This window comes from Stenella coeruleoalba (assembly GCF_951394435.1).
Source record: "Stenella coeruleoalba genome assembly, chromosome: 10".
In the NCBI taxonomy this organism is placed as follows: domain Eukaryota; kingdom Metazoa; phylum Chordata; class Mammalia; order Artiodactyla; family Delphinidae; genus Stenella; species Stenella coeruleoalba.
In genome coordinates this window covers 42,161,533-42,305,711 of record NC_137156.1, presented here as the reverse complement: position 1 = coordinate 42,305,711, position 144,179 = coordinate 42,161,533, and the positions used below count along the sequence as shown (strand labels likewise).

General features: G+C 41.6%; 3 protein-coding genes across 6 annotated transcripts; 2 read left to right on the top strand and 1 right to left on the bottom strand.

Moving 5' to 3' along the window:
• Positions 1–48,172: 48,172 nt before the first annotated feature.
• GCLC (glutamate-cysteine ligase catalytic subunit) lies at positions 48,173–86,893 on the top strand. The gene is made up of 16 exons (XM_079935192.1): positions 48,173–48,767; positions 66,357–66,469; positions 67,302–67,484; positions 69,686–69,799; positions 71,357–71,415; positions 71,540–71,673; positions 76,070–76,144; positions 76,617–76,733; positions 77,821–77,959; positions 78,381–78,493; positions 78,969–79,061; positions 79,359–79,463; positions 83,753–83,834; positions 83,911–84,014; positions 84,105–84,225; positions 85,271–86,893. Exons 1-16 carry the CDS (start codon positions 48,618–48,620, stop codon positions 85,480–85,482), a joined length of 1,914 nt encoding a protein of 637 aa, XP_079791318.1. The 5' UTR covers positions 48,173–48,617; the 3' UTR covers positions 85,483–86,893.
• Positions 86,894–98,912: 12,019 nt separating this feature from the next.
• Positions 98,913–108,180, top strand: LOC307192937 (H-2 class II histocompatibility antigen, E-S beta chain-like; the record flags this gene model as incomplete). The annotated part of the gene is given in 4 exon segments (XM_079934319.1): positions 98,913–99,005; positions 104,153–104,681; positions 107,728–107,864; positions 107,866–108,180. Coding segments are annotated over 4 exon segments (1,035 nt in total). The 3' UTR covers positions 108,142–108,180.
• A 6,873-nt stretch (positions 108,181–115,053) lies between these two features.
• Positions 115,054–135,113, bottom strand: LOC307192245 (HLA class II histocompatibility antigen, DO beta chain-like). 4 transcript variants are annotated; one of them, XR_013830015.1, is made up of 6 exons: positions 134,997–135,113; positions 122,595–122,864; positions 121,851–122,132; positions 121,303–121,413; positions 120,975–121,088; positions 115,054–115,898 (listed from the first exon to the last, which is right to left on the bottom strand). XR_013830015.1 is itself a non-coding variant. In XM_079932949.1 (5 exons), the coding sequence occupies exons 1-5, from the start codon at positions 135,085–135,087 to the stop codon at positions 121,045–121,047; spliced, it is 798 nt and encodes a 265-aa protein (XP_079789075.1). In that variant the 5' UTR covers positions 135,088–135,113; the 3' UTR covers positions 119,958–121,044. The 4 variants fall into 4 exon arrangements, 3 of the variants coding, with proteins under 3 accessions (XP_079789075.1, XP_079789077.1, XP_079789076.1); XM_079932949.1 differs by lacking the exon at positions 115,054–115,898 and having other exon boundaries at positions 119,958–121,088; XM_079932951.1 differs by lacking the exon at positions 115,054–115,898 and having other exon boundaries at positions 119,958–121,088; positions 122,055–122,132.
• Between the last annotated feature and the right edge of the window lie 9,066 nt (positions 135,114–144,179).

The following is a 144,179-nucleotide window of genomic DNA, read 5'->3' as shown; positions in this document are numbered from 1 at the left end:
TTGATAGACCTTAATCCAACCATAACAACAACTACACAAAATGTCAATGGACTATATTCCCCAATTAAAGGGCAGACCGTCAGGCTGAATTTAAAATGCAAGACTGAATAATACGCTGTCTGTAAAAGAGGCAATTTGAATACAAAGACATAAACACATTGAGGGAAAAAGATATATCATGCAAACAGTAAGTGTAAGAAAGCTGGAGTGGCCATATTAAAATCAGTCAAGATAGACTTCAAGGAAAAGAGGCATTTCATAATGATAAAAGAATCAGTCCACCAGGAATACATAATCCTAAATATGTATGCCTCTGATATTAGAGCTTCAAAATATATGAAGTGAAAATTGACAAAACTAAAGGGAGAAGTAGACAAATCCACAATAATAACTGGAAACTTTAATTACTTTCAGCAGTTGACAGAACAAGTAGAAAAAAAAAATCAGCCTGACCAACACCTATCAAATAACTATTGCACCTGGTCTTCTTTCTCTCAGAGGCACCTAGTGTAATCCAATATACACAGAATGAATTAGAAAATTTAAAATAATTCAGTACAATTTTTCCAATACAAATTTTTATAAAATATTATTTTCTTATCACATCTTTATTTTCATAAGGTTCTTGGAGCTGCTGATTTAGCTCACCCAATATACGGAGAGTGTTATGGACTGACTTGTGTTCTCCAAAATTCATATGTTGAAGCCCTAACCCTCGGTAAGTCAGAATGTGACCGTGTGTGGAGTTAGGGCCTTCAAAGTGGTGATTAAGTTAAAATGAGGCTGATAGGGTGGGCTATAATCCAATCTGACTGGTGTCCTTATAAGAGGAAATTTCGACACCCAAGAGTCACCAGGGATATGCATGTGTAGAAGAAAGACCATGTGAGGACACAGTGAGAAGGCCACTCTGTGCAAGCTAAGGAGGGAGGCCTCAGAAGCAACTAAGCCTACCAACACCTTGATCTTGGAATTCTAGCCTCCAGAACTGTGAGAAATAAATGTCTGTTGTTTAGGCCATCTAGTGTGGTTCTTTGTCACAGCAGTCCTGGCAAACTAACACAGAGAGCCAGTGGTTGTTGTCAAACTGAATAGCCAAATCAAAAAAAAATCAGACTTTATCAATTCAAGTTGATTGTTAGTACATGTCCTCAAGTCAGCCATCTCCCCTCTGCATGAAGTCCTAAGTTTCTCACCTAGTGAAAACATTGCTCCCTCTGTAAGCCCCCTTTCGGCATCTGCTTTGTTCTCACTGAACGCTCACCAGGAGAAGTGCAGTTGTTTTGTTTTTTGTTCTTTGTTTTTGTTTTTTGCCGTACACGGGCCTCTCACTGTTGTGGCCTCTCCCGTTGCGGAGCACAGGCTCTGGACGTACAGGCTCAGCGGCCATGGCTCACGGGCCCAGCCGCTCCGCAGCATGTGGGATCCTCCTGGACCGGGGCACGAACCCATGTCCCCTGCATCGGCAGGCGGACTCTCAACCACTGCGCCACCAGGGAAGCCCCGAGAAGCGCAGTTTTTGACAGTGGAAGTGGACAAGAGAGGTCATTGGATGAAAATTGTCACCATGCTCACTCATGCAATACAGTACTACAGAGGAAGTCAGGACATTTGAACTTGGGCTGGAAGGCTCCATGTTTAATGTAGTCCATGAACAGGAATACATGGGGAAGACGCATGGCATGTTTATAGTGCCTCGACTAAAGAAGGTCTTGACACCCAGGACAGTATGCCACATTAAGAGCTAGAGCAAAGTACTGGTATGATTTTCAAGCAAACAAAAGGAAGGAAGAAAGGAAGGAAGGGAGGGAGGAAGGAGAGGATAAGTGAGAATATAAGAAAGGAAGACACACTACTACCCATATCTTAACCCAGGTGTGTGCTCAGTCGACCTGAATGCAGACAGGAGACAGAATTTTAGAGAAGGTGGTGTATCTAGCCCAACAGTCACATTTATAAAAGTGGAAGCTTTTATAAATTAGGAATTAAGTGGCAGGAGCAGAACTGGGCCTAGACTGAGGTCCCTACATGCCCAGTCTTCTCTCCACATTTCCAAAGGTGTGACATGAAGTCACTGATGTGATAATCTTGGGTTATAAAATGCAGATAAAGACAGTTTTCTCTGATACTACTTGACTCCAGTAATGTAATATTTATGTAATATTTAGCATCAAATGAAGAGCGAGGATATTTTAATGAATAACGATAATCCAATTACACTTTGTAATGTACAAAGAGAAGAGTTTTTATTCAGTGTTTCCTCTCATCTGTTAATGACAGGCTATTTCTGAGACTGAAAATAAGATAAAAGTCCAACATAGCAATAAACTAATTACAGATTATTTCTGGTGTCGCAAAGTAGTAGCTATAGAAGTATTGACAGAGAAGAGATTCCAGTGAGGGTGAAATTCTGAGTGGTGCTGGGGGCTGAGCTGGGGGAGCAGATCAAGGCTGCCCTCACTGGATTGGCACTATCAGGCTCTATAAATTTTCAAAAGCCCATCTAGACTGAGTGGTGCTTAAAATGGGACATAGGCAGGCAGGCCAAACCACACAGACCGAGGGATCAGAGTTGGCATGAACTTCTGGCAAGGTAGGGCCATGACTGAGGTCAGGTCAGGTGACTGAATTCAACAATCCTGCCGCCTCAATAAAGATTAAAAGATGAATTAGCAAAGAGCTCTCTCTAGAATCAGCAGCTCAGTCTAAAACACTCATTGCCTGTTCTCATGAGTCTAGCGATCTGTATAAATGACTTTTTACAAAGACAAGCATTCATTTATGTGGTAGTGGATGTGAGGTGTGAAAACATAAATCATGACTTATATTTAATGATTAAAGGTACTTAGTGCTTCCCACTTTAAATACACTTTCAAAATGTGTTCATTTTCGTTTTATAAAGAGAATGCTGGAACTCAGAGATGTGAAGTGGTTCTGCAGTAAGTAAAGCAGCCAAGACAAACGAGTCTCTCTAAGGCTTAATCTGAAGGAGGTAGGGTCAGAGGTTACAGTCGGGCTGCTGCATACAGTTGTACAAGCAGGCCTATGGTCAGTTCCCCCCAAAGCAGAGCTTCAGACAATCAGTTACTCTATCCTGAGGAACCCTTTGACAACTCTTATGAAATGTGTCTCAGAAACTTCCATGGAGGCTTGTGGAGGCAGCAGAGCATTTATTCACTGAGCCCTGTCCCCACTGGTCAAAGGTTGCCTCACCCTCCATTAGTCCCTCCACCCTCCTGCCCCTGTGTTACTCCTCCCTGCCCTCAGTCCCACCCTTCAATCTTGCACACGCGTGAGTGCCAAAAAGGCTCCTATGGACGTCCCCATGAGGAGACTCACAAAAGCCCCCAAACAAGAAATGAGAGGCCTGGGTGGTAGAGGAGGCACTACTCAGGGGCACCTGCGTGAAATTAGTTGACACCTGCACAGAACTAGTCACTGCAGCTGTGGCTGGAATAAAAGGTGAGGCCAAGAGGATTTGAGATAATATGCAAGTGTCCACTACCCAAGTACACTCAGTCGGGGGGTGAGAGGGGCTGAAATTCATCCTGTGCTCTGCTCTCCACGGCACGCACGCGGGTGCCGGCTGCAACTCCCTGGAGGCAGCGGCTGGCTTTTCTCATTCACACAAAGATGCCATGTGGGATAGCAAAGGTCCTGGTTGTTGTGCACCAGCTGTTGCATAGCAGGCTAGAATCTTAATTTCAATGTTCAAAACTCTAAAACAAACAAGGAAAAGAAATAAAAGCCATCTAAATTGGAAAAGAAGAAGTAAAATGATCTCCGTTTGCAAATGACATGATCTTATATGTGAAAAATCCTAAACACTCCACACACCCATACACAAACAAAACTGTTACAACTAATAAAAGATTTTAGCAAAGTTGCAGGATAAAAAGTTAATACACAAAATTCACTTGCATTTCTATACACTAGCAGTAAACTTTCTGAAAAAGAAATTAAGAAAATAATCCCATTTATTATAGTAGCAAAATTTCTCATGGGTTGGAAGACTAAACATTGTTAAAATGTCCATACTACCCAAAGTGATCTGCATATTCAATGCAATCCCTATCAAAATCCCAATGGCAGGGACTTCCCTGGTGGCACAGTGGTTAAGAATCCACCTGCTAATGCAGGGGACACCGGTTAGAGCCCTGGGCCAGGAAGATCCCACATGCTGCGGAGCAACTAAGCCCGTACATCACAACTACTAAGCCTGCGCTCTAGAGCCCACGAGCCACAACTACTGAAGCCCACGTGCTTAGAGCCCATGCACCACAACAAGAGAAGCCACCACAATGAGAAGCCTGCGCACCACAACAAAGAGTAGCCCCCACTCGCCGCAACTAGAGAAAGCCCGCATGCAGCAACAAAGACCCAAGGCAGCCAAAAGTAAAAATAAATAAAATTAAAAAAAAAAATCCCAATGGCACTCTTAGCAGATAAAGAAATAACCATCCAAAAATTCATAATGAATCTTAAGGGACTCTGAATAGCCAAAATAACCTTTAAAAAGAACAAAGCTGGAGGCCTCATACTTTCTGGTTTCAAATCATGCTACACAGCAACAGTAATTAGGATGGTGTGGTACTAGCATAAAGACAGACATATAGACCAATGGAACAGAACAGAAAGCCCAGAAGTAAACCCTTACATATATGACCAAATAATTTTCAAGAAGATTACCCTAAGGAAAGGGTAGTCTCTTCAACAAATGATGTTGGAAAACCTGAATATCCACATGCAAAAAATGAAGTTGAACCCTTCCCTACACCAAATGCAAAAATTAATTCAGAATGGACTAAAAGGGTTGTGGAATCAAGATGGTGGACTAGGAGAATGCGGAATTCACGCCTCCGCACAACTAGGGCACCTACCAGGTACCGGTGGGGAACCATGGGCACCTAAGGGGATGGGAGGAACCCCCAGTGACCGGGTGTGGGGTGTGGGAGCAGTGAAGGGGGAAGAGAAGTGGAGGCAGGACGGGACTTGCGCCACTGAGGGGCGGCTGGGGGAGGGGAAAGGATCCCACGCCAGGAGGGGTTAACTGGGGGACCATTGGGAGGGCAGAGATCAAAAGGGAGCGTGGCCAGGTTTCCCCTGCCCACTTGGGCCCCCCCGGAACCTGCTGAGCTCTCAGGCCTGATCCTCTGCCCACTGAGGACCCCTCCAGCCACACAGGTCCTGAGGGAGTGGGAGGGAGGGAAGGGGGAGCAAAAGTAAAGGTCGGACTTCCGGTGGGGGGGTTGGGGAGAGGAGGAGTTCGTACACCCAGAAGAACCCACCCACCGGTAGGGGTCCAGCAGGGATGGCGGAGACCCTGGCGGGGGTGTGCAGAGGAACGGAAGGGAATGCAGCCAGCACTTGCCCTGTCCACTTAGGCACCAGGGTGCCTCCTGGGCTTCTGGGCCTAATCCTCTGCCCTGGGAGCCTCCCTCCTGCCGTGAAGAGCCCAAGTCCCGCCCCTATGCCCCCTCACCTCTACACTCAGAGACCCCCTCTTAGACCCCCTCCAACGTGCTGGGCCTAAACCCCACCCACACACCCTCACCCAGGGCCTTACCTCCAAACTCTGGAACTCCACATTCCAGATGCCTTCCTTTGGACGTGCTGCCTCTCCCCTTCCGTGCAGGTCCTAAGCAGAGCCCCCACCCCATGCTTGAATGTCGCCCAGCCTAGGCCCCGCCCCCAAGGCCTTTTCCAGCTGTAGTGGGTCCTGAGCCTAGGCCCTGCCCCAGGCTGAAACGTCACCCCCCACCCGCCTATGTCCTGCCCCACCCTAAAGCCCGGTTCTGCCTGAGTTCCACCCCCGCCTAAACTCTGCCCCCATAGCCAAGGCTTTTTTTCTTCTTCTTCTTTGTTCCTCTTTTAGATTGGGGTTCCATTTTACCTTGTTGATTCATTGTTGTTCATTCACTTATATTTTTATTTTTTCTAATAAATCTTTTATTTTTCTAATTTTATTTTATTCTCTATACTTTGTTATTGTTCTCTCCTTTTGGCTTGTTCCCCCCAACTTTTTTTTTCTTTCTTCTGTTGTGGTTTTATTTTACCTTGTTGCAGTTGTTTCAATTATATTTTTAATTTTCCTAAAATATTTTTTAATCTTTCTAATTTTATTTTGTTTTTTATTCTTTGTTATTGTATTGCTCCTTTTTTTCTTTCTTTCTTTCTTTTTTTTTTTCTGCTGTTCCACACAGCTTGAGGGATCTTGGTTCCCAGGCCGGAGGTTGGGCCCAAGCTCCTGTGGTGGGAGCTCCAAGTCCAAACCACTGGACTAACAAAGAGCCTCAGACCTCAGGGAACATTAATCGGAGGGAGGCCTCCCAGAGGTCCTCATCTCAACACCAAGATCCAGCTCTATCCAACTGCCTGCAAACTCCAGTGCTGGAAGCCTCAGGCCAAACAACCAGTAAGACAGGAATACAGCCCCACCCATCAAAAAAAAAAAAACAAAAAAGAAAACAAAAAAATATGTTACAGGTGATGGAGCAAGGTAAAAACCTAAAAGACCAAATAAATGAAGATGAAATAGGCAACCTACCTGAAAAAGAATTCAGAGTAATGATAGTAAATATGATCCAAAATCTCAGAAACAGAACAGAGGCACGGATGGAGAAAATACAAGAAACATTTAACAAAGATCTAGAAGAACTAAAGAGCAAACAAACAGTGATGAACAACGCAATAGCTGAAATTAAAAATACTCTAGAAGGAATCAATAGCAGAATAACTGAGGCAGAAGAACGGATAAGTGAGCTGCAAGATAAAATGGTGGAAATAACTGCCAGGGAGCAGAATAAAGAAAAAGACTGAAAAGAATGGAGGACAGTCTCAGAGACCTCTGGGGCAACATTAAACGCACCAACATTCGAATTATAGGGGTCTCAGAAGATGAAGAGAAAAAGAAAGGGTCTGAGAAAATATTTTAAGAGATTATAGTTGAAAATTTCCCTAACATGAGAAAGGAAATAGTCACCCAAGTCCAGGAAGCACAGAGTCCCATACAGGATGAACCCTAGGAAAAACACACCAACACACATATTAATCAAACTAACAAAAATTAAATTCAAAGAAAAAATATTAAAAGCAGCAAGGGAAAAACAAAAAATAGCATACAAGGGAATCCCCATAAGGTTATCAGCTGATTTTTCAGTGGAAACTCTGCAGGTCAGAAGGGAGTGGCAGGACATATTTAAAGTGATGAAAGGGAAAAACCTGCAACCAAGATTACTCTACCCAGGGGCTTCCGTGGTGGCGCAGTCATTGAGAGTCCGCCTGCCGATGCAGGGGACATGGGTTCGTGCCCCGGTCCAGGAAGATCCCACATGCCGTGGAGTGGCTGGGCCCGTGAGCCATGGTTGCTGAGCCTGCGCGTCTGGAGCCTGTGCTCTGCAATGGGAGAGGCCACAACAGTGAGAGGCCTGTATACCGGAAAAAAAAAAAAAAAGATTACTCTACCCAGCAGGGATCTCATTCAGATTCCATGGAGAAGTCAAAAGCTTTTCAGACAAGCAAAAGCTAAGAGAATGCAGCACCACCAAAACAGCTTTACAACAAATGCTAAAGGAACTTCTCTAAGCGGGAAACACAGGAGAAGAAAAAGACCCACAAAAACAAACGCAAATCAATTAAGAAAATGGTAATAGGAACATACATATCGATAATCACCCTGAATGTAAATGGATTAAATGCTCCAACCAAAAGACACAGACTGGCTGAATGGATACAAAAACAAGACCTTATATATGCTGTCTACAAGAAACCCACTTCAGACCTAGGGACACATACGGACTGAAAGTGAGGGGATGGAAAAAGATATTCCATGCAGATGGAAATCACCAGAAAGCTGGAGTAGCAATACTCATATCAGATAAAATAGACTTTAAGATAAAGACTGTTACAAGAGATAAGGAAGGACACTAAATAATGATCAAGGGATCAATCAAACATAACAATTATAAATATTTATGCACCCAACATAGGAGCACCTCAATACATAAGGCAAATGCTAACAGCCATAAAAGGAGAAATCGACAGTACCACAATAATAGTGGGGGACTTTAACACCCCACTTACACCAATAGACAGATCATCCAGACAGAAAATAAATAAGGAAACGCAAGCTTTAAATGACACAATAGACCAGATAGACTTAATTGATATTTTTAGGGCATTCCACCCAAAAGCAAAAGAATACGCATTCTTCTCAAGTGCACATGAAACGTTCTCCAGAATAGATCACATTTTGGGTCACAAATCAAACCTTGGGAAGTTTAAGAAAACTGAAATCATATCAAGCATTTTTCCCAACCACAATACTACGAGATTAGGAATCAATTACAGGAAAATAAAACAGTAAAAAACACAAATACATGGAGGCTAAACAGTGTGCTGCTATATAATTAAGAGATCACTGAAGAAATCAAAGAGGAAATCAAAAAATACCTAGAAACATATGACAATGAAAACACGATGCTCCAAAACCTATGGGACTCAGCAAAAACTGTTCTAAGAGGGAAATTCATACCAATTCAAGCTCACCTCAAGAAACAAGAAAAATCTCAAACAATCTAACCTTACACCTAAAGCATCTAGAAAAGAAGAACAAAGAAAACCCAAAATTAGTAGAAGGAAAGAAATCATAAAGATCAGAGCAGAAATAAATGAAATAGAAACAAAGAAAACAATAGCAAAGATCAATAAAACTAAAAGCCAGGTTTTTGAGAAGATAAACAAAATTGATAAACCTTTAGCCAGACTCATCAAGACAAAAAGGGAGAGGACTCAAATCAATAAAATTAGAATTGAAAAAGGAGAGATTACAACTGACACTGCAGAAATACAAAAGATCATAAAAGACTACTACAGGTAACTATATGCCAATAAAATGGACAACCTGGAAGAAATGGACAAATTCCTGGAAAAGTACAACCTTCCCAGATTGAACCAGGAAGAATTAGAAAATATAAACAGACCAATCACAGGTAATTAAATTGAAACAGTAATTAAAAGTCTTCCAACAAACAAAAGTCCAGGACCAGATGGCTTCACAGGCTAATTCTATCAAACATTTAGAGAATAGTTAACACCTATCCTTCTCAAACTCTTCCAAAAAATTGCAGAGGGAAGAACACTCCTAAATTCGTTCAAGGAGGCCAACATCACCCCGATACCAAAACCAGACAAAGATACGACAAAAAAAGAAAATTACAGACCAGTATCACTGATGAATATAGATGCAAAAATCCTCAACAAAATACTAGCAAACAGAATCCAACAACACATTAAAAGGATCATACACCATGATCAAGTGGGGTTTATCCCAGTAAGGCAAGGATTCTTCAATATACACAAAACAATCAATGTGATACACCATATTAACAAATTAAAGAATGAAAACCATATGACCATCTCAATAGATGCAGAAAAAGCTTTTGACAAAATTCAACACCCATTTTTGGTAAAAACTCTCAAGAAAGTGGGCATAGAGGGAACCTACCTCAACATAATAAAAGCCATATACAACAAACACACAGCAGACATCATTTTCAATGGTGAAAAACTGAAATCATTTCCTCTAAGATCAGGAGCAAGACAAGGAAGTCCATGCTCACCATTCTTATTTAACATAGATTTGGAAGTCCTAGCCATGGCAATCAAAGAAGAAAAAAAAGAATACAAATTGGAAAAGAAGAAGTAAAACTGTCACTGTTTGCTCATGACAGGATACTATACATAGAAAATCCTAAAGATGCCACCAGAAAACTACTAGAACTAATCAATGAATTTCGTAAACTTACAGGATACAAAATTAATGCACACAAATCTCTTGCATTCCTATACACCAATGATGAAAAACCTGAAAGGGAAATTAAGGAAACACTCCAATTTATCATTGCAAAAAAAAAGGATAAAATACCTAGGAATAAACCTGCCTAAGGAGGCAAAAGACCTGTACTCAGAAAACTATAAAACACTGATGAAAGAAATCAAAGATAACATAAACAGATGGAGAGATATACCATGCTCCTCAATTGGAAGAATCAATATTGTGAAAATGACTATACTACCCAAAGCAATATGCAGGTTCACTGCAATGCCTTTCAAATTACCAATGGCATTTTTCACAGAACTAGAACAAGAAATTTTACAATTTGTATGGAAACACAAAAGACCCCAAATAGCCAAAGCAATCTTGAGAAAGAAAAACACAGCTGGAGGAATCAGGCTCCCTGACTTCAGACTATACTACAAAGCTACAGTAATCAAGACAGTATAGTACTGGCACAAAAACAGAAATATAGATCTATGGAACAGGATAGAAAGCCCAGAGATAAACCCACACACATATGGTCACCTTATTTTTGATAAAGGAGGCAAGAATACACAACAGAGAAAAGACAGCCTGTTCAATAAGTGGTGCTGGGAATACTGGACAGCTACATGTAAAAGAATGAAATTAGAACACTCCCTAACACCATACACAAAAATAAACTCAAAATGGATTAAAGATCTAAATGTAAGGCCAGACACTATAAAACTCTTAGAGGAAAACATAGGCAGAACACTCTATGACATAAATCACAGCAAGATCCTTTTTGACCCACCTCCTAGAGAAATGGAAATAAAAACAAAAATAAACAAATGGGACCTAATGAAACTTAAAAACCTTTTGCACAGCAAAGGAAACCATAAACAAGACGAAATGACAACACTCAGAATGGGAGAAAATATTTGCAAATGAAGCAACTGACAAAGGATTAATCTGCAAAATTTACAAGCAGCTCATGCAGCTCAATATCAAAAAACAACCCAATCCAAAAATGGGCAGAAGACCTAAACAGACATTTCTCCAAAGAAGACATACAGATGGCTAACAAATGCATGAAAAGATGCTCAACATCACTTATCATTAGAGAAATGCAAATCAAAACCACGATGACGTATCACCTCATCATCAGAATGGCCATCATCAAAAAATCTACAAACAATAAATGCTGGAGAGCGTGTGGAGAAAAGGGAATCCTCCTGCACTGTTGGTGGGAATGTAAATTGATACAGCCACTATGGAGAACAGTATGGTGGTTCCTTAAAAAACTAAAAATAGGACTACCATACGACCCAGCAATCCCACTACTGGGCATATACCCTGAGAAAACCATAATTCGAAAAGAGACATGTACCACAGTATTCATTGCAGCACTATTTACAATAGCCAGGACATGGAAGTAACCTAAATGTCCATCAACAGCTCTTTGGATAAAGAAGATGTGGCACATATATATAATAAAATATTACTCAGCCATAAAAAGGAACGAAATTGAGTTATTTGTAGTGAGGTGGATGGACCCAGAATCTGTCTTACAGTGAAGTAAGTCAGAAAGAGAAAAACAAATACAGTATGCTAACGCATACATGTGGAATTTTAAAAATCGGTACTGATGAACCTAGTGGCAGGGCAGGAATAAAGACATAGATGTAGAGAACGGACTTGAGGTCATGGCGGGGGAAAGGGAAGCTGAGATGAAGTGAGAGAGTAGCACTGACGTATATACACTACCAAATGTAAAATGGATGGCTAGTGGGAAACTGCTGCAGAGCACAGGGAGGTCAGCTCGGTGCTTTGTGACGACCTAGAGGGATGGGATAGGGAGGGTGGGAGGGAGGCTCAAGAGGGAGGGGATATGGGGATATATGTATACATATAGCTGATTCACTTTGTTGTACAGCAGAAACTAACACAACATTGTAAAGCATTTATACTCCAATAAAGATGTGGGGGAAAAATGGATTAAACATCTAAATGTAAGACCTAAAACTATAAAACTCATAGAAGATAATATAGGCAGAAAGCTTCAGGACCTTGGAATTGGCAATGATTTCTTGGATATGACACCAAAAGCATAGGCAGAAAAAGCAAAAGCAGACAAATGTTATGATATCAAACTTAAAAACTCTGTGCATCAAAGGAAACAATCAACAGAATGAAGAGGCAACCTATCTGAATGGGAGAAAATACTTGCAAATCATATATCTGACATATATAAGTTGATAACTGGAAAATGTAAGAAACAACAACAACAAAAAAACAAATATCCTAAGTAAAAAATGGAGAAAGGACTTGAACAGACAATTTTCCAAAGAAAATATAAGAATGGTCAACATGAAAAGATGCTCAACATCATTAATCATAAGACAACCCAAGATCAAAACCACAAGATTATCACCTCATACCCACTAGGATGGCCACTGTAAAAAGAACAGAAAATAATGTGCTGATGAGGATGCAGAGAAATTGGAACCCTTGTGCACTGTTGATGGGAATGTAAAATGGTGTAGCCATTATGAAAAACAGTATGAGGATCCTTCAAAAATTAAAAATAGAACTACCATATGATCCAGGAATTCTACTTCTGAATATATATCCAAAAGAATGCAAAGTAGAATCTTGAAGAGATATCTGCACACCCATGTTCATGGCAGCACTACTCACAATGGCCAAGAGGTGGAAGCAACCCAAATGTCCATCAACAGCTGATTGGATAATGAAAATATGGTATAAACATACAATGGAAGATGATGCAGCCTTAAAAAAGAATGAAATCCTGTCACATGCTAAAACATGGATGAACCTTGAGAACATTATGCTATGCGAAATAAGCCAATCATGAAAGGACAAATACTGTATGTTTCCACTCACATGAGGTATCTAAAGGAGTCAAAAATCACAGAAACAGAAAGCAGAAAGGCGGTTGCCAAGGGCTGGGAGGGAGGAATTAGTTGTTCGTGGGTATAGAATTTCAGTGTTGCAAGATGAAAAAATTCTAGAGAGCTGTTGCACAACAATGTGAATATACTTAACACTTTCGAGCTGTACACTCAAAAATGGTTAAGATGGAACATTGAATGTTATATGTTTTTGATCACAATTTTAAAAAGACCAAAAAAACGAAAACAATACCTAAACTAATATAACTCAGAATTTTTAAAGAAATAAAACAATTGGTGAGGATGACGGAAATGACGCCCAGTCATGAGACTTATACACAGTTCACTCTCCATAAACATGCACAACAAATTCTAAAAGACACAGAGCATGTTTCGATATCCTCTTTAGCTCCTCTTTCTGAAAATTCTTAGTGAAGAAACTAGTTAGGGTTCAGTCTGGTTTCTCCATATGACACACGAAATGCTTATGCCACTCAGTCATTGAGAAATCTGTTTCTTGCTTTGGGATCTTTAGGAGTGATTTCGGCGAGATAGCTTTGCTTCTTCGCTTGTTCACAGAAAATCTTTGAAGTCTGAGTTTGTGTCAGCTGGTCATGAGGGAAGGCTTTGTCCATCCCTGGCTGTGAATCACTGAGCTCTGGCCCTGCATCTGTGGCATCTGGAGGCACGTCGTACTCCCTGAAGAGCATCATTTTGCAGCCAGGACTAAGTGGGTGTGGGGTTTCAAACCTATTTTGGTTATTGGAATCACTTCCTACTTGGAGTGAAAGCCAGAAATAACTTCCCTGTTGACTGTGTTACTATTAAAACATTTCTGTCCCTCTTGCTTCCTGCCCTCCTGCCAACAGTTGCTAGGAGTTGGGACAAGCTTATTTCCTCATCCAATATTGTGCGAGTCGTCACAGATTGTCCAAAATGATGCAGATGGTCATAGCTGGGACCAGAACTAGAATCTAGGTTTTTCTGACTACACATAGGATATTATCTCAGCTATACTTCTTGGCTATAGTTATTGGTCTTTGGTTAGTATGAATTCCAATATTCCAAGAGTTTTAAGTTTAAAAGATTATTTTCTGGGACTTCCCTGGTGATCCAGTGGTTAAGACTCCATGCTCCCAATGCAGGGGGCCCAGGTTCGATCCCTGGTCAAGGGAACTAGATCCCGCAGGCCGTAACTAAGAGCCCGCATGCCTCAACTAAAGATCCTGCACGCATCAACGAAGATCCTGTATGCCACAACTAAGACCCGGGGCAGTCAAATAAATAAGTACTAATTTTTTTAAAAAAAGGTTATTTTCTTGGGACTTTTCTGGTGGTCCAGTGGTAAAGAATCCACCTTACAATGCAGGGGACATGGGTTCGATCCCTGGTCAGGGAACTAAGATCCCACATGCTGCAGGGCAACTAAGCCCACATGCCTCAGCTAGAGCCTGTGTGCCGCAAACTACAGAGCCCACGCGCTCTGGGACCCACATGCCACAACTAGAGAAGAGAAAACCCGCACACCACAACTAGAGAGAAGCCCAAGCACCACAACAAAGAGCCTGCATGCCGCAACGAAAGATCCCACATGCCTCAGCGAACATCCCGTGTGCTGCAACAAAGACCCAACGCAGCCAAAAATAAATTAAATAAATAAATAAATAATAAATCTTTTTAAAAAATAAAATAAATAAAGATTATTTTCTTTAAATTATTTTTAAAGACTAATAGGGGAAAAAAAACCTAATCAAAATAATAACACTCATTATCACTATTTTATACAGGTAGGAACAGAGAGGAAAATTAACATTTATTCAACATCCTATTTGACAGACCTGTACACACTTTATCTTATTTAATCCTCACTACATTGAAGGATATTTATTATTATGTAAATACTTTTCCCTATACTTGACAGAATGAAAGAAGTCAAGTAAAGTACATTTATTCACATCATACTCTGGCTCCCATCCCTCCGTGGTCAAAGACAGCCTCAGGGAGCATCATTTTCTTGTATTTCAGTTGTGCATCTGTCACCATGTCTTGGTGAGCTCCTGGAGACCTCCCACACAGCAAGAACAGAGAGGTAACAGGTGAGCCAAAGATACACAAGACAGCTGAGTCCAGGCACTGCCAGGTCACACCTACACCTCTGGTTGCCAATGCCAGATGGGGCACAAGAGGTGTCCCATATACCCACCAACTACAAACACATATCCAGACAGCCCATACTTCTTAATTCTAGCCTTCATCCAGCTATCAAATTGCACCACCCTCTTCTATGGGCCTATCAACACATGATACCCAATTCATGTTTAAAAATGTATGAAAAGAAGAAGAATCTTCAAGATATTAATATTTCCATAACCTATCATTTTTCTCAGTCCAAAATATTAGTGATATCTAAACATGGATATTTTCAAAAGTGGTCCTCTTGATTTTAATTATCTTTTTGAGCAAAAAAAAAAGAAATAGTAAAAATAAATAAGCACTTTTCAGAGTTAAAAAAAAAAAAACTGTAGCCATGAGGAGTCAGCAAACAATTGAAAGGTTGATCTCTATTTTACTGAATCATAATTCTGCAGTGTACACTAGACAGCTTGGGGGTAAAAAATGCCAAGCAAATATGGGGATGAAAAATCCATCAGACTGGAAAAAATAGCTTTCAAGAATGTGTGAAAAATTAGGAAACAAACATTTGAGTTTCAACACAGGCAATTCAAAAGTAAAAATATGAAGAGAAAAAAGCAATCTATGCTATTAACTATAGCTATCCTATAGTTTACTACTACATAGTAGTAGATTAAATAGATGATGATTACTATTGGCTATGAAGTAGATATGGAACTCTAGAAAATAAATGGAGAAATCATTAAGCCTTAGAAATTACTACAGATTCAGCTGGATCATATTTTTAAATAAATAAGGTTTCACACACACTCACATTTCCATGCCCTCTGGTCTTTTCAGATTAAGTCATCCAGGGCATTTTTCTTTGCAGCTTCAGGGCAGGCACTATCTGGCAAAATGAAAAGGACAATGGAGTCAAGTGTTTGGCATTTCAGGCCTTGGCTGGCATAGAGACAGATGACTTGGGAACATGCATTCTCTGAACTGGAGAGAGAGAAAGCTAAAGAGAACTGAATTTACTCAAGAACTATTGAGAGGGAGGAATGGGTAGGATTTGTTAATTAATTTAGGACTGCAGTAGAGGCCAGGGAGAAGTCATGGGTAGTTCCTGGGTTCCTCTCCTGGGTAACCAGATGGATGGTAGTGTCATTCACTGCAGTTTGGACCATGGAAGGAGCTGATGGATTGTGGGGCGGGGGCGGGGGGGGCAAAAAAGCAGTATGAGGCCCGGGGAAGGAGAGAAGGATTCAGCCTTCAGTCTGGGACAGGTTGAGTTTGAGCCATCAGAGAGAAGCTGCTCAGTCGATGGCTTGATTTCTGATGCTCAGGAAAGAGATTTCAACTGGAGACGTTAATTTGGAAGAGATTAATATAGAAGATAAGAACCTACGTAAGGGATGAAATTGCCCAGGAAAAGTGTATAGAATAAGAATAGAAGGTGACCCAAGACATACCCTGAAGGAACACCAATATTTAAAAGATGGAGAGATACAAAAGAGCCCTCAAAGGAGACTTCGGGGTATTCAGAGCAGTAGGAAGAAAACCAGAAGATGGCGGTGTGACAGAAGCTACAAGAATATACTTCAAGAAGAAATTGGTCATCAGTGTCACATTCTGCTAAGAGGTGAAAACGGAACTTGAAAAGTGTCCACTGGACTTAGCAATACAGAGTTGTGACCTTGATAAGAAGCACTTCGTTGGCATGGTAGAGCAGAAACCAGACGCCAGTGGGTTGAGGAGTAACAGGTGACAAAGACAGCACAGACACAACTGCTGCTTATATCCACTCGGCTTATATCCAGGGACAGTAACTACCACATCCGGGAACGCATCCCTTAGAGCAGGGGTCCCCAACCCACGGGCCATGGACCCTATTACCAACCAGGCCCCACAGCAGGAGGTGATCAACGACCGAGCAAAGCTTCATCTGCCGCTCCCCAACGCTCACATTACCGCCTGAACCATCCCCCCACCCCGCCACCGTTCCCCGCAACCAGTCCATAGAAAAATTGTCTTCCACGAAAATGGTCCCTGGTGCCAAAAAGGCTGGGGACCGCTGCCTTAGAGCCATCGCATAGAGGGAATGAGTAGCTGAGTGATGAATAGACAGTGGGTATAACTCATCATGGTAATTTTCATATTAAAAACATAGCTTGTTGTTGAATTGAAAGGCAAGAAATACCACTCATTAAGTAAACATTGACTTGCAGTGTATTAGGCAGAGCCAGAGTAAAAGCTGGAACAATCAGCTGTTCTTTTATTCCTCTATTAACTGTAAATCTTACCCCTAAACAATTTCATTTTCAGATCAGTACTAGAGATAAAAAAAAAACAAGAACAACAACAATCTCTACCAATTCCCAAACACGTCAAGTTGTACACACTAAATATCTCCAGCTTTTTGTATGTCGATCATACCTCAATAAAGTGCTTTTTTTTTTAAAGTTCTCTACCAGTTATCTAAATCCTCAGGTAAAAATGTCAATAGAGTTGATGGGCAGTCTTAAGAAATGTTACACTGTAAGAGTATAAATACTCTGGGAACTTCCTCTTAATTCCTTTAAAGGAATCATAAATATAATAAGTCATATACATGCCATATATTCAAAAGAGAAGCATTTTGCTGCTTCTTTCCTTTAGAGGTGGTGCTAAAGCACAGGGAAGGAAGGGTATTCTGGGGCTTTGAGCTCCTAAAGGACCAGGCCCATTATCTGCCTCTTTTCTGTATCCCCAACAATATGGTACCTTCGCTTGAATGAATGAATGGCTTGTTTCGTAAATGTACTAACATTAAAACAGCAAGATAAAAAGCATAATAAGGACCACTGACTCTCATGGATCTTGAATTTAATGACTTTCTAAGAATAAAAAGGGAAAAATCCCATAAAATTAGAGTATACAATAATATACTGAGGCATTCTTTTCAGTTTAATTTTATTCGTTTCTAGATCTGGACTCTTTTTTCTGTGTTGTTTATAAATATAACAGAAAAAAGAACTAAAGAAAAAAAACAGCTGGTGCATTTTCTTTCAAGGCTCTACGTGTTAGAAAGATATTTACTTGCAAGGCACATTCATTGTACGCTGATACTTGACAGCCCTTCACTGAAAGAGCTCAAGGAAATAGAACTTGGGGAAGGCAGAAACCTGACCTTCACAGAAGGCATTCCAGGTAGGGTTCGTCAGGTTCTGGCCCCGGCCAGAATCTTCTTTCATGATGGCGATTCTTCCTTTGTATCACCTGTGAGGCACTGAGTAACAATATGCTTGTAAATGATCCTTATTCCTCATGTATCAGTGGTTTAATACAATCTCCCAGGAAGGAGGAGACACGGAAGAGAGTAAAATAAACCTTTGTTGAAATACTGATTTGTTTCTGGGGACCTTTGACTGTTGCATTTTATCACAAGAAACAATTCCTAAGAAAAAACTTTGAAAGTGGACCCCTTCCAAAGAGAAAGAAAATGTACTGCCCCAAAACGTGTGGGATGAGGTAGGTTCATGCACTTGTCAATGAGCCATAAAATCATTCTTCTCTGGTCACAATCATAATGGGCCTTAGGAAAAATCAGTGAACCAAGGAAACTCAAGCCCACAGGGAGTGGCTTTTAGAGACGGGCTGTGTTCTGCCTCTTCTTCCTGGTCTCTTGTTTTGACTCTATGCTGTGGAGGAAACTTGAGAGGGAAGAGAAGGAGAATTCTCCGTGAACTTACAAAGGATTCAGACCACACTGGCCGTTTATTTTACTGTGTTCAGACACGTCTCTCCATCCTCTCTATATCACACTCCCTTCCAGGTTCCTGCAACCCCAGATTTCCTTTTGATGCTAAGAAAAAGTGAGCCCCGTCTTAACCTTATGGCTTCCTTTACCTCCTTCCCATAACCACTGGGGTCACATCATTTCTTTGCCTCTAATCCTGCTCAGCTTTTCCCAGCCCAGTAAGGGAGCATCCAGTACAGTCTCCGGAGAAGCACAGCCTTCCAGCTCACACCCACAACTCCCAGGCTGTACCTAACTGCTGACCTCAGCCCCTCCCCTCCTCTCCTCATCTCTTCATGGACTGGAGTGAAGACAGCAGAAGAAGAAACAGCAATCACAGCCTCCTAATGGGACAGGGAGGGATGTCCTACAGAAGGCAGTGAGGATGTGGCCTCTGGGTGGAAGCTGGATGTCAGTGAAGACTTTGGGCGTTCATAAGGCATGCAACAGAGGAGGGAGGCCAGATAATGTGTCACGATGCCTGCCTCCGCCAGACGGCTCTGCCGGGCCTTTTCCCGTTTGCATCCCAGATATAAAATGTTTTCAGAGCAACAGTGCTCATAGGCCTTTAATGCAGAACCACCCATCCACACAGGATCCAGTAGAAACCGCTGGATATTTCTGGCGCATGGACAGGGCCGACTTGGATTCTCCCTATTCGTGCTGTTCTGGGTGCTAGAATAGATACAACAGTGCACAATACAAAGACACCCGTGTCCTCATGAACCTTGCATTCTTATAAAATCTATGTGAATTCTCTGACAGTTCACTTCCCACTCTCCTTCCTCCAAGCTTGCTAACCACTACTTTCCCTTTCAAAAATGACTCCTTTCTCTCTCAAACTATATCCTTCTCTGACCAAATTCCTCCACTTCTAAAGCACCAGTTGTCACCTCTAAACACGCAAAACTCCATCTTCTCTGCTGGGATCCTGGACAATCCTTCCAACTACCAAAACAAGAGACCGAAAGTTTCTCCTGAGTTCTTGGGTGAAGGACGTGGTCACACTCTCGCCACCCATGTCACTGCTCTTCCGTCTCACCAAGGCGGTTTGTTTTCCAAGATTCACACTGAAAACTCTAAACTCATGTTTGATATCAACAGGGGCATGAACATCTATGTTTGCTCATTGAGGGTCCAGTTTATGCTGCAAACGTGATAAAGAAAATTATTCAATTGGATTTAACAAACATGTACTGAAAACCTAAAATGAGCAAAACACTGTGTTTGGTCTGGAGACATACAGGCAAAAGGTGGATTTAGGTTAACGAGAAGACAACTGAGTAGAAATCAGTGAAGAATGAGTAAATAATTTAGCACCACTTTGAAGTGAGGCCAAAGTATGAGCATAGAACCTCATACCGCTGGAGATATGGAAGGTTCAGGAAGTATCCAGGCAGAAGATAAACAGGCACGGGTTAAGAAGATGACTTTAGAGATGATGAAAGAAGGCCGAATTTGAGAACCGCTGTGCAGAAAAAAAGTAATGGGGATTATGAAACCCCAGATGTGAGGGAGTAAAGGCCTGGCAGAAGTCAAAACCAAGGGGGTATGTTCCTTAGGAGGAATATTCATATCCCTTACCCCCAAAAGGAGGCTTTCACTGAGGATTTTTGGCTTGAAGGGTTAAAGGGACCATAAACACGATAGTTTGTGAGGGCCTTATGACCAGTGAGATTTCTAGAAATTGAGATATTCCAGAAAATTAACATTGTCACATGCACCATGTTGAAACTTGCTGGTCTTTTTTTTTTTTTTTTTTTTTCAAGTGAAATATAAAAGATTGTTCTTGGTAAGTAGGGTAGAATAACTAAACCATTCCCATATCTAACTAGAATCTAGGTAATATTTTAAGCATCAGGCAATCTTTATTCTAAAAGAAAAAGGGCTTAGGAAACGGCTAAGTGTTTTTATTTGGATAATTGTTTGTTTATTTGATGTTGTTTAACTAGGTAGCATATTTTCAAAATCTGAGGTTCTTTTTAATCCAGTAAATTTATGCTATTTTTATTTATCTCCATTCAATCATTTTATAATTCCAGAAGCTACAGTTTCTCTTGACCATTTTTAAACTTATAATTTATCATTACTAATATGTCAACCTCACAGATTTCACAAGTCAATTTAATTCAAATATTCCCCTTGAAGCCCAGGAGAGCACCACACCCCATCCTACAAGAATGCCTTGACGGGCTTCCCTGGTGGCGCAGTGGTTGGGAGTCCGCCTGCCGATGCAGGGGACACGGGTTCGTGACCCGGTCTGGGAAGATCCTACATGCCGCGGAGCGGCTGGGTACTTTCACACACATTAAATTATTTCATCCTCACAAAGACCCTGTGAGGAAAATAAAAGACACTCTAACCCCCATTTTACAGGTAAGGAAACTGAGGCTTACACAAACTAAGTAAATTGCCCCAAATCAAAGCCAGTAAGTCAAAAAATTCTTACTCTGAGTTTTCTAGTCTTTTGCTCTTTCCACCATCCCACTGTGTCTCCTATCTTTCTATGCACCCAGTTTCTGTACATTGGGCCAGAATAGAGCTGTCTCTATCAAAGAAGAATTATCAGCTGTGGCTTAAACACACCCTTCATACTACTCTCATTTCCCAGATAGGCCAGCCAAACTGTACCCAGATCTTGTGCACGCATAAAAAGTGTGGAAGCAAAACACTACACACCAGTGACACAGAGATACTTAAAAAAAAAAGTCCAAAGTGTGTTTATGAATAAATATGTCCACATCTCTTCTCCCAGCATACTTAGACTTGCTCCCAATGAGAACTACAGCTCTGGGGAGAATTGAATTTCAGGGTCACTAGACGTTGTTCTGGGCCTAATGAAAAGAATGGGAAGACATTTCCCTTTCTGCACATCTCTTATTAAAGGAGAGAAATAGATGGAAGGAATTGGCCTGGGCCTCTGCCTCTCTATCCTGTGTTCCCTCCACCCATCAAAGTGTCAAAGGGCATAACTATTTTTAAGATTCTTGATACTTGTTACAGAATCATGCTGTCAATCATGCTTTGATAGGAAGCTGGCTCCTTGCATAAGGCACATAACCTATTCTGAAGGTATCTGAAACTTTTTCACAGTAAAACGTGAATATCTGAGGAAACTTAATAACAGTATTACCCATGCCCAGCCTAAGGTTTAAAATGTTAAAGGTAAAACTTGAGGTATAGGAGAGACATTAGGGGGTATAGGGGCATATCTTACCCATATCAGTCCTCTGTGCAGAAAGCACCAAAGAGAACCTCCTTTTATAAACGCAGCCTGGATTTGAAAGGGCTGCAAGAAAAGTGCTATCTTCAGAAACAAGCCAAGCTACAGATAAGGCAAGGAGACGAAGTAAAAAAATGGTAGACAGCCTGAAAGAGAAGAGATTATTAATAACCAATTAGTGAAGAATTCTAGAGGAAGCAACTGGAAGATGAGAACGGGATAAGAAAGTGGGGAGAAGAGGGAGGAGAGAATGGATCAGAGGAGAGAAATCATGGGGAACTATTAAGAGTAGGGAGAAAAATACTTAATGACTTAATTTTGGTGGAGACCAAGGCCAATGGGCATTCCAATTTAAATAAAAATATCTTGATAATATCTTAGTGTTGAAGGCTTGACTGGAAGTGAAACAGCATCTCTAAGAGTTCCTCTGGATGATGGGTAGAGAATGAGAATATGGCAGTGGTTCTCAACCCAAAGTGCCACTTAGAATCTCCTGAAGACCTTTTATAAAATATAGATATCCAGGCCCCCTCTCAACCATTAAACTAGAATCACTGGGAGTAGACATGGACACTGGCAGTTTCTGGCAACAGGATTCTTTTTAAGATCCCCAGGTATAGCCAGGATCGAGGACCATTGACATGTGGCGGTGGTCCTTAAAGTTGGTATTGGACTACAGTGTCACTGTAACCTGGGAACTTGTTAGGAATGCAAATTCTCAGGCATCACCCTAGACTCACTGAATCAGAAATTTGGGGGTGGGGCCCAGCAATCCAAGTCTTAACAAGCTCTCTGAGTGATTCTGAGGCACGCTAAAGTTTGAGAACCACTGAATATGGGATGTGGTGGAGGTGGTGTCCACCTGCTACACAGAGGCAGCTATAGCCATATCTACAAGTATCCTTCATGGTGAGCAGAAGTTATGTTCCCATCAGCATTCTATGAGAATTCTAACTGCCAAAATCTTTTTACATGTAATTTTCGGCAGTTTGATAGGCAAAAAAAAAGAAAAAAGAAAACTTTTCTCTCGTACTTGAGATTGAACACTTTTCATATGTTTATAGTTAACATAAATCTTGCATGCTACAGTTCAAACTGATTTCTTTGATTTTAGTCTAAAATAAAAATAGAGACTAGCCAGTTACTGTTGAGTGGAGGGGCAAACACACTGAATAGTTGCAAGGGGGTAACAAAAGCTCCATCTAGCCTGCTATGAAGGATAAAGACAGTGTTCTAGTTACCAACTTTCAGCCCAATAATATGAACATACACAATAACATTTGTTCATAGTCTCTATTTTTATGAAAAGAGAAAGGGAACCACTCTCAAAAAAAATTAAGGGAAAGAAAACGAAGAGGAAATTCCTCAGATTAAACAAGCTTAAATATTGGAAGTATCTGGAGTAAAACACAAGCAGAAGATGTGGTATATATTTCCTGAAACTGTTAGTCGTTAGGTGGAAGGAATGATGTTTCTGTATTTTCTTAAACAGAACTTGCCGCAGTCTGGGTGGTCCATAAGTTTTAAATAATAGCAATTTGCTATCCAATCTGGCCTCATTTAGCTTCCTTTTTCACTTTAACATCTTGAATTTCTCCCAGTGCTTAGTTTGCAATTCACTCCAAAAAAGACAAAAAAAAAATCTAGCTAAGAACAAACATACTTAGAAAAAAAAAAAAAAAGGCAAAATAAAACAATAGCGGGACTTCTCTGTTGGTCCAGTGGGTAAGACTCCACACTCCCAATGCAGGGGGCCCAGTTTCGATCCCTGGTCAGGGAACTAGGTCCCACGTGCATGCCACAACAAGAGTCCTCATGCCGCAACTAAGATGTCCACATGACGCAACTAAAGATCCCGCATGCCACAACTAAGACCCAGCGCAGCCAAAATAAATAAATAAATATTAAATAACCAACAACAACAAAAACCCCAATAGCTTCTTCAAGTTTGGGTTCAACTAACAAGTAAATTATTTATACAGAAAAAAAATATCTTCTTACTTCAACATACAAATTATCAATTCAGATACTTGTTACTGCTTACTTAGACTCATAACTGTTTTCCTTTCTCTTTTTATCGCACTCTGCTGCAAGATTAATTTTCTTACAGCGAAACTCAAAAGCTCTCGGTAACCTATCCCCCACTGCCACCCCATGCAGTACAGACAAGATGTTTAGCAGAGATAGGCCACAGGGAATCAGCTCTGGGGAGACTACAGAAGAGAGAGGAACGTGGTAATCTTCAAAACTGTGAGGAATTCTGGAGAGACTACAGACCATTGTCAGCTGTTGGTGGAGAGGTAAGCAAAGGCAGAGTAACAGGTGAGAGAGTGCTGTTAGTTTCTGCTCTGCCTCTCTCAGATTTCTTTTGGACCACTGCCCCCCCCCAATTACCACTGGGAGTCAGAAGGCAGCAACAGGAGCCCACATAAAGGTGGGAACGCTGACCAGCTGCCCTGAGACCCACTCCTCCCAGCCTCCTTGCCAGCCCACACAGGGGATAGTAGGTCACATCTGAGAGAACTGTCTTCTCCCTTTAAAACTTTAGAGGAGAACCCTTTCCCAAGGAATGCCTAGTTGGCGGGTGGGGGGAATGGCAACAGATGGGTGGTGGACTGCAGTTCTGGTGTCTAGGACTCTCTCCCTGGGGCTCATCTTCTAACCTCTTCTTAAAATCACAAGAAAGCCATAAACCAGGGCCTGAGCCTTGGTGTCTCCTCCTGGTACTTGATAACTCTAGGGGGACATCAGCTCACAACCTAAATACCTGAGGTTAGAACCCCTAGAGAAGGAACACCACAAACTGCACAACATAGATCATATCAAGCAGAAATACTGGAATAAGCAGATTAAGAATTTAAAATAAGCACAACCAATGTTGTCAAAAGGTACTGGTAATATGAAACAGGAAAAAGTCAAAAAGATAGGCAAATTGAAAGATTAACTATTAAAAAAAACACTCAAAGAAAGAATTGTAGATGGATTAAATAGCAAGCTGAATATAGCTAAAGAATAAACTGCAAAACTGAAAGAGCAGATTGAGGAAATTTCCTAGGAGGCAGAAAAAAAATAGGATAAAGAAATAAATATAGAAATAAAAAGTTAAGCAGGGACTTCCCTGGTGGTGCAGTGGTTAAGGATCCACCTGCCAATGCAGGGGACATGGGTTCTATCCCTGGTCCGGGAAGACCCCACATGACACAGAGCAACAAAACCCACGCGTCACAACTATTGAACCTGCGCTCTAGAGCCCATGAGCCACAACTACGGAGCCCACGCACTGCAACTACGGAAGCCTGCACGCTCTAGGGCCCACATGTCACAACTGCTGAGCCTGTGTGCTGCAACTACTGAAGCCCATGTGCCTAGAGCCTGTGCTCAGCAACAAGAGAAGCCACCACAATAAGAAGCCCAAGCACTGCAACAAAGAGTAGCCCCTGCTCAGCAACGAAGCCCCAAGGCAGCCAAAAGTAAATTAAAAAAAAAAAGTTAAGCATCATGGAAAATAAAAAGCAGACATGCTGACATACTGAAAATAGGAATCCAAAGGAGATAATTAAAGAGAGGAGAAAAAATATTTAAGGAAATAATAAAAATAAATAACCCTGAATTAAAGAAAGATGAAAGAACTCAGATGGAAGGAACTGAGTGCCAAATAAGATTAAGAACTCAGATATAATACTGGGAAATTTAAGCACATAAAAGATAAAGAAAATTCTAAGAGCTTCCAGAGAAAAAGAACATCTCCTATAAAACTACAAGAATCGGATTTCTTAACAGCAACACTGGATCCAAATATTTGCAGATTTTCCAGATATCATTCTGTTACTGATTTCTAATTTAACTCCCCTGTGGTCTGAAACATACTTTGTATGATGTGAATCCTTTTAAATGCATTGAGAGTTGTCTTATAGCTCAAAATATGGTCTATCTTGAGCAGACAATTTACCAAAGAAGATATATAGATGGCAAATAAGCACATGGAAAGATGCTCAACACAATTAGTCCTTAGGGAAGTGCAAAATAAAACAATAATGAAATACCACCACACACCAACCATACCAAGTGTTGCCAAGGATATAGAGGAACTGGAACTCTCATGTACTGCTGGTTGGTTCAACAACTTTGAAAAGTAGTTCAGCAGTTTCTTAAAAAGTTCAGTATACAAATTGTAAAATTTCTTGTTCTAATTCTGAGAATAATACCATTGGTAATTTGAGAGGGATGGCACTGAACTTGCAGATTGCTTGCTTTGGGTATTATAGTCATTTTCACAATATTGACTCTTCCAATCCAGGAGCATGGCATATCTCTCCATCTGTTTATGTTATCTTTGATTTCTTTCATCAGTATTTTATAGTTTTCTGAGTACAGGTCTTTTGCCTCCTTAGGTAGGTTTATTCCTAGGTATTTTATTCTTTTTGCTGTGATGGTAAATGGGATAGTTTCCTTAATTTCTCTTTCTGATCTTTCATTGTTAGTGTATAGGAATGCAAGATTTCTGTGCACTAACTTTGTATCCTGCAACCTTACCAAATTCATTGATTAGCTAAACACAAAAGACCCTGAATAGCCAAAGCAATCTTAAGAAAGAAAAAATGGAGCTGGATGAATCAGGTTCCCTGACTTCAGACTATATTACAAAGCTACAGTAATCAAGACAGTATAGTACTGGCACAAAAACAGAAATATAGATCAATGGAACAGGATAGAAAGCCCAGAGCTAAACCCACACACATAAGGTCACCTTAACTTTGATAAAGGAGGCAAGAATATACAGTGGAGAAAAGAGAGCCTCTTCAATAAGTGGTGCTGGGAAAACTGGACAGCTACATGTAAAAGAATGAAATTAGAAGACTCCCTAACACCACACACAAAAATATACCCAAGATGGATTAAAGACCTAAATGTAAGGCCAGACACTATCAAACTCTTAGAGGAAAACATAGGCAGAACACTCTATGACATAAATCACAGCAAGATCCTTTTTGACCCACCTCCTAGACTAAGGGAAACAAAAACAAATGGGACCTAATGAAACTTAAAAGCTTTTGCACAGCAAAGGAAACCATAAACAAGATGAAAAGACAACCCTCAGAATGGGAGAAAATATTTGCAAATGAACCAACTGACAAAGGATTAATCTCCAAAATTTATAAGCAGCTCATGCAGCTTAATAACAAAAAAACAAACAACCCAATCCAAAAATGGGCAGAAGACCTAAATAGACATTTCTCCAAAGAAGATATACAGACTGCCAACAAACACATGAAAGAATGCTCAACATCACTAATCATTAGAGAAATGCAAATCAAAACTACAATGAGATATCGTCTCACACGTCAGAATGGCCATCATCAAAATATCTAGAAACAATAAATGCTGGAGAGGGTGTGGAGAAAAGGGAACCCTCTTGCACTGTTGGTGGGAATGTAAATTGATACAGCCACTGTGGAGAACAGTATGGAGATTCTCCAAACTACAAATAGAACTACCATATGACACAGCAATCCCACTACTGGGCATATACCCTGAGAAAACCATAATTCAAACAGAGTCATGTACCAAAATGTTCATTACAGCTCTATTTACAATATCCCGGAGACGGAAACAACCTAAGTGTCCATCATCGGATGAATGGATAAAGAAGATGTGGCACATATATACAATGGAATATTACTCAGCCATAAAAAGAAACTAAATTGAGCTATTTGTAATGAGATGGATAGACCTAGAGTCTGTCATACAGAGTGAAGTAAGTCAGAAAGAGAGAGACAAATACCGTATGCTAACACATATATATGGAATTTAAGGGAAAAAATGTCATGAAGAACCTAGGAGTAAGACAGGAATAAAGACACAGACCTACTAGAGAATGGACTTGAGGAGGGGGAAGGGTAAGCTGTGACAAAGCGAGAGAGGCATGGACATATATACACTACCAAATGATAGCTAGTGCGAAGCAGCCGCATAGCACAGGTAATTCAGCTCAGGGCTTGTGATCGCCTGGAGGGGTGGGATAGGGAGGGTGGGAGGGAGGGAGATGCAAGAGGGAAGAGATATGGGAACATATGTATATATATAACTGATTCATTTTGTTGTAAAGCAGAAACTAACACACCATTGTAAAGCAATTATACTCCAATAAAGATGTTAAAAAAAAATCTACAAACAATAAATGCTGGAGAGGGTGTGGAGAAAAGGGAACCCTCCTGCACTGTTTGTGGGAATGTAAATTGATACAGCCACTATGGAGAAGAGTATGGAGGTTCCTTAAAAAAAACTGAAAATAGAACTACCATATGACGCAGCAATCCCACTACTGGGCGTATACGCTGAACAAACCATAATTCAAAATGAGACACGTACCACAATGTTCATTGCAGCACTCTTTACAATAGCCAGGACATGGAAGCAACCTAAATGTCCATCCACCGATGAATGGATAAAGAAGATGTGGCACACATATACAATAAAATATTACTCAGCCATAAAAAGGAACAAAATTGAGTTATTTGTAGTGAGGCTGATGAACCTAGAATCTGTCATACAGAGTGAAGTAAATCAGAAAGAGAAAAGCAAATACCGTATGCTAACACATATATATGGAATTTTAAAAAGTGGCACTGATGAACTTAGTGGCAGGGCAGGAATAAAGATGCAGACGTAGAGAACGGACTTGAGGGCACGGGGGAGATGGGGAAGCTGGGATGAAATGAGAGTAGCATTGACATATATACACTACCAAATGTAAAGTGGATGGCTAGTGGGAAGCAGCCACATAGCACAAGGAGATCAACTCGATGCTTTGTAATGACCTAGAGGGATGGGATAGGGAGAGTACGAGGGAGGCTGTAGAGGGAGGGGATATGGGGATATATGTATATGTATAGCTGATTCACTTTGTTGTACAGCAGAAACTAACACAACATTGTAAAGCATTTATACTCCAATAAATATGTGGAAAAAAAGAAAATTTCAACATACACCTCCCATCTGACCCAGCCATTCCACTCCAATGAATTATCCAAGGAAAAAGAAAGTATATATATGTCCATACAAAGACTTATACGAGTGTTCACAGCAAATTTACTGGTAATAGCCAAAACCGGAAACAATCCAAATGTCCATTAACAAGTGAATGGATAAACAATCTGCCATACATTTATATAATGGAATAGTACTGAGCAATACAAAGGAATGAACTATTGATACATGCAGTAACATAAATGAACCTGAAAATACTTATGCTAAACAAGAAAAACAGAAACGAGTTCATAGTGTTTGATCGATTTATATTAAATTCTAGAAAATGCAACCTAATCTACAGCGACAAAAAGCAGGTAAGTGGTTGCCTGGGGATGGGGAAGAAGGGTAGGGAGGGGTGGGAGCAGGGTTATAAAACAGCAGGACAAAACTTTTGAGGGGCATGAATACGTTCATTATAGTGATATTATGATTACAGTAATGATTTTTAAGAGTGTATACATGTGCCAAGACTTATCAAAATGTACACTTTAAATATGTGCAGTTTCCTGTATGTCAATTATACCTCGATCAAGCTGTTAAAATGAAAAAAAATTACAGTTACCAGAAAAATAAAATTGGTCTGAAAAAAATAGATGAGGGACTTTCCTGGTGGTCCAGTGGGTAAGACTCCGCATTCCCAATGCAGGGGGTCCGGGTTTGATCCCTGGTCAAGGAATTAGATCCCACATGCATGCCTCAACTAAGAGTCCACATGCCGCAACTAAAAAGCCCACATGCTGCAACTAAGAGTCCACATGCCACAACTAAAGATCTCGCATATTGCAACAAAGGATGCTGCATGCCACAACTAAGACCCAGCACAGCCTAAATAAATAAATAAATATTCAAAATCAACAAACTTAAAAAAAAAAAAGATAGATGAAATACAAACCCCAATTTTTTATTTTTAAAAAATGACCAAATAAAAGAAGGAAAAATAAAAATACATATTTATAATAATCTAGAATTAAAACTCTAGATAATATCAACGCAGTGGTGGAGAGGAGAAGCCAAAGGAAGATGAGATGACGTCTCTCAGTTGGAGTCCACTTGGGAGGCGGAAACACACAGCCATTGTTAACAGTGAGTATTGAACATAATTAAGGAACTGCTAGACAGGTTGCAAAGAACTGGAAAATCAAAAAGGGAACCATTACCACCCCTCAAGCCTTCCTTTCCCCAGCAGTGGAGTCCGTGCCAGTAGCAACAGTTGAGCCTGGTTTTCAGGGTTCCCGACATACCCCCAGCCAGCCTCAACATGATCCACTGAGAGCAACGCCACCTCCTCAGAACTGTTAGTCCCGCTCTGCAGGGCTCCTCCTCCAAATTTACAGATTTTAAAAATTTCCATCTCCTCTAATATTCTACAGAAATATTAGGGAAATACAAACACCACTTATTGAAGAAATAATTAAGGAATTTTCACTAATTTTTTAAGCAAGATAATAGCATTGAAGTTATGTTTCCCCCCAAAAAAGTTCTCATCCCTTAAGGATTCAGGCTGAAATAGTAACAGATGAAATAATATAATGTCTATGATTTTTTCAAAGTAATCTGACCAGAGGGATTGCTAAAGTAGGTGGGGCTATAGATAAAATAAGATTTGACAGGAATTGATCATTATTACAAGTGGATGATGCGTAGTTCATTTACTTTTGAAATTTTCCACAATGAAGGGTATTTTAAAAAGCATGCACACAACCGTACTTATATAATAAAAACACACACAAAAAAATTATGACTATCAAGTGCATTAGCAAGGTTGCAATTGCTGGGAGTGGGAAATAAAAGGAAATAAAAATGAATGAATGAACGAAACAGAAGAGTCTAGCACAGACTAATGGCCAAACTTTGCTATAAACTGAGGGGTACCATTGGCTTAACTTTTAGCACAATATAGGACAAAACAAAACAAAGTCCCAAGTCTTTAGATTGCCATTTTATGTCTTCTAGATTTGGATCTACCTTTTAAAACATTTTTTATCATTCACCTTGAAAATCTAACATTCCATCAAAATAGAATATTCACTGTGGATCATGTCCTCTGATTCCATGATGTAGTTCCTAATGGTCCTACTGCCCAAAACTCTGTGTCCATGTCCCAATCTCTACATAACAACTTTTCACTTGTCCTTCAAAGTCTAGCCCATGTATCACCTCCCACTGATGCCTCCATAGTGCCCTTCTCTTCCAGTGGAGAGAAATCTATGTACAAAACAAAACAGAGGGCTTCCCTGGTGGCGCAGTGGTTGAGAGTCCACCTGTTGATGCAGGGGACACGGGTTCGTGCCCCGGTCCGGGAAGATCCCACATGCCGCGGAGCGGCTGGGCCCGTGAGCCATGGCCGCTGATCCTGCACGTCCGGAGCCTGTGCTCCGCAATGGGAGAGGCCACGACAGTGAGAGGCCCACATACCGCAAAAAAAAAAAAAAAAACCTAGCACTTCATCAGAATTTTGCTTAAATAATTATCCTTTTCTAATTTGCACTAAAGTTTTTTTGGTATTTACCGTCGTTCTCAAGATCCAGTTCTTTGCAATGTAGTATCCTAGGAAACGTACCAGCTATATTCATCTCTGTATCCCATTAGCACTGTCTCAAATATTGCAAGTGTCTCCTAAATGATCAATGAAGGAAGAAGAAAGAAAGGGTGGGAGGGAGGGAATAAAAAGATTGGAATGAATGAATGAACTGCATTTCAATTCACTGGTTCTTTCAAGGGAGAAAACTGATCAAAAAAAAAAAAGCCAAACTCACTTAAAATCATAAGAACGAGTTCATAACAAAAGATGTCAGCACTTTTGTAACTATTTCTTCTCAGGTCTCTGGAGCTTCCTTTTTTTTTTTTTTTTTTTTAAGCATATAAGTGCATATATCAAACGGGATTAAAAAAAGAAAAATGCAAGGTAAAAGCTGAAACACATGTTCAGAAGCCTTTTTGTTAGGACACTGTCCTTGCTTTATGCCTGAAACAATGGCAGCAACATGAAAGGGGTGGGGTGGGGTGGGGGTTAAACCAGTTGCATTTGGAGGAAAGATGTGTTTCCCACTTCTTACTCCACCTCCCTCAGCTGATAGGCTCAGCAAGAGACAAAAAGAAAAAAGCCAGGAGGACAAAGAAAACTCAGTCTTCTTGTGGGCAGTGGCATAGAGAGTTTCTGGGTTCTCCGCCTGTCCGTGGTTTTCCTAGTTCTGGGACCTTGGACAAATCATTCAACCTCAAATCTTCTCTACTGAGTCTCTTAATTTTAAAATGGGGCAACAGCTATTGTAGTCTCCATTGTTCTTGCTGACTGCCTTTTCTGAATTTTCTTTTAAATGACTTGATGCCTTTTGGGGGAAAAGGAGGCCGCTGCAGTTTCCTTGTTCAGAGGGGAATGGGTTGGAACCGCCAGGACACTCTTAAGGAGACTAGTCTCTGAAAGGAAGGTGGGCAAAAAGGAGGGATGGGGGATCCAGGCGGCAATGAGGTAAGGAGGTGCCACAGAAGCGTCCCTCGGAGGCTTGGAGACCGTCTGGCTTCCAGCGGAGCCGCCTCCAAACCAAGTGCAGTTCAGCCCTGGAGACATCTCTCCCGGGACTCTGAAGCCGCTGAGATTCTGACGACTGTACACAGGTGGAGGCAGCATCCGGGGACTTCCCTGTCTATACAGACCTGGGATGTCTGAAGAGACCGTCCTTGAGGCACAGGAAGTGCAGTGGGTGTGGCCCAGACAGAGCGGGAGAGAGAGCATGTGGGTCCATCGCGGTGACAGGAGAGGAGGGGCTTATAAGCCTGGTGCAAGGCACCCCTTCCAGGACTCGCAGAAATACCTAGTGGGAAATGTGGGAAAGTGAGGGATGGGGGCAGGGGCTCAGGTCAATCAATCGCATTCTGGGGAGAAGAACCAGGGTAAATTGGATATTAAAAATTAATGATATTCACACACTACTATTATATAAAATAGATAAGGAATAAGGACCTACTGTATAGCACAGGGAACTCTACTCAATACTCTGTAATGACCTATATGGGAAAAGAATCTTTAAAAAGAGTGGATATATGTATATGTATAACTGATTCACTTTGCTGTACACCTGAAACTAACACAACATTATAAATCAACTGTACTCCAATAAAATTTTGTAAAAATTAATGACATTTCATTTTATACCCCAGGTGGAGGAAAGCAAGACTTGCTGCTGAAATCACTACGTACATCATGCCATATTTTGCCAATTCCAAGATCCATTACATTTGACCCTTGAATAAGGAAGGGGTTAGGGGTGCTGACCCTCTTCACAGTTTCACAGCTGAAAATCCGTGTATAGTGGACCCTCCATACCCCAGGATTCAACCAACAAAGGATTCTTGTAATACTGCAGTATTTACTACTGAAACAAATCCATATAAGTGGATCCAGCAGTTAAACCCCTTGTTGTTCGAGGGTCAACTGTAGTTGTCAGCTGCACCATCAATTTAAATAAGAAGGGTTGGGGGAAAAAAATTATTTTACCCCAGCCATAATGCTAATCATAAACAATGATCATAAAACAAATCGTGACTTCAGACTGTAACAAAGAAGAATCAGAACTGAGGAAATATATTTTTACCATTTAACAAGCTTTACTGTTATTCAGCAGTATTAACAGTTAAAAAATTAACAGTGCTTTTAATGGTTTGATAATTGTAAAATTTCTCACACACATTACTTTTACACTTTGAAATATACATACAGCGTTTTACATGAAGGTTTTGCACAGAGGTAGGATGAAATATAAAAGATTTTGATCAATATTTATTCCCACTAATTAAGATAACTTTATCTTTAATGTAAAATATTTAAGGAGTAACTTTCAATAGGCCATAAGGTGATAATTCATACTCAAAAGGAAGGGCGAGTGACTTCCCTGGTGGCGCAGTGGTTGAGAGTCCGCCTGCCGATGCAGGGGTTCGTGCCCCGGTCTGGGAAGATCCCACATGCCGTGGAGCGGCTTGGCCCGTGAGCCATGGCCGCTGAGCCTGCGTGTCCGGAGCCTGTGCTCCGCAGCGGGAGAGGCCACAAGAGTGAGAGGCCCACGTACCACAAAAAAAAAAAAAAAAAAAAAAAAAAGGAAGGGCGAGTGACTTCCCTGGTGGTGCAGTAGTTCAAAATCCTCCTGCCGATGCAGGGGACATGGGTTTGAGCCCTGCTCCAGGAAGAGCCCACATGCTGCAGAGCAACAAAAGCTGTGCATCACAACTACTGAGCCTGTGCTCTAGAGCCCACGAGCCACAACTACTGAGCCCACGTGCCACAACTACTGAAGCCCGTGTGCCTAGAGCCCGTGCTCTGCAACAAGAGAAGCCACCACAATGAGAAGGCCACGCACCACAAAGAAGAGTAGCCCCCACTCGCCACAACTAGAGAAAGCCCACACGCAGCAAAGAAGAACCAGTGCAGCCAAAAATAAATAAATAGGTAAGAGAAAGACAAATATCCTAAAAATAAAAAGATAGGGTGAAAGTACATATTTTATTGTATTTTTTTTGGAAAAGCTTTCTAAATGTTTTATTTGGCCATTAACTGTTGCTAAAATTTTATCAGTTTATTCTCTATGAAAATGTAGATATATCCTAAACCAAATATTTAAGTAACATTTTACTGGAAACAAAACGCTATGTGGTTATATAAATAAGACTTAAAAATGAGATGTAGCCCACATATTGTAGAATATTAATATTAAAACAGATATATTAAATGGTGAGAAGATAATTTCTATTATATGTATAGAAGGAGTTAAACTTTGGTTAATTGGGGGATATGAGGAAAAGAGAAATCTCTTCACAAAACAATTGATATTTTATCTGTAAAAATCAATGATTATTATGTCTTATTCCAGGTAATACAAAGATAATAATATTTCCTTAAAATTTATAATTATAGCAGATATAGAAATATTCACTTACAGCTGAAATTTACTTTCAAAAACTATAGTATGCATATGTAATAAAAATAAATGCATTTCCTACTATTATGCATAACTTCCATCAAAGGTTAATAGTTACATTATTCTAGAATCATCAATATACAAGTATTTCAATATCAAACAGTCTATAAACATGTTTTCAATATCACTTTCTCAGAAGGGCCTTTTCTGAAACTATCTCCCATATGGGGATATATGTATATGTCTAGCTGATTCACTTTGTCATAAAGCAGAAACTAACACACCATTGTAAAGCAATTATACTCCAATAAAGATGTTAAAAAAAATCTAAAAAGTTTTTTTAAAAATTAAAAATAAAAAAAAATAAACTGTATCCTCCTCTCCTTATTCCTTTCCATAGCACTCTTCTACTGTCCTAAGACATCATAACTTAAAGTTATGCATTAATTCACACATCTCTTTATTTAACACCACTTTCTTTCTACCCAACTTGGCTGTAAACAGAGAGAGAACTAGTCTGCCTTTTGTTCACATCTTTGTCCCAGCACCTACCACAGTATTGGGCACCTATTAGGCAATTAACTACTACTCATTAGATCTCTTCATATTTCCCTAGTACCCTTACTTTACTCCTTTTCCTGCCTCTTTTCCCTTTTTTAAAAAATTATTTTTTATTGAAGTATAGTTGATTTACAATGTTGTGTTAGTTTCAGCTGTAGAGCAAAGTGATTCAGTTACATATATATATATTCTTTTTCAGATTCTTTTCCCATATAATTTATATACAGTAGTATGTACGTTACTCCCAAATTCCTAATTTATCCCTCTTTCCCGTTTTTGAACCCTGACACTTCCCAGTTCCTCCATTAACCCCTGAAGAGTATTCACCAACCTCTGGAACTAGGAGAACATCACTGAGAAGCAAGCCATGGATGCCCTCAAGGATGGTGCCGCCAACCCAAGAGGGGAGAAGGAACACAGACACCCTCCGGAAATGCTACAGGAAAGGGGGACGGGTAGGGGAAAAAGGTCTCTGATTCCACAGGGCCAACAGCAGACTTTGCAGGAGAGCCCTGGGCCCCTTGCCTTTGAGCCCCTACACACTGGGGAAGAGGAGGTGTCACAGGTATGCTTGGAGAGCTGAAGTGGAGAAGCAAGGTGGTGAACACCTGGACTTGGAATCGAACTCTGACGTTTACTAGATATGTAACTTGTAAATATGCTTAAATCCTTGAAGGTTGCTTTTTTCAGCTGCCACGTGGAGCTGTGGCCAGCTGCCATTGCTGGCCCCATAGAGTGGTTGTGAGAATTAAATGAGAGTATGCTTAAGAGTTTGAACACAGTGACGGACACATACTATGGCCTCAGTGAATGGAACACAGCCTCCATAATTATTGGATCCTGGCCTTGAATTGGATGAATCAGTTTCCTTCACCTTTTCCTGTCTTGTAGAATGAATCACCTACACAGTATCTTTTGGTTTCTTTGTTTTGTTTTGTTCGGGGGGGTTTGGGGTTTTTTGTTTGTTTTGTTTGTTTTTTACAATAGGCACTAATCAAAGAGATACTGTTCTGTTCCTCCTGCACCCACATGCACCCACTTGAGTATTGAGACACTGCAAGTTTCCTCACAAGATAAAGGATGTTCATCTTACTCTCTGTGCCTGAGCCTGGCTTGGAGGCCCCTCGAAACACCTCAAATATAGTTTTAGAAATAAGATGGTAAATGGGCCTGTACCTTTTATTAATACAGGCGCACCTCGTTTTATTGCACTTTGAAGACATTGCATTTTTTACAGATTGAAGGTTTGTGGCAACCCCGCATCAAACAAGCTTATTCATGCCGTTTGTTCAATAGCATTTGCTCACTTTGTGCCTCTGTGTCACAGTCTGGTCATTCTCTCAACAGTTTACACTTTTTCATTATCATTATATTTATTACAGTGATCTGTGATCAGTGATCTTTTTTTTTTAACATCTTTATTGGGGTATAATTGCTTTACAATGGTGTTTTAGTTTTGCTTTATAACAAAGTGAATCAGCTATACATATACATATGTTCCCATATCTCTTCCCTCTTGCGTGTGATCAGTGACCTTTGATGTTATTACTAAGACTCGCTTAAGGGTCAGATGATGGTTAACATTTTTTTGGCAATAAAGTATTTTTTTAATTAAAAATTTACATTTTTTAAGACATAGTACTAGACTACAGTATAATGTAAACATAACTTTTATATGTACTGGGAAACCAGAAAATTCATGTGACTCACTTTATTGACATTTGCTTTATTGTGGTGGTCTGAACCGCAGACTCTGAGGTCTGCCTGTAGTATCTGCAGAGAACTTTCTTCTGTAGAGAAGTTTTTCGAAGCACTTTCATATATGTTATGCTGTTTAAACCTCACAATAACTCTGTGGCTGGAATTATCATTTTCAATTTCTTTTCTTACGTTTTTTCTTAATCTTGTATTTTTTCCCCCAGAACCCAGGCTAAGATGTTAATGTATTTGCCCAGAGTCCTGTCACTAGCACACTAATATCTGAAGGAATGAGTTGGTCCGTAAGGAACCAAAGACACTGCTCCAGGCTGTCCCTGGTTTTTTTTTTCTTCTCTTTCTCCCTTTCTTCTTTCTTTCATTTTCCCCTCAATTCTTTCCTCCTCTCCCTTTTTCCGGTAACCCCTCATAATCTACACCAGTTTTCATGCCCTTCCTCTGGGAGTCTGGAATGCAATACTAATGCGATTACTAAACTGCAAGCCTCAGAGGAAACAAAACACAATAGTCTTTTTTTTTTAATTATTTCAACAGTCTTCTTTCTCAGTTAAAAGAAACCCAGCTTTCATTAATCATGCAACATGTTACCTGAATTGAGCTGTTAACAGACTTTTAAAAGTCGAAATAAATATTTGCAGGCTTACATTGGCACTTCTTTTTGCCTTTTAAATAAACTACCCTATAACCATCCGAATATAAAACAGCGCTAAAACTATATAAACTGGCCATAACTTGAAAATGAAAACTCAGAAACCTCAGAACATATTACCCTAGTTAAAATGGGATGACCTGAATCTCCTTTTTACAACTAGAAAATACAAAAATGGATAAAAGAGAAAACTCTTGCTAGGGTTCCATCTTGAAGCAGAATTTATGTTTGTCTTTTATGAGGAGAGGAAAAAAAAACAGGATTTATAAACAACCTTGGGTGTAATATAATATGGATTAAAATATTTATTTCTTACAAATCTGACCTCATCAAATGTACCAAATTTCAGTTTCCCCATCTCTAAAATGAAGTCAAATATCTGAAAAACGGGACAATTTGTACTTTTTCCCTCTGGTTTTACATTCTAGATGGCCTTCTCCACCCCGTGTTAGGAACTTTCTATCAATGTGGTCTCCATGCAGAAGAGCAGAGTCTAATGTTAGCAAAGGCAATATCACTAATTATCATTTTCAATCCAAGTAAATTTTGGAAAAAAAAACCCTGACCCAAGTAACATGTCAAGTCAATTTAATGAACATCAAATCAAATATTCTTTGACATTTTGACACTATTTTGACTTACTGAATAAATCCCATCATAAATCTTTCTTAAATACTTGAGGTTTTAAAAGTTGTTTAAATGTTGTTTCTAAGATCTAGAGATGCATAACAAACTATCAAAGGTAACTAAAGCATGTCTTTCAATAACAATTACAATGATTATCTCATTTTGAAGGATTTTAGGAAGGAAGCTATATGCCCTACCTGAAGGAAAAGAAGGAAAAAATTCTCTACTTCAACTAATAGATTTTATCCCCAGCAGGAGCAAAGGAAAATATTCTAGAGCTGGTAGCTTTTTGGGGCTGCAAAATCACAGCTCTAGTAGTTAAATCGTTAGCAAAACTAACCAGAAGGTCTGACATACGCAAATCATCAAATAGTAATAACTTCTCTCTATTACTTTCTTCAAAATGGCACCTAAAATCACTGTGCTTATTCACTTGTTTATTTTTTGTCTTCTCCCTCTAGAAGGAAAGCTCATGAGAACAGAAATGTTGTCCTTCCCATTCACCCCAAATCCCCAGTACCAAGAACAGGACCCACATAGAGTGGGTACCTAGCAAATATTTGTTAAATAAACAAGCACACATTTAATCCAACTGGCAGAGAATTGCCTTCATTATATAATCATGGAACTTTATGTATTGTCTAAATTTCCAAAAGTTCTTTGTAGCCCAGATCAACATTGGTACTCATTTCATAGCTAGTTTATGGACTTATTTAATCCATGTTCTTAAATATTAAAAGACATCTGTAAAAGATTTCTTAGTTAGTTGTTTTGCAAAGTGAAAACAAGAAGATAGTGCCTAAATCTACTTCAGTAATAATCTTAACTTCAAGGACAAATTCTCACATTCAAGGTTTTAGCTATCACCCTTGCAATTTAATTATGACTCAGAAAACCCACTGAATTTCCCCAAAATGGTTCGTGAGCTCTCACAAAAGTTACATACGGTTTTCCTGGGCAGGAAAAAGGGCTGTGCTATGTGCTTGAGAGACACCTCTGGGCAGAGAATTTTATTTTCAATACCATGAGTTTTAGTGAATGATACTGAAAAGGAGTGGCCTGTTTTACATCTATGGGTTTACTTTAAGGAGTGTAGTTATTGAAGATTTTCCTTTAGAAAGAAATCATTTCTTGAGAGTCTTCTCAAGGTCATCCAGCCTTTCTATCTTCTTCCATCAGCACATGACTTAGGTAATTATTCTAATGCCTCAAAGTTCTGGACAAAGAAATTAAAAGGCATAGAGAAAGAAACAGAAATTTATAAAAAGAAAAAAATCAAGGTTAAGAATTTCTTTTGTACAGTCTTGAGCCAGCAAGGATGATTGTCTGATTCCGAAAGTCTCTACCGAATGAAATGACACCATCGTAATTAGGGCAAGGAGGGTCCTGATTTTTCTGTCAGAAGACCCGGGTTTAAGTGTAGGTTCTATCATTCAACTTTTCTCCAGCTCAGTTTCCCCATCTCTAAAATGAAGTCATATTAAAACTCTACAAGATTATATAAACCAGTTGTGAAAGGGGGGCGTATATATTAAGGCAGCGTATTATATGTTATATTAAGGCAGTCTATGTGTAAAGGCAGCCTGCAGGCAGGAGTCAGGTGAGGGTACTAGGAGGAAAGACTTTGGGAAAAGATGGGGTGAACCTGGGTGGTCAAGCCATCACCCGGATGAAGAGAGACACTGACCTTACTACCTGCCCCAGGCCAGCAGCTCCTTTACCCAGAGAAGAAAGCCATTTCCTGGGCCAGCCTTCTTTTTGTATTAGCTCTTAAAAGACAACTGATTGGGGACATTTTGTTTGTTCGTTTTGTTTTTCTGTTTTTTGTTCTGTTTTCTTTTTTTTTTTTTTTTTTTTTCCTGTTGATCGGGAATATTTTGAAAAAGAAGGGAGGGAAAACTATGTGCTAAGCTTCAACTCTTGAAGAACTGGGTTGGTGATGAAATACTCATGAATCAATGCCCACGGCCAGGTGCTGGCAGGGTTGGAGAAATAATGTGTGTTCTAATCCCAGCCTGGCCTTATGCTAGTGGTGCCACTTTGGGGCAAGGTAGGTAACCTCTCAGCCTCAGTTTCCTCCCTGTAAAATTGCCCTACTCCACACGTGTGTTATAAGAATCAAATGAGATAAACTATGTGAAAGCTACACTCTCATACACAAATATGAGTTATTACTGTGCTTGTTCTTAGAACTCGTGAGGTACAGAGAGAAAATAATGAAAGGGCAACTTAAATTTGTAAAAGAAACCAAGACCATCTACTATAAGTTTTGTGAATCAGAAATTCACACTGTTAAGAAGATTAAATAAAATGGTTGATGGAAAGCACCAGATGCAGTGTAGGTATATGAGAAATGTTCGTTCCCTCCCCTCTTAATTCTCCCTTTCTTCTGTCAAAGCACTTGGTAGGCCATAAAAGCCTAATCAAAATTTAGGTATTACTGTTTATATTACTGTTTATATGGTTTGGTTTGGTTTTTAGCAGTGTGAAGAAGGTGGAATGAACTTGGACTTTGAAGGCAAACAGGCCTGGTATCAAATCCTGGTTTTGCTGTTCACTTGCTGTTTCTAAGTGTGGCCTTTGAGGATGGAATAATCTGTGAGCCTCAGCTTCCCCTTCTGTAAAATGGGCTCATACCTCACAGAAGTCTTTCCCAAACTTTTCCATAATATTGCACACCTTGAAAAGGAGAATATTTTTACTGCAAAGAATGTTGCTGCCCACCATGAGATGTGACCATACCAGGTGGCAGTGATCACCCAGATCAGGTGCTGCTTTATTTGGTTTGTGGGGAAGAATAAATGTGAGCCTTCCTGGTCATAACAGACGTAGCATGATTTCTTAGATCCCTTTCCTTCCCTAGATCAAGGACAAATGGAGCAACCTACTTGGCTGACGTGCATCTCCCAGGCTGAACACTCCTCGGAAGGGCAACGGCGGGCTCTACCAGGGCAGGGCTACCCATCCCAAAGTGATGCTTTGTGGCGACTCTCTTTGTGAACTCACTGGCTCACGTGCCATGTGAGCTGTGGCCTGTCCTCCTTGAAGCCCCTACAACGCCCCTATCTGAGGCCATGGGGCAGCTGCTGTGTAGCAAGCTGTTCTCTACTTTGTCCAGGCTACTTCTTGGGGAGAAATAAGGTAGAAAACCCATAGAGATTTGCCTGAATGACACTTCCAGAAAAGACACTGGCAGAAGTCACAAAACCTTAAAAATGAAAGTCCCAGAGAGGCAGTTTTCAGTGGCCAGGGGGGAGTTTTAACCCCAGCTTTTACAGGTACTGAGCTTTTGAGTAACAAGGGAGTGTCATTCCAGAAAAATCTAAAACTTCTTACCATTCCAGCCATGGCTGGAAGATGCTTCGCGAGCTCACTGCTATTTGAGTGTAGTACTGTTTGTTACTCCTGAAATTCCTACCCTGCCTTGACTGATGCAAAAGAAGTACCGTTTCATGAGCCCCACTATGTGTCAGATGCTCTGCAGGTTATTTTCAATCTTTACAACTACTCAGCAAATTAGCACCCAAGCCTTCTTGCAGTATGCTGTCGGGCTGCACCCCGCAGTTTGCCCAGCTTCAAGACCGAAGAAAGAGCCCGGAGTCAGCAACAGAGATATCAATGGCTTAATGGATTGGGGAGCTTACACACCAGAAGCAAGGTCCTAGAGCGACACCCCACTGTGTGGCAGTCTTTGCTGGGGTTGGGGGTGGGGGGTAGGAGGGATGTGTGTGCTGGGGGCAGGTTACCAGTTACAGGGGGAACTGACGTCCGCTTGGCCATGGATTACCAGGGGAACTAGCAGAGGGGCACCTCTCCCCACCCCTTTGATAAGTATCATGGTAGAGATGTTCTTATCTAAAGTTAAAACAATCACTAGCTGGGGCAGGGCCAAGTATGTATCAATAGGAAGGTCAGTCACGGGAGTAGGTGTAGGTGAAGCAGGTATTGGTCGAGCAGGGGATGTACAGGGAACAAGAGAATAGCCATCTTGGATGCCCTGATCATACATATGACATATTCCCTGTCCAGGAGGAAAAGAGCTTTTAAGAAAGCTAATGAGTTTTCATTCTTTAAACTGAATTTTTAAGAAATCTAGACAGGGGACTAAGAACTCTGCAGTTTAATATTAATATTGGTACAAATATATAACTAGCCTCACATGGACAGGAAATAAGATGCTATGGAGAGGAGACCGGGATCGGATGACTAAGAGAACACGAGGAAAAGAAAAACAGGACAAAGTAGGGGCCCTAACCTCACCCTCCTATCATAAGCTCCAGAAGCGTACTACAGACTGAGTGTACTAGACAGCTGTATATATCTGTGTTCATGGTAACTGCAAATAAAGTGATACTAACCATTGTATATATCCAGTTCGTCTCAACTAATCATTCTGATGACCTTAGAAACCCTTGCAAGGATTTAAGGAAAGGCACCCACGTAACACTCAGAATCAATCCTGATCCATGTAGACCAAGATTTCTCACCCTTGGCACTGCTGACATTCTGAGATGGATGATTCTTCACGTGGATTGTAGGATAAGTTGCATTTAGGATAAGTTGCATTTTAGATGAGTTGATTTTTTTCCCCCAAAGGTACCTATTACATTTCAGCCTAAGTACTAAAATAAATGGCAGGGGTATTGTGTGTGGAAAAACACCTTCAGGAAGTAAAATTACGTTATTCCTTTTTTTTTTTTTTCTTTTAGGAACTGATCTTATCAAAGCAAAATTGCTCAATATTTAGTACAATTGCCTTTTCAAGTATATGTAACTACAGTTAGCACCTTTTCACATCTCATCATCCACAAATGATGGGCTGCTGTGTGCCAAAGGTGAATTATTTGATGCTATCTAATCTACAATGAAGTTTACATATGTCTGTGTGAACCAGTGTAAGCGAAATGGGAGGGAAGGGGTGTAGACTAACATTAGGGATCTTTAAAAGGGTAAATACATGCTTGAAAATCCTTATTCTCCTTTTGACAGTGGGCCTACTTTGACCATAATAATTATCCATGCCAGCTATTGTGAAACAGTTTATACTACATGTGACAAGCACAGTTTTTGGTTTTGTTTTTGGCTTTGTTTTTAAATGCAAGGTCCCATAATTTATAACAATAGCTAGAACATTTGGAATAAAAACCACTGGATAACGTCAAGCGTCTCCAATTTCTGCACGAAGGACACTGATTTCCAGTAAGGGATTAGCCTACTGCTCATTCCTTCCTGTCTTCCTGGATCGCCCCTCATCCCTACGTTCCTCTTTTTTTTCTTTAGCACTCACTTAGAGCTAACCACTTGAGATCATACTCAGTAAGATTTGCTCTACACTAATAAGAGGGGGTGAATACCCAAAACAAGATTAGCCATGCAGTGATACTGAACATGGGTAAAAGGTATGTTACACTATGTTCTCCCTACTTCTGTGCTTGTTTGGAAATGTCCATCAAAAAGAGCTGTGTTTTGGGCTTCCCTGGTGGTACAGTGGTTGAGAGTCTGCCTGCCGATGCAGGGGACACGGGTTCGTGCCCCGGTCCGGGAAGATCCCACATGCCGCGGAGCAGCTGGGCCCGTGAGCCATGGCCGCTGCGCCTGCGCGTCCAGAGCCTGTGCTCCGCAACGGGAGAGGCCACAACAGTGAGAGGCCCGCGTATCGCAAAAAAAAAAAAAAAAAAAAGTCAAAAAGAAAAAAAAAAAAGCTGTGTTTCTTTAACTATACTCCAGTGAAAAGAGTGAGTCTGTGGAACTCAGCTACCACATTGCCCATCCCAATACATCTTCCCTAGCATCTCACAGGAAGACGATACTATTATTTAAAAAAAGAAAAGAAGCTCACCTCTTTACGTGTGCTCTGGATCCCATCAAGTCATGCCTTCTGAGAGATCTTGCCTCTAAGGCATCCTTTCTCACTCCCACATCTTTAACCTCATCCCCAGCTGACTCCTACCCGTCTTCTTTACACACTCACGCTTCCCCAGCTTAATAAAGGCTTCCCTTGACAAGCAGATCTTTAGTAACTCTACATGAAAATGAACATGTTTATACTTTTTAAATCCATATAAACTAAAAATTGGCTTTTAGAAACTAAGTTAAAAGAGGTGTTTCTTGGGACTTCCATGGCAGTCTGGTGGTTAGGACTCTGCGCTTCCACTGCAGCGGGTGTGGGCTGGATCCCTGGTCAGGGAACTAAGACCCCGCATACAGCACAGTGCGGCCAAAAAAAAAGGTTTTGTTTTCTTTTTACTAAAAATAGCAATTGCGCGTCTCAGCATCATGCGTTAGAAATACTACACAATACAAAAAGGTTTGCACTTTTTTAACTAATCTAGTAGTATTAACATCAGAGAACGTTTAGGTTGGAAGGGAAACCACATTTCTTCCAGATTCTCATTGGAACAGGTGAAGAGGTAGGGGTCCCCTATGATACATACAACGTTGCTTAGCTCCACCCAGCTGCTTACCCTCTGAGCTAACATGAAGACCCCAATCTCTCGGCTACTGCTCTTCTATCATAAGGTCCTGGAGGCCTTCTTTAGTATCATCAATTCAGATTCAAAGTACAGTGAAATTGTAGGGAGAAACACCTTTCCACAGCTTTTGGATTTTGTATTACATACACTCAAGTTAACTGTCTTTCTACCAATTAATGAAAATAAAAAGAAAGTCTTAAGCCCCTCACTAGCAGACCAGAGGTCTTTGGGGGGAAGGGTGTGTCAAAGGAGGAAGGCTGTAGGGCAGGAAGCATCAAGAACCAAGAGTCCCACTGCAGGAGGCCATCAGCTTCACGCAGGATGTGAAGTGCAGCAGAAAGTGCACAGGCTTTGAAATCACACTGGAATTCCAAGTCCCTGCGTAGCAACTACCTGTTGCTATTACTGGATCTCAGTTGCCTCGTCCATAAAACGAGACAACCACCAGGACTGCCTCACAGATTTCCAAATCAAAGAGCGTGGCATTAAGCAGGTGCGCCATAAAGAGTTAGGTACTGACACCACCTAAGAGACCATCTAGGGGATGCTCACGCCAAACGGAGCAGTAAAGGCTGGTGCGGGTGACCGCAAGTAGCCTGAACCTCAGAGAGCCCTAGGCACAGCCCTTCTGCTGTCCTCATTCGCCCTGTGCAAGGCCAGCTCCGGGTTCTCCGCGGAGCCGCTGACTCAGGGGAAACTGGGAGCGGCGTGGCCACAGGCAAACATATTTTTTTCGTCTTTGACCGGAGGCCCGAAAACCGACGAGGCTGAAATGGCTGCCGCAACATCAGCAGCAGCAGCCCCGGAGGCAGGAGTGCAGGACCACACTTCCACCTTGGCCAGCCTCTCCGGGATTGACTTCTAGCTCTGAGCCGGCACAGAGTGCTGAGTCACGGCGAGGCGGCGCTGTGCGCGGGGGCCGGACCCGCGCAGTCACGTGTCGGGGGCTGGACCACAACACCGTCTCGGCGTGCAGCGCCCGCGGCCGCACCGCTTCCTCGCGCGAACCGCCGGCTCTCCGAGCATGCTCAGAGCGGCGCCCGCTCCCCGCCCCTCGGTTCCACCGCCCGGATTTTCCGGGCGGCCCTGGGGGCGGAGCTTTCGGCCTCCCTGGATACCCCGAGCGCAGGATGCGGTGTTTGTACTGTCGCTGGGTTCCGGCCCAGTGGGTCTTGCTGTTTTGTGCAGAAGAACTGTCCGGGAATCCACCTTTGGTCAAGGCTGATTCTGCACGATATGCGCGCCTTCTTTTCGCTTTAGCCATCATTAAGGCCTTAAACGTTCTGTGCGGGGCTGTCTGCAGAAAACCCTCTCCCACAAGTCGAAACCCAGTCTTGGGTGCAATCTACAGAATGAAATCGAGAAGTAAACCAAAGAAAATGCAAAACACTATCAAATAGAGGGGAATGACTTGTTAAATATGACGTCTGTTGATCTGTAGTTGTTTTTTCCCCTTGTAACAGCAATTACAAGTCACCCTGGAGGTCAATTAATTTAAGTAATATCCTATAACATATCCAAAATACTAGTATAGAAACATGTAATCAATATAAAATTACTAATGAGATATTTACATTCTTTGTGTGTACTAAGTCTTTGAATCTGGTGTGTGTATTACACTCAGCTCATTTCCAGTCCAATAAATTTTCTTTGGAAATACTTGATCCGTATTTAGAGTTCATAAAATTTACAGATGAAAAAGTGGATTTCACATTCCCAATCTGTTCCAGATTTACTTAGAAGCTTTCCAGTAGCCAAATGGAACATCAATTTTACAATTCCTATTTTACTGGATTAAAACAAAAGTAAAATTCACTTTCTCAAATTAGCCACATTTCAAATGGTCAACCACATGTGGCTGATGGCTATTGTATTGAACAATGCCAGGGTATGCAGATGTGAGATGAGATTATGAGAATTACAAAATGATCCTTTGGATGCCTCGCCTGGACGTGAATGCCTCGTGAAACAGTGACCAATACTATCCCTCCCTCCCCATCTCCACACTGCCTCTTTCCATTTATACAAAGCACTTTTCTAGAGTTAAAGATACAGAAGGCGTGAATCATCTCTATCCCAGAGGAAGTCACTACCTAGTGTGGAAATATTTTTTAAATGATTCTATCATAACGTAGAAATAGTGACATGTACAAGTGCAACCAAAAGACAGAGAGGAGTAACTGGGACTCAAAGAATGAACAGGATTGTGTCAGGTGAAGAATTCCAAGCAGAAGAAACAGCAGAAAGCCAGGACCGCACAGGTCTAGTGAGGTTGGTGGGGAGGGTACAAGGAAGAGGGGGCTGTGGACAAAGTAGAATGAGGCTTGGTTTTTATCCTGGCTGTTGAAACAGATGATTGAAACCTCATCTACTGAGCTTCAAACCCCCTCACATCCCCACCCACACTCCAGACACATACACAGACACCCCTGTGGACATTACAGCCAGACCTTGGGTATCCATGTCCCCAAGCCCTGAGATGGGCACAGCCAACATGAAGGGTGTGGGAGAAGAGACTTCTAGGATCATGTACCCATTTGTCAGTCATTAAGTGGTCACTAAATGTTAACTTTGTGGTGTGAGGGAAGAGGGCAAGTAAGTACACACTTTCTGGTCTCAGTACACATATGATCTAGTTGCCGTCACTTTTCCCCTGATCTGTCATCTCATTGCTCTTTTGACATATTTTTTGAACAACTACTTGGGGGCGAGGTACCTCGTTCCTTCCCTTTCCTGCCAGGATAAGGCTAACCCCAGCTGTTTCTAAAACCTTCCACCCCGTGGTAAGCTCACATGAGCATCATTTTAATCACTTGATGGTTGAATCCTAGGTTTGGATGGGGGATATACTTTGGAGATGATTCCTTCTAACGATCCTTATGGAAATGTTGACAAAGCTCCTTTGGTTGCAGTGAATGGTGTCTGTGCCATCCAAAGAACATATGTCATCAAATAAATAGTTAGAGACTACACAAATAATATGTACACGTCTAAAAACCTGGAGACAAATTTTCTTGCCACACCCTGCTGCTCTCACCCTGGTTTTATAAGTGTGAGGCGCTTCTCTCCATAAAAAATAATATGGTGGATTCTTCATTTATTCGAATAATCAAACTTCTTCCCCAACGCAGAGTTTCTCTCTTTGGATTAGATTTTTACACATCGCGTTTGCTTAAAGCGAGGCCGACCCCGGCCTGGTGAGGCCCTCCCCTTGGACTCCGCCCTAACCACGCCTGCGCACGCCTACCCTACAGCCGCCGAGTCTCTGCGGGTGCTCGGCCACGCCTCCTCGGCCGCACCGCCTCCTTTCCCCGCCCCAAGCCCGCAGTCTATAAAATCCGGAGCGGCGGATCGAGCTGGGGAGCGGCGAGCGGTTGGGAGCACTGGGCATGCTCAGCGGCGCAGGTTTTGGTCACAAGTAGGAAGGAGGTAGTGCAGGACACCGGCAAAGAGAAGCGGGAGCCACCGCTGCGCCGGGGCTGTGGGCACCGCCGCCGCCGCCTCGCAGCAGGAACGGGGCGGGAGCCGGAGCGGGCGAGGGGCCAGGCCGTCGGGCAGAGGGCCGTCCAGCCGGCCCCCCCGGTCCGCAGCCTCCGTCCGCGCGGTACACCCAGCCCCTGGGTCGGTCCCCCGGGGGGCGAGGAACTCGCGCGGGGGAGCCGGAGCTGACCGGACCCTTCCTCCGCCGGCTGCGGCCCGAGGGCGCCCCCTCGGGGCTGAGCCGCCGCCGCCTTCCGCGGGGAGCTGAGTGTCCGGCCCGCGCCGCGCGCCGGGAGCCCGGAGCGGCCGCCGCCGGCCCAGAGGGCGAGGAGAGGGGGCGGCCATGGGGCTACTGTCCCAGGGCTCGCCACTGAGCTGGGAGGAGACCCAGCGCCACGCGGACCACGTGCGGCTGCACGGGATCCTCCAGTTCCTGCACATCTACCACGCCGTCAAGGACCGGCACAAGGACGTGCTCAAGTGGGGCGACGAGGTGAGCGCCCGGCCCCCGCCGCTCCGCGCCCCTTTGTTCGGCGAGGCCCCTGCGCCCTCGATCCGCGCCCTGCGCTGCCCTGAGGGTCCCCGCCGCGCCCCCGAGGGTCCCCGCCGAGCCCGCGGGCGTCCAGCGCTGTCCAGGGCCGTGCTCCGAGCCTTTGGCCGGACTTCTCTCTCCCATTCATTCATTCGAGGTTCGTTTCCATTCAGCAAGTGCGGAGTAGGCGCTCGGAGGGCGTGAGCGTGCAAAAGTGTGACACTGGGTGCCTGGAGGAGTTTTCAGGCTGGGGTGTCTGCCCACCGCCTATCGACCCACGGTCCCGTCTCAAAATGCCATTAACGTGAAAGGGACTAAAGTTGTCCTAGAAGGCCGGTTGCTGTTAGGAATCAGGTCTTCAGGATTTCGCTTCCGCCCCACCTTTTCCTGGTGCCTTTTAAACCTCCAGCTTCTCCTCATCAACCACCCCCCGACCACCACTTTATAGATATAAATTTAAAAAATCATGGCTTGGTTTAATTCTAACTGGGAACTCTGAGAGCTTCAAAATTAGGATCTGTTAGTGTCTTTCCATGGCCCAGATCTAGTATATAAACTTTCCGAATCTGTGCTTCCACATGTGTGCTGCTTCGAAGTGAAATGCCTCTAGATTCTCAATATTGAACCATTGTTTATTGGAATGATTTGGAAAGCACTGCCTCCTGTTAGTTTTAAAGTCTTTTCTGCCAAAGCGTTTTATGCCTTTCCTTCCTGTTTTTTTAAAAAAGACGTGTATATACAGTTCAAATAATCAAATGACTTCTGGAAAGGTTCGTTTATATTTTTCGTGTTTTTACCTTTTGCCTTCCATGGCTTGCTCAGGTGTAAATAATTTATCTCCTTGTCAGTGTTATCACTCTTCACCTAAGTGTCAAGGTGCTGCTACACCAGTGCCGAATCTCTCTCCTTGCAAAAAGTTAGTTTTTCTATGATTGGAAAATAATTCTGCCTGTCATTTGAAGGAATTGTGCTCTTGTAAGCTAGAAAAGTATCATGACTAGTAATTCACATTTCTACTGTAAGTGGTTTGCCATACTTTATTGGACAGAAGAGGGGTACAGTATGTTTGGTGATGATTCTTCAGTTTTAGACTAAAACTCTTTTTTTTTTTTTTTTACAGCATCCGACATTTTATATATTCGTGTATTGTGTTTATTTTATGATCTATCCTCTGTTCCCTCTAGATGTTTTTTTCTCTCCCACACCTCCCTTTCCCTTTTTTCCACTAACAAACCCATGTCCTTTGGAATGGGGAGTTTACTGTTTAACAGAAACCATGGAGTAGAAAAGTTATCTTAGATTTAAAAAATAACCCACTGATTATTTATTATTACTTTAAATTCTGCTTCAGTCATGTCTGGGTAGAGTGTAAGATTTTCAAAAAGAATAAAATTCCTGCCTGCCAGTATTGACAGTCCTCTTGGAAATAAGCAGTATGACCCAAAGGGAAGAATTGAGATTGTGAAGACTTCCCCCGTGGTTAAGAAAAAAGCCCCACTCTTCCTACTCCTGGAATAGGACTTCATTGAAAGCTTGGTCTCCCCCAGTTTGATTCTGTAAATCAAACAGGGGCTAACTCTCCGTTGTGGTACCTCTGCATCTCTGGACAGCGATGTGACTTGGGTGGGGGAGCGGGGGTTGTCTCACACCTAAGCATTTGCTGATGCTTCTGTTCCTCCAGCATCATGTAAAGGTAATCACTCTTATGTTACAGAAAATTACTTTTCAAACTGGAGATCATGATCCATTAGTGGGTTGAGAAATAAATTTAGAAGATTTTAGAAGTCTGAAATTCGTTGTTTCTTTACAGCATCTGACATTTTGACCCTTGAAAAACTAGAGTCTGAACTGCTCAGGTTTACTTATACGAGGTTTTTTTGTCGGATAGTGAATACAACCTGATCCACGGTTGGCTGAATCCACAGATGCTGAATGGAAGGCCAACTATGGGACTTGAGCCTCTGCGGATTTTGGTGTCTCTGGCGGGTCCTGGCACCAGTCCCTTGTGGATACCGAGGGACTACTGTGTATTATTTGTGTATTGTGTGTATTTTATGATCTCTCCTCTCCCCCTAGATTTTTTTCTCTCCGAGACTTTAAAAATGGAAATGGGGTAGGATGAAGAGTATTGGTTTATCACACGTAGTGAGAATATTATGTCAAACTTGAGTTATTTGAGAGTGTGTGTAGGGGTGGTATATTGGGTGCATGTAAATTATTTCTTACTGTGGTTGCAGTTATGGGGTTTGAAAGTCAGAGTCCCACATTTATCATGGCAGGCCTCCCTGACGAGGTGAGCCTCTGAGAAAGAGCAGGCCGTTAACACTCTTAGCATTGATCCTTGCGCATAGTGGGAACTCCCTGTCACGTCTACTGAGTAAAAGTCTGCAGGCAGAATCAGCCTGCAAGTGAGCTTGTTTGGATGCAGAAGCCTAGGGAACAACCAAGAATCAGGCTGGGCCGATAAAAGTGGAGAAGGGTGTGGTGGGTGCCGTGGCCCTGGAGATGAAGGATGGCCCCACCAGACAGAAAAGGGTGTTTGGGACGTGATATGTTGGGCTGGGTCAGCGTGATATCAAAATACTGCTCTTTGTGGAAGTTTTGATGTTGTGCTTACAGGACCATGGACTCGGATTAAAAAAGGAAAAAAAGCAGCCTAAACCTATCATTGTAGATCTGGTTGGAAGGAGAGCCTGCCACTTTGGAAATGCTTGGCGCTAGGACAGTATTTGTCTCTGGTGGTATTTATCAGGAAGAACTTGGATTTGGAGTTGCACTTGTGTTGTATTCCAAGGCTTGCCAACCACCTTGGTGGTTGTGAACCTCAGTTTCCTCCTTTGGAAAATGAGAGGGTTGTTCCTCTTTGAAACTCGCCTGGGATCATCTTTAGACTGCTGAGTGAAGAGAAGGCTGCCACCAGTCACTGTGGTAAAAATGGTTGTATTGTACAAGTGTGTGTCTGCTGGCTTTTTGGAATTCAGAAGTATTTTCCTGTGAGAACCTTAGAAACAGGCAGATTCCCAGGTCAGCTTACAAATGCGAGTTTCGCCTTTAGTGTGGCTGGTCCCAACCCATTGATCATGCTGTTACTGTGGGTAGTCGAAGTTCTAACTCCCAGGTACTGGGAAGATATTTCATGCTGCCCCAGATGGGGGTGAGGGGGAGGTGAGATGGGTGTTCCTGGGGGCCCTGATGCCTGCTAAGCGTTCTTTTATGCAAAAAAGTAAGCACTTCTCTCTTCACAGCCCACACACAACTTTTTAGGTACAGATTTTGTAAGTTGGAGTATGCACATTAAAAGACAAACCTAGGAAGTTTATAAACACTGCAAATGTGGCAGTAAATTCGACTCTTGAATGCTTCCTAATATCCCTCTAGTGTCAGCTACCTGCCAGGCTCTTCAGCTACTCAGTGGCAGAGGCATATAAGAATTGAAATCTGTCTGACTTCACGGTCTACTTCTTAAATACATTACACCAGGTTTTGGAATATTTACAATGTATGAGATTTCATCAAATCTTTTTACAGAGTTCAAACTCTCCAGGTTACAGATGTGTCAGAAAAACATTTTAAAGGAAACATCTTTTCTGATTTTTCTTTTTTGCCTTTCAAAGGCAAGAAGGTCAATTGTACTCTAATGAGCAGATAAATCTATGAGAACTTTGAGAGAAATATACATCTTTAATATTTATAAGTGTGTTATTATCATGTGTAAAACCAATAAGAACTGAGATGGGATTTATAAAGGGCTGGCATATCATTCATAGTTAGAACTTCAAATTACCTATGTAGGTTAAGAATGCTTACATGACTAATTAGAAAATGCATAGCTTGTTAATCAGTAAGCTTATGATCCTATAGCAAAAATAACATCCTGAGCTATAAATCTAGAATGGACAAAAGCATAGTCATTTGAGTCTAATTGAAGGTTCTGTGTAGCTTTGGACGAAGTGCTTATCTCAGTTTTGTCATCTGTAAAATGGGGAGAGTAATACCTTCCTTATACAGTTAGTAAGATTAAATGAGATAATGTTGTTGGAATGGTTTACAAGTAAGTGCCTAGTCTTTTAAGTAAGACTCATAAATGTTCGCTTGGGAATGTTTAAATACCCAGGATATCTCATTTAAAATATATCATTTAAATAGCCATGGTTATTGGGGAATGAGGCATTCCATGTTTGCCGGTTTTTAACTGAAATTTGCCCATTCAGATATAATTGTATTCCATTAGCTTAGTAATTGTTTATGGTATTTCTAAACTGCATTTCAGAATCTAAATTGTGTTTTTAAAATGCATTATTTGACAATGACTTCTTAGAATAAGGTACTGAGCAAAAATTACTCTGAGAATTCATGAAGATTCCATAGGTCATTGTGTGCTCTCTGCACACGAAGCACAGTTGCTGCATCTTTCTGTCTCTTGCTGTCACTGTGGGCATCAGTTTATCCGCATTTACTGATGTGTCTAAAGCACGGTGGTGAAATCGAGGAAAAAGAGTAAAATATGGTTAGAGCTTTCTGGTGATTTTCTTTTTTTTTCAAAATTATCTTTTATAACCAAGAGGTTCATTTTTGAAGGTTAGGGAACCAGAAAACTGACTGTGTGTACAGTTGAGCTTTAAATAACATGGATTCGAGCTGCACTTGTCCACTTATACATGGATTTTTTTTCAATAAATAACGTAATAGAGTACCACATGATCCAGACCATAAAATTTATATGCAGATATTTGGCTGTGGGGAGAGTCAGCATCCCTAACCCTCTCATTGTTCAAGGGTCAACTGTGTATTAGGAATTGAGGCTAAGAATTTAAGCTTGGCTTAAATGTGAGCTTGACTATCACTTCTGGTGTCCATCTCAGTTTGGAATTTTTTCCCCCTGTTCATTTCGTGTTATATAGTTTTATGTGGGCTTTCTTTTTAAACCAATTTCATTGAATTATGATTTACATACAATAATATGCACCCATTTTAAACATAGAGCTCAATGACTTCTAACAAGTGTATACAACCAGATATCTGCAACCACAGTCAAAACAAAGAAATAGGAAACATCTGTATACATATAACATTTCCATCACCTCCAGATGTTCCCTTGTGCCCTTTGCAGACGTGTGAGACACACAGCACCCCAGGTGATTGTGATGCTTCAGGCACCATCTTTGGGAAGCTGCCCTAGAGAATTAGGGTCGTTATTTATATGAAGAGAAGGGAAGAGAAGGGAAGGATTCCAGGCAAGTGAACAGTGTAATAAAGGCAGAAAGGTGAGAAATAGCATTGGTGTGTGAGCGTTCTGTGTCTGGTGGTGGTGTCAGTGCGGTGAACAGGTAGGATTAGTTTGTAGAGGTCTTTGGATACGTAGAGGTTTTGATGTACTTTAAATATGGCGAAAACACAATGGGAGGAAAATGTTTATTCCTTCTGCACACGTGGCTCCCCTAAGAACATGTTTCTGGACTCCTGAACAAGTTACTGTGACCCCACCACATCACTGTTGAATTCTTCTTTGTGAAGAGGAATGTCCAGGATATCACTTCTAAAGGTACCACTTCTAGGAATGTCTAGCAGTGGTGTTAGCAAATGTACTAACTAGAACTCTGTAGCTTCATTTTGAAGGAGAAACCTAGGTAATGTTCAGTGTAAGGCCCCATATCTTGAGAAAAGATGTCAGAATATTATCTGAGCCTCTAACATAGAATTTGTGTTTCTGTCTAGGAAATCTTTCATTATCTAAGGTTTTCTCCTGTATTTTCCTCTAGAAGTTTTATGGTCTTAGGTTTACATTTAGGTCTATGATCCTTTTGGAGTTCACTTTTGTATATGATGCAGGGTATGGATTTTTGGGTTTGGTTGCTTTTGCACAGTGCCCCAGCACCACTTGTTGAAAAGACTATCCTTTCTCCACCGCCGAAGGCCCTTGCACATTTGTCTGATATCAGTTGCCTATGTGTGGTTTCATTTCTGGACTCTTTGTACTGTTCCATTGCTCTATTTGTTCTTATGCCAATACCACACTTTTTATTGCTATAATTTATAATAAACTGTGAGATCAGGTAGTCTTACCTCTCCAACTTTGCTCTTTTTCAACTCATTTTGACTCTTTTAGGTCCTTTGAATTTACACATGAATTTTAGAACATCTTGGCAGTTTCTACCCAAAACAAACCCTAGCGGGATGTTGACCATGGTTGCGTTGAATCTGTAGATTGTTTGGGGAGAATTGACATCTTAACGATGCTTCCAGCCCATGAACAAGTATATCTCTCCACTTGTTTAATTTCTCTCATCAGTGTTTTGTAGTTTTCAGTCGACAAGTCTTTCATGTCTTTTGTCAGATGTATCACTGAGTGCTTCATATTTTTTTTATTGTAAATGGTATTACTCTTTAAGTTATAATTTCTGATTGTTGTTGCTAATATATTAAAATAAAATTGATTTTGTGTATTTATCTTGTATCCTGCAACCTTACTATACTGCTTTTGAACATAGGGAATACAGTTCTAGTAACTGTTTTAATGTCTTTGCTAATTCTATCATCTCTGTCATTTAAAGTCAGGTTCACTTGACTTTTTCTCTACATTTTGAGTAGGTTTCTCTGCTTCTTTGCATGCCTGGTAGTCTTTGATTGGATTCCAGACATTGTGAATTTTACCTCGTTGGGTGCTTGATATTTGCGTTTTCCTAAATGTATTCTTAAGCTTTGTTCTGGAATATAGTTATTTGGAGATGGTTTGATCCTTTCAGGTCTTGCTTTTACAATTTATTCAGCAGGTCCGGAAGAGTGTCACTTTAGGGCTAATTATTCTCTTCTGCCAAGGCAAGGCCTTCAGGTGTACCTTCCTCAATGCCCTGAACTAGGAGTTATTCCATGCTGGCGGGGGGGAGGCACCCTGTCCCAGCTTTGGGTCCTCACCTCTCACGTGTGGGTTGATTTACTACCGAGTCCTTAAGGGGGGGACCCTCTGCAGATCTCCGGAATTGTCTGTGCAGCTCTCCTCTCTTTGGTACTTGGTCCTGTGACCTCTAAATTACTTGGTTTCCTCAGATACTCAGCTCTATCTCTTCAATTCAGGGAGTCCTTCCCCCCATCAAACCCCCACTCCACCGTGGGCTCTGCTTCACCTCCCTGCCCATGGTCTAGTGCCTCTCGCCAGGCAGGAAGCTGGGGCATTTGCAGGGCTCACTCACTTTAAAATTGTCCCTCCTATCACGGGGATCTCTGCCCTTTGTTATCTGATGTCCAGTGTCTTGAAAATTCTTTTATATATTTTCTCTCTTTCTCTCTTTTTTTTTTCAGGGTGGGGGGTGTGAAATTGATCGCTATTACTCCATCTTGAACAGAAGTGGAAGTCTTTCTACCTTTTCTCTGAGCTCTGCTCTCCTTTGTCTGTAAACTTTGTCCAAAGGCTAGCTACCCTCATGGTTATATCTCCAGCAACCTAGATATAGCCAAGTTTTTTAAGTCAGGATTTTCTTTGCCTTTATGCTGTAATGTTCATCACTTAGTACCACTGTTATCATCCTATGACTGGGTATTTGGTGAAAACACAATTATTTTGAAGTTTGCATACATGTTTAAGAATGGACTAACTTGAAGATGGGAGTGCAGCCGCAAGTCTTCCTCCAAACAGTCGTGTGATCTTAGATACAGAACTTAAATTCTTTGGACCACAATTTCCTCATCTGCAAGAATAATCAAAAAATTCTATCATTTGGTTTTGAATTGCATGCTTTTATATGTATATATAATTTCTAATTGTATCTTTTAACAATTTGACTGTTTCAGAATGCTTTAAATGCCACACAACTTACAAAAATCAGGAAATGTGTACAAGAGACAGTAGAATCCGTTTCCTTATCCCGTCACCTTTTGGGTTTTAGGATTTTTCAAAGAGAACGTACTTTACTGGCTACTGAAAAAGTAATCTAATTACAAACCCATAGATACTAGGTTTCTAAAATCTTTTCCTTAACTTCCTAAGTAAACCTGTTTGAACCCCATAATGTTTCTATTAAAAAAAAATAAAAACAAGATATTATCGCAGACTGTTTCCTTCAGAAAAACTGAGACTTAAGCTTCACTTACATGTGGCAAACACTAAAGGCTTTATTTCCATGATGGATGACTTTTAAGTATTTATTGAGTGACTCCTGTTTATCAAGGACTTCCTGTGGTAGGTCATGGGCTTGAAGAGAGAAACCAAGAAAAGGGAGAAACTCCCTGCCCTTGAAGAACTCCAGTGGCATGGCAGGGTCAGGGGACAGGCTGGAGAGAGGAGGGGAGGAGTTTACTCTCTGCCTGGAGATCCTGGGAGTCTTAGAGATGGGGGGCGGAGTGGGGGACCTTCTGGGAGGATCTCAAAGGGAGACAGCGCAAGGGAAGGGTGTGTGCAGACGTGCGACTGTGAAGTGCCTGAAGTTGAGGATCACTGCCGTGGTGTGGGACCAGAGCAGGGCAAGGGGAGTGGCTAGAGGCTGAGGCTGTCGAAGGTCCTTTGTTTTTTGGGGGTTTTTTGTTTTTGTAATTAATTTTTTTATATTGGACTATAGTTGATTTACAATATTGTTAGTTTTAGATGTACGACAAATTGATTCAGTTATACATATATCTTTTTTTAGAATTTTTGAATTTTATTTATTTTTTTATACAGCAGGTTCTTATTAGTTATCCATTTTATACATATTAGTGTATATATGTCAAGGTCCTTTGTAATGGACCATGCCAGGAGACGTGGTATTGTCAGTCCAGGAATCGTACCGGGAGACTAATCCTGGGTCTCTTCGGTGGTGGTGGGGAAAACGGGCTGGGAGGGTAACTAGAGGCTGGCAGCTCCCACTGCAGAGGTTACCTCGATGCTGAGGGAGGGGAGAGAGTGTAGCCTGTGGGGATAGTTCCTGGGGAACTGCTTGGATCTTCTGGTTTGGGACCTCCTAGGTGAAGGAGCCCAGTGCTCATACAGTGGAGATGCGGGGTAGACAGTGCAGAGGGAGCTGGAGCAACATCTGAGCTGGCTGTGTGTGTGGCAGGGCAGCCACGGGCCTGAAGATGGGGTTAAAACCAAGGAGGAGAGCGAGATGACTAACCCAGAGAGGAAGCATGGCCATCCCCTCCGAACCCTGGTGATACACACAGAAGGACCTGGACGTGTGTGGGATCTGGAGAAGGACCAGTGGGGGCAGTAGGACTGCCCTGGGGGCAGGAAGGATGTCAGGCTTTCGAGAGGAGTGCAAGGATGGGAACGGAAGTGAAGCCAGAGTTGGCCGGTTAGGGGACTGGAGGCTTTGGCAGCGACCTATCTCGAACATACTAGAACTTGGGAAAAGAGCAAAAATTGGTTTCCAGCCAAAATAAATGGCTCAAAGCCCATGCATGTTTTCACAGCTTGTAGGGTCCTTGAAATCTTGGTTATGATTTTCAGAAAGAAACAGAATTGAATTGGGAAAGCATATGGGAAAGCATTTTGGTTACTTAGTAGCCACGGGGATTGTATATTGAAACTGATCATAAAGGACTGAGTAATTTAGAATGATGACCCTGAATCTCCTCCACTTAAGGGCTGGGTTTCTCAGACATTGTTTCAGATGTTTCAGGAGTTAAGGAAACATAAATAAGCATCAGACTTCTAGCCAAAAGAGCACATCTTTTATAGGTGTCCAGAAAACTTGGTTATCTAGGTTGGTATATTTTTGCAGCATTCATATGGCCACGGCTCTACTCTGTTGGACACTGTTTGGAGAGCTTGCTGTGTTCTTAGATGTTTGTGTCTGTTATGGTCAGGATTTAGTAATTAAACTTATTTCCACAACAAGATTACAAAAGAACCCCCAAACCAGATGTTCCTAATTACATAAATGTTCACACAAACCCACTGTCTTGTCTCCCATCCCCCAGGCCCTTTTTTCAGTCCTTTGGATTTAGTTAACACCTTCCTTTTTTTGTACTGGATGATGATTTAGCAGAGTTAAAACAAACCCTGAAGGCAAGAGCCTCCATGAAAGTTTACATTTTTTAATTTAAAAAGTTTTTTTGCTTGAAAGGATACACTGAGCACTGTAAGCCTCAGAGGAACGTTAAAGAGGTTATTTGGGAGTGCTTCCCTCATTTCCCGCTCAAGCGTTCACGTATTTACGCAAGTCGGGCACTTGGAAGGCATATCGTCCAACACACCATGCGGCAGCAGCCCTGCCTGTGGTCCTCCCTCCATGGCTGTGTGAGTGGTATCCAGGGCTCAGGAGCTGCCGGCCCCAAAACACAGACAGCGAGAACTAGGAAGCAGGCAAAAGCCCTCTGGGTACAGAGTGCATGCACTTTACTCCTGGAAGCCTGTCTCAAGCCCTCACCCGGAGATTGCTCACTTTGTCCACAATTCCTGCAAGCTGGTCATTTCCTTCCACGGTTCAGGATGAACTACAAAAAATCAGTCGAGGCAGCAATCAGAGACCAAGTCGGAGAGCAGCTTGGAAAAGCAGATCTCGACACGGCAGCCGGTGCCTCCCAGGGCCTTGCTCTGTTAAAGAAATGAAATTGCCCCGAGTCTGAAGCCTTAATAAAAAAAGTGGAAGTATGTTTAGTATCTTCTTATTGTAGCAGAAGAGGATGTAATCAATTTTAGAAAGATTTCCACTGATGTATGCATACAATTTAAAAGATCATGTGCTTAGAAGGGGTGAGCTTTAGGTAGCAAGACGATGCATTTGAAAAAAATTCCCTTCCTGGCAATGCAGTGTGTGCTGTCTTATCTTTGAGAGGGAAAGAAAAATGGATGGTTTTATACCACAAGAACTTCTGGAAGAGTTTAATGACAGACATAGTAGTTTAGAGTTGGAAGGGACACTTTGTTAGATTAGGACATGTTCCAAATGTCCATAATTGTAATATTTGTGAGGAGAGAGGGGAAATTAAGACTGCTCTGGCCTGGGTAACCACTTCCACAACTCCACAAGGCACTAGTGTGGGTGGCACCCCTGGGCATGGGACAAGAGAGGTCCTAGTGTTGGGGGTTAGCCAAGGTTGCTCTGAAGAGGTAGCACGTGACTAGAGCCCATCGGGAGCCAGCTACTTGAGGGGCTGCGGTCAGAGCTTTCCAAGCAGAGAACAGCGGTGCTGTCCAGGCCCTGGAGTGGTTGACTGGTGGAGAAGCAGAAGGAAGGCCTGTGTGGGGGCAGCCTGGGGGGCGGGGCTGGAGTGGAGGGGCGGCACACGTGGTGAGGGTGCTAAGATGTGCTGAGTTTGAGCCATTTGAAAGTGTCCGGGAGGGGGGTGACTTGACCTGTGCCCACTGTCGCAGAGCTGGCGGTGTTCTGCATGAAGTCTTTCCTTGTCCTGAGACCGCGAGTGCCTGAAACAAACACAGCGCGAAACGGTATTTGGGTGAAATAGTACTTCTTTTCCATGAATGACATATTCTGGTATTTATTACTCATTTCAACGTTTTTTGGTAATGTTGATTACAGGCCACCATGGACCCATAAGAACACTTAAAAGACACTGTTCTGCCTCAATACGTGTGTCCCTGCCCGAGAGCTAGAAAATCATCACTAACACGTGAGGATATGTGTACTCAGCTACCACTTTAGGCACTTGACACATTACTTTGTGTGCTCCTCCCCGGTGGCCCCTTGAGGTAGGCGTTATCCTCATTTTATAAAAGAAAAAAACACAGATGTTACTAAGATTCAAACTAGGCTCCAACCCGAGGCGAGGCTGGAGGTGGAAGGGAAAGGCGTAGAGTGTGGGGTGGGGTAACAAGGCAGGTGGGCTGCTTTGATAAAGGTCTCGAGCAACAAGTGCAAGCTTCGGTGTTTTTGGTTACCAGATGATCAGCGGTTCCCTCCTAGTGAAATGCCAGCTACACTTTCAGATCTGAAAAGTCGAGGATGTGTGGTCAATTTCTCGGTCCGCAGGGCAAATGCTAACAGGTTTAGCAATGTGGCTGCGGCCTTTCCAGCTAATCTTCTGCTGGCAGCCTAGCCCTGTGAAAGGGCAGACACGGATGAGCCTCTGTGGGGATGAGGCTGACCTCACTTGATAGCTATGCTGCCAGGCGGACCTTGTCCCGGGCCGCAGGTAGTGGGCCAGCATCAGAGCCCCAAGTCAGGAGCTCTGGTTTAAACTCAAACAGAGATTGTAATCCTTTCCCGTGAATTCCAGGTATGGCCGGAAGGGGTTTGTCTTAGCACGTCTTGCATCCTACAGACCCTGTCTTCAGCAGGTTAGAATTGCTGTCTTGGTGGGACCTGCCTCAGCATCCAGGCACCCTCAGATGCGGTTATGAAGGAGACCCTCACTGTGGTGGAATGGCATTGCACTTGGAGGTCTGGAATCGCTGTCGCCTGCCCCTGGGGGCCCAAGGGCCCCTCTGAGCACAGCAGTGACTTAGGAGTTGCACGTCCTGTTTCGGCACTGGATCTAGGTCTCTTTAGAAAGCATCACCCTCCCTTTGTTGGGTGGGTTAATCTATCACCAGTTCCTAAGAACTAAAGCCCTGAATTTCTTATCTCTCGATGGTGGTCCCTGAATTTGGGCCAACTTCATCTCTAAACACACTTACAGGGACCTAGCTTGCTTTGTCAGTCACCTGCTCCAGGAGTGCCTGGGGCCCTGAGCCAGCCCTGCTGAAGCCCTGAGTTCTCCTTTACCTCGTGGGAGTCCTTCAGGGGCCCTGACCTCTCACTCCCTCACCACCCCCTCCCCACCTAAGCACTGCAGAGCAGTTGGTCCAAGACACCCTCTCTTGTCAGCCGCGCGGTGACCAGGACCCTGTTCTCAGGAAAGAAGCAAAGAATTCACTTGTCCTCAGAACCCAGAAGCTATAGTACTAACCTGCAGGTGTTTTGAGGTAAATAAGAACTATTTATATTTACAGTATTATTTCTTTAGGAGGACGTGTCTTCTGGCTTAGGTTTCTAAGTTGCAGAGTGCCCGTGTTGGTGGCCACAGCAAACATCTCCTTTGGTAACTTCACGTGATGTGCTCTCTTTTTAGAGGTTAATTTGTGGGAGCAGACTGGTTGGGTTCTACTTTGGTTCAGAAATAAGGTAGGAGTGACTTAGCCTGGTCTTTGTAACCATCAGAAAATGAAAACTGACACACGCCTGAAGTGTAGTGGCATGGTTAAAAAAAATCAGCCAGTGTCAATTCAGAGGCCCAGAAAGTAAATGTCTCACACCATTTGTAGGACATGAAAGAGCAGATCGGCATGCGGGGCTTTCCTTTGCACCAGCAGTAATGCATCAGTAAGTGTGTCCAGATATAATTCCGAGAGGTGATTTCTCTCGGGTTTAAGTCCAGTGCTGTCCAGTACAACTTCCTGCAGTAATTGAATTGTTTGCGATATCGTTAGGGACTTGGGAACTGAAATTTTTATTTTACTTTAATTTAATTTTATTTTTTACAAGTTTATTTATTTTATTTTTGGCTGCATTGGGTCTTCGTTGCTGTTTTCTCTAGTTGCAGCAAGCCAGGGGCTACTCTTCATGGCGGTGCACAGGCTTCTCATTGGGTGGCTTCTCTTGTTGCGGAGCTCTAGGTGCGTGGGTTCAGTAGATGTGGCACATGGGCTCAGTAATTGTGGCTCACGGGCTCTAGAGTGCAAGCTCAGTAGTTGTGGCACACGGGCTTAGTTGCTCCACGGCATGTGGGATCTTCCTGGACCAGGGCTCCAACCCGTGTCCCCTGCATTGGCAGGCAGATTCTTAACCACTGCAACACCAGGGAAACCCTACTTTAATTTTAAATCTAAAAAGGTCACACGTGCCTAGTGTCTACCATAAAGGAGAGGGTGTTTTTTTTTCCTTTCCTTTATCGAAAGGTGTCATTGTCCCCTTTATGAGATTCATCACAATTTTCTCTGCTCTCTACTGAATCTTAAAATTTTTCACTGAGGCTTCATATTACTAATCTTGGCATGTGAAGAATTTGTTTTGGGAATGATGCAAGGAAGTTACTTTACGTAATCGTATAGGAAATTCATCATTTTACGCAGTGTTAAAATTGAGATTAAAGAACCTCCTGCTCTGTTAGCTGAAGTCCTGGTCTAGGACACTGGAGGAAGACCAGGCCAGGGCAAGGCCACGTTTATTTTGTGTAAACTTCCCTGACGTGCACCCTGTGTTATTCTGTGGTATGAAATGGCATTTCATAGTGGGGGAAAAGTCAGAATATAGCAGATATTATAAGAATTTGATGTAACTTTATTTTTGGCCTGTGTGTTTCTTTTTTTTTTTTTTTTTGAAGTATAGTTGATTTACAATGTTGTGTTTCAGGTGTACAACAAAGTGATTCAGTTATACATACATATATATACACATACATATATGTGTATACACATATATATATTCTTTTTCAGATTCTTTTCCCTTATGGGTTATCACAAAATATTGAGTATAGTTCCCTGATGTAACTTTAGAGTAAACTACGAAAACGTTTCCTTTTGGGGAAAATAGAGCAGTTTAAAATAACATTTCAACAGTTATAGTCTAAAATGTCACCATATACAAAGGGTTCCTGGACCTGTGGTGGTCACCTCAAGTTCACCCACTGTTTCAGGCACAGCTGCTCTTCTGGTCTTGCCACACAGGTCTTCCCTAAATCACTACAAGTGATTTTGAAACCAAGTAGCATCACCGTTGGTTCTAGGACCCCTTTGGGTGCTCCAGGCTTGAGTGTCTTGCTAGATACGGAAATGGGGGCCATCCAACTGGATGGTTGAAAGTGCTCAAAAATACTGGTCATTACTATTTGGCTGTGTGAGGAAACCATCTTCTGGGCAGAAGGCACAGTCACTAGCTTTAAAACAGTTTACAGTCTAGAGGCGGGACTACTGTGACATGGTCTCCAGGGATGGGCCCAGTTTAGTTTATCTGCATCTCTGGGCAGCCAACCAGGTGATTACGCTGCAGTCAGGGTGGTGGTCAGGGGAAGCTCAGGGGTCAGGAGTGGGGGCTGTATTTATGACGACCCTCTCCTTTGCCTGGCCACCCTCCTCCCCCCAGGAAACCTTCTGATACCCCAGGCGGGACCAGACCCTCCTGTTACACGTGCCCCAGACCATTTAGCTCCCTTGAGTTGCTGGCTGTCATTTCAGCCACCTGTGAGCTTGACAGCAGGAGCCACATCCACCTGGCTCTGTGCAGTGCTCCCAGCACCTGCCGACCACAGGACTTTGGGTGAAAGGACAAAGGGTGTGGAGGCAGCAGGACGCTGTGTTTCAGCACTGATGGGTCATCAGCTAGTTAGAGCCTTATCACAAGATGGCTGCAGGCTTGTTCAGGAGTCGGTGTAAGGAGAAAACCAGGTCTCTTAGATGCAATGGGTGGTTCCCGCCGAAGTCAAGACTGCTTACTGCTTGGGCCAGTGGAATGGAGGAGCTGGCCCTGAATCCTGAATTGTGAATTCCTTTAGGGTGGCTGCGGACCCCGCCCTGCAGCCCAGTCCTCCTGGGCTGAGTTACCCCGCACCTTCCCCCTCCTCGGCCTGACCACCTGGTTGCAACCCCTTCTCCAGGGTGCAAGGAGGCCAGAGTCTTCATCCCAGTGCCTGGGAAGCAATGTAGGACCTCACTGTCCCACAGGGACGCAGTGATGGGTTCCCTGTCTCCAGAGGTCAGACGCATGATAGGTTAAATACTTCAGAGAAGTGGCCCAGAGACCTTTGTATAACATTGTTTCAAAGGAATTTGAAAATTCCTTTTTTCTAATGTACACAGAAATTGACAGAGGAGCTTTCTCAAAGTACAATCTCCCTAAATAGGGAACTGCCTGTAGCTGCTTCTGAGTCTTATGGAACTAGATTGTTACCAAATTAAGTGCTGTTTTCACCTCAGCGCTGATGACTTGAACTCATCAGTAAGACAAACTCTCCTGTCTGTTCAGGCTGCTGTAACAAATACCACAGACTGGGTGGCTTAAACAACAAACATTTACTTCTCACAGTTCTGGAGGTTGGAAAGTCCATGGTCAGAGGTGCTGGTAGATTTGGTTTCCAAGTGAGGTCCCTCTTCCTGGCTTACAAAGGGCTGCCTTCTCGCTGTGTTCTCACACAGTGGAGAGAAATCATCTTTCTCGTCTCTTCTTATAAGGGCACAAATCGCGTCACAAGGGCCCCACTCTCCTGATCTAATTACCTGCCCCCCCCAAGGCCTCACTTCTAAATACCATCACATTGGGGGTTAAGGGCTTCAACATAAGAATGGTGTGGGGGGCACTAACATTCAGTCCATAACAACAACTAATAAAAATTCATCAAAAGTTTATTTTTGTTGTCATCTAAACCTGCCAGGCTATTTCCCTATGGTTACTAACATTTTTTCCCCCTTTTATATTTCTTAGCTGAAGGGCAAACCAGTCTCTTGAATAGTACTATTTCTGTGATAGGGAGGACTGACTCAGATGCCTTCCACCTGGGACAGTGGGTCTGCAGACCAGAGCCCCCCTCAAAGGGGGGCTGCCCAGCCCCAGCCCCTCTGGACCCAGGCCTCCTGCTGGGCTTCTGCACTTTGGTTTGTTTTTAAGGCTGGGATCTGGATTTACATGTGAAATGTCAGGTAGATAAGGTAGATAGTGGATGTATTGTTGCCTTTCTCTTTTATAATAAGCCAAACAACGTACTTTCTGGGGGCTGGTCTGCCACGTGCCACAAGTTTGCCATCCGTGTCTTGGGGTCGTGTGCGAAGGGTGCTCTCAAGGGTTTGCCTGACTGATCCAGCTCCAGTCTTTTCACCTACCTTTGGATGATGTGTGTCTATATTAACCGTGAATAGGGAGTCACAATCTTCATTATTAATAGCAACTATCATGACTTAACAGCGTGCGATTTCACGGAAAACAAATGCAGGTTCTGTTTGTACTCTGCCCAGAAAAGTCTTACTTTGGTATTTCACTCTTGATTTTTTATCAGAATTCCACCAGGTATTGTTATGAATGCACTAGTGCACCTTGCGTTGTAAATTCTGTATGAGTTCAGAGTGGGGAAGTGGTCTTAAATTATTCCTGAAAAACCAAAACAAAATTGCCAAAACTCCTAAACTAATACCTCTACATTGGTGTATTTGATTTTGATTTAACTGTCCATTAGTGAGGCTCATAGTGGGATGATTAAATAACCTACCAGTGAGGAAGGATAATCTACCTTGATTAGAACGCTCAGGTAACCCCTTTCATAAACTTACAGTAAACCCACCGAGGAAATACGTTGTAAACTGCGACTACTACGTGCAACTGCGATTTACAGAATCCTGGCTTTGAAATACTTCTTTCTCGAAGGACAATTTGTCAGAATGGGCATCCTGACCTTTCTATAAGGTGTTAAGTAGAACGAGGGAAGACGGAATCCCGTAAGAGTCCTTGTACTCCCACAAGGCCACTGTTGGCCATTCTCTCCAGGTTTTTGCATTATGCAAACCTCACTCAGTAAGCACCGTTGTGTAAGCAGATGTGACTCCTCAGGACACTGTCATCCTTTCCAACCTTCACGTTTCCCTACTTTTCCTAAAGGTCGCATCAAGCACGAGTCTGGAGGAATGTTCATCTTTCTCTCCTTTATTTTCAATAGGTGGAATACATGTTGGTATCTTTTGATCATGAAAATAGAAAAGCCCAACTGGTACTGTCTGGAGAGGAACTTCTTGAAACTCTGCAAGAAAAGGGGGAAAGGACAAACCCAAAGTAAGCTGATGTACTGAAGGCTTCTTTGAGAGTTTCTGAAACTGTTAGAACCACTGGAATATCATCTCTCCTCCCACATACAGGAGACAGGAGAGCACAGCAGTTTAGGGCTCTGGCTCTGGTTCCCAGTTGCCTGGGTTCAAATCCTGCTTCCTCTGCTTAATAGCTGGGTATCCTTAGGTGGGGTACTTAACTTCTCTGTGCCTCAGTTTCCTCAACTGTAAATCAGGGATAATAATACCTACCTCTTAGGGTGTAGACATTCTAAATACGTTAGTAAGCACTTAGAAGAGTAAACTCAATATAAAGTTTGTTTACTGTTTAAATATTTTTTTAAAAAATTGGCAGTTACCAAGATCACAGACCATGGTGTCAGGGAAAACTTGCAGATGGGTTTTGCTTGGCTGGCAGGATATTTTTAAAATATTTCTTTATTTCAGTAGACAGAGGTGAAGGGGGCATGTACCTCCAGTTCATTTTTCTACCCACTACATTTTGGGAGGCTGGGTTTGCATTTGGAACCCAGTCTTAAACTGAAGGAGGCCTTAAATCCCCACGTCCTTCCCCGCAGAGTGGACAGGCTTGCTTGCCTTGGACAGCGCATGCCCTGTGTGTGTCTCAGTTACTTATAAATATTTTAGACCCAGCACTTGTAACCCTTATGTAGTTGAAAAGCTGTGGAAGATTAACAGCCACTGGGAATTGTAAAGAGTTCTTGGCTTCTTGTATACCCAGTCGTTTCTAAATTTTTGGAAGCAACTTTTTCAAAACTAAAAATGGAGCAGACTGCAGCAGAAGAATAAGATGGACTGAAACCTTTTCTCCTCTGTAGCCACCCTACCCTTTGGAGACCAGAGTATGGGAGCTACATGATCGAGGGGACACCTGGCCAGCCGTACGGAGGGACCATGTCTGAGTTCAACACCGTCGAGGACAACATGAGGAAGCGCCGCAAGGAAGCGACATCTCTGCTGGGGGAAAACCAGGCCCTCTGCACAATCACTTCGTTTCCCAGGTTAGTCCCTGTGTCAACGTGCATGGCTGGCATTTCAGAGCATCCGGGTATCAAGAGAGCAGATCACAACCCAGCACTTGACCCCACAGCTCTCATGCTTTGCAGACAGTTCATCCTCATCACACTGTGTCTGGTAGAATCTGTAACATTAGAGCTGCAGGCAGAGTCATATGCCAGCCTCTGCCGGTGGAGGTGGTGGCCAGGGGGACTGTGGAAGGACCCGAGGGCCACAGACTCCGCAGGCCGAGGGGAAGGAGCAGTGCACAAGGAAGGATGTGCGTTACCCCCAGATCAGATCAGAGGGCCCCCCGACGGGGGGATGGCATCAGCGCTCCCAGGGTCTGTTGATACATATTAACAAAGAACAAGGGAGTCACTGGGTCACGTTTGGATTGTGCTGAAAAGATTTAGGATTTGTCATCAAATCTAGTTATGGCTAAAGTTTCATAAGAGTAAATATAAGGTAAATATGAACAGTGAAATTCTGTCCTTAGCTTAGTATGAGGTACGTAAATATCACACAGTTAGTTATACATAGGACCTGTATGCAAGAATGCAGTTCTACCAAATCGTAAATCTGGTTATCTCTGCTAGATATCTGTCAGACTGTGGCAAAGTATGCTTACCTCCCCAAAGTTCAAAAGCACTTTGGGGATTGGTATCCGTGGCCTGGAACACTCTGAACTATTTTTATGCTTTCTTTTTCTTTCCTGATAAATGTCCACGATGAACATAGGCATTCATAGTCACACCACTGGTCTTAGGACACTTAAAGGGAATTTTGTTTTTTAAAATCTCCATGGTCACATATAAATAGTTGAAACCTTATTTAAGCAACTCATCAGACATTTAGAGAAGTATCTTTTTCCTTCTCTTAAGTTATTATGAAGGGAGGAGAGTTGAGCTAGGAATAAGTTTTATTCTAAAAATCTAATTTTTTTTAAAAAGCCTAACCATATCTTTTATGGTGAGAGGGTATTTTTGGATTTGTAAACAAAACAAAGATAATAATTATTTGTTTACATCCACAGTTAAATGATAAGGGAAGTTTTATTTCGGGATCAAGAGGGAGAGCAAGACTCAGTTTCTTCAGTGTAAACAGGGTGATTCTCTTTCCGTAAACAGATGCAACTGTAGTGTGGCCTAGCAACCCTAACAGTGGTCGTGTGACTGTTTACATTTAAATCAATCCGACTTGTATACAATGAGAAGTTCAGTTCCTCAGTCTCATTCGCCTCCTTCCACCTGCTCAGTACCCACCTGGGCAGTGCAGGTCGTGAGCATTTCCATCCCTGCAGAGGTTCCGTGCGACGGTGCTGGCCTGGAGGAAAAGTGGGGCTGGGGGTGCGGGTCTGAGTCCTGGCTGCCCGCTTCCTGCCAAGTACACACGTGCTTCTCCAGCCTGATTCCGGTCAGCAGAGAGACCCCCAGATCTCAGTTTGTCACTCTCTGCAAGGGCTTTTCCTAAGGCTGCAGGCTGTCAGTGAATAATGTACGGAGCTGCAGGAGCTCTGAGGAGCCCCATCATAGCTGGGGCTGTTTTCCAGATAAGATCAGCAAGTTCAGTTTTTGTTCACAAGGCGAACATGGGCGGCCAGTTTTATAAAAGGTGAGGTTGAAAATAAGGCACCGGCTAGTCTTGGCTCCCAAGCCAGAAGTTTCCCACTGCCGATCTACACCCTGCTTTGTTTCTCTGTTGGAATTAAAGCTCTTCCTCAGGTCAAGTGAGATAATAGGGTTGGGTTTCAGCCTCCAGAGGGAGATCCTGGGGGTGGACAGGGGCACCGGCAGAGAACCTGCCTGATCTGGACGGAATCATGAGGTGCCTGGCAGAGGCAAGGAGCAGGAGGCCTGTCCCAAGTCGAACCAAGCTGATGGGGAGGTGGTAGTGTGCAGGGGTCAGAGCTGGTAAAGGAAGACGCCTCAGAAACCGCGTGGGGGAAACAGCCAAGGCAGCCAGGACGTAAGTAAGCGCTCTGCAGACCCTGAGTGGACGGAGGCTTCTGATAAAATCGGCAAAAGGGCTGCAGTCACAAGAGAAGAGCTTGGTGAGCAAGGCAGACTGCAAAGGCGTGGCTGCGAGGGGCACAGTGTTTGCAGAACACCTGTGTGCCGGACCCCTGAAAAAGGCAACGTTACACATGCATGTTTTTAATCCCTGAAGACAGATTCTATCTCTTTAGTTCTTCAATTTCTTGTAGATTAGGCTGCCCTGGGTTCACACTGCCCGAGTTCAAGCCCAACCCAGTGGAAGGAGGAGCTTCCAAGTCCCTCTTCTTTCCTGATGAAGCGATAAACAAGCACCCGCGCTTCAGGTAAGTGTGTGGATGACTCAGATCCCTGGATCCCTGCCCTGGGGGTGCAGTGTCCCTCCTGGAGTCATTACTGAGCGGTTCCTGAACTCCAGCTCCTGTGGTAATTAACCAGAGGAGCCCACAGACCCACAGCTACGCCTGTTCTCGGTCCCCCAAGGCTGCTCGGTTGGTGCTGCTTGTTTCCAGGCTGGATCTGCCTGTTTTCCAAGTGACCCTAACGTTGTTCACTTAGCCACAGATGCATTTCAATCCTAGTTCTGTTAACACCTGTTTGGAGAAGCTTTCTTGTCATCACTTTTACCTTTTCCTCCTCTGAAAATGACCGCCAGTCTCTGTGGTCTTCTCATCCCACTCCATATACCTTGACAGTAAGGTAAAATGTGTACAATACCTGTGTATATAGTAGGCACGCTCTACCTTCTGTTCCACTAACTCCTAAGTCTGTTGGTCTGTAGTTTTAATTCTAGGGTTTCAAGTTGCTTCAGTCTGATCTCAGCTTTGGACCTTTGAGTCTCACCTGTCATCCTGAACCTGGGCTCCTGACCTAGAGTTAGGGACCTGTGACTTCTCAGTGTTCATTCCTGTAACGGGTCTGCACACCTGCGACGTGCAGAGTCCGTGGGGAAGATAAAGACATATAAACATAGTTTCCGACATCAAGTGTTTATAGTGTGCCAAGGGGAAGGTGGAGATATTCAGCTGCAAGAAAAGGTAGATTATGACAGGTGTCCAAAGATGATAACACCAGAGAGAGGAAGGTGCTTCTGACTGAGGGGGTCAAAAGCAGGCCTCCTGAGAGAGGTGGCATTTACACCGTCGACAGCAGCACTGCCCAGTAAAACCATGGTGCAAGCCACACGTGTAATTTTAGTAGTAATTTTGTAGCCACCTTAAAAAAGTGAAAAAGGTGGACTTATAGTGTATTTTATTTAACTCTATAGATCCAACTTGTGACCAGTATTTTTTAATTATTAATAAGTTTTACTTTATTTCTGTACCAAGTCTTCAGAATGTGCTGTGTGTTCACCCTCAGAGCACATTTTAATTAGGACTGGCCGCACGTCCAGTGCTCACAGCCACAGCTTGCCTAGGGGCTTCTGGATCAGACATCGCAGGCTGGAGGATAGTATTAATGCTGCAGGATGGGTGGAGGGAGTGATGAGGTTCTGGGGTCCAGAGATGCCCGGGGAACATGAGTACCACAGTTTGGCTCAAGTCTTTGGACTTAGCATGGAAAATGTTAGAAACATACGGTGAGGCTAGACCACGGCAGACCTTGGACACTTGAGCTTGGTTTGGTGAGTCACACGGAGCCGGGGATCAGGGCTTGGGCAGGAGAGAGAATGACATTCTCAAACAAGAACCAGGGGACGTGGTATTAATGCAAAGCCTTCTTTCAGGAAATCCCCTCAGTCTCTCGGTCCACATGAATTTTCGGTAGGGATGTCTTAGAGGATTAGTTTGAGGGAGGATTTCATTCCATGTACTTGCATATTGTCAAATTCTTCTTTTGCTTCTTAGGTGACCAACTTAGGACATTTGTTGTCTGTTTTTTAGTACCCTCACCAGGAACATCCGGCACAGAAGAGGAGAAAAGGTTGTCATCAACGTCCCAAGTGAGTCTACAGAGGTGGCGGGTGGGAGGGGACCCCCCCCCATTGTTGTTAATCCTTGACTCTCACCCATTTCCTGCTCTTTTCTTTCTTTCTTTTTTTTTTCTTTTTTCAATTAATACTGCAGTATTTAAGGACAAGAATACACCATCTCCATTTATAGAAACATTTCCTGAGGATGATGAGGCAGCAAAGGCTTCTAAGCCCGACCACATTTACATGGATGCTATGGGCTTTGGGATGGGCAATTGCTGTCTGCAGGTATCATTTCAAATATCCAGAGAGGCAAGCTGTCCTCATCCGTTTCTATTTGTTAACTTCTTTTCTTTATATGTGCATGTTTCCTTTTTAAAAATCACATTTTAATCAGGTTGAAATAGTAACTAGTACTTCTTTCTGAAAACCAATGCAGTTATCTTAGTAAATTCACTGGAAGTTGTCTCTGGACGGAATCTACAGTTCACTACGAAGACATAGTTGTTAATGAACTTAAAAGGTGAAATATTCTGCAGTCACTGTCTCTGTTCTCTCTGTGCCTCATTTTTGCTGCCATCTAGTGACTAGCTTTGAGATTGTAAACATTGCTCAAATCTTATCATTTCTGAAAATGAATTCTGGATGCACTCCAGTGAGCTTGTGATCCAAGGGAAGGATTATTTGGACTTTAAATTTTTATTTTCCTGCAAGGCCATCTAGTGTTATAAAAAGAATAAATATTTAGCAGCCCATGTTTGCCTTACCCCTGGCTAAGTTTCACAGGAGGTATTGTAGAATAGCCTTTCTCTCAATGACTTGGTTAAAACTTCCCCTGGATCTAATCAGATTACTGGCACCTGTGGCAGGGATGGTGTCCCACCACACAGGGGACCTGGAGCGGGGAGCAGGAACCCATCGGGCTGCCCACAAGCCTGTGTCTGGGCTTTAGCTGTGATTTCTCAGGTATTTGGGTAACTCTCCTTCTTCTGGTCTTGGTTTTCTCAACAGCTGAAAGAAGGATTTATATTAAGGCTGCTTCTAGGTCTGTCTCTGAGCTAATATTCTTTAATTGTTTTTATTAACAACAGTATTGGTTTTAACCTTTAATTTGTTTAAAATCATGTTAGAACAGAAGTAAAAGTGGCACAAAATTAGAAGTTTCAAACTGAAACTTTCAAAAGAAAAAAAGAGGGCCTCTTGTTATTATCCAAGGAGATTTTATCCAGTTCTGATTATTTGCTGATTGGAGCAGTGTGAAGTCTGACCCCACATGAGCACCCCCCAGCCCACCCCCAGCCCTCAGTCTGCCTGCCCTCCACACGGCTGGGGACCCAGCATCCCATCATTTCAGGCAGCTGCACACAGACACACACCTTCTTGCACATGTATCTTGGATGTGTTTATTTTACAACTACGTATAATCAAAATTGAATGCCAGAGTCAGATTTTTACATGCTAAGTGTGTTCAAATAACCATGGCCAAGGATACCATTTCCCCTGCTTTCCCTGACTTATATAGGTGGCATGAAGCGTGTCTTCCAAACAAACCTAGGCTATGAGTTTCCTTCCAGATGGACACACTTCATAAAAAAGAGACCTGTTGACTTTTAACTGCCTTATCTGCTTCCCTATCTTAATTCCAAATATTGCTAAAGAGAACCATTAAGCTCTAGAACTTAGAGTGCACAGCTTTAAAATCTATCAGTGCTCTTGAAGGACCGATTGCCTCTTTTTCTTGGTTTAATATTAAACCAGGGTGTTTTGCCATGGACAGCACAGTTGCCCCATTCCAAAGGGATAGTCTTTCCCTTGAAACACTGTGTTTACACAAATAAATATGTCCTAATGGTAGGTAGTTTACATTTTTATTGCTTGTAGATACAGTTTTCCATCCAATTTAAGCTTTGTCATGGGTTTAAGGTTGTTTTCTTTTTCTCAGTGGTGTGTCCAGCCACCCCACTTTCAATACTCCACTTAAAAGTCTTTAGCACAGATAATGTAAGTATATGGTAAATGAGACAAATTCCATCAATCACCACAGAAATCTCTGCTTTATCTCTTAAGTGGAACACTAGAAACTACTTATTACAATAAGGCAAAAAAAATGGTTTCAAAGTTTTTGTTTGTTTGTTTTTTAAGGTTACTGAGCATCTTACTGTACAGAACAAAAAGTACTTCAACTATATTCAAATTCTTGACTCTTGGTGGGGGACTTTGCAGGAATCATTTAATAAGTTCATGCATATTGTGATAGGCTTCCCCCCGCCCCCCAAGAAAATCCTATGGCTTCGACACTGGGTTCTGGACAAATTTTAGATATTTAGGTTTCTAACATCAATTTTTCATACTTTCTCTTTTTTTTTCCCTCATCAGTTTCCTGGTGACATTGCTTCTTTTCTTTATATGATACTTTAAAAGGATACCAGAATCCAAAACCGTTCATATATTCATATCTTTTTAAGGTGTTAAGAACTCTTTTTTTTCTTCCCCCATTAAAGCCTTTACCACAGTGATGTCTCAATGGCTCAATCAGCCCTGGGGTAAAGAAGCTAGTTACTAAATATACTTAGAATAACTAAGTCGTATCACTGTTCTAACTCGGCTATTGAATTCCAAGTGCCAGTTTTCTTAAGCATATTTTTCTAGGGTTGACTTTTTCAGAATTTGCCTGTGAATTGTCTAGTATATACTAGGCCATCTAAGAGAAGCCAATCAAAAACCTGAAAAGAAAAAATGCTTGTCATAGGATCTTCTTAAAAACAAAAATAACAGACTCTAAAATAGCTAAGAGTAACTCAAAAAAGGACCTAAATAAACTAAGAGATGTATGTTCAAAAGCATTCAGCAGTCAAAACACTTGGGGGAACATTTAGGTATCCCTGATCTCAATCCATATAAGTTTGGGCTATAGGGTCAGCTTTTCAAGTATCCCACCATTTTATAAAAATAAAACTTATCTTTGCTCCTGTGTTCTCCTTTTTAGCACCCTCTTTCCTTCAAGATACTCTATTCACTTAATAAATATTAAGGACTAAGTGGGTGTCAGACCCTGTCCTACACACTGGGGATAGAGAACCGCAAGGCAGACCCCTGCCCTCCTAGGGGCTTACACTTTAGGGGTGGGGTCACAGCAGATAAACCTGTAAATACTCTGCTCGCCATCTCCCCCACTTCTCATTTAACTCTTACCCACAGACAAGCTGATTTCTGCATTCCCACCTCTTGGCAGAAACTGCCCTGGTTTGGGTTATTAGTGACCTGTCAGTTCTTCTCAATTTCTGTTTTCACCTTTGACATTCTTGCTCCTTTACACCTGTGACACAGCTCTTCTCCGTGTGTTGAATTAATTTGTAATGGCTGGGTACCTATCATTATGTTTTAATTAAAATATAGCACTGACTTAATAATTCACATAGAAATGGTAGGAAAGTCAGGACACAGTAAATGGTCTGAATCATCGTTTTCTGTAGTAGTCAGTCACCACACTGACGTGAAATGCCATGAATTCAGCGGTTAGACCCTTGAGTCTCCAACAGAAGTCCTCTGCCATTTAAACAAAAACCAAAACAAAACAAAAAAAAGCAAAGTTGAGACCTGGCTAAAACTACTGGAACTAACAGGTTGCGATTAGAATAGTAAACATTCACTCAGCTGCTAGTTCAACTATTAAGCACTTAAATTATTTACTGCACCAACACAAAATCCAAACTGTCATTATTAAATAACAACAGAACATGAGCACTGTTCCCAGTTTGCAGTTATTACAAGTGTGCCAACACAACCACAATTTGCGGTCCCTGCCCCTTCCGCGGCCCCAGCCCTGCAGAGGGCAGCACTTTTTTTTTTTTTGGTTTCTTTTGGGTAATTGCTTTAAGAGGATTTGCACTAATCAATTACGTGATCTCCTTCTCTGCCTAACTCTTAAGTCCTACTTACCCGTCTTGTGCGGGCTTCCTGGGCAATCTGCCCTTCTTAGTACATCATCTGGGCCTACTCCCCAAATACTTCTCCAGCTCGGATTTTTCTTCCTGGCCCCAGCCCTGGAGACCAAGCTGCTTACAGGGCTGTTCCGCTCTTCCTTGGCCTCATAAGCCCATTGTGTCTTGGCGCCGCTGCTTCCCATCTGTCCGAGGAGCACCCAGGCCAAAACCCAGGTCACTCCTCACTCCGCTGTGCCCACTGGTCACCAGGCCTGCTTTGGCCCTGCTGTGCCTCTTCCCACCAGACTTCCTCAGTTTTTTCCTGGACAGTTGCAGTGTTTTAACTGCCCTCTCTTCCTTCCTCCAGTCCTGCCCCCTTCCGAGCTATCCCCCACTGTGCCACCAGTGAACTCTGAAACCCATCCTTCGCATCTCCAGATCCCCCTTTTGTACCAAAATGTATACAAGCCCACAGATGTGGATGGGCAGCTGTAGAAGGAAATAAGTCAGTGGAAGAGGAAACGCCTGGCTGAACTTCATTGTTAATCTAGTTCTTATTTATAGTAGATGTGAACATGATTAAAGCCATTTTCTAGCAAAATTCATCCGAGACAGCTCTTAAAACTCCTGTGTTCAATGTTGTCATCAACGGAATGACCATCACATGCCATGACCAGCCACCTTCCTTCTCAGACTTGGCTCCTTGTGGAGGATGGTACTGATTTTGTGTTGTTGTTTAATAACTTGGGATTCTTAAACAGGTAACGTTCCAAGCCTGCAGCATATCTGAGGCCAGATACCTTTATGATCAGTTGGCCACTATCTGCCCAATTGTCGTAAGTAGAAATCACACCTAATTTTAACTACTTCTTTGTATAAAATAAAGACTGCACGTGCAAAATTTGCTGACCATGTACTATTTAAGTCCAGTTAAGACTTCATTTAGAACTGAACTAACATGAATAATATGCAGACTTAGAGCTAATGGATAAGAGTCTAAGCTGTAGAGTTTACCGTTGCCAGTAAGGCATTTTTGTGTTGAAGTGTCGAGCTTGAGCGTAGCCGTTTTCCCCCTCCCATCCCGCCTGTCCTCACGGTATAGAGAAGATGATTTAAAAGAATCAGAGGCAAGGATTGGAGTCACTTCTGGTGTATTTCACCATGAGAAGGCAGGTGCAGTAGATGTAGTAGAAATCTGTAGGGGTTGCATAAACTGATTCTTCCAGACCAGAGGTAACTGCATGAAGCTTTTTTCAGCATGTAAATGACACTTTGAACTTGCAGGTGCTGACTTCTGTTTGTTTTTAGATGGCTTTGAGCGCTGCGTCTCCTTTTTACCGAGGCTATGTGTCAGACATTGATTGTCGCTGGGGCGTGATTTCTGCATCTGTAGATGATAGAACTCGGGAGGAGAGAGGACTGGAGGTGGGAGTGATTTTCCTTAATAGTCTTTTAAGTCCAGCAGGTAAAATGGGGATATTGTCACTGCTTACAGTTTTGAAGTCGCCCTTAAATTTTTATCCTGAGTGGGTTAGTCACACATGGGAAGAAGCTGACAGGTTATCAACCTGTCTTTGGCTCCACAATGTGTGTTTGGGGTGAGAATGTAGGAAATGTGATTTGCTTGGCGGGGGCGGGGGGGGCGTTCAAGTTAATTTTCATCATTTGTTGGAACCAGTACTTGTTTTTACCTTCTAAAATTAGTAGTACAAGTTTTCTATATTTTGGGAGTCAGTGCTGATGGCTGTTTTTACCAGAAAGCTTTTTGGTGCTACGTGAGTGCTTCGTCTGTGGTGCTCTCTGTTGTGGAAAGTGTCATCTGTTGTAAGGTTCTTTGGCCTGTTACAGAGGGTTAGGTTTGCCTAATGAGGTAGGTTTGTGCCTCTTGTTTGCATGTTGAACTGCATCTCTCCAACCAAGACTGTGCGTCAGAACCACCTATAGAGATCTTTAAAAATAAGTACCCAGGCCCACCCTAGCCCAGTGAGTAAGTATGTCCAGAACTGGGACCTAGACATACATGTTACTAAAGGAGCCCTCACAGGTGATTCTGATGTTCTCGACTGGGCTGCCCTATTGATGCTCTGCTCTTTGTGTAATTGTTCATAAATTGTTGAACATGCCTTCTAAGTAGAAATAAACCTTAAAGCAGAAATCATTTTAATAGCTTTGTTTTACATTATAGTTCTATAGTTTTGCTTTCAACATTGGCATTTTCCTATCTTAATGAGAATGAAGGTGATCCACTTTAAAAAAAGAAAAAGAAATATATATATATATTTAAGTCATGTCAGAAAACAGACTACTTAAATTGTCTCCAGATTTTTTTTTAATATAATTTTTCTAATACTTTTCAGGATTAACTAGCTTTTTTTCGGGATCTCGTGTTCAGGTTGGACAGTTTTATGTAATTACATATATAGTATATAGGCTTTTAATATAATTATTTGGGGCGTTAGTTTGTTTCCACATCATTTTATATGGCATTCATTTGTATTTTTTTCAATTTTAGCCGCTGAAGAACAACCACTATAGGATCAGTAAGTCCCGATATGATTCAATAGACAGTTACTTATCTGAGTGCGGTGAGAAATATAATGACATCGACCTGACGAAACACAAAGAAATCTATGAACAGCTGTTGCAGGAAGGTGAGCCTCTGTTCCTTTTGTCTAGATTTGATTGTAAGCCTTTAGTTCTTCAAAGCCCTTTTAAATTCCTTTGCTGACTCCTGGCCTGGCTTCTATTTTTAGTGTGAAGTCTCTTAACTTTTCTCATGAGGCTGCTTGTTCTTAAAGTTTCAAGTTCCAGATACTTGTGAGATCTTAACTTTTAGCAAAAGGAGCTGACTTTGGAGGTCTGTCCCTTGGTCCACAGCTCTGCCCCCACGGGCGTTGTGTAAGGAGCGAACACACTCCATAGGATAAAATCCTGGGAGACACGAGAATCCTGCACAGCCCAGCCATTTCCTAAGCTTCTAGATGCCCTTTCTTCAGACTTCCCGAGCTGTCCTGCCGTCTTTCTGGGCATGGAGAACAGCTCCGATGTGAGTGGTGTGACCTCTCTCTGCAGGCATCGATCATCTCCTGGCCCAGCACGTGGCTCATCTCTTCATTAGAGACCCGCTAACTCTGTTCGAAGAGAAAATCCACCTGGACGATGCCAACGAGTCCGACCATTTTGAGGTATCTGCTCCGCTTTGAAGGTGTAGCACTTCACTCTCCAGGGTGGAGGCCGTTGTCTGGAGGGGCAAGGAGTTGATGACAGTAGAAGCCTTCTATGACCTCCATGACTGCAGCAAAGATTTTAAATTGGTTCAAGTACCCTTATTTTATGATTCTTACTCTCCGGTTCTGCATTTTTCATTCAGTATTTTCTCTTATTTTCATAGCGGTGAAAAATGCAAATATGCGGCACAGGAAAATAACACGACCGCTTCTTTCAGGACTGCTGTCGTGTCGCCTGACTTCCGTTAAGCGCTTGCTGTTTTGTCTCCCTAGCAGGTCACGCTCCACGAAAATCTTAAATTGTACCTTTTTGTATTTGTAAATTGAAGAGTATTTGGTGTGGACAGTAAACAGTCTGCTTCACGTATTAAATATCAAATCATCTTAATACCTTACTGGAAAATTGGTTTTATTCTCTGCTTTTTGAATACAGAATATTCAGTCCACAAATTGGCAGACAATGCGATTTAAACCTCCTCCTCCAAACTCCGACATTGGATGGAGAGTGGAATTCCGGCCCATGGAGGTACGCAGCCCGTCGGCAGGAACCGACTTGGACGCACCCGTTCCCAGCCACCTGCCACCCACCCGCACCCTTGTCAGAAGCTCGGGTTACTTGGAAGGCAGCACAGATCACGTGTGTGCGTGTTACACGCAAGTGCAGCAGCTCGGGAGGACTGCTTCTGAGAATAGATTGTGGGCAGAGGCTTCCAGACCCAGGTGGGAGGTTAGGAGATGCTTGGGAAAGACATGACCCTCAGGGGCCTCTCAGGGAGGAGCTGTTTGCATGGTGGGCCCCTAATGTCTCGGGCCCCGTGTCCAGGTTCAGTTGACAGACTTCGAGAACTCCGCGTACGTGGTGTTCGTGGTGCTGCTCACCAGGGTGATCCTGTCCTACAAACTGGACTTTCTCATCCCGCTGTCAAAGGTAAGGATGAGTTTCAGTGTAGGGCTGGGTGTCTGTAGGTTATCATCCATTGCTCATTTATGTATAATAATTGTTTCAACTCTGACCTCACTTAGGATTGTTCCTCCCTTAGAATAAAATGCTCTTCTTCCACCCTTTTTTTTTTTTTTTTTCTTTTTAAACCTAAGTTTATGCTATAGATTTTGGTACCGTTTTGGTGGAGACTCCTGGAAAAAAATGTTAATAGTAGCTCCTTACTCAGCCCATTTGGAAGACATTTAGGGTTGCATTTGAACAATCTCTAGTTTCTAGAGGCTTTTGACTCAAGATGATGGCGGGAGGGATTCCCAAAAATGGGTTTTGTCCTGTCCAGTCCCAGGCCGATCACGATATTAGACTCAGGACGGAGGGACGTGTAACTTTGGTAGTGCAGGGAATGGAACCAAACTGGAGAGGTTTCTGAAGAACATAGTTGACGCTGCACTACTGGAAAAACAAATCTGAATCAGCCTCAGCCCAACAAAAACCAAGAAGGAGCTTTCTGGAAGCAGTTTCCCGGCAGAGCCTTGGAACAGTTCCAGGCTGTGAGGCAGCAAGGCTGGGGGCCGCGGGGCAGTAGCCAAGTGAGTATAGAGACCTTTGGTTCCTGGCCGGTGGGTCTCTTGGCACAGAGAGTGGCTGGGAAAGGCTGCCGGGCGGAGTGAGGGTCTGCCGGGGCTCAGGGCTGGAGGGAAGAGAAGCAGAGCTGCCCTGTCCCAACACACACACACACCCTGAATGTGGTACAGCCACTGGGGAGATGAACGCACATAAGGAGGGTTCACGTGAGCTGCCAGTTTATGAAATACACTTAACATGCGTGTAACTTATAGTCAGTTCCTCCGTATCTGAGAATTCAACCAGCAGCAGATCATGGAATACTGTAGTATTTACTGCTGGAAAAATCCTCATATAGGTGGACCCACATTGTTCTGGGGTCAGATATAGATGTCTGAAAGTCAGTATAAAATTGAAAACTTTTAAAGAGAAGAGCCCATGGGCCTGCAGAGTCTATTATCCTCAGTGAAATACAGTTAATTTTTTTTTTTTTTTTTTGGCCGTGTAGCATGTGGGATCTTACTTGCCTGACCAGGGATCAAACCCGCACTCCCTGCAGTGGAAGTCCAGAGTCTTAACCCCTGGACCGCCAGGGAAGTCCCAAAACACAGTTAAGGTAGAAACTGGAAAGAATTTTAAAATAAATTCTCATTAGTGCCCTCGAAGAAATTCTAGAGAAAGGTCACATCTTAAATAAACAAGCCCTGTGGACCAAAGAACATTTGGAAAGTAAGAGTTCTCAGAAACACGGGACGTGGTAGCCACACTCAGTATGCTCACCAGTAAGCAGGTGTGGTTGAAGACCAAAGTCTGTGATTCAGGGGAACCACACTGAGATTCATCCCAGCAGGATGGCAAAGAAACAGAGATTATGGGAAAAAGGATGAGAGGATTTCTCTGGAAAGTTCAGGGTTTGTATCAAAATTTAGAAGAAGAGAACAGTCTATACAAAAGAGATGTGAGATACAATAAAGAAAATAAAGAAATAGAATTTCCCCTGAGTGAGAGAGTCCACTGAGGATGAGACAGAATTATTCAAAGAAGAACCCAAGTCTAGGAATTTCTGAATCTCAAAGAGAAGATCAGTTGTCCAGACAGGAGAGGAAATTAGGATACCTAAACTTCCTGCCAAGAGGGAGAAGAAAATCAATTGATATCATTTCTCATCTACAACATTAAACGCGAGACGAGATGGCGAGAGGTCTACAGAATCCGAAGGGTAAAGAATTAGAACCATGCCAACCAAACTGGTCTTTAAATTGCAAGTGATTCTAACAAAAAAGATCAAATTAGGGCTAAATTAAGCCAGAAATCTTATCTGGCAAGGGGATAGTGGAAGGAGGGGAATGGTAGATACTTCTTAATGCTTGACATTTGGAGAGAGAATTTCAAAACTACTTGTCTAAAAGTAAGAAAGACCACTAATAGTGTAGAAACAGGATTTGTCGCCTCTAATCTCCTAGCTAAAGAGGTGGGAAAAAAAACAAAGCTTCCTGGTGCCACAAAAGTGGGTCTGGGGCCATGGGTGTGATAAGACATTATGGTCCAGAGAACATACAGTGGTAAAATAAGATGAAAACAAATTTGAATAGACTAAATTCTATTCAAAAGCTAAAATGGGTGATATAAAATAGCAATGTAATGGTACATGTTGTTTGCATAAGATATACTTAAAACAAGGACAGATGTTGACAGTAAAGAGCTCCATATGACCTCTTAACAATTCAGGAAGGACAAAGTCTTAACAGACAAAATGTGAGAAGGTCTTAAATGAGATACAGGAAACAATTTTATATACTCTTTTCAAGATAACATTAGAGCCATTTTCTTTTTTTTAACATAAAGTGTAGCAAACATTTCTCAGCAGCATAAGAAGAATTTAAAGGCACTGTAGTACGGTGGGTAAGATGTGGCTTCCGGGTGAGCACTCAATTCATAAATCACTTGCACTACTTACTAGCTTTTTCACCTGGACAAGTTAGTTGTCCTCTCAGTGCCCCAGTCCGCAGGTGTAGAACAGAGACACATGGGCTGTCGTAAGGCCACGTGGGGTTCGTGGAGTAAGTCACTTAGCAGAGTTTCTGGCGTGTTACTCAGTAACTGACAGGCCATATAATCAAAGGATGAGAAAGACCACAGGGGAATTAAATGACACAGTTAATAAGCTTGGTTGTGTCGCCTGATCACAAATCTTATACCATGGCACACCTTTTTTAAATGCCCTGAGGAAGAATAACAAAAATTAATTAAGGAAAATTTTCACTTCTCAGAAGTAGACACTGTATAGGATACATTCCCACCAAAGTTGAACAAGAAAATGTTCAGGAAACATTTAACTATTGGAAATTTTAAATCGTTTTCCTAGTAGGTTCTAGATTAAGTCAAAACTAGAATTATAGATGCAAACTAGTATATATAGAATGGGTAAACAACAAGGTCCTACTGTATAGCACAGGGAACTATATTCAGTATCCTGGGATAAACTAGAATGGAAAAGAATACATATGTGTATAAGTAAGTCACTGCTGTACAGCACAAATTAACACAATATTGTAAATCAACTATACTTCAATAAAATTTTTTTTAAAAAACTAGAATTATAGATTGTTTAGGAAAATGATGCCAGCAAAGATAATTTCTAAGGGAAAATCACAGCTTTAAGTACTATAAACAGAAATATTAAAAATAAACCTAAGTAACTAAATAAGAATGTAAAGAGCTGTAGTAAAATTACAGCTTTGTAAAAGGAATTCATAAAAGCAGAAATTAAAACTGATGATCTTTGTGAGTTTTTGTCAAGACTAAGAAAAATACAAACGTTATTAGAAATGAAGCCAGATGTTCCTAGCCAGGATAGAATTTGAGATTGCTTGAATATGTTCCTGTATCTAGATTAATCCGAAGGTCATATGTGCCTTAAAACAAACAAAATAATGATAGGAATTGATCAGTGTGAGGGGGCAAAGCTAAGTAACCAAAGACTCTGCACTGACCGTCCCTCTTCAACATGACCTCTGACTTGTGTCTGTTTTGAATATGGAGAGTCCCCTAAGATTTCATTATAGAAATAAGGGACTACTGCTAAAAAGTTTTAAAAGCTCTACTTTGAGGGTCTTAAAAAGTCATTGGAGAAATGGAGAATTCACAAATAGGGGTTGGGGTCTCCTGAGGGAGTGGGCACGGCAGAGCCGCAGGTGGGCAGGCAGCATCGGTGACCCGCCCTGGGAGGGGTCACCTTCTTCCAGATCCCACAGCCCGCCTATGAGGCAGCAAAGCCCCAGAGGCAGGGAGGTCACAGCCCTCAACTCTAGGTGGCAGGAGAGGCAGGAGCGTGAGTCTGGGCTGTGAGGAGGGACCAGCCCCCTGACCTCCCAATGCCATAGAGTCATCCCAGGGTGTCTCAAGGGACCTCGAGATGTGGGCGGCCTACATGAGTGTAAGTTTCGCATTGATTTTTAAGGTAAGCTTCTCTTAGAATTGCCCCATTGTTATTAAAAAGCACATCCCAGCAGTCTGGGGTTGAGGGACACAGCCCCACATGACAGTGCAAAGTCTTATCTGGTCGCCAGCAAGCGCTGGCTATGGGAGGCTTCTTCCCAGATGGGTCAAGATCGCGAGCTGAGCGAGGCACCACAGCCCCCAAATGCGCCGGAGCGGGAGTGCCCTGACTTTGGCAATGTTCTCACTTGGCTGCGATGGTTTTCCTCCCTCAGGTTGATGAGAACATGAAAGTAGCACAGAAGCGAGATGCCGTCCTGCAGGGATTGTTTTATTTCAGAAAAGATATTTGCAAAGGTACTGCCTCCTCTTGCATTTTTGGGGTCCCTGTAGGCCACACGGGCCGCTAACACCCTCTGCGCCCCTCTGGCAGGTGGCAACGCCATGGTGGACGGCCGCAACAAGACCACGGGCAGCACCGAGCCAGCAGCCGAGGAGTACGCACTCATGACCATCGACACCATCATCAACGGCAAGGTAGGGCCCGCGCCCCAGCTACCCCGCCCCTCCCCCACCCCACCCCCCGCCCCCGGGGAGTCGGATGACAGCGCACCCCGCTTCTTGCAGGAAGGCATGTTCCCCGGGCTGATCCCCATCCTGAACTCTTACTTGGAAAACATGGAGGTGGACGTGGACACCAGATGCAGTATTCTGAACTACCTGAAGCTGATTAAGAAGAGAGCATCCGGTATGCCATTCTGCACTTTGCTTTTTTAAAAATCTCTTAACGTAGGCGGAACCTCACAATCTTACAATATTCAGTTTTTAAAGCAGTCTTTTATTAAAGTACATGGTATCCTAAATCAATGAACTTTCCCACATTGTGCCGTCTCGGCGGTTGGATGCACCTTGTAATCTTTGACAGTCACCGTTTGATTAGCAGTGCTTTTGTTCTTGCTGGTTCATACAATAACGCTGCATCTTTAAGCCGATGGCCTCTTAGGCAACGAAATACAGTATCTGGATTGCCTGTTCGACATTTATGCCCGACTGTGTGTGTCGTGAGGCACCCTGGGCTCTTTGCACAGTGAGTCTAAGCCAGTCCTCAGGTTAACTAATAGCACAGCTAAGACGGTGGCCCTCCAGCCTGCCTCCCTACAGGGGTGCCCTGGAACCCCACTTTCTCAGCTTTGAGATCATGGTGGCTGGGGAGCTGTCAGCCGTGACTAAGAGGACAGTAGCAGTGGCATCTGTATTTTGCTCGAGGCTTCTGTAAAATTTCCAGATCCACAAAGGATATACCCCACCCCGCAAATGCTGTATCTGCCAGTTTCTATCTTCATGCATCTACTTCTCATTATTCTCTCCGCCTCTTTGATCAGATGGCTCTGGGGAACTCGGGGGCCCTCCTGTCCCGGGGCAGTCTCGTGACACCGGCATGGGCAGGACTTGGCCAGATGGGAGAACTCGGGCTCTAGTCCACACACATTGGCTCCCGTGTCTTAGAGCCGACAGCATCACCATGTGGGTGGCATCTAACAGGTCCCATAGCAGTGGGATGTGTGTGTTCTCACTGCCTGCCTACAACATGAAACCCTTCCCCAGGAGGAAGCCACGTAATACAGCTCGTCCTGGCCCCTGCCAGGTGGCTACACCAGAAGGCCACACTGATTCTTCTTCAGGATTGTATTATGTGGGCCAATAAATGTCAACTTACGAAAGAAAAAGACCAAACAAACAAAAAAAAAACACTACCATTAAGTTGTTAAAAAAAAAAAAAAATTTTTTTTCAGGAGAATTAATGACAGTTGCCAGATGGATGAGGGAGTTCATCGCAAACCATCCAGACTACAAGCAAGACAGTGTAATAACTGACGAGATGAACTACAGCCTTCTTTTAAAGTGTAACCAAATCGCAAATGAATTATGTGAGTGCCCAGAGTTACTTGGACCAGCATTTAGGAAAGTAAAGTACAGTGGCAGTAAAACTGACTCTTCCAACTAGACGTCCTGCAGAAGGAGAAATGCTTCACCGTGTTAGTGAAGGACTGACCGCAGGATCAGCCCGTGTGCATGGTGTGAGGACCAGATAATAGCACTGCACTGTTTCTTGCGCTGCTCGGCAGAAGTGGGTTTAGGCAAATCTAGAGTTTATACAGTGTACATGTACATAGTAAAGTATTTTTATGATTAACAATGTATTTTAATAACACTGTATCTAAAGTCATTTGTGAGCTGGCTTGTACATTTTTCAGTTCTGACTCTGGAGCAACTACTGTGGAAACGGTTTTGTAAATGTAACTTACTGATAACTATATCTGCATTCCAGAGTTTAAAATGTTTACTGTAAATTTTGGGGTTTTTTTAAAAGACTTTACCTGGACCTGATTCACTGAAATCTAACACTTCACCTTGAAAACAGTTTGTCCTGCTAATTTTCTTTGAGTCCTCTCCTTTGGCATATACATGAAATCACTATTGAATCCACCAAAGTGCTTTGAGGGGAAGCTTAGATTTCCGGCACCTTATCCATGACGATTCTTTTGTAATTGGAATAGCTAACCCCTCGGTAACCCTGTCCCAAGCTTTTCCCACTAAACAGAACCCACTGAACTGACAGTACCTTCTGTCGACGTTTGCTAATTTTGGCATCAAGTTTGAAGACAACTCTGGAGAAAGACTCTGAGTTCACGTGTAGTGATTATTGGGGGTAATTTTTTTATGGAAAAAGGGGAGAATTGTTTTTCTTCTTGTACATACCAAGAGTAATGTCAAAAATGCCACCAGCTCTTCTGTTGTGGTCACCTGTTTATTCTGATTGCGGCTATCTACTTAAATTTTCAAATCAAACGCAGCTGCTGAAGTTTCTGTTTTGCTACTTTTTCTCTAGTTTCCAGTAAGCATATTACAGACATTCTTCTAAAAGCCATTCATTCTAGATTTTACCTGGGGATTATTCTACATACTACTTACCTTCTCTGTGAAACTCATAAATTAATCATGATATGCACTAAGTTTTGTGAATCAGGACCCTAAATGTTTAATTGTAAATAATTTAAGTTTCACAGAATTGTTAGAGCTTTTTGTTGAAGTTTTTTTTCCCCAATTAGTTAAAAGTCTTAAAACTGCTTCTGAAAAAACTATGTGTAGTAGATTATGCAAACTCTACAGGCATAAATGTCTAAACTGTCATGCTAATTTTAAGAAATGGCCATAAGCTTCAGCTAAACCTGTTTGTGTATAGATACTAGGGTTTGTGCTATATTTCATACATGCATTTTGGAGGATTAAAGAACACCTGGTTTTCCTTTGCAATTTGCTTGTGTAAATTCAGTTTGTAAAAAGGCAGTAAAGTGTTTGTGGTATGAGGAAATAAAAGAATGGAATTGGCATTGTGAAAACTCTTGAATGTGTGAGTTCTACAACTAAACGGATGGTGGTGAGGGTGGTTTTTTTTTAATTAGCCCAGATATGCCAGGAAATAATTTCTTCATCATGATCCTCAGCTCCTTCTAGAAAGACTCATAGTGATGAAAACAGATGCCTCACCTCCCTAGTAGCTGTCAACCCCTGTGGGGAGAGGAGAAATGACCACTGGAAGTGAATTTTTCTTCTACTCCAAACTGTCGCTGTGCCAAGTCAGTGGTCACATGGTGAGTTACAGGTAAATCGGGCTGTGTGCGCACTGGGGTGCTGTCCTGCTCAGACTGGCTCAGCAGGCCCTGCAGAGAACTGTTCCCAACCCATGTCTTTGGACTCACATCCCTCTACTACCCCCAACCCCTAGTTCATCTTGTCCACCCACTTTTCTCAGCTTCATCTGCTTGTCTACTTTTAACTGAACGATCCTAGGGCAGGGTCATTGTCAAATTAATCTGCATACATGTCTCTTACTGAAGTGCACCTCTGGCTCTGTGGGCCTGACATGGGGGCCCACGTTCCTGCATTTCTAAGAGGCCCCCAGGCAATGCTGACGCTGCTGGTGTGTGGGCCACGTCAAGTAACAAGGACTTAGATCACTTCTGTACCTCAGACACAAATCAATTCTAAGTCTCAAATGACACTGGTCTTCAATTCGAATGTGTGTTTATCTGAAAACCAAATAACGGCACCCTATCTATATCCAAGACAGAAAGTACCGCCTTTCATAAGCTTTCCTGCCTGAACTCAGCTGAGGGTTCAGGGCTTTGGGAACAGAACGATGAACACTGAGATAAGCAAAGAGGGCCTTTTCCTTGGTGGAAATAGCTGCGGCTGAGCCCAGACCCTCACTTAGAACACAACTGGCCCTAACTTAACCCATCCAGTCTCCTGGATTAACAAGCGGTTTCCTCCTGGTCCCAGGCTGCCTCTGCCCCTGCCACCGGCTCCTCCCTGAGGCTGTTTGTGAGCCTTCTGTCCCTCAGTGGAGGGAGCTGGCCTTAGCCGCCGCCTTCTAAACCACCTACATGAAAGTTAACTAAGAGTGGAAAGTGTGGAAACCCAGGATGTGGTGAGAGGCCATGTCTCAGGAGGTTTCTTGGGGATCTTGCAGAACAAAATGTGACAGTATCCTTCAAGCAGCTGGTGGTGTCTGACGTGGGGGAAGGGACGTGCGATGTGTGCCTGGGGTGCCTGGGCATCAAGGCTTTTGGCTAGGAAGGGGCCCCTTTCAGAACTGTACATAGGCTGCGTCACTGCAAGGTTCTTGGGGCTGCTGCTAATGAATTTTCCATTTAGGTTAAGGCTCCCCCTGGCTTTCCCTGAAGATAAGCCACTGAGATCTACCAGCTGCTCTCTCCTCTCCATTATGCTTTTGTGTAAATATTTAACATTCCCTGTAAAAACTTCGGAACATACATGCCAAGTGATATTTAGGAAAGTGTAAATTGGAAGGAAACTCATGAGGTCTGGACTGGACGTGAGGAGGCCTTGGTGGGTGACCTTGGCTGGGAAAGATACACTCCTCCGACTATTTGCATTTTCTTGGTAAGTGGTGGCTGAAATTGGCTGGGAAGTCCCTAAAGCCCCTTTCATGCTTAACATTTTATGAAATGAAACATTATAAAGTTAATTATGGAAAATGCATTAAGAGTAATGGTGCCTCCAGCTTTGATTTCAAACCATATTAAAAAGCTGTGGTAATCAAATCCGTACGGAATTTGGAAGAACAGATCAATGGAACAGAATAGAGAGCCCAGAAATAAACTCACATATACTTGGTCAATTAATTTACAACAAAAGAGCCAATATACAGTGGGGAAAGGACAGTCTCTTCAATATATGGTGTTGGGAAAACTGGACAACCACATGCAAAAGAATGAAATTAGACTACTATCAATATTCACATTGTACACAAAAATTAAAATGGGTTAAAGACTTGAATGTAAGACCTGAAACCATAGCCTCCTAGAAGACAACATAGGGTGTTAAGCTTCTTGACATAGGTCTTGATGATTTTTTGAATCTGACACCAAAAGCAACAAAAGTAAAAATAAACAAGTAGGACTACATCAAACTACAAAAATTCCTTTGCAGCCTTCAGAAAATGAAAAAGCAACCTACTGAATGGGAGGAAATATTTGCAAATCATGTATCTGATAAAGGGGTTAATATCCAAAATATATACAAAAATTCATACAACTCAATAGTAAAAAAAAAACCCCCTTATGGGCACAGGACATTTTCCATGAGCTTCCCATTTTATTTACTCCAATGCTACCCTGAAAGATGCCCTGGGTACCCCATCCTCATCAGTACCTTCCTCCTAGAACCCAAGGCATTCGGCCTGATCATCGGCAGCCTCATTCTTTAAAAAACAGTCCCGTGATGTCATCCTCCCACCCCACCCCCACCAGCTGCCCCCTTGCTCCCGGGGTCCAGAGGAACAGGAAGCCGGGGTCACGGAGTGGCTGGTGGGCAGGCTGCATCCACCATTGGCCCCAACAAAGATCCGGGTAGGCTCCAGTGCTGGGTCAAATCAGGCCAAACAACCAACAGGGAGGAAACGCAGCCCCACCCATCATCAGACAAGCAGATTAAAGTTTTACTGGGCTGTGCCCACCAAAGCAACATGCAGCTCTACCCACCACAAGTCCCTCCCATCAGGAAGCTTGCACAAGACTCTTAGATAGCCTCATCCACCAGAGGGCAGACAGCAGAAGCAAGAAGAACTACAATTCTGCAGCCTATGAAAGGAAAACCACATTCACAGAAATATAGACAAAATGAAAATGCAGAGGACTTTGTACCTGATAAAGGAACAAGATAAAAAAAAAACCAGAAAAACAACTACATGAAGTGGAGATAGGCAACCTTCCAGAAAAAGAATTCAGAATAATGATAGTGAAGATGATCCAGAACCTCAGAAAAAGAATGGAGGCAAAGATCGAGAAGATGCAAGAAATGTTTAACAAAGACCTAGAAGAATTAAAGAATAAACCCCTAGAAGAATTAAAGAACAAACAAACAGAGATGAACAATACAATAACTGAAATGAAAACTACACTAGAAGGATTCGATAGCAGAATAACTGAAGCAGAAGAACGGATAAGTGACCTGGAAGGCAGAATGGTGGAATTCACTGCTGTGGAACAGAATAAAGAAAAAAGAATGAAAAGAAATGAAGACAGCCTAAGAGACCTCTGGGACAACATTAAAGGCAACAACATTTGCATTATAGGGGTCCCAGAAGGAGAAGAGAGACAGAAAGGACCTGAGAAAATAGTTGAAGAGATTATAGTTGAAAACTTCCCTAACATGGGAAAGGAAATAGCCACCCAAGTCCAGGAAGCACAGAGAGTCCCAGGCAGGATAAACCCAAGGAGAAGCATGCCAAGACACATAGTAATCAGATTGGCAAAAATTAAAGACAAAGAAAAATTATTGAAAGCATCAAGGGAAAAACAACATACAAGGGAACTCCCATAAAGTTAACAGCTGATTTCCCAGCAGAAACTCTACAAGCCAGAATGGAGTGGCACAATATATTTAAGTGATGAAAGGGAAGAACCTACAACCAGGATTACTCTACCTGGCAAGGATCTCATTCAGATTTGATGGGGAAATCAAAAGCTTTACAGACAAGCAAAAGCTAAGAGAATTCAGCACCACCAAACCAGCTCTACAAAAACTGCTAAAATCACTTCTCTAAGTGGGAAACACAAGAGGAGAAAAGGACCTACAAAAACAAACCCAAAACAATTAACAAAATGGTCATAGGAACATACATATCGATAATTACCTTAAACGTGAATGGGTTAAGTGCTCCAACCAAAAGACACAGGCTGGCTGAATGGATACAAAAACAAGCCCCATATATATGCTGTCTACAAGAGACCCACTTCAGACCTAGGGACACATACAGACTGAAAGTGAGGGAATGGAAAAAGATATTCCATACAAATGGAAATCAAAAGAAAGCTGGAGTAGCAGTACTCATATCGGATAAAATAGACTTTAAAATAAAGAATGTTACAAGAGACAAGGAAGGACACTATATAATGATCAAGGGATCAATCCGAGAAGATATAACAATTATAAATATATATGCACACAACATAGGAGCACCTCAATACATAAGGCAACGGCTAACAGCTATAAAAGAGGAAATGGACAGTAACACAATAATACTGGGGGACTTACACCTCACTTACATCAATGGACAGATCATCCAGACAGAAAGTTAATAAGGAAACACAAGCTTTAAATGACACAATAGACCAAATTGATTTAATTGATATTTATAGTGCATTCCATCCAAAAACAGCAGATTATACTTTCTTCTCAAGTGCACATGGAACATTCTCCAGGATAGATCACATCTTGGGTCACAAATCAAACCTCGGTAAATTTAAGAACATTGAAATCATATCAAGCATCTTTTCCGACCACAATGCTATGAGATTAGAAATAAATTACAGGGAAAAAAAAGTTAAAAAACACAAACACATGGAGACTAAGCAATACGTTACTAAATAACCAAGAGATCACTGAAGAAATCAAAGAGGAAATCAAAAAATACCTAGAGACAAATTACAACGAAAATATGATGATCCAAACCTATGGGATGCAGCAAAAGCAGTTCTAAAAGGGAAGTTTATAACAATACAAGCCTACCTCAAGAAACAAGAAAAATCTCAAATAAACAATTTAACCTTACACCTGAAGGAACTAGAAAAAGAAGAACAAAAAAAACCCAAAGTTAGTAGAAGGAAAGAAATCAAAAAGATCAGAGCAGAAATAAATGAAATAGAAACAAAGAAAACAATAGAAATGTCAATAAAACTAAAGCTGATTGTTTGAAAAGATAAACAAAATTGATAAACCTTTAGCCAGACTCATTAAGAAAAAGGAGAGGACTCAAATCAGTAAAATTAAAATGAAAAAGGAGAAGTCACAACGGACACTGCAGAAATACAAAGCATCATAAGACACTACTACAAGCAACTGTATGCCAATAAAATGGACAACCTGGAAGAAATGGACAAATTCTTAGAAAGGTACAATTTTCTAAGGCTGAACCAGGAAGAAATAGAAAATATAAACAGACCAATCACAAGTAATGAAATTGAAACTGTGATTAAATATCTTCCAACAGCTCTCTTGGTAGGAACCAAGATGGCGGAGTAGAAGGACGTGCTCTTACTCCCTCTTGTGAGAGCACCAGAATCACAACTAGCTGCTGGACAATCATCAACAGGAAGACACTGGAACTCACCAAAAAATATACCCCACATCCAAAGACAAAGGAGAAGCCACAGTGAGATGGTAGGAGGGCCACAATCACAGTAAAATCATATCCCATAACGGTGGGTGGGTGACTCACAGACTGGAGAACACTTATACCAAAGAAGACCACCCACTGGAGTGAAGCTTCTGAGCCCCACATCAGGCTTCCCAACCTGGGGGTCTGGCAATGGGAGGAAGAATTCCTAGAGAATCAGATTTTGAAACCTAGTGGGATTTGATTGCAGGACTTTGACAGGACTGGGGGAAACAGAGACTCCACTCTTGGAGGGTACACACAAAGTAGTGTGCACATTGGGACCCATGGGAAGGAGCAGTGACCCCAGGAGAGACTGAACCAGACCTACCTGCTAGTGTTGGAGGGTCTCCTGCAGAGGCCAGGGGTGGCTGTGAATCACCGTGGAGACAAGGACACTGGCAGCAGAAGTTCTAGGAAGTACTCCTTGACATGAGCCCTCCCAGAATCTGTCATTAGCCCCAAAAAAGAGCCCAGGTGGGCTCCAGTGCTGGGTTGCCTCAGGCCAAACAACCAACAGGGAGGGAACCCAGCCCCACCCATCATCAGACAAGCAGATTAAAGTTTTACTGAGCTCTGCCCACCAGAGCAACACCCAGCTCTACCCATCACAAGTCCCTCCCATCAGGAAGCTTGCACAAGACTCTTAGATAGCCTCATCCACCAGAGGGCAGACAGCAGAAGCAAGAACTACAATTCTGCAGCCTGTGAAAGGAAAACCACATTCACAGAAATATAGACAAAATGAAAATGCAGAGGACTTTGTACCCAATGAAGGAACAAGATTAAAAAACCCAGAAAAACAACTACATGAAGTGGAGATAGGCAACCTTCCAGAAAAAGAATTCAGAATAATGATAGTGAAGATGATCCAGAACCTCAGAAAAAGAATGGAGGCAAAGATCGAGAAGATGCAAGAAATGTTTAACAAAGACATAGAAGAATTAAAGGATAAACCCCTAGAAGAATTAAAGAACAAACAAACAGAGATGAACAATACAATAACTGAAATGAAAACTACACTAGAAGGAATCAATAGCAGAATAACTGAAGCAGAAGAACGGATAAGTGACCTGGAAGGCAGAATGGTGGAATTCACTGCTGTGGAACAGAATAAAGAAAAAAGAATGAAAAGAAATGAAGACAGCCTAAGAGACCTCTGGGACAACATTAAAGGCAACAACATTTGCATTATAGGGGTCCCAGAAGGAGAAGAGAGACAGAAAGGACCTGAGAAAATAGTTGAAGAGATTATAGTTGAAAACTTCCCTAACATGGGAAAGGAAATAGCCACCCAAGTCCAGGAAGTGCAGAGAGTCCCATACAGGATAAACCCAAGGAGAAAGACGCCGAGACACATAGTAATCAAATTGGCAAAAATTAAAGACAAAGAAAAATTATTGAAAACATCAAGGGAAAAACAACAAATAATATACAAGGGACCTCCCATAATGTTAACAGCTGATTTCTCAACAGAAACTCTACAAGCCAGAAGGGAGTGGCATGATATACTTAAAGTGATGAAAGGGAAGAACCTACAATCAAGATTACTCTACCTGGCAAGGATCTTATTCAGGTTCGATGGGGAAATCAAAAGCTATACAGACAAACAAAAGCTAAGAGAACTCAGCACCACCAAACCAGCTCTATAACAAATGCTAAAGGAGCTTCTCTAAGTGGGAAACACAAGAGGAGAAAAGGACCAACGAAAACAAACCCAAAACAATTAACAAAATGGTCATAGGAACATACATATCGATAATTACCTTAAATGTGAATGGATTAAATGCTCCAACCAAAAGACACAGGCTGGCTGAATGGATACAAAAACAAGCCCCATATATATGCTGTCTACAAGAGACCCACTTCAGACCTAGGGACACATACAGACTGAAAGTGAGGGAATGGAAAAAGATATTCCATGCAAATGGAAATCAAAAGAAAGCTGGAGTAGCAATACTCATATCAGATAAAATAGACTTTAAAATAAAGAATGTTACAAGAGACAAGGAAGGACACTACATAATGATCAAGGGATCAATCCAAGAAGATATAACAATTACAAATATATATGCACCCAACATAGGAGCACCTCAATACATAAGGCAACGGCTAACAGCTATAAAAGAGGAAAATGACAGTAACACAATAATGCTGGGGGGCTTACACCTCAGTTACACCAATGGACAGATCATCCAAAATGGAAATAAATAAGGAAACAGAAGCTTTAAATGACACAATAGACCAGATAGATTTAATTGATATTTATAGGACATTCCATCCAAAAACAGCAGATTACATTTTCTTCTCAAGTGCGCACGGAACATTCTCCAGGATAGATCACATCTTGGGTCACAAATCAAGCCTCAGTTAATTTAAGAAAATTGAAATCATATCAAGCATCTTCTCCGACCACAATGCTATGAGATTAGAAATGAATCACAGGGAAAAAAAAGTAAAAAACACAAACACATGGAGGCTAAACAATACGTTGCTAAATAGCCAAGAGATCACTGAAGAAGTCAAAGAGGAAATCAAAAAATGCCTAGAGACAAATGACAATGGAAACACGACGATCCAAAACCTATGGGATGCAGCTAAATCAGTTCTAAGAGGGAAGTTTATAGCTATACAAGCCTACCTCAAGAAACAAGAAAAATCTCAAATAAACAATGTAATCTTACACCTAAAGGAACTAGACAAAGAAGAACAAACAAAACCCAAAGTTGGCAGAAGGAAAGAAATCAAAAAGATCAGAGCAGAAATAAATGAAATAGAAACAAAGAAAACAATAGCAATGTCAATAAAACTAAAAGCTGATTGTTTGAGAAGATAAAATTGATAAACCATTAGCCAGACTCATGAAAAAACAGAGGGAGAGGACTCAAATCAATAAAATTAGAAATGAAAAAGGAGAAGTTACAACAGACACTGAAGAAATACAAAGCATTCTAAGAGACTACTACAAGCAACTCTATGCCAGTAAAATGGACAACCTGGAAGAAATGGACAAATTCTTAAAAAGGTATAACCTTCCAAGACTGAACCAGGAAGAAATAGAAAATATGAACAATAGGGAGGGTGGGAGGGAGGGAGACACAAGAGGGAAGAGATACGGGAACATATGTATATGTATAACTGATTCACTTTGTTATAAAGCAGAAATTAACACACCATTGTAAAGCAATTATACCCCAATAAAGATGTTTAAAAAAAAAAGAAAGAAAATATGAACAGACCAATCACAAGTAATGAAATTGAAACTGTGATTAAAAATCTTCCAACAAACAAAAGTCCAGGACCAGATGGCTGCACAGGTGAATTCTATCAGACATTTAGAGAAGAGCTAACACCCATCCTTCTAAAACTCTTCCAAAAAATTGCAGAGGAAGAAACACTCCCAAACTCATTCTATAAGGCCACCATCACCCTGATACCTAAACCAGACAAAGATACTACAAAAAAAGAAAATTACAGACCAATATCACTCATGAATATACATGCAAAAATCCTCAAGAAAATACTAGCAAACAGAATCCAACAACACATTAAAGGGATCATACACCATGATCAAGTGGGGTTTATCCAAGGGATGCAAGGATTCTTCAGTATATGCAAATCAATCAATGTGATACACCATATTAACAAATTGAAGAATAAAAACCACATGATCATCTCAATAGATGCAGAAAAAGATTTTGACAAAATTCAACATCCATTTATGATAAAAACCCTCCAGAAAGTGGGCATAGAGGGAACTTACCTCAACATAATAAAGGCCATATGTGACAAACCCACAGCCAACATCATTCTCAATGGTGAGAAACTGAATGCATTTCCTCTAAGATTAAGAACAAGACAAGGATGTCCACTCTCACCACTATTATTCAACATAATTTTGGAAGTCCTAGCCACGTCAATCAGAGAAGAGAAAGAAATAAAAGGAATACAAATTGGAAAAGAAGTGAAACTGTCACTGTTTGCAGATGACATGATACTATACATAGGGAATCCTAAAAATGCCACCAGAAAACTACTAGAGCTAATCAATGAATTTGGTAAAGTTGCAGGATACAAAATTAATGCACAGAGATCTCTTGCATTCCTATACACTAACAACGAAAGATCAGAAAGAGAAATTAAGGAAACAATCCCATTCACCACTGCAACAAAAAGAATCAAATACCTAGGAATAAACCTACCTAAAGAGGTAAAAGACCTGTACTCAGAAAACAATAAGACACTGATGAAAGAAATCAAACATGACACAAACAGATGGAGAGAGATATACCATGTTCTTGGACTGGAAGAATCAATATTGTGAAAATGACTATACTACCCAAAGCAATCTACAGATTCAATGCAATCCCTATCAAATTACCAATGGCATTTTTTACAGAACTAGAACAAAAAATCTTAAAATTTGTATGAAGAAACAAAAGACCCCGAATAGCCAAAGCAATATTGAGGGAAAAAAAACAGAGCTGGAGGAATCAGACTCCCTGACTTCAGACTATACTACAAAGCTACAGTAATCAAGACAATATGGTACTGGCACAAAACCAGAAATATAGATCACTGATACAGGATAGAAAGCCCAGAGATAAACCCATGCACCTATGGTCAACTAAGCTATGACAAAGGAGGCAAGGATATACAATGCAGAAAAGACAATCTCTTCAATAAGTGGTGTTGGGAAAACTGGACAGTTACATGTAAAAGAATGAAATCAGAACACTCCCTAACACCATACACAAAAATAAGCTCAAACTGGATTAGAGACCTAAATGTAAGACCAGACACTATAAAACTCTTAGAGGAAAACATAGGAAGAACACTCTTTGACATAAATCACAGCAAGATATTTTTTGACCCACCTCCAAGAGAAAGGGAAATAAAAACAAAATAAACAAGTGAAACCTAATGAAACTTTTGCAAAGCAAAGGAAACTACAGTCAAGATGAAAAGACAACCCTTAAAATGGGAGAAAATATTTGCAAATGAATTAACGGACAAAGGATTAATCTCCAAAATATATAAACAGCTCATGCAGCTCAATATTAAGAAAACAAACAACCCAATCAAAAAATGGACAGAACACATAAATAGACATTTCTCCAAAGACATACAGATGGCCAAGAAGCACATGAAAAGCTGCTCAACATCACTAGTTATTAGAGAAATGCAAATCAAAACTACAATGAGGTATCACCTCACACCAGTTAGAATGGGCATCATCAGAAAATCTACAAACAACAAACGCTGGAGAGGGTGTGGAGAAAAGGGATCCCTCTTGCACTGTTGGTGGGAATGTAAATTGATACAGCCACTATGGAGAACAGTATGGAGATTCCTTAAAAAACTAAAAATAGAATTACCATATGACCCAGCAATTCCATTACTGGGTGTATACCCAGAGAAAACCATAATTCAAAAAGAAACATGCACCCCAATATTCGTTGCAGCACTGTTTACAAGAGCTAGGTCATGGAAGCAACCTAAATGCCCATCGACAGACAAATGGATAAAGAAGATGTGGTACATATATACAATGGAATATTACTCAGCCATAAAAAGGAACGAAATTGGGTCATTTGTAGAGACGTGGATGGATCTAGAGACTGTCACACAGAGTGAAGTAAGTCAGAAAGAGAAAAACAAATATCGTATATTAACGCATACATGTGGAACCTAGAAAAATGGTACAGATGAGCAGGTTTGCAGGGCTAAAATAGAGTCACAGATGTAGAGAACAAACATATGAACACCAAGGGGGGAAACTGATGGTGGGGGGTGGTGATGGTGGGATGAATTGGGAGATTGGGGTTGACATATATACACTAATATGTATAAAATAGATAACTAGTAAGAACCTGCTGTATAAAAAATAAATGAAATAAAATTAAAATTTTTTTAAAAGAGAAAGAAAGGGAAATATCCCCAATTAAATGAGGAAGTCAAAAAGGGAACTAGGAGGAATGGATTGATCACTTTTTCACATAAAATATTAATTATTCTAAAGCAGAGTTGCTGTGCCAAAGGCTGATTTGAGTCCTTTATCAATCTCTCAGCCCCCTGTAGAATGTGATTTAGACATTGACCCTATTACATTGTTAGTTACATGCCCTACAAAGGTACCTTCAAGAACCTCCATTCCACATGGAGGGTCTTGTAGAATGTGATTTGGACATTGACCTTATTACATTGTTATTTACATGCTCTACAAAGGTACCTTCAAGACCCCCCATTCCACAAGGATTGCCCCCGATAAGCCGCTTTCTCTATGTGTATCCTGGAGGTCCCACTAAACTCAGTGACAGTATCTGGAGACAATCCTGAAAAACTTGGGTGACCATCGCTGACCAGCACAGAGCTGGCTCACAATAGGGCCCCAGTTAAAATGTTACAAATACAACTGGATCAAACCTTTAAAGCACGAAATTAAAACAATCCTCCTAAGGAAGGAAATCTGAGTTTCAAAAGAGGAACTTCATATTGAGTATCTAACCAGCAACTGATGATGATATTCACAGATGAATCTGATTGGTTCTCCGAAACTGAGACGACCCAATCCAGGAACAAAGAAATGAGTTCCTTGGTTGGTAATGTTTGAGATGTGGGTTGGAGGAGGGTCCTAGTCCTCACTGAGATTTGTCTGCTCCCCTGCACCCTGTCTTCTTCTCTTCTTCTGCATGGTGTGCCTTTGGTTCCCCGCAGGCTCCTGGACAGTAATACTGACAGTGATACTGATGGTGCTGAGCCCGCTCCTGGCTTGGGCTGGAGAGGTAAGCGCACACATTTGATGGTGAGCTATTTTGGGGTGTGGGGGAAGGGAGGGAGTTAGCTTTGTCTGGGTCCAGGCCATGTCACTTAAAACACCGACATCTTCTTCAGTGACTACTTACCTTTATCACATGGATCCTCAATTCCTTCCACAAACAAAAGGAGCCTGGATACTTGCCCTCTTTATAAGACCAGCATAAGGTGCCTTCGTATATATACATATAGGCTATTTCTTGTCAACTCTCTTCTAATAAAACCTCTCCAGCCTTATATCCCATTCCCTCGGGGTTTTGAGAGGATTTAGAAATGCTTTCAAAAATGATCTAAAATGATTATTAATGATTTCAAAACAATTCCCATCCGTGGTTCCCTTTATTCTGTTGAGTTATGCCAGAAAATGGGAATAATCCTCTGAAAATTTTATGGGGACTCAAAAGGAATTAGAAAGATCTCTCCTAGAAGATCCTGTGTTATGTCCATGGGATCTGTGATGCGGCTACCTCTCACTAATACGTGAGGATGTATCAAGAGACCTCACCATTGTCTCCTTTTCTTTTCTTTTTTTTAAGTTGAAGTATAGTTGATTTACAATATCAAGTTAGTTTCAGGTATACAGCACAGCACTTCAGTTATATATATATATTATATATTATACATATATATATTCTTTTACAGATTTTTTTCCCTTATAGGTTATTACAAAATATTGAGTAGAGTTCCCTGTGCTGTACAGTAAGTCCTTGTTGGTTATCTATTGTCTCCTTTTCTTTCTCCCTAAACCCCACTGTTCATAAGGCCTGTATGCCTGTACTGGAGGTACTCTGACAAAAGCTGGGGTTAGTTTTCTCCCTATTTCTCCTGCGTAAAGCACTCTGGACCTGAAGCAGGGATCCTTAGTACTAAGAATGACCCTGTAGTTAAGGAGCATCTAAGGGGCATTCTGTGATGCCTTAAAGAACTCATAAGAACTGAAAACCTGACACAGGTTAATTCTTATTAGTGCTTATTCTATTTTGAACCTTTCTATCCTATCAGTTTCTCCTATATCTCCTCTTTCTGTGGCCTGAACCCACAAGAAGAGATTCAACTAGTATAGAATAAATTATGAAATTATATTTTTATAAACTCCAAATAGTCAAATATCAGCAATTTCATATGGTTCAAACCATACACCCTGAGCAGGATACAGAGCATGTGAAGGCTGTTTCCATCCCATAGGGCTGAAAGCCAGTAAGGAAATCAAGGGAACTCATTGACCTCTTGGAGTCTTGGGCCCAAATTTCATAGGTTCATTCATCATGCCATCTATTTTCCATAATTAGCCGTCTTTGGTTACCTCTCCTTCCAGCTTTTCCCTATTCTTTCCCCTACTATGTCATCACTGTTACTAAAAATCCCCGGTTTGCACAAACCCTCAGCAACTATAACAGACGCATTGGATGAAATGAAACTTCATGAAATGTTCCCTATCTCTTAAAAATCACCTTTTCCTTACCTGTGAATGTTTCTTCCAAGTAGTAAGAGGAGAAAGAGGAAGTTAGTCTGAATTTCTCACAGGAAAGTAGAAGAGACATAAGGTGTCATGATTACAAAAGTGTGTTGGAACTGGAGCCCCTTCTTGCTTTACCAGGAGCCCCACAAAGATCAATTCCCAAAACTATGGCTTTATTTAGATGACAAATACTTCTTTGAGCAACTATTATATACTGGGCTCTGTCCTAGGCACAGAGGATTCTATTTGAATAACAGAAAAAAAAGTCCCCTATGATCATGGAAGTTACCTAATGACAAGAGAGAAAGACAACAACCCAATAACCATTGAACCAAGAAGAACATTTCAAACAGCAATAAATGCTCTGAAAAAAAATATAAGGGTTAAGGGACTGAGAAAATTGTATTCACCTGACTTCAGTGCAAGTGTCTACAGGGGTCTTCCTGTGACATTCAATTGAGACATAAATGATGAGAATAAGCCAGACATGGGAAGGATCTAAGGGACAAATGCTCCAGGGAGAGGAACCAGGGGAAAGGTCAAAGTGTGGGAAGATGTTTGCTGTGTTTAAGGGATGGAAAGAAGGTTAGAGGAGCTGAAGCAGAGAAAGCAAGTTGGCGAGTGGAATAAGATGAGGTTAGAGAGAAAGTCAGGAGTCAAATCATGTTAGGCCCTGATGGCCATAGTGAGAAATTTGACTTTTATTTACAGAGCTGTGTGAAGCTACTAAGGGGTTACAAGGAGAGTCCATTTATATTTATTTTAAAAACTAATTCTAGCTACCACATGGAGATTGGATTGCAGGGGTTCCAAGTGAAGTTACAGAGACCAGTTAGGGGACAGTAGAAAGGGTTCTCCAGGGAAGATGTGCCTGTGACTTCATTTAGTGTAGTAGCGATGAAGTGAACAGATTTGGGATAGACTGTTGAGTGACTTGTTAATGAATTAAATGGTGGGAGTTGGAAGATAGAAAATCAAAAGCTTATCCCTCAGGATTTTGTCTTGCATGATAACTAGGTGGATGGTGGCACTGTTTATTGAGATAGGGAGGACTATGGACCAGTACATCTCCTTAGACTGGATCCAAAAGTCACCTAATTAATATAAAAGACTCATTTATTGATTTTACCCCTTAGGAAATTTCCAGGGTTTTAGGAGACCTGTGGCAGAAACGGGGATGAAGAACAAATACATGTTTCTTATCATAAATCACAATATCACAGTGACTAATTGCCAAGGCAAAGAAATCAGTCAACTTTGGTTGGACTGAACAAATTTATTTTATTGGAAAAAACAGCTCTTCACTGGGACCGGCTTCCCAAAAAACATATTTCATGTAGGACCAAGATTTTCAACAGAAATAATATTGGCAAATTTTTCTATGTCACTCTCAGCTGCTCCATACTTGAGAGTGGTTTCTCCAGGACAGTTTTTTCATATGATTTACACCCATGGTTCTCACCCAACGACAGCTCAGCACTCTTTCTCCCCGTTCCTTCACCCGCCGCAGAACATTGGCTCCAGATAACGCCATTTTTAGTTGTCACACAGGGGGTTTCTTTTGACAACTAGTGGGTAGAGGCCAGGAAAGCTGATAGACAGGCTACTATGCACAGAACAGCTCCCTCTCCCCAGCCACAAAGAACCACCTGGTCCAAAATGTCTATAGTGCTGAGGTTGAAAACACTGCTTTATATACACTATGCTGCTTCTAGAAATTCTAGACTTACACTTTCTACACACATTCACCTTCCAGTTCAACTCTTCATGGTTTTATGTAGCTTGTTTCATTACCCCCAAAACTAGACAGTTGAACAAATTCATTACTTTCTTGTTGAATCCATTCAATCAAAGCAAGTTCAAGATCTTCATTTTTATTTTTTGCCTTACGCCATGTTTTTCAAAATGTCACGAGTTCTTGGTCATCACATCTCTATTTGATTTCAACAACTTGTCTTTTTAAGTCATAAATAGTGGTGGCTGTTACAATATTTTTCAGTAAAATGCCTCAAATTTCTGCAGCAATGCTACTTTCCACACTATTAATGATATCAGAAACTTCCATTTATTCTTCTTACCTTTAACCACAGGGTTATTCTTTAACTCTTTTTGACATTTTCACAATTCAACTAAATCTAAAGACAAAAATATTTTCATTTTTGAAAGAAACAAAAACATTCATTTGAAAACATACATGCAACCCAATATTCACTGCAGCATTATTTACAAATATCCAAGATGCAGAAGCAACCTAAGTGTCCATCAACAAATGAATGGGTAAAGATGTGGTTTGTGTATATATATATACACACACACACACACACACACACACACACACACACACACACACACAGTGGACTATTACTCAGCCATAAAAAAGAATGAAATTCTGCCATTTGCAACAATGTGGATGGACCTACAGAGTATTATGGTTAGTGGAATAAGTCAGACAGAGAAAGTCAAATACTCTATGTTATCACTTATAAGTGGAATCTAAAAAATAAAACAAATGTATATGACAAAACAGAAACAGACTCACAAAGAGTGAACTACTGGCTACAAGTGTGGAAATGGAAGGGGAGAGGGGCAAGATAAAGGTATGGGATTAAGAGATACAAACTACTGTGAATAAAATAAATAAGCAACAAGATATACTGTACAACACAGGGAAATATAACCATTATTTTGTAATAACTTTAAATGGAGTATAACTTTTAACAATATTGAATCATTATGTTGTACACTTGGAACTAACATAATGTTAATGATACTGTAATTTAATACCAAAAAATCAAAAATATGTGCATTCATATGATATATATGTGTATATTTATGTCTATATGTATCTTTACACACAGTGAAGCTACAGAACCATATGTAACCAATAAGAGCTCTGAGACACATTTGACCCCTTCTCTCAGCAGGTCAGATTTGCCAAACGAATTTTAGCAGCAAATTTTTAGAAAATCTGATTTTCTGAGCTATCCAGATTTGGAAATGCAGAAAAGGCATTGTGGACCTGTATTGGGGTTATGGTTTTAATCTCCTAAAACTCTTCAATAGTTCTCATTATGTTTAGCATAAAGTCAAAATCCTAATGTCACCTACAAGGAATTTAAGTGCCTGGTTCCATGTGATTTTTCCAGTCTAATCTTTTCCCCTCCTTCCTCTCACTCTCTGTGCTTCAGTGAACTTTCTAGAGGAAGTTCATCAATTCTTTCAGCTTTTCCACACAGTATTACCATTACCTAAAATGTGTCTCTCTTTTTCCCCTAAACACACACACACACACACACACACACACACACACACACACTCTTCCTCTAGCTCACATCCATGTAACCTTTTATGTTACCACTTAAAGTGGTCTTCAGAGACCACTTCTCTGGCACCCTAACCTAATTTGGGTCATCCTATCATTCTCTGCTATAGAACTTTTATCCTGACTTTTCTCACTTCTGTATAAATTCTTGCGTGTTTGGCTTTTGTCCATCACTTTCACTAAATTTTAAGCTCCACAAGTAGAGGGGAGATGGCTGTGTTCCCTTCCTTGGAGTCCCAAGGGACAGCGAAATTTGGACACAAGCACAGCCCTAACCAAGTACTTACAGAATGAAGGAGGCTCCTAAGAGGAGATGGTGATGGGGCAAATCCCAGTCCAGTTCACACTTGGAGATGTCCAGGCGAGCATGGAAGCCAAGTGGAGCCCGAATGGCTCAGGAGCAGAGGGGTCTCTTCCGCCCAGCACGTCCTTCCTCCACCGCTGGCAGGTGGAAGATGAACCCGTGGGGTGCCGGTAGAGCCTCCGAGGGAGTCCTAGCGCCCCCCGCCTGCGTTCGGGCGCCTGTCATCGGTGGGCGTCACCGCCAGTCTCCTCCCATGCGCGCGGGTGACAACATCATTCCTGTCCCCACAGCACTTTTCATGGTACAGGTAAAGTCCGAGTGTCATTTCTCCAACAGCACGCGGCAGGTGCACTTCCTGGACAGGTACATCTATAACCGGGAGGAGCTGATGCGCTTCGACAGCCACGTGGGGGAGGACCCGGCGGTGAGCGAGCTGGGGCGGCCGGCCGCGGAGCTCTGGAACCGCCAGAAGGATGCCCTGCAGCGGGCGCGGGCCGCCGTGCACACCTTCTGCAGGATCAACTACAAGTTCTTGGAGAGAAGCAGCGTGCGGCGGCGAGGTCGTGGGGGGGCGGGGGGCGGTGACAGAGACAGAGAGACACAGAGACAGAGGGACTGAGTCCAGGGTGAGTGTGTAGGATTGTGGACAAGTGCAAGTTACGAGGGTACACGTGAGAGCCTTCTGTGGGAAAACTAAAGTGAGATTTTGTCGACGTGTGCTGGTGAAAGGGGAGAGAGTGTATGTATGGTGGGGGGAATGGGCCTGGGGTCTGAGAGGACCGGGAGGGAGGGGGGTATGGGGAGAGGGATGCAGGAGCGAGGGCTCCAGGCAGCCTCAGCTGCCGCCCTGGGAGAGTCTGCGGGAGGGGAGACGAAGGAAGAGGCTGACTGGGGTGGGTGGTCAGAGATGCGGGAAGGAACCTCCAGGTGTCTGTGCTTGGGGGAGGGTAGGGGAGGAGAGGTGAGGAATGTAAGAGGTTTAGGAGAACGTGAGAGGAGCCCCAGTCTGCTCTGGTCACACACCCTCTTACTCCTGAAACCCCTGAAATAAATGTGCCGGCGTGGCGTCTGTGTGCAGACGCGTTTCTTTGAGAATGAAATTTGTGAGGGAGACTAATCTCTAGGGGTGCAACGGAGAAGAACCTTCCACTCACCTCCGACCTTTCTGAGGCTACTTTTAGGTCTAAATTTCCAACTACTCTTTTGTTTTCTTAGTGTGTATATTTTTACATATTTGAAATTATTGTGAAGCTAGCTTTTCAGATATAATTTTGTTACTTAATAATACCATACTGATGTTACTATTTTTATAATGCTAATAGTACTTAGGTAGTTGTGTTTTCCCTTTGTATGGCTGTAAGCAATTTACCTCACATTCCCCATTGTTAGATTTTATTTTCCATATTGCCACTTAGTTAGAAATTTATATCTTATTATTTTTAACTTACATTTCTTTTATTTCTAAAATTCTTCTCTCTTTTTTTCCCCCCCAATTTTAATGACTGCCCAAAGCATTATCTATTAATCTGTTGCCACTAGGGTCCTAGTGTTTTTCTCAGTAATTTTATGGGTTGTCTATGCAGTAAGATTATTAACACTTTGCTGATACTTGATTCAACATTTTCTCCAGTTTGTGGTTTCTATTAGATTCTGTTCAATATTTTCCATGTTGAGAATTTAACGTTTTTTACTTACTGAAATAGAAACTGAAAAATTGTGACTAATGATTTACCATCGATCTTAAATCTGCTATTTTGTGGTACTGTACAAATGTGTCCCCCATTTCTCCTTTCTTTTTTTTTTAAATTTATTTATTTATTTATTTATTTATTTTATTTTGACTGTGCTGGGTCTAGTTGCCACACAACGGCTTCTCTAGTTGTGGCACGCAGGCTTAGTTGCAGTATGTGGGATCTTAGTTCCCCAACCAGGGATCAAACCGAGGCCCTGAGCATTGGGAGGGCGGAGTCTTAACCACTGGACCTCCAAGGAAGTCCCTCTCCTTTCTTTTAAAATAATTGTATTTATTGAGGGCCTGAGAGTGCTAGAGGCTGTCTCAGACGTGAAGAGTCCCAGACCCTGCCCTGATCTCAAATGTCAGTTTAGAAGGAGAGAGAATTCTAAAATGATAACAATTGAAAAACTAGATGTGGCTTTTTTGGGGGAAAAAAAAAAAGAGCAAGAGAGAGAGAGAGATCCATCAGCTGAGTATAAAACAATAAAAACTTTTTAAATGATTAACTTTCCTTGTTCCTTTTCCTCTGCAGGACTCATGCTTTCCTTGAGACACAACTCATAGAGTTAGAGAATGACCTCTGTCTATTTCTGCTTCTCAGGGGAAGAACCATTTCTGTGCTGTTCTAAGATGTGAGTCCATTGAGGCAGTGTAACCAGGATTTCACACTCTACACCTCTATCTACCCCACTACTGTTCCCTAATTTACCCTTAAGCTGTGAATCACACTTTCTTTCACAGTAAAAACATTCAATAAGTAACTGACGTATACTGAAGGCTAAGTTCTGGTCATTTCTTTTTTTTCTTTTTTGGCCCTCCCTGTGCGGCTTGTGGGACTTTACTTCCCTGACCAGGGACTGAACCTGGGCCTTCAGCAGTGAGAGCGCAGAGTCCTAACCACTGGACCGCCAGGGAATTCCCCCAACCATTTCCTTACATAGTTTAAGTCCATTAACTCTTTTTTTTTTAATATGATGATCAATATTTTTTATTGAAGTATAGTTGATTTACAATGTTGTGTTAATCTCTGCTGTACAGCAAAGTGATTCAGTTATAAATATATACATCCTTTTTAAAATATTCTTTTCCATTATGGTTTATCATAGGATATTGAATATAGTTCTCTGGGCTATACAGTAGGACCTTGTTGTTTATCCATTCCATATACAGTATAATAGCTTACATCTGCTAACCCCAGCCTCCCACTCCATCCCTCCCCCAGCCCCACCCTCCTTGGCAACCACAAGTCTGTTTTCTATGTTCGTGAGTCTGTTTCTCTTTCGTAGATAAGTTCATTTGTGTCATATTTTAGATTTCACATATAAGTGATATCATATGGTATTTGTCTTTCTCTTTCTGACTTACTTCACTTAGTATGATCATCTCTAGGTCCATCCATGTTGCTGCAAATGGCATTATTTTGTTCTTTTTTATGGCTGAATAGTATTCCATTGTATATATGACTCATTTAACTTGAAGAGGTAAATTCATATCATTATCCTCCTTTATAGGAGAGAAACTGAGGCACAGAGGGATTTAAAAACTCTCGCAGGATTAACCAGTTAGAAGTAAAGCCTGGATTTGAACACAGGCAGCCTAGTTACAGAAATCACCCTTTTATTGAATGCACCCTGTGTCTTGCAAAATTTGTAAACACTTCAACAATAGGTAACTGTTTCAAATTATGAAAAGAAACCCCACAATTTTGCTCAACATCTCTCAACTCTAATAGGCCCTGTTATAGGGGTTAAATTCAAGACCCATGACACTGACTTCTCCTAAGCCACATGGCAGTCTGGTCTGCCCAAGGCTACATCTGGTCAGGAGGCTTTCTGTCTCCCTCACTATTCCCTCTACATTTTCTCTCCTACTGGAGCCTACAGTGACTGTGTATCCTGCAAAGACCCAGCCCCTGTGGCACCACAGCCTCCTGGTCTGCTCTGTGAATGGTTTCTATCCAGGCCACACTGAAGTCAGGTGCTTCCAGAATGGCCAGGAAGAGGAGGCAGGGGGTGGTCTCCACAGGCCTGATCCCTAATGGAGACTGGACCTTCCAGACCATGGTGATGCTTGAAATAGTTCCTCAGGGTGGAGAGGTCTACACCTGCCACGTGGAGCACCCCAGCCAGACCAGCCCTGTCACAGTGGAATGGAGTGAGAAGCTTTCTGACCTCGAAAATTCCTTACCCATCAGGGAGGAGACTTGCTTACCCCCGAGTGTCAGGTTTCTCCTCTCCCCACAGCATATGTGCATTTTCTCCATGTTCTTCTCTCCTTCAGCTTAGATTATTGGGGCTGCCCTGTGATATCCTGTGATAGAAATCCCCTGATTGTTTACAGACATCCCGTGATGGTTTCTACAAATACCTATACTCCCTGGGAAGGCAGTTCTGCCTGACAAGCAGAATAGAGGATGTCCCTGTTTTGAGCCTCCCATGACAGCACAGGTCGTGGTCACCCCTTGGCCCTGGGCACCAGTGCCCTGCATCGGGCTGGGCTCGTGCTTCTGACACTCCTGCTCTGAGTTGTTATTGTGACTGAGAAGGGGCACATCCTCTACAGGGATGTTCCTGTCCTGAGGGGAGTTCAATCTCAACCAGTCCCAGGCTCCTCGTCCATCAGATGTTGAAGACGTGTGGCCTTATGCCAGGGCTGTGATATTTAAGCGATTCACTGCCTGAACCTTGTAGCCATTCCTTTTCTAGGAATGGCCAATTATTCTAGTTCTTTCATATCAGGCTTCTCCCCCCAGTCAAAGCTCTCAGAGTCTCAGAGAAGTTGGATTCAGGGTAAAAATCACCCAAACTAGCTTCTTTTCTCAGGGACACGGTATGAACCTTCACGAGGCAAGATGCTGAGTAGAATCCGGGCCTGTGTTATGGGTCTGCTCCTCCTTGGGGTGGGGCTGCTCTTAATCAGGAATTAAAATGGTAAGGAAGCTGTTAGCAGCTGAGATGCCCCGCAGGTTTCTTGGAGGAAGAAATATGGCTTTGCTCAGTGAGTTCTCTGAATATCAATGACCCTATCCTACAGGGTCATCGTACAGGGTCATCGATATTCAGAGAACACATCGAGCAACACTTACCTAGTCAATCTCAAATTTCCTGGAAATCCAGAAATCAACAGTCCGCGGTTATTTATGAGTGAAATATAAGAGGTGATGGCCTGTACAGATAAGAGAAGGGTTATCATGCATGGAGATCTCAGATGGAGATCCTGGGGCAAATGCAGGAAGAGACACTAAGCCTGATGAAATGATGCTGGATTTGCGTGACGGAAGCTTCCTAGGTCACGTGCTCTCAGGGTCTGCTCTCCTCTCCACCCTGGCATCAGGTGATATGGATGGTGATGTAGAGAAATCTCAGGTGAGAGGAGGGAGTCAGGGGCTGGGGACATTGTATCCGGGAACAGACTTGCCTCCGTATCTTTTAAGTATACATCCTCCCTTCCCTTTCCTAGGATACTCTGGACTTCAGCCAACAGGTAATGCCCCTTCAGCCTCTTTTAGAGATGGATTTGGTCTCCTAGAAATGGTGGTGGAGATGACAAGACAGGAGACAGACAAAATGAGAAAGACTTTGAATTCTGATTAGGTGGTTTGCAATAAAGCTTTGCACCAGCTAGTAAGAGAACAGACTTGTGTTTGCCAAGGGGGAGGGGGTGGGGGAGGGATGGATTGGGAGTTTGGGGTTAGCAGATGCAAACTATTACATACAGGATGGATAAACAACAAGGTCCTAATATAGTGCAGGGAACTATATCTAATCTCCTGTGATGAACCATAATGGAAAAGAATATAAAAAAGAATGTCTATATGTGTATAACTGAGTCCCTTTGCTGTACAGCAGAGATTGACACAGCACTGTAAATCAACTCTACTTCAATAAAAAAAAATTTTAAAAACAAAGAAGAACCTTCTGTCCCAGCTTCTTCACAGCACGAAAAGTTTTCCTGCTTAGCACTCATTCTTCACAACAAGAGTACTTTCTCAGGATCTGGTTTGCTCAGGATCTGGTTGAATGACCCTGCAGGAAATGTCCTGGATGGCTTCCTCAGCCCCTAACCTGGACCTGGAAGTTCCCAGTGTTGATTCCAGTACCTTATTTCATTCTTTCCTGATCCTCTTTGCTTTCTACCCTTGCTGCCTCCTTTGGCCCTCATTTCCTTATATTTATTTTCTGAAATACACAGGGAGTGAATCCTCTGCTTCATACAGCATCAAGGACAAGAAATAGAAGGAAAAGAGAAAGGGAGAGTTGCATCACAAAACAAAGATCGTTTTCATTTACATTCCGGAATTTTGGACACATGTGATCTGGAAGGTTTCCTTGCTTCCTTCCCCGTTTTATCTCGGGGGTTTTCTGCATTCTGTATTTAGGCGTGTTGCCCTGAGCTAGGAGAAAGCCCTTACTGAACCCACTTCCTGGTCTCCTACATCTTTGCATTCTCAAAGACAAACACACAAGTCCCTTCACACCATGGGATACAGAAAGGGGACAACAAATACAAGACATGCAGGTAACTTGTAAGTATATGATGCCTTCAATCACATTCTTTTGTCTCTTTTCCCTGATTTTTTAAAAAGAAAATATCTAAACCTGGGTACTTCTAGAACTTTCCTTTTATTATTAAGGGTAGACTTCAACACCTCAATTTTTTTTTCTATCTCTTGAATAAAAATCAGTGGCATGCTGACTCTGACTTGGGATGTGCTCTTTTCAGAAAGCTATCAGGACAAAGCCACTGTAGTGGAAAAGATGTATTTCTGAGGCCCCCCACCAGATAGTGTGACAAACTGTCTGTCATGAGAGAATCTTGTATGGACCTTACCTTAGCAGAAAACAGAAAATGCTGGGAAACAAAAGGGAACGCATGAATACACTGATATAAACGATGAAGTACCCTGCAGCTAGAAAAAAATGAGAAGCTCTCTGTACCCTGCTATGGAATAATCTCCAAAATATATTTGGAGCAAGGTACAGGAGAGTATGTGTAGTATACAACATTTTGCTTAATAAATTAGAGGAGGAGAATAAGACTATCTAGCTATACCCATTCTATTCCATTATATTCTACTCACATGTGTATATAGAAACAATGGAAGGTTTGTAAAAGTGGTTGCCTAAATGACAATGAGAAAATATGTTGTAACGGACAGATTTGAAAGCTTGACTTGTCTGAATATCTTGTTTAATCATTTTAAATTGAAGAACATTCAAATATTTTATGTAATCAAAATTTTATTTTTTTATATCACTAAACACTAAATATAGTGTGCACCAGTAAATTAATTAATTGATTAATTTATTCGGCAAACACATATTAAAAACCCCTTTTATATTAGGTACAACTTTATTTTTTTTTCTTATTAGTCATCCATTTTATACACATCAGTGTATACATGTCAATCCCAATTGCCCAATTCATCACACCCCCACCCCCACCCCCCACCGCTTCCCCCCCTTGGTGTCCATATGTCTTTTCTCTACATCTGTGTCTCAATTTCTGCTCTGCAAACCAGTTCATCTGTACCATTTTCTAGGTTCCATATATATGCATTAATATACGATATTTGTTTTTCTCTTTCTGACTTACTTCATTCTGTATGATAGTCTCTAGATCCATCCATGTCTCTACAAATGACCCAATTTCATTCCTTTTCATGGCTGACTAATATTCCATTGTATATATGTACCACATCTTCTTTATCCATTCATTTGTTGATGGGCGTTTAGGTTGCTCCCATGACCTGGCTATTGTAAATAGTACTGCAATGAACATTGGGGTGCATGTTTCTTTTTGAATTATGGTTTCCTCTGGGTATATGCCCAGTAGTGGGATTGCTGGGTCATATGGTAATTCTATTTTTAGTTCTTTAAGGAACCTCCATACTGTTCTCCATAGTGGCTGTATCAATTTACATTCCCACCAACAGTGCAAGAGGGATCCCTTTTCTCCACACCCTCTCCAGCGTTTGTTGTTTGTAGATTTTCTGATGATGCCCATTCTAACTGGTGTGGGGTGATACCACATTGTAGTTTTGATTTGCATTTCTCTAATAATTAGTGATGTTGAGCAGCTTTTCATGTGCTTCTTGGCCATCTGTATGTCTTCTTTGGAGAAATGTCTATTTAGGTGTTCTGCCCATTTTTGGATTGGCTTGTTTTTTTTTTTTTTAATATTGAACTGCATGATCTGTTTATATATTTTGGAGATTAATCCTTTGTCCAATGATTCATTTACAAATATTTTCTCCCATTCTGAGGGTTGTCTTTTCATCTTGTTTATGGTTTCCTTTGCTGTGCAAAAGCTTTCAAGTTTCATGAGGTCCACTTGTTTATTTTTGTTTTTATTTCCATTACTCTAAGAAGTGGATCAAAAAATATGTTGCTGTGATTTATGTCAAAGAGTATTCTTCCTATGTTTTCCTCTAAGAGTTTTATAGTGCCTGGTCTTACATTTAGGTCTTTAATCCATTTTGAGTTTATTTTTGTGTATGGTGTTAGGGAGTGTTCTAATTTCATTCTTTTACATGTAGCAGTCCAGTTTTCCCAGCACCACTTATTGAAGAGGCTGTCTTTTCTCCATTGTATATCCTTGCCTCCTTTGTCATAGATTAGTTGACCATAGGTGCATGGGTTTATCTCTGGGTTTTCTATCTTGTTCCATTGATCTTTGTTTCTGTTTTTGTGCCAGTACCATATTGTCTTGATTACTGTAGCTTTGTAGTATAGTCTGAAGTCAGGGAGTCTGAGTCCTCCAGCTCCGTTTTTTTCCCTCAAGACTGCTTTGGCTCTTTGGGGTCTTTTGTGTCTCCATACAAATTTTAAGATTTTTTGTTCTAGTTCTGTAAAAAATGCCATTGGTAATTTGAAAGAGATTGCATTGAATCTGTAGATTGCTTTGGGTAGTATAGCCATTTTCACAATATTGATTCTTCCAATCCAAGAACATGGTATATCTCTCCATCTGTCTTTATCATCTTTAATTTCTTTCATCAGTGTCTTATAATTTTCTGCATGCAGGTCTTTTGTCTCCCTATGTAGGTTTATTCCTAGGTATTTTATTCTTTTTGTTGCAATGGTCAATGGGATTGGTAAATGGTAAATTTAATCCAAAAGATTAAAAAGGAGTTACATAAACTGAAAACAGACGATAAGAATGGAAACAAACTTGACAAAAAGTATGTGATTAGAAACAAGCTAGAAAAGTAAATCAAAGAAATATTCTACCCTTGTATAAAACATTGTGCAACTATTAAATCATTATATAATTCTAAATTCCATAGACTTTGGGAATATAAGTAAATTATTATACTAGAAGTAATTATAAGTAATATAGATTATATAAAGTTGTTGGACAAGTCTCAGAGAAAGAAATTGGTTGAGAAAATAGAGGATTCTGCTATTTTGTTCCATTTGAAGAGTCAGCGTCAAATAGAAAGAAATCCTAAATGTAAGTGATTGATTTAGAAGTTTATTTCAAAGTAATAATCATTTGAGCACAATTCCTCCAGTGTCAGAGACTATTATTCTATTTTTAAGCAAATTCAGTCTATTTTTTGAACATCTTAGTTGCATTGTATATTATTTACACTAAATAAGTCCTCATGCTATAGGAATTTAATAAGGAGATAGTCATGTCTGCAATAGACATACAGTTGAGATAAGTTTTATTTGATCCCAAAGTTGCAGCTTTACTCTTGCTTTGTTATCTGAGATGAAGAAATGATTCCTCTCATTTTATTTGAAACCTGGTGTGAAATTATAAGGTTGAATTAAAATGTATGGCATGACTATTTCAATGAAGACACTTTCTGCTGCTAGTAGTAGAGAAAACCCAATCAATTTGGCTTTGATTTGTTTTTTACTTATTTTACATAGCAGATGGGCCCCAGGTAGGGCACCTCCAGAGCTGATCAATGTAGCTGTCCAATAGCTAAATATATCCATCACCTCCAAAAATTTCCCTGTGTTCCCCACCTTTATTGTCATAAGAATCCTTTCCATGAGACTTATCATCTTAACAAATTTTTAATTACACAAGAGGCAACTTAATTTTTCCCAGAGTGTGATATTAGGTTTCATAAAATGAAATCTATATTTGGTCTTTTTCGCCATTCCTGGCACAGTTCTCCTAAAACGCTTGGAATTTCCAAAGTGATGAGAGCCACAAAGGTGTCTCGTTATATTAATGAGGTGACAGTTGGACCCCACTTAGGGGCGGGGGCTGGTTGTGGGGAGAACCAACCCTGTGATCAGACCCACTCCCTGACCTCTGGGAAAGAGGAAGTACTTGGAGGTTGAAACAACAGCCAATGGCAACTCAGGGGACCCCAGACACAGCAGAAGAGCCCCCATCTCAGAGCCTCAGGTGGCAACACCAGCAACACGGGCAGCAGCAAAGCACCAATGACTCCAGAGGCACAAGAAGTGACAGTGAGAGCACCTTGCAACACCTCTGACAGAAGAACTCAAATATAACCAGAGGCAGCTCAGGGAAGAGAAACCAAAACCGTGTGCTCTAGTGCCACCTACTGGAAAACAAAAGAAAAGCCTCTAACTTCTAAACCCACGATTCATCAGAATAGAAGTGTGCTCGCTACTTCAAATGTGCTGGCAGAGGACAACTCATCAAGCACCATGAAGAACCACAGCAATAGTGTACCACAAAAGTAAATAATTCTCCAGAAAACAATCATAAGGTCATGAGGTATGGTGCTCTAACTGACAGAGAATTCAAAACAACTGTCAGGAAGAAACTCAACGAGCAACGAAACTCACAAAGGCAGAACAGAAGGAATAATTTCCCAAAGAGATTGAAACCCTAAAAAAAAAAAAAAAAAAAAAAAGAACCAAATAGAAATTCTGGAGCTAAAGAACTAATAAACGAGATGAAGACTTCTTGAGAAAGCACTGGAAATAGAGCAGACCGTATGGAAGAGAGAATTTGTGAGCTCAAAGATAGAAATGTAGAAATGATACTAGTAGAAGAGAAAGATCTTTTTATTTATTTTTTTAACATCTTGATTGGAGTATAATTGCTTTACAATGGTGTGTTAGTTTCTGCTTTATAACAAAGTGAATCAGCTATACATATACATATATCCCCATATCTCCTCCCTCTTGCGTCTCCCTCCCACCCTCCCTATTCCACCCCTCTAGGTGGTCACAAAGCATCAAGCTGATCTCCCTGTTGCTATGTGGCTGCTTCCCACTAGCTATCTATAAAAATATGGAATGCTTCACGAATTTGCGTGTCATCCTTGCGCAGGGGCCATGCTAATCTCTCTCTTTATGGTTCCAATTTTAGTATATGTACTGGCAAAGCAAGCACTGAAATCTTTTTAGAATGCGGAAATTCTGTGAGAGCCATTTGACTCTTTCAGGAAGGGCAACATTAGGGTGATGGGTATCTCAGAAGAAGAGAGCGAGAAGGGATGAGAGAAGTTTATTTAAAGAAATAATGGCTGCGGGGCTTCCCTGGTGGCGCAGTGGTTAAGAATCCACCTGCCAATGCAGGGGACACAGGTTCGAGCCCTGGTCCGGGAAGATCCCACATGCCGCGGAGTAACTAAGCCCGTGAGCCACAACTACTGAGCCTGCGCTCTAGAGCCCACGAGTTACTACTGAAGCCCCTGTGCCTACAGCCCATGCTCCACAACAGGAGAAGCCACCGCAATAAGAAGCCCACTCACCACAAGGAAGAGTAGCCCCCACTCGCCTCAACTAGAGAAAGCCCGCACGCAGCAACGAAGACCCAACGCAGCCAAAAAAAAAGAATAAATAAAATAAATAATTTCTTTTAAAATATAATAAAAAAGAAAGAATGGCTGAGAACTTACCAACCAGGGGAAGGAACTGAATCTACAAGTCAATGAAGCAAATAGAGCCCCTCATTAACTCAATGCAAAAAGACCATCTCCAAGACACATTATATTAAAATTGTCAAAAGTCAATGACAGGGACTTCCCTGGTGGTCCAGTGGTTAGGACTTCGTGCTTCCACTGCAGGGGGCTCGGGTTCAATCCCTGGTCAGGGAACTAAGATTCCACATGTTGCACAGCACAGCCAAAAAAAGAAAAAAAAAAAAAAAAGTCAATGACAGAGAATTTTTTAAAGGCATCCAGGGAAAAAAGGATAGTAACCTGCAAAGGAACCCCCATTAGTTTATCAGCAGAGTTCTTAGCAGAAATTCTACAGGTCAAGAGGGAGTGGAATGACATTCTCAAAATACTGAAAGATAACTGTTAGCCAAGAATACTCTATCCAACAAGGTTGTCATTCAGAGATGAAGGAGAAATAAAGACTTTCTCAGACAAACGAAAGCTGAGAGAGCTCATCAACATATACCTTCCTTACAAAAGATGTAAGAAGGAGCTCTTCTACCAGAAATAAAAATGTAACTGAACCCAGGTTCAGTTGCTCGCCATTCTTAAGCCAATAATTTGAGAGGCAAGTGTCAGTAGGAAGGAAACGTGCTTTAATCAGAAAAGCCAGAAATCTGGGGAGAAGGTGGACTTGTTTCCCAAACCAACTCCAAAGATTCTGCTCAGCCATGACAGTTTTTAAAGGGAAAAATGGAAGGAAAGAATCTCAGTGAAACACCAAGGCAGGAGGCTGGGTTCTGCATCATTCTCCATTGAGTGCAGACTGGCTGACTCTCTCTTCAGATGTTATCTTGCCTGCGTGATCTACTGCAGGATTGCTTGGGGCGGGGGGGGGGGGGGGGGGGTTGTTGAGCTGCTGGGGGTAGAGAGCTAGTCATTTTTTAACTGCTTTTTATCTAGGAAAAGAATCAACAGGTTAGACAAGGCATGGTGTGCATTCAGGAGAGCATAAGTCGGGAGTTAGTTTCAATTGCCTAGTGATCTCATTCCTATAATTAGATTCTTTTAAGGTTAGAGAGGAACAGAAATGGGCAAATAGGAAAGGGGCAAAAGAGCTGCTTTCAAAAAGGTAAAAAGTACACACAACTTTGAGTAAGGTGATACACAGACAGAATCAGAAAATTGCAGCTCTGTATCAGAATAGGTTTTCAAACATTTATTGTAGCATAAAGGTAAAAGGGGGGCGAGGCATAAAAATAACTATAGCTACTTCAATTTGAGAACAAACACAACATAAGGGATAATTTGAGACAACAAAAACATAAAAAGGGAAGAGGAAAAATACAGAAGTCATATAGGTAAATGAAAATAAGATGCTATCAGCAGAATAAAAGACTATTTTATATATGAGATGTTTTATACAAATCTCATGGTAACAACAAAACATAAACCTAGAGCAGAGACATGAAACATTAAAAAAGAGGAAACTGAGAAAAACGTCCTTTAACACCACCAAACTAAAATGGCAGACAGAAACACAAGGAAAAAAGAAGCAATAGAGACATAAAACAACCAGAAAACAAAAGATAGAACGGCAGTACCATGTCCTCATCTATCAATATTCGCCCTAAATGTAAATAGATTGAATTAACGAATCAAAAGACACCACTGTAACCACTACTCTGTTCTCTGTATCTAAGCATTTATTTTTGTTTGATATGTCTTGTTTATTTTGTTTTTATTTACTTGTTTTTGCAGTCCACGTATCAGTAAAATCATACAGATTTCTCTATCTGATTTATTTTACTTAGGGTCATACACTCAAGGTCCATCCATGTGGTTGCGAATGGCAAGACTTCATCTTTTTTTATGGCTGATAGTATTCCATTGTATGTGTGTGCGTGTGTGTATACATATATATATATGTATGTATATATATATACCACATCTTTTTTTTATCCGTTCATCTGTTGGTGGGCACTTAGGTTGTTTCCATATCTTGGCTATTGCAAATAATGCTGTGATAAACATGGGGACGCATATATCTTTTCGAGTTAGAGTTTTCATAGTCTTTGGATAAATACCCAGAAGTGGGAGGAGGGTGAAATTGGTAAAGGGGATAAACTCTATGAAGATGAATGGAAACTAAATCTGGCAGTGAGCATGCTCTAGTGTGTACAAAAATAGAAATATAAGGTTGTAACATAAAACTTATATAGTGTTATAAACCAATGTTACCTCAATAAAAAAATAAAAGAAAAAAACTATAATTCACTGAAAGCATTAAATTTTACATGTACAAAGAGTGAATTTGTGGTAAGTAAATTATACCTCAAGAAGCCTGTTAAAATAATCTTTCTTAAAAGAAAGAGTCTTCCTAAGCAAGATAGAAAGTGTAGAAGACATAAAGAAAAATATGTATTTGAATAAAAATTTTAAATTTATTTGCATGGATTAAATAAATTTTAAAGAAATATATAAAGCTCAGAAAACTTTGCAACACATAAGGCTGACAATGGGCTAACTTTCTTATTATGTAAAATTGCCAACAAATCAACAAATAAATGAACAAAAATAAACAACAGAAAAGTGGGCAAAGATACAGACTATTTACAGAATCAAATACACCAAAAGCCAATAAACATAAAATATTTACTCAAACACACCAATAATCAGAAACAAATTCAAATAGCAATGTGATGAAATATTTCTCCCCCAAATTGGCAAATATAATAGTCTGGGTTTTTTAAATAAAGGATTTACAAGAGTCTGTGGGAGTAGATTCTCTCGTATATTATTAGTAGCATCATGAATGAGTGGGAGCTTGGTGGTATCTATTAAAATATTAAAGTGCAAATGTTACATGATTGACACAACAATAAAATCCACATCCATATATCTGCAATGTTCTGTGCCTCTACAAAATGTATCTGCTGAAACCTAGTCCCTAATGTGATGGTATTAAGACGTAGAGGTTTGGGGGGTGATTAAGTCCTGAAGGTGGATCCCTTATGAATGGGATTAGTGCCCTTATAAAGGGCCAAAAAGACCAGGGTCTTCCCTTCCACCATGTGAGGCCACAGTGAGATATTGACAGTCTGCAAACCTAGAAGAGGGTTTTCACCAGAACTCGACCTTGCTGGTATCCTGATCTCAGACTTCCCACCTCCAGAACTGTGAAATATAAATTTCTGCTGTTTATAAGCTACTCAGTTTATGGTATTTGGTTGTAGTATCCTGAATGGACTAAGACAATATCTATCTAAAAGAAACAATCCTACATGAGCTTAAAGAGACTTGTAATTGAATGTTTGTTGCACCAGGTTAGGAATAACAAAATTATTTCCAAATTCAAAAAGAAAAACTGACAACTTTGTCTTGATTATGAAAATTCTGTACATCAAAAAATTATAAAATATGTTAAATATTGGTGTATATCCCTTTGGGTAGTTGGATAATCCCAGACTTCCATCCTAGATAAAAACATTTTAAATAAATTCTCATACATGTGCCAAGATGACATATAAAAAAAGTAACTGAAGAGAAAAGAAACAGTCTTAATTTTAAGAGAGAGAATGGATGAATTGTGGTATAGCCGTGCAAAGGACTAATATACCAAGTTTTAAGTGAATGATGTAGGACTAGCAACCTGTCTAGCAAAAAAATCACAAACTACAAAAGACCCAGAATACCCAAAGCAACCCTGAGAAGGAAGAACAAAGCCAGAGGTATCGTACTTCCTGGTTTTAAACTATAGTAATAAAAACAGTATAGTACTGACATTAAAATGGACACATAGACCAGTGGAACAGAAAAGAGAGCCCAGAATTAAACCCTTCCATATATATTCAACTAATATTTGACAAGGGAGCCAAGAATATCCAATGGGGAAAGGATAGGGTCTTCAACAAATGGTGCTGTGTAAACTGGAGAAACACATGCCAAAAAAAAGGAGAAGAAAGGAAATAACGAAGATAAGAGAGGAAATAGAATGGACAATAGATGTATAATAAAGAAAATCACAAAGCTAGAGTTTTCTTTTTTTCTTCTTTTTTTTTTTTTTTTTGATAAACCACCTGCAAGACTGATAAGGAAGAAAAATCCAAATTACAAATTATTAACGTCTGTAACAAAAAGATGCAATTGCTACAGATTCTACAAACATTAAAAGATACTAACAGGATATAAAGAATTTTGTGCCGGTAGATTTGTCGTTTTGATAAAATTCTTTGAAAAACAATATTTCATGATCTATTTCTGTATAACAAATTACACCCAAACTTAGTGGCTTAAAACTACAGCCATTTAATGATTTTTCACAGTTCTGGGAGTTGACTGAGCTTAGAAGGTGGTATTCACAGAGGGTCTCTCATATGGTTGCAGGCAGATGGTAGCTGGGGCTGGGGTCCTCTGGAGGCTCAACTGGGACACAGAGATACTCTCTCCCTCAGCAATTCCAGGGCCTCTAACGTGGCCTATGTGGTCCCATCAGCAATGAAGGCAAACTTCTTTCCTGATGGCTCAGGACTTCCAATAGGAAAGTAAAAGCTGTAAGCCTTCTTTAGATGTACTCTCAGAATGGTCTAAGTCCAGGGCCAGCTACATCTCCATGAGATGAATGACAAATACTTTGTACCCTAATCAATCTACCCCACAAAATTTACCAAAGCTGACCCCGAAACTAGACAATCTGTATAGTCCTACAGATGATTTTTTAAAAATTGTTAAGTGTAATAAAATCATCCCTCAAAGGAAATTCAAGGCCCAAATAGTTTGCAAGGATATGACTACTTTTGAGAGGAGGGAGTGGGCTTTGATTGGCCTGCAGCAGGGAGACTTATGCAGCAGCAGGAAAAGTTCTATTTCTTGAACTGAGCATTGATTACAGGGGTTTTGCCTTAAGTCATGTATTGAATTATACATTTTATGTGGTAATCTCTATCACAGTTTTATTTTAAAGGAAAAAGTCTTTTAAAAAACAATGAAAAGGGAGCAGTGACTATCTGAACGTTTGTCTTCTGAAGACTGTGGGGCTGCCTTTGGAAGAGAGAAAGATGGAGATCACGACTTAGAGGGTTAGGGCTGGACCACAGAAAAGTAAAAAGTTTGGGATTGGAAGGAGCTAGGTCTTAGGGGAATTTCTGGTCCTTGGAAATGGGGACTATTATAGACAAGGAGGAGGAAGAAGGGCACAAAGATGAGAGATGCGTGATCTCAGAACACAAGACTCTAGAATCAGTTCAGGACTCCGCCAAGCTCTCATGGAAACGAGTCATCCAGAACATTGACCTCATGAATGTCCTTCACTTAATCCAGGGCCACTCAATCCCTCTTCAGGCTCCAGGGGGAGAAGCTTCTATTAGGACCTTAATGTGGCTGTGGACGAAGAACTGCTCTTGGGACCTGCAGGGACAGTGATAAAGTCCCGTGAGTCCCCCACCCTCCAGCACAGGGACTCAGCAGACAGCGCACCCAGCCAGAGTCACTTACATCTTATCCCAGTGATCCCTGAGAGGTATGATCAGCCCTCCCTGCCTTGCATCTTAGATGTTAGGAAAAGTGGGAAGCGGGGAAAGCCAGGGGGCAGGTGGCAGGGGTACTCCTCAGAGCTCATTACCTTTCCGAGCCCTGGTGTGGATGACGATCCCCACCAGAAGGAAGACTAGCCCAACCAGGAAGGCTGCAATTCCACTCAGCATCTTTCTCCAAGGATATTCAGACTGAGCTCCTATGGAAAACATGTATTAAAGTGAGCCAAAAGCTCCCAGTATTTGGTGTACCTTCCTGAAATCCCAGAACCTGTGCTGGACACCAATCCAATGCTATCTAGGGAAGGACTACATCTTGGAAGCCAAGGTTTGTACTCATGGAGTTTCTGTTAATGATTCTTATAATGCCCCCCTAAATGCCAAGACCAAAGCATTAGAGGACAGTAGTTCCCAAAGTTGGAAGTAAGTGACAAGGTGATTACACCTCCATATTTCTTGGAAGATCCAAGGATAGCCATGTTTTTTCCCACCCCAACCCAAAGACCCCAATTTCTATGACTCCCTCAGATCAGAGGGAAGAAGAACTAGTGTTGAAGCCAAGATGAACACAGAGGTAACACAGGTCTTGAGTCAGATTGAGCCGAGTTTTGTCCAGAAAGTATAAGCTGATTCTCACTCCACTCCACAGAAACAGGGCTCAGCAAGCTGGGATGATCAACAAGGCAGGTGTAGACCTCTCCAAGTTCAGGAGTCATTGCCAGCATCACCATTGTCTGAAAGGTCCAGTCTCCATTCCTAATGAGGCCAGTGGACATGACCCCCTCTCTCTGTTCCTGCCCATTCCGGAACCACGTGATCTTGATGTCCCCTGGATAGAAACCTGTCACAGAGCAAAGCAGCAGATTGTGGTGCTGCAAGGCTGGGATCCTCTCTGGATACACTGTCACCTCTGGTTGCACTAGCGGGGGAGAGAAGACATGAGACATGGTGAAGGAAATCCACAAAGCCAACACAGGAGTTTCATTAAAGGTTATCTCAGCCCCATATTTCTTTCCCAAATCACCCAAGTAGAAACTGGAAATGTGGGAAAATCTCACCCCCAAAGACTCAAACACTGGATATGTTAGTGTTGCAAGGAGGATTTAGGCTTTATCACATGCCCACAATTGCCCCTTGTATTTGGGAAGACACTAGCCCTTAAAGTCCCTGAGAACTGGGGGTCTGGGACCCAAGACCACCATGAACTGACCCCTGAGGATAGTGAGTGAGTCACAATTGAGGATAGAATGTATACAGACTCCCCTGCTCCTGACCCATCTATCCTGAAGCAGGAAACTGCCCAGTACAAGGAAGAAGAGCCACAGCCAGGCTCACACGGGGGAGATTCCTGAATCCCTGCAGTCCCCACCTTACACCTCACCTTTTCTCCCCACAGTGAAGGGTGCACCCAGCCTGTAGTTGTGTCTGCAGAGCGCATCCACAGAGGCTCTACTCCTTGCCAGTATATCGGGCCGATTGTTCCACAGCTCAGCGTCAGGCTGGCCCAGCTCCGTCAAGGCCACAAACATCCCCAAGTTGCTGTCAAAACGTGCATACTCCTCCAGGTTAAAGATGAATCTGACCACAAACTGCACATTTTCTGTCCCATTGGTGAAGTAACAGTCAGCCTTTGCCTGAATCACAAAATCTTCTAGAAAACCAAAAAAAAGACTATGAACCAGCCCCAATTAGGAAACCCATACCTGGTTTATTATGCCAGACCACATTGATTGGAGAAGAGGCCTTTGACCTCAGTAAATCGGCCAAAGTAGCCTCTGCTCCCCTGGGCCCCACCCTGGTTCCTCTTAGCAAAGAGACATCCATTCTTCTTTGAAAGAAGCCTGAGGTCCAGCCTACCAGGCCAGCCAGACAGGAGACCTGTAACCCAAAGAAGCAAGTCAGAATGTGTCCAGAGACATAAACTTTCATTCAACAAATATTCATTCCTTTGACCAATATTTATAGACTGTTTGCATTTTGCCAGACACTGTGCTAAGTTTCTCCAAGCCAAGCTTTCAGAAGCCCAAGAATTCCCAGCCCTGTATGGAATAGTTCAATAGTATTCTTGCCGTTAGTAGGTTAATTCTACATATTCCTTCTGGAGTAAAGTGAAAGGAGGATGGAGGTGGGGTAAAGAAATGCAGAGTAGGTTCATAGTAGGTGTGAAATAAACTACCCTTCTGCTTTCCACTCACTATGGGTTTTCTCAAGAATTTTCTTCTGTGGACTTCCCTGGTGGTCCAGTGGTTAAGACTCTGTGCTTCCACTGCAGGAGGCACAGGTTCAATCCCTGATTGGGGAACTAAGATTCCAGGTGGCACAGCCAAAAAAAAATTTTTTTTTAATGAATTTTCTTCTGGACATTTTCCTTTGCACGATTACTCAGAGACCTCATCCCCTCTGTTGGCTCTAGTAAGGTAATGACCTCATTACCTCTATCTATGTTGGGTAAAATAGTATTAACTCATGACTTGAAGATGCCTTTTATCATCATCATCATCATCATTGGCCTTGTATGCACAGTTCTAGTGGTTGTAATAATATGGTGAATATAGGGTTAACTTAAACCTTTTCTGGAAACTTTTATATTAAACACTTCCACTGAAGAATGAATTAAAAAATCCAAATCCTTCAATATCCTGTGATAAACCATAATGGAAAAGAATATGAAAAAGGATGTATAACTGAGTCACTTTGCTGTACAGCAGTAATGAACACAACATTGTGATTCAACCATACTTCAATACAAAATAAATTTTAGGGACTTCCCTGGTGACATAGTGGTTAAGAATCTCTCTGCCAATGCAGGGGACATGGGTTTGAGCCCTGTTCCAGGAAGATCCCACATGCCACGGAGCAACTAAGCCTGCGCGCCACAACTACTGAGCCTGCACTCTAGATCCCAAGAGCCATAACTACTGAGCCCGTGTGCTACAACTACTGAAGCCCGCACGCCTAGAGCCTGTGCTCCGCAGCAGGAGAAGCCACCACAATGAGAAGTCCGCGCGCTGCAACTACAAAAATCCCGTGTGCAGCAACAAAGACCCAACACAGACCAAAATAAATAAATATTTTTAAAAATAAATTTTAAATAAATAAGTAAAAATGCAAATCCATTCTCCATTATGATTTTCCACTTTCAAAGTACCTTATTAGTATTGATAGTGATTAGTTTGAAATCTATACTGACTTTCATACAATGTAACTCTTTTCTAATTGGCATGTTCTCCAAAACAATTTAATTTCCCAAAGCTATTTAATCAGTCTTCATAGGTAAGAAAAAGTATGATTGTGTATTGTGGTCTGGATGTTTGTGTTCCCTCCATTCACATGTTGAAACCCCAACCCCCAAGGGTAATGGTATTAGTCGGCAGTGTTGGGGGAGGTACTTAGGTCAGGAGCATGGATTCTTGATGAAAGGGATTAGTGTCCCTAGAAAAGAGGTTCCAGAGAGCTCCCTAGCCCCTTCCACCATGTGATGGCACAGAGAGAAGGTGCCCGCTCTGAACCAGAAAGAAAGCCTTTCCCAGAACACAACCATGCTGCAGCCTTGATCTCGGACTTCCCAGCCTCCAGAACTTTGAGAAATAAATTTCTGTTGTTTATAAGCAATGCGATCTGTGGCATTTGTCGTAGCAACCCAAACAAACTAAGGTGGTGATAGTTGTCTTAGATTTGAAGATCTGGACAATTTTAAGAGACAAACTGGTAAATGGACCTGGATTGGTCTCAATTCACTTAAGTTCTAGTTCATTTTACATAGAAACAGACACTTCCCCTCCCTGATCTGCTTCCCTATCAATAAAGACAGGTTTGGATTCACGAACACCAGCACCGAGGTAGAACTCAAAAGCATTGTGTTAGGTAAGAAAAGAAACAGAATGTGATTCATCGCACAATGACATTCATTAAAATTTAAAAATACAGGAGGGAGCGGAGTCAAGATGGCGGACTAGGAGGATGTGGAGATCGTGTCTCCCCACAACTAGGGCACCTACCAGAGGCTTATGGGGGACCTTGACACCCAAGGGGATAGAAGGAACCCCCAAGTGACTGGGGAGGACATGGGGGAGAGCGAGGGGGAAAGAGAAGTGGAGGTTGGAGGGAACCAGTGCCCCTGAGGGGTGGCTGGGGGAGGGGAGGGGTTCCTGTGCCTGGAGGGACCCTTGGAGTTTCAGAGGACTCGGGGGAACGTGGATAGCATTTCTCCTGCCCACTCGGGCCCTGAGTCCTCCACCATCCGGGGACCCCTCCTGCCATGTGGGTCCTAAGGGTGTGGGAGAGAGGGGGTAGGGGAAGAAGAGTAAATGTGAATGGGGAGCCTGCTAAGGTCTCAGGCCTGATCATCCCTACTCTGAGGCCAGAGGCACATCAGGGCCCCTCCAACAGCACTGAACCTAATTCCCACCCCCCACCCCAAGGGCTTAAGCATAAGGCCCCGCCCCCACCTAAACGATGCCCATGCCTAAGCCCCACCCCACATAGCCAAGGCCTTTTCCGGCCTTTTTTTTCCTATATTTTTGCTACTGTGATTCTGTTTTACCTTCTGGTTGTTGTTTCATTTATATTTTATTTTTTCTAACATATCTGTTAGTTTTCTAATCTTTTATTATTGTTTACTCTTTGTTACTTTCTGCCCTTTTTTATTTTTTTGCCACCCTGTGCAGCTTGCAGGATCTTGGTTCCCAGGCCAGGGGTCAGGGGTCAGCTCCTATGGTGGGAGCACTGAGTCCAAATCGCTGGATGAACAGACAGCCTCAGACCCCAGGGAATATTAATCAGAGTGAGGTCTCCCAGAGGTCCTCATCTCAGCACCAAGACCCAGCTCTACCCAACAGCCTACAAACTCCAGGGCTGGAAGCCTCAGGCCAAACCACCAATAAGACAGGAACACAGTCCCACCCATCCAAAAAAAAAAAAAAAAAAATGAGACAATAAAAAAATATCTTACAGATGAAGGAGCAAGATAAAAACCGACAAGACCAACTAAATGAAGAAGAAATAGGCAACCTACCTGAAAAAGAATTCAGAGTAATGATAGTAAAGATGATTCAGAATCTTGGAAATAGAATTCAGGCATGGATCGAGAAAATACAAGAAATGTTTAACAAAGACCCAGAAGAACTAAAGAATCAACAAAGATGAACAACACAGTAACTGAAATAAAAAATACAATAGAAGGAATCAATAACACAAAAACTGAGGCAGAAGAACAAATACGTGAGCTTGAAGATAGAATGGTGGAAATAACTGCCAAGGAGCATAATAAAGGAAAAAGAATGAAGAGAATTGAAAACAGTCTCAGAGACCTCTAGGACAACATGAAATACACCAACATTCGAATTATAAAAGTCTCAGAAGGGGCTTCCCTGGTGGCGTAGTGGTTGGGGGTCCGCCTGCCGATGTGGGGGACGTGGGTTCGTGCCCCAGTCCGGGGGGATCCCGCGTGCCGCGGAGCGGTTGGGCCCATGGGCCATGGCCACTGGGCCTGCACATCCGGGGCCTGTGCTCCGCGGCGGGGGAGGCTGCAGCAGTGAGAGGCCCGCGTACCGCAAAAAAAAAAAAAAAAGTCTCAGAAGAAAACAAAAAGAAAGGGTCTGAGAAAATATTTGAAGAGATTATAGTCAAAAACTTCCCTAACATGGGAAAGGAAATAGCCACCCAAGTTCAGAAAACACAGAGAGTCCCATACAGGAGAAACCCTAGGAGAAACACACCAAGACACATATTAATCAAACTAACAAAAATTAAATAAAAAGAAAAAATTTTAAAGCAGCAAGGGAAAACAAAAAATAACATACGGGGAATCCCCATAAGGTTATCAGCTGATTTTTCATCAGAAAGTCTGCAGGCCAGAAGGAAGTGGCAGGACATATTTAAAGTGATGAAAGGGAAATACCTACAACAAAGATCACTCTACCCAGCAAGGATCTCATTCAGATTCGATGGAGAAGTCAAAAGCTTTTCAGACAAGCAAAAGCTAAGAGAATTCAACACCACCAAACCAGCTTTACAACAAATGCTAAAGGAACTTCTCGAGGCGGAAAACACGAGAGAAGAAAAAGACCCACAAAAACAAACCCAAGACAATTAAGAAAATTGCAGTAGGAACATACATATTGATAATTACCTTGAATGTAAATGGATTAAATGCCCCAACCAAGACTCAGACTGACTGAATGGATACTAAAACAAGATCCATATATGTGCTGTCTACAAGAGACCCACTTCAGATCTAGGGACACATACAGACTGAAAGTGAGGGGATGGAAAAGGATATCCCATGCAAATGGAAATCAAAAGAAAGCTGGAGTAGCAATACTCATATCAGATAAAATAGACTTTAAAATAAAGACTGTTACAAGAGATAATGAAGGACACTACATAATGACCAAGTGATCAATCCAAGAAGAAGATATAACAATTATAAATATTTATGATTTAAATAAAATAAATATGATTTAAATATCCTCCCAACATAGGAGCACCTCAATACATAAGGCAAATGCTAACAGCCATAAAAGAGGAAGTCAACAGGAACACAGTAATAGTGGGGGACTTTAACACCCCACTTACACCAATGGACAGATCATCCAGACAGGAAATAAATAAGGAAACACAAGCTTTAAATGACATAATAGACCAGATAGATTTGACTGATACTTATAGGACATTCCACCTAAAGCAGCAGAATACACTTTCTTCTCAGATTCACGTGGAACATTCTCCAGGGTAGGTCATATCTTGGGTCACAAGTCAAGCCTCAAAAATTTAAGAAAACTGAAATCGTATCAAGCATCTTTTCCGACCACAACACTATGAGATTAGAAATCAATTACAGGAAAAAAAAACTGTAAAAAACACAAATAGATGGAGACTAAATAGTGCACTACTAAATAACCAAGAGATCACTGCAGAAATCACAGAGGAAATTAAAAAATACATAGAAAGGGCTTCCCTGGTGGCGCAGTGGTTGAGAGTCCACCTGCCGATGCAGGGGACACGGGTTCATGCCCCGGTCCGGGAAGATCCCACATGCCGTGGAGCGGCTGGGCCCATGAGCAATGGCCGCTGAGCCTGCGTGTCCCGAGCCTGTGCTCCGCAGCGGGAGAGGCCACAACAGTGAGAGGCCCGCGTACCGAAAAAAAAAAAATACATAGAAATAAATGACAACGAAAACACGACAACCCAAAACCTATGGGACACAGCAAAAGGCTTCCTAAGAGAAAAGTTTATAGCAATTCAATCTCACCTCAAGAAACAAGAAAAACCTCAAATGAAAAATCTAACCTTACACCTAAAGCAACTAGAGACAGAAGAACAAAGAAAACCCAAGTCAGTAGAAGGAAAGAAATCATAAAGATCAGAGCAGAAATAAATGAAATAGAAACGAAGAAAACAATAGCAATGTCAATAAAACTAAAAGTTGGTTCTTTGAGAAGATAAACAAAATTGATACACCTTTAGCCAGACTCATCAAGAAAAAAGAAGGAGAGGATGCAAATCAATAAAATTAGAAATGAAAAAGGAGAATTACAACTGACACCACAGAAATTCAAAGGATTATAAGAGACTACTACAAACAACTATATGCCAATAAAATGGACAACCTGGAAGAAATGGACAAATTCTTAGAAAGGTACAATTTTCTAAGACTGAACCAGGAAGAATTAGAAAATATAAACAGACCTATCACAAGTAATGAAATTAAAACTGTGATTAAAAGTCTTCCAATAAACAAAAGTCCAGGACGAGTTGGCTTCATAGGCGAATTCTATCAAACATTTAGAGAAGAGCTGACACCTATACTTCTCAAACTCTTCCAAAAGATTTCAGAGGGAGGAACACTCCTAAATTCGTTCTATGAGGCCACCATCACCCTGATACCAAAACCAGACAAAGATATCACACACACAAAAAGAAACTTACAGACCAATATCTCTGATGAACATAGTCACAAAAATCGTCAACAAAATACTAGCGAACAGAATCCAACAACACATTAAAAGGATCATACACCATGATCAAGTGGGATTTGTCCCAGGAATGCAAGGATTCTTCAATATACACAAATCAATAAACGTGATACACCATATTAACAAATTAAGGAATAAAAACCATATTATCAGGCTTCCCTGGATGCTCAGTGGTTAAGAATCCACCTGCCAATGCAGGAGACATGGGTTCGAGCCCTGGTCCAGGAAGATCCCACATGCTGCAGAGTAACTAAGCCCGTGATCCACAACTACAGAGCCTGCATGCCACAACTACTGAAGCCTGTGTGCCTAGAGCCCGTGCTCTGCAACAAGAGAAGCCACCACAATGAGAAGCCCACACACCGCAATGAAGAGTAGCCCCCACTCACCACAACTAGAGAAAGCCTGCATGCAGCAACAAAGACCCAATGCAGCCAAAAATAAACAAACAAACAAATAAATAAATAAAGCATATGATCATCTCAGTAGATGCAGAAAAATCTTTTGACAAAATTTAACACACATTTATGATAAAAAAAAAAAAATTCTCCAGAAAATGGGCATAGAGGGAACCTACCTCAACATATTGGGTGGGCCAAAAGGTTTGTGTGTTTTTTTCTGTAATATGGCTCTAGTAGAACTTAGTTGTCTTTAAATTCATTCAAAACAACTTTGTTAGATTGTATACGACAGCTGTCATATCGGCATACATTTTTTAAAAATTATCAAAATTGGTGAATATTTGTGTAGCCATTTTAATATTGAAGATGGAAGAAAAAAGCAACATTTTCAACATATTAGGCTTTACTATTTCAAGAAAGGTAAAAACGCAACTGAAACGCACAAAAAAGATTTGTGCAATGTATGGAGAAGGTGCTGTGACTGATCAAACGTGTCAAAAGTGGTTCACGAAGTTTTGTACTGGAGATTTCTCGCTGGACAATGCTCCACTGTCGGGTAGACCAGTTGAAGTTGATAGCGATCAAATTAAAACAGTAATTGAGAACAGTCAGCGTTATACCATGCAGGAGACAGCCGACATACTCAAAATATCCAAATCAAGCACTGAAAATAATTTGCACCAGCTTGGTTATGTTAATGGCTTTGATGTTTGGGTTCTCTGTAAGTTAAGCAGAAAAAACGTTCTTGGCCATATTTCCGCATGTGATTCTCTACTGAAACATAATGAAAGAGTTCCATTTTTAAAACAAATTGTGATTGGCGAAGAAAAGTGGTTACTATACAATAATGTGGAAAGGAAGAGATCGTGGGGCAAGCGAAATGAACATCCAACAACCACACCAAAGGCCGGTCTTCATCCAAAGAAGGTGATGCTGTGTATATGGTGGGATTGGAAGGGAGTCCTCTATTATGAGCTCCTTGCAGAAAACCAAACGATTAATTCCAACAAGTACTGCTCCCAATTAGACCAACTGAAAGCAGCACTCGATGAAAAGCTTCCAGAATTATCAACAGAAAACGCATAATCTTCCATCAGGATAATGCAGGACCTCATGTTTCTTTGATGACCAGGCAGAAACTGTTACAGCTTCACTGGGAAGTTCTGATTCATCTGCTGTATTGACCAGATATTGCACCTTTGGATTTCCATGTATTTTGGTTTTCACAATATTCTCTTAATGGAAAAAAATTCAATTCCCTGGAAGACCATACAAGGCACCCGAAACAGCTCTTTGCTCAAAAATATAAAAAGTTTTGGGAAGATGGAATTATGAATTTGCCTGAAAACTGGCAGAAGGTAGTGTAAAAAAAATGGTGAATAAGTTGTTCAATAAAGTTCTTGGTGAAAATGAAAAATGTGCCTTTTATTTTTACTTAAAAAATGAAAGGCACTTTTTGGCTCACTGAATAATAAAGGCCATATATGACAAACCCACGGCAAACATCATTCTCAATGGTGAAAAACTGAAAGCCTTTCCACTAAGATCAGAAACCAGACAAGGATGTCCACTCTCACCACTATTATTCAACATAGTTTTGGAAGTCCTAACCATGGCAATCAGAGAAGAAAAAGAAATAAAAGGAATACAAAATGGAAAAGAAGTAAAACTGTCACTGTTTGCAGATGACATGATACTATACATAGAAAATCCTAAAGTTGCCACCAGAAAACTACTAGGGCTAATCAATGAATTTGGTAAAGTTGCAGGATACAAAATTAATGCACACAAATCTCTTGCATTCCTATTCATTAACAATGAAAAATCAGAAAGAGAAATTAAGGAAACAAACTCATTTACCATCGCAACACAAAGAATAAAATACATAGGGATAAACCTATCTAAGGAGGCAAGAGACCTGTACTCAGAATACTATAAAACACTGATGAAAGAAATCAAACATGACACAAACAGATGGAGAGATATGCCATGTTCTTGGATGGGAAGAATCAATATTGTGAAAATGACCATACTACCCAAAGCGATCTACAGATTCAATGCAATCCCTATCAAATTACCAATGGCATTTTTCACAGAATTAGAACAAAAGATTTTACAATTTGTATGGAAAACAAAAGACCCTGAATAGCCAAAGCAATCTTGAGAAAGAAAAGCGGAGCTGGAGGAATCAGGCTCTCCAACTTCAAACTATACTACAAAGCTACATTAATTAAGACAGTATCGTATTGGCACAAAAACAGAAATATAGATCAGTGGAACAGGATAGAAAGCCCAGAGATTAAACCCACGCACCTATGGTCACCTAAACTATGGCAAAGGAGGTAAGAACATACAGTGAAGGAAAGACAATCTCTTCAATAAGTGGTGCTGGGAAAACAGGACAGCTACATGTAAAAGAATGAAATTAGAACACTCCCTAACACCATATCCAAAAATACACTCCAAATGGACTAAAGACCTAAATGTAAGACTGGACACTAGAAAACTCTTAGAGGAAAACATAGGAAAAACACTCTTTGACATAAACCACAGCAAGATCTTTTCTGACTCCACCTCCTAGAGTAAGGAAAATAAAAACAAATGGGACCTGATAAAACTTAAAAGCTTTTGCAGAGCAAAGGAAACCATAAACAAGATGAAAAGACAATCTTCAGAATGGGAGAAAATATTTGCAAACAAAGCAACAGAAGAAGGATTAATCTCCAAAATACACAAACATCTCATGCAACTCAATATCAAAAAAAACAAACAACCCAATCAAAAATGGCAGAAGACCTAAATAGATATTTCACCAAAGTAGACATTTCACCAAAGTAGACATACAGATGGCCGAGAGGCACATGAAAGGCTGATCAATATCACTAATTATTGGAGAAATGCATATCAAAACTACAATGAGGTATCACCTCACACCTGTCAGAATGGCCATCATCAAAAAATCTACAAACAATAAATGCTGAAGAGGGTGTGGAGAAAAGGAACCTCCTTGCACTGCTGGTGGGAATGTAAATTGATACAGCCTCTATGGAGAACAGGATGGAGGTTCCTTAAAAAACTAAAACTAGAACTACCATATGACCAAGCAATCCCACTACTGGGCATATACCCTGAGAAAACCATAATTCAAAAGGACACGTGTACCCCAATGTTCATTGCAGCACTATTTACAATAGCCAGGACATGGAAACAACCTAAGTGTCCATCGACAGATGAATGGATAAAGAAGATGTGGTACATATATACAATGGAATATTACTCAGCCATGAAAAGGAACGAAATTGGATCATTTGCAGAGATGTAGATGGACCTAGAGTTTGTCATACAGAGTGAAGTAAGCCAGAAAGAGAAAAATAAATATCATATTAACACATGTACATGGAATCTAGAAAAATGGTACAGATGAACCTATTTGCAGGTCAGGAGTAGAGATGCAGATGTAGAGAACAGATATGTGGAAAGGGAGGCGAAGGAGAGGGTGGGACGAATTGGGAGATTAGGAATAACGTATATACACAACCATGTGTAAAATAGATAGCTAGTGGGAACATGCTATAACGCACAAGAAGATCAGCTCAGTGCTCTGTGATGACCTAGATGGGTGGGATCGGGGGTGGGAGGGAGGCCTAAGAGGAAGGGGATATATGTATACATATAGCTGACTCATTTCATTGTACAGGAGAAACTATCACAATATTGTAAAGCAGTTACACTCCAATAAAAAAATATTTTTTAAAATACACACAGGAAAACAATGCTACATCTTCCTAAAAGCCACCCTCATACTTAAAGACATACCAGACACATTAGAATGGAAGGGAGGGAGTGAGAATGGAGACAAGGGAAGAGAGGAGAGCGTCCTTGTTCTGATCAGTGATTACAAGGTGCTGTGAAGTCACTGGGGAAGATTAACTCCATTCTGTGCACTTGAGAACAATATAAAAGGACATTCAAATGGGTTAATAATGTAAGTTGATCAGGAAAGATCTCCCTGAAGAAATGGCATTTCAGTTGAGACTTGAAGGATAATTGTTACTGATCTCAAGCAGTAGATTTTCCTTCATTTCTACGTTCAGAGGAACTACTGGACTGAGTGTCAGGACAGCAGCATCCTTCCTGGGTCAGCCAGACTCATCTCGAACTCAGCTAATTTCAAACAATGCTCTAACCTCCAAATCTCTATTTTGTCTTACATTCTAAATAAAAATATTTTAAAAGTTAGTTTTCAGTCAGATCTGTGTCAGAGTTTAGATCTTACTGATTGTGCATGTGTTGTTGTTGTTCAATGGATATCATAAGCTCAGAGAGGTTTCTGTTCTCCAAGAATAATGATCTCCTCCCACCCACCCTCCACACCCCTAGGTTTGTTCCTCTTTTGTGTTTAATGAGACTTTGACGTTCAAAGGAGTTCTGTTTTTTAGCATGTTATATCCGGTTTTCTTCTGATAAATATGTTTTCAGAATGTAATATCACTTCATGTTTGCATAGCTTAACTCCTCAGCTAGAAATATAACAGCAGTAAATACATGTACCTGGTAACACGAGGACAGGCATTCAATTTCTAATACATTCTAATACATCTAATACATGTATACCCTCCCTATAACCCCAGTTAATAATAAAAATTTACAGAAGATTATTCAAATACCTGAGTTTTTTTTTAATACTTGTACAGAGGAGTACATAGGACAATGAGTGCATTAAAATGTAATCCAAAGTAGCCATATGATTGACTGATACCATGTATACTGTATCTTTCTCTGATTTAATAAAAAGTACATTTACATCTGAAAAAAAAAGGTGGGGGATTTCCCTGGTGGCGCAGTGGTTAAGAATCTGCCTGCCAGTGCAGGGGACATGGGTTTGAGCCATGTCCTAATACAATTTCTAATACATTCAATTTCTCTCATTTCTCAAGATCGCTTCCTACAATCTGACCATATTATAGGGGCTTAAAAATGTCAAATGAAGCAACCTTCGTTTCCAAGTTCTTTTATTCACATATACCTCAATTGGATACATATGGAAACAGTCACAATCATCAAACTCCTGGCTGAAGGATAGCAGCTATTCTCAGACTGCCTCCATTTATTACAGCTCTCCAGACTGACATTAATACCATAAGGACCCTAAGCAAGCAATGTTTCCCTTTTTCCTGCCTCCGGACTCCTTGAATCCGTGGCTGTGGGACAGGAAGACCCTTTTCCTGCCGGTCCATTGCATGTGGTAAAGAGGGAAGGAATAATTTCCTGTCAAAGGGAAGAAGACTCTCTTTGAACCTAGAAGCCCCTTCCGGTGTGGACTGGAGCCTGGACCTGTAGGGAAAGGCCTTCCTCCCCCACGCCAGTTTTTGCATGTACACATGAAAGAAATCACTGTGTCCTTACCTGGAGCATCTCTGCCTTGAGTCATGGAGGAATCCAGCCTGACTACCGTCACTAACAAAGCCACCACCCAGGGAACCCAGCTAGAACCCATTCTGGAAGAAAACAAGCGAGACAGAAAAATCGTCCACCTCTTCAGAATGGGGCTTGCCCACACACAACTCAGTCAAAAATATTCATGAAGAATAGAGATACCTTTCTGGCCTCCCCAGGATTGGAAACTCCTCACATGGATAACCAATCAAGACAGAGGGGCTTTGTGTCATTAGGTGCTGGGTAGAATACTTTCATAAAGTAGTTACCACTCAAGAACTGTTGACCTGCAGAATCACTGGCAGCAGTTTAGGTACATGGAAACCGGCTAGGAGAAAAAGGTCTTAGAAGAACTGGGCAGATTGTTTATCATGGATCTTACTATCCTCATATAGCACTGTCCCTGGCCTGCTGTGACTAATAGATCTCCATGCCGATGGGGTCGTTCACATTGCCTACAGAGAGTGTGTAAATAAAGAAGATAGTAGACAGCATTTGGAAGCATGGACCTTATGAAGAGTTAGGGAAAGGATTATCAGAGAAGAAATTGAAGAGACTGAGAATTACCTGAAGAGGATTTCCTGTAAACCAAGACAGGGGGAAGAAAAAAAAAAAAAAAAACATGGAGAGAGGATTCTCAAAAGAATAAAATGCTGCAAGAAATGGCTAAAAGGATAAAAGAAAAGAAAGCATTATTGCGTTTTATAAGTAATGGGGCACCAAAAACCTTCAATGGAACAGTGTTAAAGGTAGAAGCAATATTTCAAAAAGGTAAAGAGTGAATTAAAATGAAAAAATGAAGGCAGCAGATGTAAGCAGTCCTTCAAGAATTTTGGAAGTGAAAACAAGGGAAAAGATGAGACTCTCTTGAGAGAAAAGCAACACTAAGGAAAAATAGCTTTTAAGCTAGAAAAGATCTTCCTAAGTTTCTGAGTCAAGTGAAAGTCAACTGTACTTAGGATAAATTGAAGATAAAAAGGAGAAGAAAAGAGAAATTACTCTCCAAATGTTGATTGGAATCCAAATAATTGTCACACATGGCAATAAAAAGAGAAAGACTTTTTCAGATACATGAATGAAATAGGAAGGTTTGGGGTGATAGAGGGGAATGAGGAAGTTCCAGTTGTGTGGCTTCAATAAACTCAGTTTAGAACAAGGCAAGATCTTCTGCTAAAAAGAAACTGGAAAAAAAAATTGATAACTAAGGAGAGCAAGACTCCTTTTTTGCCAAAGTGGTCTGTAAGTGCATTATCATTTAATTAGCATCACGCTCTATGGCCCAATATTGTGGACAGTGCAAGATGAAACAGACATGTTTCTTGTCCTCAAGAAATGTAAAACCTGGGTGGAGTGACAGGGAAACAATCCACTGTAATGTCAGGAAGAATCAAATCAACATTGTAATGCTTGAGCACACAAGAAGAGAAAATTCTAACCATCTAAGAAAGAGTTCATGATGAAATTGATAAAGTTGATATTTGATACATGTGGCCAGGAGAGAATTTTATAATTCCACATATGTGCATGTGGACAAAAGAGAGGAAATAAACAGTTAAACAAAAAGGGTATCTGGAATTCCTTAAAAATTACTGATTAGCCAAAATAAATGTGTATATATATTTTATACACACACACACACACACACACACACACACACACACACACACACTACTTCATAGAATGAGAAGATACAATAGAATTTTTTTCTCCTTCATTTCCCTAAAGGAACACATGCTTTGATGGATGCGTAATATGGGATTATTATGGTAATTGACCAGGTGAGCCTGGAATACTTGAATTATGCCTTGCCAAATATGCTGAGATGCCCTCAGGACAGTTCTACCCATAAATGTAATAGCAAATTGTAAATCAAAGGCTTTATTAGCTGGTCAAATCCCTGATACTCTAATAGAGAGTTTTATGCTAAGCTTCTGTGAAGCATAAGACCCCAAGCAAGGTCTCATGTTCCCACTTTTACTGCTAGCCAGCTGTAAATCCTGAAGGATTAGAACTTCCAAGCATATGAAGTGTGGGAAGAAGAAAGATGACAGGGGGAGTCAAGATGGCAGAGTAGGAGGACACAGAGTTCACGTCTCCTCACAACTAGGCCACCTACCAGGCACTGGTGGGGGACCTTCGACACCTAAGGGGATAGGAGGAACCCCCGCATGACTGGGTAGGACTCGGGAGGGAGGGAGGGGAGGAGGAGAAGTGGAGGTGGGACAGGACCGGCACCCCTGAGGGGTGAATGGGGGAGGGAAGGGGTTCCCACATTCAGAGGGGCCCACTTACAGCAAGAGAATTAGCAGAGATGGGGTAGACTTTTGGGGGATTGGAGGATGGGAAAGGAACGGATCCAGCATTTCCCCCCATGTAGTTGGGCCCCAAGGAGCCTGCTGGAGTCCCAGGCCTGAACCTCCACCCTCCGAGACCACCTCCAGGCACACTGAGCCTAAGCCCTGCCCCTGCCACCCCTCACAAGACTTGCATGGGTCCTGAGCATAAGCCCCGCCCCTGCCTAAGCCCCTCCCCACTCCCCCAGCCAAGGACTTTTCTGGACCCTCTTTCTTTTTTTTTTTTTGCTGCTGTGGTTTTGTTTTGCCTTGTTGTTGTTTCATTTATTTTTTTTCCTAATGTATTTTTTACTCTTCTAATTTAATTTTATTTTTTATTCTTTGTTATTCTGCTTTTTTTTTTTTTTGCTGTGCCACACAGCTTACGGATTCTTGGTTCCCAGGACGCCAGGGGTCAGGCTTGAGCTCCTGTGGTGGCAGCACCGAATCCAAATCGCTGGACTAACAGACAGCCTCAGACCCCAGGGAATATTAATCAGAGTGAGGTCTCCTGGAGGTCCTCATCTCGGCACCAAGACCCGGCTCTACCCAATGGCCTGCAAACTCCAGAGCTGGAAGCCAAAGGCCAAACAACCAGTAAGACAGGAACACAGCCCCACCCATCAAAAAAGTGAGATGACAAAAACATACGTTACAGATGAAGGAGGGAGGTAAAAACCTATAAGACCAAATAAGTGAAGAGGAAATAGGCAACCTACCTGAAAAAGAATTCATCTTTACTGGTGATAGTAAAGATGATCCAAAATCTCAGAAATAGAATGGAGGTACGGATCAAGAAAATACAAGAAATGTTTAACAAGGACCTAGAAGAACTAAAGAACAAAGAAACAAAGATGAACAACACAATAACTGAGATGAAAGATACACTGGAAGGAATCAATAGCAGAATAACTGAGGCAGAAGAACGAGTAAGTGAGCTGGAAGATAGAATGGTGGAAGTAACTGCCAAAGAGCAGAATAAAGAAAAAAGAATGAAAAGAATTGAGGACAGTCTCAGAGACCTCTGGGGCAACACTAAACACACCAACATTCGAATCAAAAGGGCCCCAGAAGAAGAAGAGAAAGAGAAAGGGTCTGAGAAAATATTTGAAGAGATTATAGTCAAAAAGTTCCCTAACATGGGAAAGGAAACTACCACCCAAGTCCAGGAAGTGCAGAGAGTCCCATACAGGAGAAACCCTAGGAGAAACCCACCAAGACACATATTAATCAAGCTAACAAAAATTAAATAAAAAGAAAAAAAATTTAAAGCAGCAAGGGAAAACAAAAAATAACATACAGGGGAATCCCCATAAGGTTATCAGCTGATTTTTCATCAGAAAGTCTGCAGGCCAGAAGGGAGTGGCAGGACATATTTAAAGTGATGAAAGAGAAAACCTACAACAAAGGTCACTCTACCCAGCAAGGATCTCATTCAGGTTCAACGGAAAAATCAAAAGCTTTACAGATAAGCAAAAGCTAAGAGAATTCAGCACCACCAAACCAGCTTTACAACAAATGCTAAAGGAACTTCTCGAGGCGGAAAACACGAGAGAAGAAAAAGACCCACAAAAACAAACCCAAGACAATTAAGAAAATTGCAGTAGGAAAATACATATTGATAATTACCTTGAATGTAAATGGATTAAATGCCCCAACCAAGACTCAGACTGGCTGAATGGATACTAAAACAAGATCCATATATGTGCTGTCTACAAGAGACCCACTTCAGATCTAGGGACACATACAGACTGAAAGTGAGGGGATGGAAAAGGATATCCCATGCAAATGGAAATCAAAAGAAAGCTGGAGTAGCAATACTCATATCAGATAAAATAGACTTTAAAATAAAGACTGTTACAAGAGATAATGGGGCTTCCCTGGTGGCGCAGTGGCTGGGAGTCCGCCTGCCGATGCAGGGGACACAGGTTTGTGCCCCGGTCCGGAAGGATCCCACATGCCGTGTAGCGGCTGGGCCCGTGGGCCATGGCAGCTGAGCCTGCGTGTCTAGAGCCTGTGCTCTGCAATGGGAGAGGCCACAACAGTGAGAGGCTCGCGTACCGCAAAAAAAAAAAAAAAAAAGAAAAAAAAGAGATAATGAAGGACATTACATAATGACCAAGGGATCAATCCAAGAAGAAGATATAACAATTATAAATATTTATGATTTAAATAAAATAAATATGATTTAAATATCCTCCCAACATAGGAGCACCTCAATACATAAGGCAAATGCTAACAGCCATAAAACAGGAAGTCAACAGTAACACACAGTAATAGTGGGGGATATTAACACCCCACTTACACCAATGGACAGATCATCCAGACAGAAAATAAATAAGGAAACACAAGCTTTAAGTGACACAATAGACCAGATAAATTTGATTGATACTTATAGGACATTCCACCTAAAGCGGCAGAATACACTTTCTTCTCAGGTTCACATGGAACATTCTCCAGGATAGATGACATCTTGGGTCACAAGTCAAGCCTCAAAAATTTAAGAAAATTGAAATCGTATCAAGCATCTTTTCCGACCACAACGCTATGAGATTAGAAATCAATTACAGGAAAAAAACTGTAAAAAACACAAATAGATGGAGACTAAATAGTGCACTACTAAATAACCAAGAGATCACTGCAGAAATCACAGAGGAAATTAACACATACGTAGAAATAAACGACAATGAAAATATGATGACCCAAAACCTATGGGATGCAGCAGAAGACTTCCTAAGAGTAAAGTTTATAGCAATTCAATCTCACCTCAAGAAACAAGAAAAACCTCAAATGAAAAATCTAACCTTACACCTAAAGCAACTAGAGACAGAAGAACAAAGAAAACCCAATGTCAGAAGGAAAGAAATCATAAAGAATCAGAAATAAATGAAATAGAAACAAAGAAAACAATAGCAATGTCAATAAAACTAAAAGTTGGTTCTTTGAGAAGATAAACAAAATTGATACACATTTAGCCAGACTCATCAAGAAAAAAAAGGAGAGGATGCAAATCAATAAAATTAGAAGTGAAAAAGGAGAATTACAACTGACACCACAGAAATACAAAGGATTATAAGAGACTACTACAAACAACTATATACCAATAAAATGGACAACCTGGAAGAATTGGACGAATTCTTCAAAAGGTACAACTTTCCAAGGCTGAATTAGAAAATATAAATAGACCTATCACAAGTAATGAAATTGAAACTGTGATTAAAAACCTTCCAACAAACAAAAGTCCAGGCCCAGATGGCTTCACAGGCAAATTCTATCAAACATTTAGAGAAGAGCTCACACCTATACTTCTCAAACTCTTCCAAAAGACTGTAGAGGGAGGAACACTCCCAAATTCGTTCTATGAGGCCACGATCACCCTGATACCAAAACCAGACAAAGATTTCACAAAGACAAGAAAATTACAGACCAATATCACTGATGACCATAGATGCAAAAATCCTCAACAAAATACTTGCAAACAGAATCCAACAACACATTAAAAGGATCGTACACCATGATCAAGTGGGATTTGTCCCAGGAATGCAAGGATTCTTCAATATATGCAAATCAATGTGATACACCATATTAACAAATTAAGGAAATAAAACCATATGATCATCTCAATAGGTGTAGAAAAATCTTTTGACAAAATTCAAAACCCATTTATGATAAAAACTGTCCAGAAAATGAGCATAGAGGGAACCTACCTCAATATAATAAAGGCCATATATAACAAACCCACGGCAAACGTCATTCTCAATGGTGAAAAACTGAAAGCCTTTCCACTAAGATCAGAAACCAGACAAGGATGTCCACTCTCACCACTATTATTCAACATAGTTTTGAAAGTCCTAGCCATGGCAATCAGAGAAGAAAAAGAAATTAAAGGAATACAAAATGGAAAAGAAGAAGTAAAACTGTCACTGTTTGCAGATGACATGATACTATACATAGAAAATCCTAAAGTTGCCACCAGAAAACTACTAGGGCTAATCAGTGAATTTGGTAAAGTTGCAGGATACAAAATTAATGCACAGAAATCTCTTGCATTCCTATTCACTAACAATGAAAAATCAGAAAGAGAAATTAAGGAAACAATCTCATTTACCATCGCAACACAAAGAATAAAATACATAGGGATAAACCTACCTAAGGAGGCAAGAGACCTGTACTCAGAATACTGTCCTCTGCCTGCCTTTGGTCTTAGAAAAACTTTAGTCAAAGAATAAATTTAATCAGAGAAGTGAGAAAATGCAGGGAAAAAAGGAAGATAGTCAAGCAAGACAAAACAATAATATTTTAGCCATTAAACGAAGTGAAGGACCTTTAGTTCTTCCTCAAGGGCTATAAATAATATTCTAAGCCGTGTCCTTTGAGCTGTTTTGCAGATACTGAAATCCCCACCTTGTGGAAGAAGTTAACTGTACACTGCCCAGAAGCATATAGACCCCAGGCCAGTTGGAACCAGAAGGTTGATGGTGCTGACTTCCAATTACCTCACCACCAATCAATCAGAAGAATGTCCACGAGCTGACCACGCCCTGCTCCTTGAACACTGTAAGACTCCTCAGCACCCCCTCCAAGGCAGGACACACAGGCTTGAGGGCACTAGCCCGCTGTCTCCCCATTTGCCTGGCAAAGAAATAAAGGTATTTCTTTCTACTTCATCCAAAACTCTGTCCCCGAGATTTAATCCAGCACCGGTGTACAGAGGTTGAATTTCGGCAACACTACCAAGTCAACTAAGACAGCCTTGAGTTATATAAAATGTTGAAACCAGAATATAAAAGCAGTCTAATTAGATGTGTCATCAGGGAAAGAAGGTGCGCTAGAGAATCACCTGAACCTACAAGAGACACTGCATGAATGAGAAATAACTTGCTTAATTAAGCAAGTTAATTAATAATTGGTAGTGGGAATTTCGTGGCCGTCCAATGGTTAGGGCTCCGTGCTTCCACTGCAGGGGTTCCAGGTTCGATCCCTGTTCAGGGAACTGAGATCCTGCAAGCCACGCGATGAGGCCAAAAAAAAACGGACTGGTGGTGGTTGTTACTACAGCCTCACTTAACCTAATAGGACAGGAACCAGAATGTACCCCCCTCCCCATATCCCTCAGGTAGATTAGAATATTCATGAATTAGAAGCCTGACCACAGGCCAGAAATTCAACTCTGTGTACAGATGCATGAGCCATGGTTGTGAGTGCTTTTTCTAGAAGTGGATGGTTGTGTTGCTCCCAGTTGGAAGGGTGTGTGTGACGCTGAGTAGAAAGGTGGCAATCAGAAGGAACGCAAGCCACTGAATTTTAATTTCCTTCTTTCTTCATACAAACACTTACCTCAGTCTTTCCTGTGTATCTCATCTCATCTGGAAATAGAGAAAAATGTTTTACTTGAGGCTAAGTGAATGAGGACATGATATGGGGGTGATCAGAAGCAGTAAAAGCAGGAGATGACAAGGCTGCTTATGCCTAAGCCTGTCTCCGCTCCTCTGCAGGCAGTACCCCGGCTGGCCTTCTGCAGATTCTCTCGGAGATGAACGAGAGCCCATGAGGAGAAGAGAACTCTGGGGCCCAGAGAACACAGATTAAATTGGGGCTTGTGCTTGGATTTAGAGGGAAGAGGAGTTATTAGATGGCAAGTGGTGGTGAGGGAAGATTGGAAGATACGGATGCTGAACCAGAAATTTAGGAGGGCTCCCTTTTACTTCTTCCGGTGTGAATGTGCCTAAAGCCCATAAACTCTGAACTCTGACTTGACTACATCATAACAGTAAGAGCTAATACTTTTTGATTGCTTGTTATGAGTCAGTTTTCTAAGCACTATATGACTGTGTAGGGCAGGACGAGGGAGAGAGAGAGAAAGAGAGGAAGAGAGACAGAATCACCAGAACAACGCTTCACTGTAGATACCATTATGACCTCCCTTTTACAGGTGAAGTAATGAAAGAATGAACCAAAGGTCACAAGTAGTAAATCCACAGGCTGTGCTATTTCCATTGCACTACATTTCTTACTTGAGAACCCTGGAAAGTTTATTTCTACACCTTTAACATCCCTGTAATGACAAGATGCATAGAGGTCAAAATAACTGAAGAATTGTATTATAACTTTGGTACCAGGACAGATTTCCATCCCCATCTCTTCAAAAGAAGTCAGCGGTTTCGTATATCACAAGCAAGGAATGACATGGAGACCATCTGTAGGAAGAGGTAGCAATGTCAACCAAGAAGAGGAAGCAATACCAACCTGGGAATCTCCCTTGTCAATGGCCTCTGATACATCTTGAATAAATCGAAGCCTCTGATTGGTCCAGTTGGAAACTTTGTTGAGTCATTTTCTGTGCTTCTTGTCAATGTCTACAGTGGAAGGATCTGAGCTTCAGAGGCTCATCAGAGAAAATAGACATTTCTGGGGAGACAACTAATAAAGGGAAAGGTCATGCCCTGGTTTCTTTCTCCCACATTTTTGTTTTTGTATTCTATTTGTATGAGTTTGAAAAATAAAGTGGGGCATTTTCATCTATCTCTTCCCGTCTGACTTCAGCCAAGAGCCCTACCTAATAGAGACATGGGCTTTTCTGTGATTTTTCCCCAAAACTCATATTTTGCATCCCTCTTTCTCATTCCCTCCCCATTCCCTAGGGAGTGAGAGAAGTTGGGTGTGGTAGATGTGGTTATTCATTGAGGTGGTAAAAAATCATTCTCCTTATTACCTGACAAAAATATCTCTTCCAGCGGGGTGGGGCTTCCCTGGTGGCGCACTGGTTGAGAGTACCCCTGCCGATGCAGGGGACACGGGTTCGTGCCCTGGTCCGGGAAGA

Excerpts from the sequence above, each read along its gene's own strand:
- GCLC (XM_079935192.1), top strand. The coding sequence starts at position 48,618 with ATGGGGCTACTGTCCCAGGGCTCGCCACTGAGCTGGGAGGAGACCCAG. Across the intron at positions 69,800-71,356 it reads AACAAGCACCCGCGCTTCAG|TACCCTCACCAGGAACATCC; the intron begins GTAAGTGTGTGG and ends TCTGTTTTTTAG. Across the intron at positions 71,416-71,539 it reads GGTTGTCATCAACGTCCCAA|TATTTAAGGACAAGAATACA; the intron begins GTGAGTCTACAG and ends TTAATACTGCAG.
- LOC307192245 (XM_079932949.1), bottom strand. The coding sequence starts at position 135,087 with ATGGGTTCTAGCTGGGTTCCCTGGGTGGTGGCTTTGTTAGTGACGGTA. Across the intron at positions 121,414-121,850 it reads CCCTGTTTCTGTGGAGTGGA|GAGCTCAGTCTGAATATCCT; the intron begins GTGAGAATCAGC and ends TGTTTTCCATAG. Across the intron at positions 121,089-121,302 it reads CCACACCAGGGCTCGGAAAG|GTCCCAAGAGCAGTTCTTCG; the intron begins GTAATGAGCTCT and ends CTGTCCCTGCAG.